The 144,179-nt window shown below is 38.4% G+C and overlaps 2 protein-coding genes and 1 pseudogene across 4 annotated transcripts; 1 reads left to right on the forward strand and 2 right to left on the reverse strand.

Annotated features, from left to right (window-relative positions):
• The first annotated feature begins 581 nt into the window (after window positions 1–581).
• LOC143887818 (lysophospholipid acyltransferase LPEAT2-like) lies at window positions 582–53,347 on the forward strand. Of its 2 annotated transcripts, XM_077392011.1 has the most exons (15): window positions 582–1,303; window positions 4,085–4,265; window positions 9,393–9,452; window positions 12,101–12,264; window positions 12,359–12,422; window positions 12,965–13,033; window positions 26,430–26,525; window positions 27,614–27,658; window positions 31,861–31,931; window positions 32,378–32,443; window positions 39,316–39,382; window positions 43,445–43,495; window positions 52,172–52,282; window positions 52,366–52,413; window positions 52,994–53,347. In XM_077392011.1, exons 1-15 carry the CDS (start codon window positions 849–851, stop codon window positions 53,144–53,146), a joined length of 1,701 nt encoding a protein of 566 aa, XP_077248126.1. In that variant the 5' UTR covers window positions 582–848; the 3' UTR covers window positions 53,147–53,347. The 2 variants fall into 2 exon arrangements, with proteins under 2 accessions (XP_077248126.1, XP_077248128.1); XM_077392013.1 differs by lacking the exon at window positions 32,378–32,443 and having other exon boundaries at window positions 585–1,303.
• LOC143887817 (uncharacterized) lies at window positions 53,197–74,897 on the reverse strand. The gene is made up of 12 exons (XM_077392010.1): window positions 74,682–74,897; window positions 74,025–74,143; window positions 73,824–73,930; window positions 73,335–73,422; window positions 64,619–65,729; window positions 64,360–64,414; window positions 64,156–64,237; window positions 63,893–63,973; window positions 63,337–63,438; window positions 63,175–63,224; window positions 62,397–62,526; window positions 53,197–53,424 (listed from the first exon to the last, which is right to left on the reverse strand). The coding sequence occupies exons 1-12, from the start codon at window positions 74,815–74,817 to the stop codon at window positions 53,353–53,355; spliced, it is 2,133 nt and encodes a 710-aa protein (XP_077248125.1). The 5' UTR covers window positions 74,818–74,897; the 3' UTR covers window positions 53,197–53,352.
• Window positions 74,898–87,051: 12,154 nt separating this feature from the next.
• On the reverse strand, window positions 87,052–114,422 carry LOC143888712 (anaphase-promoting complex subunit 2-like; annotated as a pseudogene). Its single transcript, XR_013254609.1, has 18 exons — window positions 114,240–114,422; window positions 110,900–110,971; window positions 110,442–110,705; window positions 108,764–108,853; window positions 101,360–101,591; window positions 99,875–100,170; window positions 99,340–99,391; window positions 97,638–97,882; window positions 95,101–95,517; window positions 94,558–94,759; window positions 94,281–94,395; window positions 94,061–94,143; window positions 89,765–89,882; window positions 89,595–89,683; window positions 89,437–89,518; window positions 88,616–88,807; window positions 88,272–88,337; window positions 87,052–87,817 (listed from the first exon to the last, which is right to left on the reverse strand). The product of XR_013254609.1 is annotated as an anaphase-promoting complex subunit 2-like (transcript).
• Window positions 114,423–144,179: the final 29,757 nt, after the last annotated feature.

Raw genomic sequence — 144,179 nt, forward strand, 5'->3', positions numbered from 1 at the left:
GATTACGCACCTTGAAGCATCATTACTTGTTGGTCCTTGAATATCCATCATTACCAGATCCCACCAACAACATATGGGAGGGCTAGATCATCAAGGCTCACCTTATTCGAAGATCCAAACCATTCATTTGTTGGGCCCAGCATAAATGTTCCTAAACCCTCTGATCTGTGGATTGTGTTGTCCGGCTAAAGATCGGAGGGCTAGGATCATTCAGGCTCATCTTCAAGATCCAGACCATACATTTGTTGGCCCGATCATAGATAAAGCCATGCCCTGAAAATCATCTCCGTATGATAATCCTAGCCCTCTGATCTGTCGAGGTGTCTATAAGGTCTCATCCAACCATCGATCGGAGGGTTACGATCATCCGGACACAATCTATTTACATTGGGCCCAACAAGTGAATGGTTTTGATCTTCGAAAGAGATGGAGTCGGGTGTATGTTTTTTTTCAAAAAAATTGGCACTCCTATGTGGAAAATGGAAATGCCATACAAAAGTGCCGTGAGCCCCACTGTATCTTTTAGTTTTTTGAAAAGAATACGCGCACTTTCTTTCCTTTTTATCTCTTTCTCCTCCCCTACTCCACATAAAAACCTCATAAAATAATACAAACTCTTGCAGAATCTTTCTCTTAGTCCGCATCCTTCGCCTCTTCGTCTTCCTTTCCTCTCCAACAAACCATCCATCTATTTTTCCACCTAAAACCTCTCCAACAAACCATCCATCTATTTTTCCACCTAAAAATTTCCCTTTTCGCCCCCTTCCACTCTGTCGTGTTGTGTCAGAGAGAGAGAGAGAGAGAGAGAGAGAGAGAGAGAGAGAGAGAGAGAGAGAGAGAGAGAGACGATGGAAGGAGATTCGAAACCCAACGATCTCACCTCTCCTCTTCTCTCAAATCTTTCTCCCAACCCCCATCTTATATTAAACATGGAAGAAACCCCCAACTTTGACTCGCCTATAACCGACCCTCAACTCGTTCACCGACTCAGCCCTTTTAACCCTAACCCTTTCTCGTTCCTCGGCGTAGGACCCTTCTCTCTTCCTCGTCCATCTCCGATCGATCCATTCCGAAACCAGACGCCGAAAATCGAAGGGTTTTACGAGTGGTTTAAGATCTTGGTTTGTTTCCCCATCGCAATTCTCCGTTTGGTTATCTTTGGATTAGCTCTTTTGGTAGGGTTTTTCGCTACGAAATTAGCTTTACAAGGATGGAAGGATAGGCACAATCCTATGCCTAAATGGAGGTGTAGGGTTATGTGGATCACGCGGATTTGTGCTAGGTGCATACTGTTTAGTTTTGGGTAAGGATTTGCTCTTTTTTCTTCCAATACTGATCTTCTTTATAAAAAAGCATTGGTCTTTTTTGGATATGTTCGCTGTCTCTGAGATGCTTCACATTGTGAGAAATTGTTAGTTTTGTTATTTAATGATTGTCATTCATTCGATCCTTTTTTGTTCTGGAATCATCCGATTTGGGATTTTGTATGCAGAATTTTTGTTTTGGATTGTTTATTAGAAATTTCTGCCTCTGAAATTTGCTAAAATTTTTGGTTTGGATTTTTCTATGCGTCACAATAAATATAACATTTAAGTAATAAAATGTGTTTTTTGTCAAATTTGTTTCATATAATAGTTTCTTACATTTTTCTACTAGTTTTTCATTTTCTTAGTTTTTTTTTTTTTTTAAAATTTTTACTATTGAAATTGTAACGTCTTTTTCAAAACGAAACACCCAAACAGCTGAAACACTGAAACATTCCGTTCACTGTCCAAAACAAAATGACAACCGAAACAAAATCGATAACTAAGGTTGATTCTTTCACAATATGCTCCGTCAAACACATGGTACATTCCCTATCTATCTCACCTTGTTGGAAAGTTTGGAGAGTTAAATCTTCGTCGAGGGTAAATGCTTTTTGCTTGACTGCATGCCTCAATAAGATTGTCACTGTTGACCACCTGCGGTATAATCATACGCAATGTTATCAGGATCACCTTTCCTCCCTTCGACCTGCGATCCGGGGTTGCATGACCCCAAACGTGAGTTGTTTGCGACCCAAAACACCAAAAATGGCGACCCGGGCGACCCGCGGGAAAGGGAGAGATGCATACAAAGAGAGGGGAGAAAAGGGGGAAAGAGAACAAAAAAAATCTAATCATATACCTCATTGGCGACCAAGACTGACCTGCAACAGATGTTCCGACATAAACTTCCACTGAAGATTGCCTGTCGAAATACAATCCATATACAATATTGTAAAACCTCATTCATTGCTTCCTTGCTTTTGCAGAGAGTATGGGTTTGTAAATGGCATAAGAGACGAGGGAAAAGGGAAACCGCAGATGGCATGTAGCAACTTAAAAACCCTAAACAAAAAATCCGACCACATGCCTTCTTGTATTGGCACTACAAGTTTTAACTTTTTTTTGAACAATTGTTAAATGTTATTACATTTCCCCAAAACTGATATTGGCACTACAAGTTTTAATCTCTTTTTTGAACAACTGTCAAATGTGATTACCTTTCCCAAATACTGTCAGCAGCCACCAGTTGGTAAGGCCTAACAATACTTTAGCATATCTCTTAGGCGTGCAACTCGGGTCGATTTTTTGGAATTCGGGTTGAGCTTTTACCTTAAAATCGGGTCGGGTTGATTCCAATTCATTTTTTAGGAAAAGCTCAACCGACCCAGCGACCCTACCAAAATTGCACCCCTCTAATATCTCTTGGCATAACATTAAGCTAGAGAGAGTACCAGAGCGATCCGGATTAGCTCCAAACTGACTTGCGACCCCAAATAGCGAACCAACTTAGCCTATGCTCATCGTATTGCGTACCGGGCTACCATCGTACCCTGTTTCTGTTCCCGTACTGCGTACTGGAACGGACCACTTTCCAGGTAACCTTGATCATAAGATCATTGTTAACTATTGTGTGTTGTGCCTTGTTGATGCTAAGTCCGTCGACCACTTGTTGCTCCACTACCTTATATGTGATCTTTGGTGCTTCATTTTAGGTCTTTTTCGGAGTTAGTTAGATTCTTCCTGGTCACATCTTTGACCCTGTTGAGTAGTGGGCTCTATCCCCTTGGCCTTCTAGAGGTAAGATTCTTTAGAGCCTTTTCTCTGCTGTCATTCTTTGGCTTGTTTGGAAGGAAAGAATCTTTCAAACGTGTCTCTTAGGGAGTGCACGCTTTGAAGTTTTATGTGGTTATTCAATGGGCACCGACCATTCACACCTTAAGAGGAATATTAGTGGCTTCTTTCCACAGGTCATGGGAGGAGATTAGGCTGACAGGTGCTTTAAGGAGGGTTCACGTTCCAAGAGGGAACCACCCCCTCTTGGAAAATTGAAACTGAACTTTGATGCCTCGAGTCTTGGCAACCCCAGTCGGTAGCATCGGAGCTTTGCTGATTGCAAATTGGGATATGTTATGGGCTTTTTCAGGTCAGATCCGAGTAAAAGATTGTAATGGGGCAGAGGTTCAAGCATTTCTTCATGGTATTTGGCTGTTGGATCAGTCACAATTGGACCAAATCATCCCCGAGGGCGATTCCGTCAATGTGGTCAGATGGTTGAGAGATGATGTCAGATACCTGTGGAGATTCGTAGATGCTATTGAGGAGATCCAGAATGTTTTGGAAGTCACAACATTGAGCTAAAACATGTATGGCGGTCAACCGATTTTGATGCAGACTCACTCCCCCGCTCTAGGGCTACCAGAGAGTTGAATCTTATTGCTTGATCAGCTCATTTTGTGAGGACACCTCGATTACTGAGCGTTTTTTGTTCCGCTCATGGTTGTAGATTTTTCCCTGATTGTTTTTCTCTTGTATTGATTTTGTATGACCATCTCAGCCATTTGGCTTTGCCCTTTTTCTTTAATAAAATTTCATCATTCAAAGAAAATCACTCACTATTATATTTGTAATCTATGCGATTTCCCACTTCTCTCTTTTAAAAAAGGAATCATGTTTTGATCAAAGAGTTTTGACGACTTTAGGCATTATCTTTTTCATGATACTGAATCCAATAAAGATTTAAACTACTTTGCTTAAATCCTGTTTGCTTCTTGCTTCAGTTATCATTGGATAAAGCGAGTAGGAAAGCCAGCTTCAAGGGAAACCGCTCCAATTGTTGTATCTAATCATGTATCATATATTGAACCTATTTTCTTTTTCTATGAGCTATTCCCAACTATTGTTGCTTCCGAATCGCATGATGCCACTCCTTTTGTTGGAACCATTATTAGAGCAATGCAGGTAATTTTTACCTTTACTTGTATTTTTTCATTAAATTACATACGTATTGGTTGGCATATGTTTATTTAGATTATGAATTGTGCTATCTAGCCTTCCCTCAATATTTGAACATGTGCCACATGTACGTGGTGATTGGGCCATTGATCTGTCCAATGTTTTCCAAATTGCATCAGCCTTGTCGAATAAGGTTGGAAAACTCAAGATTTGGACTCGACTCCTTTAAGTCGTAATTATCAATAACGAGACGACAATGTTCCTTGTTATAGCCTTAAAATAGCAGGTAATTTGATCTTTTTGATTACATCAAGAGAAGCAAAAAAAAAAAAAGAAAAAAAAAGGGAAGAAAAAAGAAAGAGAGATAGGATGCAAGAAACACACTTTAAAAATAAAAATAAAAATAAAAATAAAAATAAAAATGAAAAGAGCTGCCTCCTATTATGAAATCCATAACTACACCTCCCACAACAATTGCATTTCCTTTTGATTGCATGTAGGACAAAACGAGAGCAAGATGAACTTGGGCATGTGTTTGGGTTCTTCTTTGTTTTTTTTTTCGCTCATTGTTCGTTAGCTGTTCCATACCTGCCAAGTTGGGAAACAAATTCGGGAAGTGAAACATGAAACAAAAGCGTATAATGTGGGAAAAAATAGAGGGGAAACGAGAAGCAATAGAAAAGCTTTATGAGAAACGTCCTAAGAAATGCATTAAAAATATTTCAGAAATGATAGAGAGACGTCAATTGAAAGACATGAAATGCAAGAGAAACGCGAGAGAAATGCACCTCATATGTTTTATTTTTATTTTAGTTATTTTTTTTTTTATCTTACTAGCGTATTTTTTCTTTTAATTTGTATCACCATAAGTTTTTGTGTATCTGTATGTTTATAGTTTTGGAATTTGTTAATTTCAAATTTCTATGAACTTTTCTACATAAGTAAATGTAGTTATAATATTTTCGTAATTTTCATTTAAATTAGAGACATACAGTGATGATTTATATATGTTCTTTATATATATTATTTTTAATAGATATTTTACTTATTTCTATTTTTATTATTATTTTTTGAATGGTGATAAAATTTTATTGAATACAACAAAAGGAAAAAGAAAGAATAGAGGATACAGAGAGGATAGAGAAATAGAACTCAAAGAGGTAAGGAATCAAAGATTTCAAGTGATTCAATATCTACACCCTCACTCGCTAAGCTATTTGCAACACTTTAGCGGATCTTATAATATTAGAAAAAGCAATATTTGAGGATCCCAGCCAATCTTGAATTTCATTGAAGTAACGATAAAATCTCCAAGGGTGATGATGAGAACGAGATACCCATCGAATGACATTTAAAGCGTCCCCTTTCACCACAACTCTATCCAAATTTTCTCTATTGAGCAATTTAATGCCTTGGTGCAAGGCCCGCACCTCCGACTCGGAGGTGTCGACAATGCCAATAGGACCCGCAAAATCCCACAACACCTCACCCACCTCGTTTCTAAGAACCCCACCAACCCCAGTTGGGCCAGGATTTTCCCCATGCTAGACCCATCAAAATTTAGCTTAAAAAAGCCATGAGCTGGCAGGACCCAATCCTGAATCACCTTTCCCTTGTGTCCATACTAAGGCAAATTTTTTTCCACCCGTACCAAAGGTGAAAAGCCTATACAAATTTGAAAGAAGGAATCACCTTGACCCATGAGATGGTTAGAGCCACCTCACTTTCGTGTATAGGTAGGATGATCTTTTAGCTCGATTGTTGAAGACTCTTGCGTTTCTCTCTTGCCAAAGGACCCACAAAAGTAGTTAGGAGAATCGCATTCCAGAGAATCTTGCCTTTTTCCCTCCATGGTACAAAAGGCCAAGCCAAGAAGAGATCCATGAGCTTCTTAGGGAATACCCAACCAATCCCAAATCTATTCAATATCTGGCCCCAAACTTTTCTAGCTATACGGCATTGCATGAACAGGTGGTCCACCGACTCCCTTGCCTCGATACAAAGAGCGCAATGATCAATAATCAAAATTTTCCTCTCCCGTTAGAAGGCAATGGTCTGAATATGTATTCCTCCAGTGCTTTAATATGTATTCCTTAATTTCTTAAATTATACCATTGGTTTATTTCTTTAATATGTATCCCTCCGTTTTTTGTTCTGATTTTTGCAAAACGTTTTCCACGTTTTCCATACGTTTTACACACGTTTCCCACGCATTTAACATACATTTTTCACGTGTTTCACTCACGCCTCCCATGAGTTCCCTATATGTTTCCCACTCTTTTCCCATACGTTTCCCATGCATCTCATAAACGTTTCCCGAAATTTTTTCATGGTTCTTTTTTGTTTCTGAAACTCATTTTAGGGAAAATGCGTTTCCCATCCTTACCAAAGGCGTTTCCTATGCTTTGACGTCCTGTTTTCTAATAAAATTTCACTTGTTAAAAAAGAAGAAGAACATGGGCGTGTGTCTGCGTGCGAGAGTTTCTATCAATGAAGATTATAGACAATGGTTCTTTTCTTTTTCTTTTTTCTAATAGAATAAGAGGATGATCTTGATCTAAAAATAAAGGGGTTTCATACCTGCAAGAAGAAGAAAGGATAAAAAATGCACCTTCAATTTTTCGTTGTTGGTAGAACTCTTTCCAGAAAACAAAAAGAAACCTCTTAATCTAATGCAAAATATTGCTGTAAGTAACTTTTATTGATTTGGGTGGTTTTTTTAGGGAGCTGATATATGCTCCCCTTTTAATTCCAGGGACACCCGAATTAAAATCTTCACACTGGTGAAAGAAGGTAGCCAGTTAGTATTTTAGGAAATGGCCAAAATACCCATGTTAGCATTTATTAACCCTCGTTTAGGTTTCCCTCCCACACTTTTCGCCCAAAATCGCAGTGCCCAAATCCAGCACCTAAGGAAGGTCTCTCTCTCTCTCTCTCTGGACACTTAGTTGCGCAAATCCAAATCTATAAGCTAATCTATCTAATGGAAGGAAAATATGAAAAAACGGATCTAATAGGGGAGGTATATCACGATTTTCAAATTTCTATGCCAACACGATGACTTTCATTTTGGTCTCGTATTCGATGGCTTGCTCGGTGTGAAAGGTGCCATTTTTTCTTGGCAGATAACTCGGGTGTTCTTGTCAACGTAAACAGTGGGAGGAGGCTAGGAAGCACGGGTACTCTCCAGGGGCTCCCGCACCCGACACGTATGGGATGTGGGTACGCCCCGGGTACGTCCGGGGTACGTACCCCATTTAAAATAAAAATAAAAATAGTTTTGGTGGTTGGGTGCGTGTTGGGTGCGCACCACGCGTACCCGACACATCCTGCTTCTTCCTGCTGCTTCTCTTTCCTCTCCTGTACTTCTCTGTACTTTCTTGTACTCGGTATTTACATGTAAACCACTTAAGTAAATGTCTTTACTATTTTATTGTCCATTTAGGTTTACATGTAAATAACGGAATACCCCCCTTTTGGATTTATTAAAAATAGTTTCAACACCCAAATCTAAAAGGAAAAAAAGTCAACTCTCCAGTTCTAGTACAAAATTCAAAGAAAAAGGGTCGGGTCAAAATTTTAACTTTCTTAACTTCCAAACGGTGGGGTATTTTTCAAATTTTAAAAATTCATAAAATCTATCGTGTCCAAACATTATTAAATCCCAAAAGTCCGGTAAAAAAAATCTCATAATTTGGTCTCTAAAAATTATTCATCTTGTCCGGCACTGGTCAACACACTGGTCAACACACTGGTGACAGACTTTTTTTTTCTAATGAATGATGTATTGATGCCTCATGTTCTGAAATATGGAACTTAATCACTTATGAAATGAAGAGTAATATTAGAATTTTCCATTTTGGTGATGTTATTGTTATTTGATTGCTCTACAATTATTTTTTTTAATTTTTATAAATATATAATAAAATATTAAAATATATTATTATATTCGGCGTACCCGAACGTACCCGTACCCAGTTTTTTTTGGCAAATCATGTGCCCATGTACTCGTGTCGTGTCGTACCCGCACCCCGTACCCGTACCCGTGCTTCATAAGGAGGAGGAGCTGGAGTGTATCAGCGAGTATGAGAAGAAAAAGAACAGAGGGGATTGTGAGGGCATAGCAGTGAATCCAATGAGCAGAGAACTTTGGTGGCTTGGTGTTCCATTTGACGCACCCGAGCTTCTCTAGTTCCTTGCTAGGTTCCTTCCGATTCTCTTCTTTACGTCTCTGGAGAGAGAGAGAGAGAGAGAGAGAGAGAGAGAGAGAGAGAGAGAGGATGCTTCCAGGGTATTTTGGTCATTTCCGAAAATACAATTTAGGTATAACTGGCTACCTTCTTTAGCCAGTGTGAGGGTTTTAAGCTGGGTGTCCGCATAATTAAAAGGGGCGGATATCAGCTCCATTTTTTTTTTTACTGTGGTGACTAGCTTGTTTCATAAGCCAACTAGGCTAATTTGGCCCTTTTTTGTTGTTTTATTTAAAATAAAATAAAAGAAGCTTCGACTTGGATGAGTTTCTTTGACTTGTGTGAGTCAGTCGAGTTGTTCCAAAAATCGAAAAAGTCACGAACTCCTATATGTAAGAATGAGTGACACCATTTTAATTGGTTTAGTGTGAGAAAGACTGACTTAGATGAGTCATGAATATGCTTGGCAACTTTTCAAACATTGTCGTCGATGCCTAAGTGAATGGAATATGCCAACCTTTTGTTCACCCACTTGCTAATGGCTCAGTGAACATTCAATAGGAGAACAGTAAAAACCCTTTATTTTGAGAGTCTTGAAATAAACCAAATGCACCTTTCATGTTTCCATTGTTGGAGCCTTATATATATATTTTTTGAAAGAATTTGAGCCTTAGATATTTTTTCTAAAGAAATTGGTGCCTTAGATGTTGCAAAACCTTTCGTAGTGGAAATCCTCTATGTATGCTTTGCCCCAATCACCAATCATTGCCTCAATCACCACATATTTGCCATGTGTGCGATGAGATTAGTGCTTAAAAAATGGTAAGGGGACGAGGCTATCTAGCTTTACCTTATAAAAAAAATTGTAATTATGTAATTTTATTTTTTATGATGAATCTAACTCTTTAATCATGTTTTTCTTATTTGTGATATTGTTTCATAGGTTATTTATGTTAATAGGTTCTCAGCACCTTCAAGAAAGCATGCCGTTAATGAAATAAAGGTATAATGTATTTACATCTTAATTAAATTATTCCATGAGCTTAATTCCTGTATTCCCTGTCTTTATTTTTTTGTTTGTCAAGACTATGGAAGGCATATTGTATGCCAAATTTATCTTTTGGCATTCAAAATTTCTAACCTAAGTTCTTATGGGTGTTATTCTGTGGGTTGTTCAGAGGACTCATGGATTTGATACCCAAACCTGTGTTTAATATTGTTTTGGTACTTCCATCAAGTGTCATCTTGTACAGCTCGATGAAATAGTTTTGATGATGAAAGTGTATTGATTTGCATTTGCATTTGCATTTGTGATATCATGATCTAAATGAGTACAATATAGTTTCCTTTTCAAAGCTTATTCTTTTGATTCAAACTCTTCTCAAATACGGCAGAGAAAGATGGAATTGGTCATAGGTGAAGGTATCATGAGTTATCATCTCAAATTTCCTTACCATATGGGAGGGATCAGAGCCTTGGCGCAACGGTAAGGTTGCTCCATTGTGACCTGGTGGTCATGGTTTGGAGTCACAGAAACAGTCTCTCTGCAAAGCAGGGGCAAGGCTGCATACATCTAGCCCTCCCCAGGCCCCGCAATGGCGGGAGCCTCATGCACTGGGCTGCCCTTTTTTATATGGGAGGGATCGAGATGAGGACCATCGCTCCCACATTCGCAATTTCTACAATGATGATGCTTAATAAAACCATTTATCAATTTTGGCCCAAGACGAATCAAGTCTAGGATGGCTGAGATTTTTGAACAAGATGATAACAATCATGGGATGCTAATGTTCTGGGGTAATGGAATGGCATGAGATTTCATCATTGAAATTTTGTTTTTGCCCCCTCTTGGGCTCGTTCGTTTATTATTTTTTTATTAAGGCTCCATTTCTTTCGACGTTAAAATGGACGTAAAATTTGCTTTATGTTGTAGAAATGAACATAAAACAAATTTTACGTCCATTTTTACGTCGAAAGAAACAGGGCCTAAGAAAAATTCATCTCTTTGAAAAAATGACACTTACTTTTTATGTAGTGCATATGGTTCTTGATGGGAACCAAAATATCTTTTTTTTAATTGGGTGTGAAATACCTTCTGCGATGGTCCCTAGCAAATCCCTTTTTAATTTAGTACAATCATTTCTAGATGGAAATAGAACAACTTTCTTCTATTGAAATAGGAGAATTGACATTCAAATATGGTGATGTACATAAAGTTCTAATATGTCCTCTTAAAGACTTTTCAAGCCATACCAGTTAGACAATGCATGATGTTTACTGAGAAATTTATATTCCCTCTTGGAAGTGAACTTCTACTCGGAGGTGCCTTTTTTTTGTTTTTTCCAAAATGTAGGATACATATATGGATACAAGTATCCCATACCATGAATTAGAACACAAGACGTGCAGTCGTGCATAAATAAAATACTGAAAACTTAATGAGATTTTTTAACATAGGTGGAATTAATAATTTTATAACTTTGGTGGAATTAATAATAAATGTAGGATACATATATGGCTACAAGTATCTCATACCATGAATTAGAAGACACGACGTGCATAAATAAAATAGTAAGAACCTAATGAGATTTTTTTAACCTAGAAGGTGGAATTAGTAATAAGTTTAAAATAGGATCTCTAAAGCTAACATAGTCAACATTATGATTGGAAATACGTGACGCAAATAATAAAAAAGCCTGATAGTTCATTTGAAGAGAGTGACATATGTTTGAAACAAAATATTGTGACCAATATAAGTATCACTATCATACCATGTCGGACACGATACGTTGTGCCTTCACAAGTATCTTGGTGTCAGGGTTTATACAAGCCTTTCTCGTCCTTGTATGTGTGCATAAATGTGTTTGTATTTCCAACCTATTTATTGAAGTAGAAGAATGAGAATGTCGTAGGGAAGTTGACGTTCTTACTAAAGGAGATTTGTGTTGAGAATAGTGCTTGTAAGAGTTATAGTTGTTGGAGGTTATAGTAGTAGAGGGGGAGAGTGGAGAGAAGAGAGGGAGAGAGAAATATGAGTGAGATTCTCTCAACACTATTTGGTGGCTGAAAGGGGATTTGACGACTCAATGGAGACTCTTTGCAATAACACATATATGCCACCTTTGTACTAGCTAGCATTTGGGGCCTTTGACAATAGTATTTTACTTGGAAAAAGAAGTATCAAGAAAATTATTTATTTAAGAAATAGATCAATTTTGATCACCTTGTTGATGTATCAGATTTCTACCATGATTGTAATTTTAAAGTCTCTAGTTATTTTGTTCCTAAATGTTTCCTAGCTATTTGATGACTCGATAAAGTTCTATGTTGTTTAATTGCCTTCTTGTTTTATTTGTATCTAGCTGTAGTTACACTGCATAATCCTTTTTGCCAATAGTATCACAATATGCTTACCTTAGTATTGTGGATATTTTGCCTTGTGCTTACCTTAGTATCGTTGATACTATTGCTTTGTCTTGAATTTACCATCAATGGAAGACTCTACTTAAAGCAATAAGCAATAACATCTTGGAACTATTACGATTAACATATATCTAGATGTTCATTTCATCAAAGAAAATTCAAAAGAATAAGTTATTCCTTTTTAGTTGCTATTTGATACGGAATGTGCCTTCAAGGATCTGAATGCAGAGAAAAGCTTCATCCGATATCTTTCCTCGGCTTCTATTGTTTCCTGAGGGTACCACAACTAACGGGAGGGTCCTTATCTCGTTCCAACTTGGTGCATTTATTCCTGGTTTTCCAATTCAACCTGTGGTTGTTCGCTATCCCCATATCCACTTTGATCAATCTTGGTAGGATTCTTTTCTTATTTGGCACAACGTTTCTTTCAATAATGTTTCAAAAATTTTCTCTAATTCTTTGGTTCATTTGATGCCATTTATCCAGGGGCAATATTTCTTTGGCGAAGCTCATGTTCAGAATGTTCACCCAATTTCACAATTTCATGGAGGTACATCTGCTCCTGCTATTTATTTGGTTTTTGCTGTTTCTTATAAGAATTCATGAATGTGCGGGTGATGTTGTCACCTTTTCATTTTCTGCTCTTCGGCCCACTGCACAAATATCACATTTACGGTGATTGGAGCTGTTGATTTGGTGAGTACCATGTGATGGCCCTATTATGACCTTAACTGTTGATAAATGGGAACCTTTAAAGTTTTTCCTATTTAATACTGGCCATGAATGAGTGGCTAGGATCTTAAGTTCGCCATGGGACCTGCGAACAAAATATGGATCAAGGGGTGCGAAGGTTAATAGTAGTGATTGAAAATTCAAGATATATTAACTTTTTAATGTTTGATCCGGAAGAAAAGTCTTCAATCCTTATTAACGTAGGTATACACTACAAAAATTAGTTCTAATTTTGTCCCTCGAGGGTAGGCCTATCTTCACAAATGCATACATAAATGTGTGTGCCTCATTTCATTATGTCAGGTTCAGGTAGCCGGGTATTAATATTTTAGTAAAGGGAACTTATTCTTGATTTAACAGGTAGAATACCTCCCTATTGTTGCTCCTCTGAAGAACAAAAAGGAAAATGCTGTTCATTTTGCTGAGCAGGTGAGTTATTGACTTGTACATTTTTATTACTCTTGTAATGTTAGTCAGTTGTTTGTTTTTAATTATCAAGAATATATTTGTATATTTCATATGATCGATTGACATTTTGGATGCATGGCATTTAAGTGATACGTAAGTGTTTATCATATCACGATCTAGTTAAATGTTTTTCTTCTTAATTTTACAATTAAAATTTTTTATTCGTGATTTGTGATTTTTTTTTCGTTGGCATTATTCTATCTTTTGTGAAATCCAGATGTTCTTATACTATTGACTTCATCTTATTAGAGGGTTATAGATGATCCAGTGTGCAGGTTGTTCTATTGACAACCGCGAACCGTGTTTTATCAGATACATTAGTCGTGCATTTCTGGTTGTTATACGTTAGCCATGTGAAGTTTATTTCATCTTCAGATTGCCATACTCTTAAATCTTAGGGGCTGTTTGGATACGTGGATTTTAGAATCCAGGTTTTAGTTTGAAAGTGGTTTAAAATTCTGGATTTCACAATCTATTTACCTGTATTTTAAGTAAGAAATTCAAGTTTTAGAAATCTCTCCCCCATCCTGAGATATCTAAAACCTGGAAACACGGAATGATCTCCTACTCTCTCGCTTGACGGAAAGAAGGGCGAGATATCTGAAAACGACGGACGGTTTCCTTCTCTCGTCTCTCATCCAGAATTTTGAGGAAATCCAAGATTCTAAAATCCGCGTATCCATACAACCACTTAATGTACCATTCCTTTACAAGTTATGTTGATACGATCTATATCTTTCAAATGATGTGATGAAGATTGTTTAGTGTTTGTTGTTTGAAGAACTGGTTGCACATTTATTTATGACTTACTGTTGTTTGCTGTATCTATAATATTCTACAAAGTGAACCCCTCACACTGTTTTTAGGGGGAGGAGGGGGGTGGGGGCAAATTAAAAAAATAAACCTGATTTCTGATTTACATTAGTGCAGCGACTGTAGTCCCCATGAGCCATGACCCCAACTCATACTCCTTATGTATAAAAAATCGGAACTTCACCCATAAGGCTGTAACCCCAACCTTTACACGTCTCCATTCTCCATCTCATAAAAAACAAGTACCTCCCTCTTCTTTCCTTTTCCAACCTATTATTTTGAAACTTATCAAAGAATATTGGAGATTCGTGAAGAACCTTTCTGGCATTATTTCTGTTCTATATGAATTTTGAATTCCTCCTCATTTATTTTGTTGATTCATTATGAAACTTACTAACAGATTTATGCTGTTCAAATTTGAATCCTTCCTCAAATATCTCGCTGAAAGCTACATAGTTCATTGAATAAGTAAAAGTTTTTCCAACAAAAAAAATTTCCTTCAAAAATGTTTTAGAGAGAGACTCGATTATTGACTCCATTGAATAAGTAAATCTAAGTGCACTGCATGACCATCTGTCTATAGTCGGAGCTGACTGATGAGCTATATACAAACTAATTGTTGATATCACGAGCGCTTTCCTAGGAATATGTTTTCCAACATCAGTATAGTGCATAGCTGCTTTCCCAACGATTCCTCACTTAGCTACTTCAATCATGTTAGCCCAAGGGTTCAACAAGTACTCCTATTGAATTGTTTTGATGATTAACAAACTAAATTTGTTTTAAAGGTTTTATACACTAATGATTTCCATTGGCAAAGTTATAATGTTCACAGTGTACCATCCTCAAGAGTGCATGACAAGGTTGAACTCAAGGTTGAACACGAGGTTGAACTCAAGCACAAGAATGGCAAATCAACTCAAGCATCAATGGAGTTGAGTGAAGACATGTCAAAGCCTCTACAAGGTGCCAACAAGATTGAAGACCAAGTAAATTTAGAATGTAAACGGTCCTCAATGTTTAGTCTAGGTCTATGGCACAAAGGAGAGTTAAAAATCAACCTAGATAGAATTTAATGGGTTTGTGAATGTTCATAGTGGTGTCTCAACATTGTTGGACCCTCATGACACTCCATTTATCTTGAAAAATCAAAGTTCCAAAAGCCCAAACAAAATCAGCAAAACATAAGGAAAATCTGCTGGCCGTAGGCTTCTCGGAACTCCGAGAATATTCTCGGAGCTCCGAGAAAATTCTCGGAACTCCGAGAATTGTTCCAGGTTCAAAAAATTAGCCGCTCGGAGCTCCGAGCCCGGAGTCCGAGACGACCGTTGGGGTGCGAATATTTTGTCTTTTTTTGTCCCCTCTATTTATATGAACTTAGGGACTCTTGGGTTTTCTACCTAAGGACATTACAAAGATTTCAAGAGCACAAAAAGTCATTTGTTCTCCTTCTCTTGAAGATCTTCACTCTCCATCTCTCTCTTGTGCCATTTACCTTAGATTATTCTTGAGAGACCTTAGGACCTTCACTTGTTCAATCTTGTTCTTGTGAGAGTGAGTGAGCTTTACCTTAAATTAGCCTATCTAGAGGCAAGCAAGCTTTTTCATTTCATCTTCTTTGTATTTGGCACAAAGGGCGCCGTAGAAGACCCTTGGAGCGTAGAGCTCGATTTGTACAAGGCGGAAGGAACGCCGTATTTAAGTTCCTTGGAGAAGATAGTGGAATCCTCAAGGAGAGTAACTTGAGAAGAGTGGAGTAGGTCTTGAGATAAGACTGAACCACTATAAAAATCTTGGTGTCAAAGCTTCTTTGCCTCTTCACCTCTTCTTGTGTGGTAAGTTTTCACTATTGCTTTGAATACTATTTTTGATTTCCTATTCAATCTAAAACTAGTGCAATCTAAGTTTTCAAAATTCTTAAAATTTGAAAAGAAACCCAATTCACCCCCTCTTGGGTTGCTAAGTGGAATTTCACTTGGTATCAGAGCTTAGGCTCTTACATAGGAATTCTCTTTGAAAACCTACAAGGGAAAGATTCAAATGGCAACCTTTTCTCATAGCAATGAGGGGCAATCCACCACTAGACCTCCCTTCTTCAATGGCTCAAACTATCCATATTGGAAAGCTAGAATGAGAGTGTTTTTAAAATCTTTGGATTTTGATGTTTGGAGAAGTATCCAAAATGGATATAATGAACCTAGTGTTGATATGGAACTATGGGATGAAAATGAAAGAAGAGAATCCACTATCAATGCAAAAGCAATGAATGCCTTGATTTGTGCCTTATCTCCCGAGGAGTTCAATCGAGTTTCTACTCTTGAAACCGCTAAGGAGATTTGGGATATGCTAGAGGTAGCTCATGAAGGGACAAATCAAGTGAAAGAGTCCAAGATGAATCTTCTCTTTAGAGAGTATGAGCTATTCATGATGGACCCAAATGAAACCATTGCCGAAATGCATACTAGGTTCACAAACATAACAAATGGGTTGAGATCCTTAGGTAAACAATTGTCTAGCAAGGACTTAGTTACCAAAATACTTAGGTCTTTACCTAAAGATTGGGATCCCAAGGTCACCGCCATTGAAGAAGCAAAAGACGTATCAAAAATGGGCTTAGAAGACTTAATAGGTTCCTTAACAACTTATGAAATGATTTTAAAAGGAAGAGAAACCTTAAACAAACAAAAGGAAGATACAAAAAGGAAAGGAATAGCTTTCAAAGCAAGAGTTGAGAGTGAAGAGGAAGAGAGTGAAGAAGACACACAAGACGATCTTGCTCTCTTCACCAAGAGATTCAAGAAATTTCTCAAATTCAAGAAAGGAGGCAACTCTAGCCAAGGAAGAAATAGACCCTCAAACAAAGAGGAGATGAGATGCTATAAGTGCAACAAGGTTGGTCATATACGGCCAAATTGCCCACTCATCAACAACAATGACAAGGATAGGAAGAATAGAAGACATGGCAAAAAGGCTTTGTGTGCGGCGGCTTGGGATGAAGGGAGTGCTTCATCCGGAAATGAATCCAACGGAAAGGATGAAGATGACCTTTGCTTCATGGGACTCGCCGATGTAACACAAGACATCTCCTTATCCGAGGTAAATGATGTTGATGATTTATCTCATGAATTCTCTAATGATGAACTAATTTTTGCTTGTGAAAAACTTCATGAAAATTTGGATTTACAACTCGCCAAAAACAAAACAATGAAAAAGTCCTTACAAAATGTCACTAGGGATTTTGGGTTCATGAAAAAGGAATTCGATTTGCAAACCAATACAAGTGAAAAATTGTTTTTGGAAAACAAAGCTTTGAATGAAGAAGTAGACAAATTAATCTTTGAAAACAAAAGCTTAAAAGAAGAAAATGAGAAACTTATTTTGAAATGCAAAGAACTTGATTTGACATTTAAAAAATTCTCATGTGGCAAAAATAAACTAGATGAAATTCTTGAAAATAAGCTTGTCTCTCTAGAAAAAAATGGTCTTGGTTACCAACCCTTTTCTAAAGGAAAAGCCTCATTCAAAAATAAAGCTATAGGAAATTTCTCCTACATCCATGCTAACACTAGTGCCTTTATTCCCACTTGTCACTATTGTGGTAGAATAGGACACTTAAGGTTTGCATGCAATGTTAAGAAATCAAAAGCAACAAAATTTATGTGGGTTAAAAAGAATGAGCTTTATGATGTTGCTAACCTTGAAGGACCCAAGAAAAAGTGGGTACCTAAAACTTCAACATGAGCTTTGATTCTTGTAGGTGTGCTTGAAAGGAAAACCCTCAAAGGACAAATGGTTTTTGGATAGCGGTTGCTCAAGGCACATGACGGGAGATGTAAGCAAGTTCGCCTTTGTCACCATGAGTCATCAAGGAAATGTCACCTTTGGGGATGATACAAGAAGCAAAATCCTCGGTGAAGGTACCATTAAAATTAAGGACATTAAGGTTGAACATGTTTTGCTCGTTGACGGTCTTTCATTTAATTTAATAAGCATTAGTCAACTATGTGATCTTGGTCACAAAGTTCTTTTTGAAAAAGATAGATGTAAAATTTTGAATTCCAAGAATAATGATGTTGAATTTGTTGCATATAGAGATGGCAATATGTATTCATTAGCATTAGAAGACCTTGAAAATCAAAACATCCAATGTCTCTCCGCCATGGATGATAACCCTTGGTTATGGCATAGGAGACTTGGTCATGCTCATATGGATTTAATTTCAAGATTATCTTCTAAGAATCTTGTGAGAGAGTTACCTAAACTCAAATACATTAGAGATAAAGTTTGTAGTGCTTGCATTCATGGAAAACATGCTAAAAACTCTTTTAAACCCATAAGTGTATTATCTACCTCTTGTCCACTCCAACTCCTTCATATGGACCTATTTGGTCCCATGAAGACTAGTAGTAGAGGAGGAAGTAGATATGTATATGTGATTGTTGATGACTACTCTCGATTCACTTGGGTGTTATTCTTAACTAGTAAAGATGAAACCTTCAAGAAATTTGTCAACTTGTGCAAGCGAATTCAAAATGAACAAGGGGTTTTCATAAATGAAATTAGAAGTGATCATGGAACCGAGTTTGAGAACTTTGAGTTTGATACCTTTTGCAATGAAAATGGAATCAAGCACAATTTCTCGGCTCCAAGAACTCCCCAACAAAATGGGGTAGTTGAAAGGAAAAATAGATCTATTATTGAAATGGCTAGAACTATGTTAAATGAGCACAATGTTCCAAGAAACTTTTGGGCGGAAGCCGTTCACTCGGCTTGCTATATTTTAAATAGAGTGCTCATTAGACCTCACCTTAACAAAACACCTTATGAACTATGGAGTGGAACACCCCCCAAAGTTAGCTATTTCAAAGTCTTTGGTTGTAAATGTTTTATATTAAACATGAAAGACACCTTGCATAAGTTTGATTCAAAATCCGATGAAGGTATCTTCTTAGGCTATTCAACCCATAGTAAAGCCTATAGAGTCTATAACAAAAGAACTCAAATTGTGGAAGAATCCGTGCATGTCAAATTTGACGAGTCATTTGAACCTCCTAATGTCATTAATGAAGATGATGATGGTGTCAATCTTCTAGAGCCTCTTAGTCAAGTAGAGTCCATTGTCCAACCCTTAGAAAATCTTAATTTAGAAGGTCAACCTATAGAAGAACTTGAAGTAGAAAGTCTTCCTAAACATAGTAGAATCATGTCTAGTCACCCCTCTACTCAAATCATAGGTGAAACCTCACAAGGAGTTAAGACAAGATCTCACTATAAGAATGTTTGTGCCAACATGGCCTTTATCTCCCAAATAGAACCCAAGTCCATAAAAGAAGCTGAAAAGGATGAATTTTGGATGATTGCTATGAATGAGGAACTAAACCAATTTGAGAGAAACCAAGTATGGAGGTTAGTTCCTAGGCCTAGTGATCACCCGGTTATTGGGACTAAATGGGTGTTTAGAAACAAACTCGATGAGCATGGAGATATTCAAAGGAATAAAGCTAGATTGGTAGCCCAAGGTTACAACCAAGAGGAAGGTATCGATTATGATGAGACCTTTGCTCCGGTTGCTAGATTGGAAGCCATAAGGATGCTACTTGCATTTGCATCCCATAAAAACTTTAAGTTGTATCAAATGGATGTGAAGAGTGCATTCCTAAATGGGTATATTATGGAGGAAGTTTATGTTGAACAACCTCCCGGTTTTGAGGATTTCAAATACCCTAATCACGTATATAGGTTGGACAAAGCCTTGTATGGTCTAAAGCAAGCTCCTAGAGCTTGGTATGAGAGGCTTAGCTCCTTCCTATTAGAGAGTGGCTTTCAAATGGGCACGGTTGACAAAACCTTGTTTATTAAAAGAAAAGGAAAAGATATGCTTATTGTTCAAGTCTATGTAGATGATACAATATTTGGTGCTACCAATGATAAGATGTGTGAAGAATTCGCACAATCCATGCAAAAAGAGTTTGAGATGAGTATGATGGGAGAGCTTACCTATTTCCTAGGACTTCAAATCAAACAATGTAAAAATGGAATTTTCATCAACCAAGAGAAGTATACTAAGGAACTCCTTAAGAAATTTGGCATGGATAGCTCTCAAATCAAGCCAACTCCTATGAGCACTTCCACCAAATTAGAAAAGGATGAAAGTGGGAAACCGGTTGATGAGAAAAAGTTTAGAGGAATGATAGGAAGTCTATTATATTTGACCGCTAGTCGGCCGGATATAATGTTTAGCGTGTGCATTTGTGCTAGGTTTCAATCGGGTCCTAAAGAGTCTCATTTGAGTGCCGTTAAGAGGATATTCAAATATCTCAAAGGAACTCCTTCTTTAGGATTATGGTATGAACGATCGAATGAATTCAATCTAGTAGGATTTTCGGATGCCGACTTTGCCGGTTGTAGAATTGATAGAAAAAGCACAAGTGGCACTTGTCAATTTCTAGGAAGGTCTCTAGTGTCCTGGTTTAGCAAAAAAAAAACTCGGTAGCCTTGTCTACAACCGAAGCAGAATACATTGCGGCCGGCGCTTGTTGTGCACAAATCCTATGGATGAAGAACACTCTCATGGACTATAATCTTGCATTTAGTAATGTTCCAATCCATTGTGATAATACAAGCGCCATCAACTTGACAAAAAATCCAATTCAACATTCTAGGACTAAGCACATAGAGGTAAGGCATCATTTCTTAAGAGATCATTCTCAAAAAGGGGATATTGAAATTAAGTACATCCACACCAATGAACAATTGGCGGATATCTTCACAAAACCCCTTAATGAGGATCGATTTTGTGACCTTAGGAGTGGACTCAACATTTGGAGTCTAGATCAAATGAAAGAGTTTGCACATGAAGCATGAATAGAAGACATAATTATCTTTGTATATATATATCTCATATTTTGATTGTGACTACATGGTTTTTGATGATCCAACCCTAACTCTAAAAATCACTCAATTGGTACCCATAGCCCACTTCATTTCAAGGGGGAGTCGGTACTATCACCCTAAATTAAGATACTTAAAACTTTGGCCTTGCGCCATCATCAAAACCCTCGGAAAGTCATCTATGTTCATGCATTGGATCATGATTGGTTAAGTTGCAACTCAAAATATCACATGTAACTCTGTTCTCCTCCCATTCAAAAAAAAAAAAAAAAAAAAAAAAAAAAAATTCTCGGAACTCCGAGATTTTGTCTCGGAACTCCGAGGAAATGAACAGAGGGCTCTGGAACGTTTCTCGGAACTCCGAGAAAATTTCTCGGAACTCCGAGATTTCTTCCAGGCTTCTCGGAACTCCGAGAATCGGACAGTAGAAAAATAAAAAAATTGCGTGTGTTCTCGGAACTCCGAGAAAATTTCTCGGAACTCCGAGAAAATTTCTCGGAACTCCGAGAATCGGACAGTAGCAAAACCAAAAAACGCGTGTGTTCTCGGAACTCCGAGCCTATTTCTCGGAGCTCCGAGAATCGGTCCAGGAGCGTTAAAACCCCTGGATCCGGTTCATTTTTTCATTTTCTCCTCTCCCCTTTCCCTCTTCCTTCCCTTTCTTCTCAAATCCTACCTCCATTTTCGTTCTTTTTCTTCCTTTTTCAACTTCCACAACCCCTTTTCCTCCTTCAAACCATTTCCTTTACCTCTCTTCTTCCTACCAACCCATTTTTCTTCTTCAAACCCTAAAATTTCTCCTTTTTTTCGTTTTTCTTCTTCTTCCTTTCTCCCATTCTTCTATTTTCTTCCATTCTAGGGCTATTTCCTTGTTTTTAAACCCTTATCCGTCTCTATTTCTCTATTTTTCTCTATTTCTCTCTATTTCTCTCTATTTCTCTTATTCTCCTTCATTTTAGGGCTATCTCTCTACTCACATTTCTTCTCACAATGCCTCCCAAAACCAAAAATCTCAACATTGGAGGCTCCTCCCAAGCTGCAGACCCTGAATACTTTCCTGAAGAAGTTCCCGAGGAAGAAGGGCCTTCTCGGAAGAAGGCAAAGGCAAAGGCTGTAGCGGCTGAGGTTGTGCCTAACTCATTTTTTACTGGGGATAAAGCCAAGAAACTCTGGGCCGACATCGGCACTAGGGGCATCCTCACCGGCAGGTACATTGATCCTCCTGTCCTTCAAAATTTCGACTTACAGGCCAAATTTGATGCCCTTCACTGGACATCCATCCTACACCTCAATGAACCAGTATACCCTCGATTGGTGCGTCTCTTCTACGCCAATCTCACAATTTCTCCTTCCTTCTTCAAAATTGAATCCAAAATCAAGAAAACAGTGATCAAACTCAACTATCACACCTTTGCCACTCTTCTTGGGATCAGCTTTGATGGCCTCACCCACTATTTCTGGCCGGAAGATGGGACCCATTCACTTGATGATATCGATCATGACACGGTCTATGGTAGGATTACGCGGAACTACCACTCTGGTATGCCCGTCCAATCCGCCGACCTCATTCCGGTAGCACGTATGCTTCACAACTTTATGTACCACATCTTCATCCCTCGTGGTGGGATGCGTGAAGCCCTCAGACCCTTAGAGGCCTATCTTATCTACAGCATTCTCGAGGGCCGCCAGCTTTGTCTGCCGTACATCATGTTTCGCTACATGTTTCAGACCCCTGGCCGCTACCGCTCTTCGTTGCCCTATGGCATGGTCCTCACCCGTGTCTTCCGTCACTTTGGCATCACCTTGGATGGTGAACTGACCATGACTCCGACTGCCCCGTTTGATGAGCAGACCTTTAACCGAATGGCTTTGAATCAAGTCGCGGTTGACGATGCTCCTGCCGCTGAAGGCGGCTACGAAGCCGCTGCTCAGGCTGCACCGGCCCCGCAGCCATCACAGGATACATCTTCATACTGCACTCGCCAGGATTTGGCTCAGATGCAGGAGGCTATTGAACGATCCATGGCCTCACAATTTGCGCAGCTATCTACCCATGTTGACTCTGAGATCTCTGCTCGCTTCCAGACCATGACTACCCATGTTGATGAGCAGTGGGCCGCTTATTATCGCTACCTCTCCGGTGACCAGTGGGGCCAGGCACCGGGCAGCTCTTCTCATCAGCCACCGCCTCCTCCGCCTCAGTAGATGGCTCGAGTTCTCTGATGCTCAGATCTCTATTTCTATTCGGTGTATCTATCTGTTTCTGTTGTGTATCGATAGTCTTTGGACTATACGCTGGTTGTATGGATCTTTTTTTTGGGATGTTTTAGGTTTATCTATATCTGTCACCATTATGCTGTGTCATGAATGCTATGTATGCTGACTGATTGTATGCACTTTTCTGTATGCCATTTCACATCCTCTATATATATCTCTATGTTTCATTCTTTTTGCTTGCATACCATGTATTATGCCTACTCTCTTTATCGCATTTCACGTTACTTGTTCATTTGCTCTCACCTACCCTCACTCCTTTTGTTCCACCTTTTTGGTGATGACAAAAGGGGGAGAATATTTGAGCTCCCAATGCATATATTAAGGGGGAGCAAAGCTCTATGCTTAAAATGTTGCAATCAAATTTTCATCCTTAAAGTAATGCCTTAAATGTTCAATTAAATCAAACTCTTAGGGGGAGCCCAAAGTGTTTTATTCATCCCTAAAGGGGGAGCTCCTACCCTAAAACAAATTATGTTTGTCATCATCAAAAAGGGGGAGATTGTTAGCCCAAGGGTTCAACAAGTACTCCTATTGAATTGTTTTGATGATTAACAAACTAAATTTGTTTTAAAGGTTTTATACACTAATGATTTCCATTGGCAAAGTTATAATGTTCACAGTGTACCATCCTCAAGAGTGCATGACAAGGTTGAACTCAAGGTTGAACACGAGGTTGAACTCAAGCACAAGAATGGCAAATCAACTCAAGCATCAATGGAGTTGAGTGAAGACATGTCAAAGCCTCTACAAGGTGCCAACAAGATTGAAGACCAAGTAAATTTAGAATGTAAACGGTCCTCAATGTTTAGTCTAGGTCTATGGCACAAAGGAGAGTTAAAATCAACCTAGATAGAATTTAATGGGTTTGTGAATGTTCATAGTGGTGTCTCAACATTGTTGGACCCTCATGACACTCCATTTATCTTGAAAAATCAAAGTTCCAAAAGCCCAAACAAAATCAGCAAAACATAAGGAAAATCTGCTGGCCGTAGGCTTCTCGGAACTCCGAGAATATTCTCGGAGCTCCGAGCTCGGAACTCCGAGAAAATTCTCGGAACTCCGAGAATTGTTCCAGGTTCAAAAAATTAGCCGCTCGGAGCTCCGAGCCCGGAGTCCGAGACGACCGTTGGGGTGCGAATATTTTGTCTTTTTTTGTCCCCTCTATTTATATGAACTTAGGGACTCTTGGGTTTTCTACCTAAGGACATTACAAAGATTTCAAGAGCACAAAAAGTCATTTGTTCTCCTTCTCTTGAAGATCTTCACTCTCCATCTCTCTCTTGTGCCATTTACCTTAGATTATTCTTGAGAGACCTTAGGACCTTCACTTGTTCAATCTTGTTCTTGTGAGAGTGAGTGAGCTTTACCTTAAATTAGCCTATCTAGAGGCAAGCAAGCTTTTTCATTTCATCTTCTTTGTATTTGGCACAAAGGGCGCCGTAGAAGACCCTTGGAGCGTAGAGCTCGATTTGTACAAGGCGGAAGGAACGCCGTATTTAAGTTCCTTGGAGAAGATAGTGGAATCCTCAAGGAGAGTAACTTGAGAAGAGTGGAGTAGGTCTTGAGATAAGACCGAACCACTATAAAAATCTTGGTGTCAAAGCTTCTTTGCCTCTTCACCTCTTCTTGTGTGGTAAGTTTTCACTATTGCTTTGAATACTATTTTTGATTTCCTATTCAATCTAAAACTAGTGCAATCTAAGTTTTCAAAATTCTTAAAATTTGAAAAGAAACCCAATTCACCCCCTCTTGGGTTGCTAAGTGGAATTTCAAATCATGACCACATCTAACATGCCTAATTAGTGATCACTATAGCTCAACCCCTTAATTAATGAAGTGTCATCTAAGGCACAAGGGTCACCTACATACCAACTGTCTACTTGATACCAGGATCAATCTTGTACATATAGTTAATGGTCTCTAGCATGTTCTTGTGACATACAATGTGGTGTACTTCTGGAAAGCTTCAATCAATTCTAAAGTAGGTGTATTGTTGCATAATTACACCACGAAGACAAGTGTTCATCGACTTGGGTGATTTATCTAATATCAGACATCTTATCCTCATCATAGACAGGCTAAAGGTATCATCATTATCTTCTGATGACTCAAGACAGGTTTATGCCTAATATGGGCACACCATACTCAGATACTATCGTTTTTCTTCAATGTTTTCATAATAATGGCGTTTGCTTTTTTTAATCATTAAATATTTTGACACAAGAACTGAGTAAAAAGTGGATATGCCAGATTTTGTACACTATACATCTCTACCTGTGGAATTTGCTTCCTTTAATTCTCCTGCTCTAGAGCCCTTTTTTCCCTTACAAACCATTTCCAATGGGATGCAACTACCACATGTACCCATTTCCATTTGCCACGCCTGTCCAATTTGTAATCTTTTGAATATCCAAACATTTATGATCCTATAGAAAGTAGAATCATCCATAGTCCATGTTCTTGTCAAGCAGAATCCTGTTGATCTTTGTGGAACTACAAATTACTCCAAAAGCTTAAGCTGTTGGAGATGGCGTTATTTAATCTTTTATACTTTAAAGCTCCCCCTCACGTGTGGCCCGTCCTTTTAGGGTTGGCCTACATGTGGCACATGTGGCCCCTCTTTTGGGTTGGCCATTCCAATTGGATTTTTAATATCAAGGAGGTTTTGAACCAAGGACCTTTGCTCTCATACCATCTGGAACTACCAATTACTCCAAAAGCTTAAGCTGTTGGAGATGGCGTTATATAATCTTTTATACTTTAACAATCTTTATGCTCTTCTATGGCAGTTGATATGCACTTCTCTTTTCTGAAACATTATAGACTACTTTCTTCAGCTACATGTGACCAACATGGTTATTTACATTGTCAGCTAAAAGGTCATAATTTTTCTACTAGCAAATGCTAGAAACCTTCACACAAAGGTTTCTAGGTTAAATCTTTGTGCACCCCTTGAGGTGCATGGAACAACCTGTTCCAGTGCACTAGAACCCCCTGAACTGCTACAGATCCCATTGTTCACTTAAATGGATGAGCAAAGATCAGCCTTTGATCTTCACACAAAGGTTCTTGCCCATGCTTCATATTGATTGGAGATAATATTAATGCTGATGGCAGGGAGGAAATAATTAACATCCCGAATTGACATTCACAATTATCTATGGTTAATCTGTGGCTTTTAAAGTGAGCCGGCAGGAGCTGAATTGGTATTAATCTAACTTTTATGTCATTTGATGAAATATTGAAGTAGAAGTTATATTTTAATGTTGCATTGTTAACTATTTTTAATATCTAAATTTAACTATTCTATAGGACAGTATACTTATTTTGGAAAGTGTAAATTTGTTAGTTCATATCATCATCTGATATTTTGCAGACTAGCTATGCCATAGCAAGTGCACTTAATGTTGTACAGACATCTCATTCCTATGGGGACTTAATGCTTCTCACAAGAGCTTCAGAAATGAAACAAGTGAGAACTTCTAGCTTAAAATTTAGATTGGCATTTTCAACTTATATTGCATTTAACCATTCCAAAAAAAAGAAAAAAAGAACTTATATTACTTTTAAAATTAGATGCTTATTGTCAATTGTTTCTTATACTTATTCTATTAGAATGCAGTGAGTTTTACTTGTGGCTGCCATCCAGTTATCCACCAGAATTTCAGTTTGGACCAAGTGGCCCCTAGAATGATATAATTACCCTTAAAGACGTTGCAGTGTAAAGATTCTGCCTACCAAAACAATCCCACTCTCCTAACTGAATTAGCCTGGCCTGCAGTTGACCTCTGAAGAGAGCATTAAAATGCTTGTCAATACCTCGTGTTTACCAGTTTTCTTCTAAATCTGTTATTGTCAAGTTAATGCCATTATTCTGCACAATTTTGTTAGGGAAATGTTATCAGCACTACTGTATTTTGATGAGGGCACTTCTCACTTTATTAGAAGTACGGTATGGCCGACACCATATGATGATCCTAACCGTCCATTAGATGGGCCACAGCCTAAATAGGTTGTGTCCCAAAAATCATTTCCATAGGTTCATCCTAACCCTCAGATCTGAATGTTAGAAGTTTGATCCTAACCCTCTATAGATCGGAGGGTTAGGATCAACCTATGGAAATAATTTTTGGTGCACAACTATTTAGGCTGTGGCCCATCTAATGGATGGTTTGGATCATCCTATGGTGCGGACCATACCATTCTTTTAATAGAGTGAGGAGTGCCCTCATCAAAATACAGTAGTGCTGATAACATTTCCCTTTTGTTATCTTTAAAGTTTGATGTACTTTGCCCTCCTTTTATTCATATGTTATTTACAGGATCTTGCAACCTAGACATTTTTAATAATTCAGTTCCAAAATTGTTCTGTTAATGATAATATTCATAATTAATTTCTTTTTGCTTTACAAAATAATATATTTTGCTGTCTTTAATGTTAATGGTGATAATATTCGTGCTTTATTTCTTGTTTATATAGTTAGATACAGAGTTTCGTTCATGAAAATTGACTTGTCTTTGTTTATTATCTTCATATGCTATTCTTATTATGTTTTGCAGGACAGGGCCTCAGATTATTTGGTTGAAATGGCTTGGGCAGAAAGTGTGAGTCTTCAAGTGTATACCTTTGAATCTTTCTGTTTTATTTTGTTAACATCTGAATTGAGACAGGAAGACAGATTAATGTGTGGTAGAAATGTTCTTTACACACACACACACACACACACACACACACACACACACACATATATATATATATATATATATATATATATATATATATATATATAGTAGGTACTCCCTGGAGTAGATAACTTATCTACTCCCTAGCTTAAAATAACAGTTGAGGCCACATTGTTTGGGTGATCTAAAGCATTTATTTGATGGGCCCTCACATCAACAGGGTGTGCCAAAAAAATCAGCCCGATAGGATCATCCTAACCCTATGAACTGTGGAGGCAAAAATGGACGTGTATAAACCTGCACAAATCTGTCCATTTTTTGCCTCCACAGTTCATAGGGTTAGGATGATCCTATCGGGCTGATTTTTTGGGTACACCCTATCTATGTGAGGGCCCATCAAATGAATGCTTTGGATCACTCAAACAATGTGGCCCCAACTGTTATTTTAAGCTAGGGAGTAGATAAGTTATCTACTCCAGGGAGTACCTACTCTTCTCTCTCTCTCTCTCTCTCTATATATATATATATATATATATATATATATATATATATATATATATATATAGGCTTTGCTAGGGTCCATCGCAAAAGGCATTTTGTGGCTGGTCTGTCGCATGTCAGACCAGCCACCTCATGAATGGAGACAACAGCTAGCAACAGACATGCAACAGACCAGCCACGAAAGGCCTTTTGCGATGGCCGCTAGCAATTCCCACATATATATATGTGTGTGTGTATGTGCGTGCGCGCGTGCGCACACACAAAGAAGTGTTGGATTGTTTTCATAGATACCTTTATCGTGAAATATAATCAATTAACATTATGGTTTTACTCTTCGACATTATGTAAAATATGAAATAGAAGAGTAAAACCATAAAATTTCTAAATTCCTCTTCAAGTTTGGGTGTTTATACAATGCATGTGCATATTTTTTCCAAAGAAAAAAAATATGACGGGTAGAACTACAAGTGGGGCTCACATGTTCAATGATCCAAACCATTTATCCTATGTTGCATCAGAACGGATACGAGTGTCGAAATCCGACACGGGCATCGGGTGTTGGATTCGGTAAACTTTGAAAAGAATGATTTGTGGATTCGCCAAAATATATTATTTGTTATAATATGATTATAACAAATAATATATTGAAAATTTAATAGGTTAAGTAGATACAATATTTTATTTTCATTTAAGAAACTTATTATTAGGATGGGTAAAACTCAAAATATGCGATAATTATGAAGTGGTGATGGTAGTATTCAGAAAGAAACAAATAAAAGAGATCTAGAAGTGTCTTAAAGAATCCTAAATTATTGAAATCCGAGACATGTCCGACATATTTAGAAGAATCCATGTAGCATGGCATTTATCTATTATGCCTTGCTATATGTGGGCCATGCATCAAGATCCACTCCCATTCAACGATTCTAGCCCCATTAAATTGCCAGTAAGAAAACGAAGAAGTAAAGCTTTGTATTCGCTGACAAAAATTTGAGAGTTGTATTCATCCAATGGGAGTGGATTTTGATGCATGGCCCATCCATAGCAACCATAGCAAGGCATAACAAGTAAATGGTTTGGATCATTGAACAAGTGTGCTTCAATTGTACGTTTGCTTGCTCATATTTTTCCTTGAAAAAATGTGCATCTTTCATATAAAAAACCCCCAAGTTGAGATGTGTTTTGCCTTGAAAGTTCTTCAGTAAGAATGCGTGCAACCTGTTCTATTGATTGACTATACAAAGACTTTATCTAACCTGCTTCAACTCAAAGTTTTGATTAGTCTCAATTTGACTTTATCTTCCATATATGCTACTTTGAAGCAGTGTTGCATGGATTCAGATTCACGTGTTGGGATCCGACACGGATTCAAGGTGTCGGATTCGGCAAACCCCCAAAAGTAGGACTCGGATTCGGTAATTTTTAAATAAAATAAAATTTTCATAATTATATATATATATATATATATATATATATATATAGTGTCTCTAGTCTCTCCCCTAGATAAGCTTATCTACTCCTCCCTTTAAAAAAACACAGTGTGCCCACGCTGTTTGGATGATCCAAAGCATTCATTTGATAGGTCCTAACATAGATAGGGTGTACCCAAAAAATCAGCACCAAAGGGTCATCCTAGAACTTCATTTTGTTGGGCAGACCGTGTCCAAAATGGACGCATATAAACGTGGACGTTTATATGTGTCCATTCTGGGTACCACAAGGCACCACAAAATGAAGTTCTAGGATGACCCTTTGGTGCTGATTTTTTGGGCACACCCTATCTATGTTAGGACCTATCAAATGAATGCTTTGGATCATCCAAACAGCGTGGGCCCACTGTGTTTTTTTAAAGGGAGGAGTAGATAAGCTTATCTAGGGGAGAGACTAGAGACACTTTCCTCTATATATATATATATATATATATATATATATATCTAATACTATATAGTAGAAGAGAAAATAAGAGAATTTTTTGTAGAATTACACATAACTTTTTTTGACTTTTTTTAACAAAGGCACCCATTCAACACACATATTTTCAATCCTACCCCCTCCTTTATGCTTTTTAACAAAGGCACCCATTGAAGCCACATAATTTCAATCCTACCCCCCTCCTTTATGCTTTTTTAATAAAATATCTATAGGGTGATCTTAACCATCCGATTTAAGGGGAACAACATATTATGGAAACCTCTATAGATTGGAGGGCTAGGATCAGCCTATGGAAATGATTTTTGGGGCACAACCTATTTATGCTGTGTTCCATCACATGGATGTTTTGGATCAATCTATGATGTAGTCCGTACAGATCTTTGTTGGCCCGTGCATCGCACGAAGTTTTTTACTAGTATATATATATATATATATATATATACATTCATGAAAAATTTGAGGGTGGAGGGTTGAGGCGAGTTTTGTATTAAGAGAGTTGAAGGAGGAAGGGGGATGATGTTTGAGGGTCGAGGCGCTAGGGTTTTTATTAAAAGAGTACGGGTTTTGCTTTCATATAAAAAAAAGTTAAGAAGAAAATATGTTTAAAGGGAAAATATATAAGATTCACATTTCAATAGAGACCGGTGAATCTGATTCGCCTGAAAAAAAGGGGATTCGTGCGAGACACGGCTACAACAAGAATCCGGGTGTGTCCCACGTGAATCCATGTCCGATTCGGATGCGGAGACGTGTTGACGCAGATTCGGCATAGGGGGGCAAAGAATCCATGCAACATAGCTTTGAGGTGATTCAAATTGAGCTTTGGTTATTAACACAGGTAACGTCTAAAGAAGGTTGCTTAAGATCTTTCGAAATTTGCTTAGCGAAGAAATTCTGTTGATGAGGCAAACTCTGCCTCTCCTTTACTCTTGCAAAATGATGTTCTCATAATTTCTTATAGCATGTTATATTCGATGATGCCTAGTCATTTTGTCTCAATCTTGAGAACTAGTAGACTCATTCGAAAAGGAAGAAGACTTAGAACTTGGTGGATCAAAATTCATTCTAAAACTAAATGCTAGCTAGAAGTCAGAATCCATCTTACATAATATAAAAACTTTTCTTTACTGGCCTGTAAAACGAATCACGAACGATCTTGGACTACCCACTGCTACCAAACAAGTTTTGCTTTTCTAGCCCATTGGTAGAGCTTTCCAATAATAGAGTGGTCTTTACACGGGGACATAGGTCTTCCAATTACACATCCAACTGTGAGCCATCTGAGGTGAAGACATATATTAGGCACACATACCAAAACTTTTGCAATTTTCTTCAGAGCATTTTCATATTCCCATCCACTTACGAAAGATGGATGTATTCTATGAAAGTTCTCTTACTGAACCTCTGTTAAGCCTTGTGTTTGGGCCCAGAGATATGATTTCAATGTAACTCGAACAAGTCATTCAGTTGGTCCGACCATAAAATTAACCATATGGTTTGCATTTATCGTGTGCAGTTTGTCTACATTTAAGTTTTTAAATCATGTGCTACTGTTTTTTTTTTTTTAGAATTTCTTGATGGGCTATTCGCAAAGGCGTAGCATAACATTCAGATAATGATATGTTCTTAGATTCTTTATTGGATTAAAAGGGAACAATGTGAGGTTTGATTTCTTCTATTGCATTCTACAGGTATTCAACATAAGCTCACAGGAAGCTGTGGAATTTCTTGATACGTTTTTAGCTATGAATCCAGATTCCAAGTAAGCATTTGTCAAAATGATATCTTAGCATTTAATGGACATCTTCCCTCTTAATACTAAAATAACAGATTTAGTAGTGGAAATGCTGAATGTAATTTCTCGCTTTTGATCTCTCATTCTTTTTGTGCTTTAATATTTGTTTAAATATTTAATTGATATACTAAATTATTTTTTCCTTGGGCTCTTGGACAATGATGTGGCATGTATTGTCGGGGGGGGGGGGGGGGGGGGGGGTGTCCATGTTAACATGGTTTTAAATTTCCACCGAAACCGACACGAAACGACCGAAATGCGTCAACAAAAATCGTAAGTGTAATAGAGTTATACTATATCAATATGTATTATATAATTATATTTATATGAATTGCTTGTGGAATGTGGTGCATGTATCATGTATAAATATTTATATGAATTCCATGTGAAATACGGTCTGCTCATCATGACAGAGGGAGGGATGATGGATTTGAATTGCCTCGTAACTCTGTGGTATTGACATCGATTTGGGATCCTTGGTAGGATGATTGTTATACTATCTTTACACTATATTTGGTTACATTGTATGTCTTTTCTTTAACTTTAGAATTCACTTTATTGTTCTAGACATGAGCAATAGTGCATATCACTAGATGTTGAACGTTAAACTATTATAGATGATTCTTTTGCTTATGTGATGATTTCTATGTGTGTATTTGGGCTTATTCTATCATTTCTCGAAGTTGTATCTTAAAATTCTATTATTTGCATATATTTCCATGATTTTACAATATTTCCATCGAAATTTCTACTGAAACCGAAATGTTTCCGTTTCCATGATGAACGAAACCAAAGCACCTAAGGGCATGTTGAAATCAACTTTCATGTTAAGAGATTTAAAGTAAATCATACTTTAGAAAAAGGATACACAATGGAATTTGTTGAGGAGAAGAAAGAGGAGAAGAGAGTAGAGGAAAAGAGTGAGTTAGGGTATGCTCCCTCTCACTTATGTATTTATATAAAAGAGAGAACATAACAATGACCACTATGCCCTTAGGCATCTACATTACACACACATACATCTAACACTCCCCCTCAAGCTGGAATGTATATATCAAACATTCCTAGCTTGTTACAAATGTCGCTCAACTTCGCTTTGCTTAATGGCTTGGTCAACATAACCGCTAGTTGATCCATAGATCTAGTAAACACAATGCATATCTCTTCCTTCTGAATTCTACGGCAGATGATGTGGCAATCTACCTCAATGTGTTTAGCCCTCTCATGGAAGACCGGATTTGTGGCAATATGGATCGCAGGCTTATTGTCACAATATAACTGAGAAGGAGAGGAAGGAGGAAAGCCGATCTCTGATAAAAGGGAGAGTAACCAAATGAGTTCTCCACTTGTGTGTGCCATGGCTCTATATTCGGCTTCTGCATTGGATTTAGCTGTAACATCTTGTTTCTTACTTCACCATGACACCAGGTTACCTCCTACGAAGGTGCAATATCATGTGGTAGTTCTCCTATTAGCTGGAGATCCTGCCCAATCGGCATCTGTGAACCCTTCTATTTTCTAGTGACCATACTTCTTAAACAACAAGCCTCTTCCTGGAGCCCCTTTTAAGTACCTAACAATTTGAAGCATTGCTGCCCAATGTGAAGTACGAGGTGATCTCATATATTGGCTGACAACTCCAATAGCAAATGATATGTTCGGACGAGTAACTGTGAGATATATGAGCTTACCTACTAACCTCCTATACCTGCCAAGGTCATCTAATAGGTCTCCTTCTGGATCCATGGGAACATGAGCAGGTTTCACTCCGAGATAACCTGTCTCCTCAAGCAAATCTAATGTATTTCCTCAGAGAGAGAGAGAGAGAGAGAGAGAGAGAGAGAGAGAGATACCTTTGGTGGAGTAGGCTACCTCAATGCCAAGAAAGTACCTAAGATGGCCAGATCTTTGGTGGAAAACTCTTTCTGCAAGGTCTTCAGCTTTTGTACCCCCACTGAATCACTCCCAGTAATGATAATGTCATCAACATACGCTATCAATAGAACACAACCAGCCGCAGAGTGATGACTGAAGACAGAGTGATCAAGTGGACATTGCTTCATGCCAAGACGCATGACAACATCACTAAATCTCTCAAACCATGCTCTAGGAGACTGCTTTAGGTCGTAGATAGATATCTTCAAGTGACACACTGAGGATAATATCTCCCCCTGTGCAACATACCCAGGCGGTTGCTCCATATAAACCTCCTCAGTAAGCTCACCATGAAGAAAGGCATTCTTGACATCTAACTGGTGCAGGGGCTACCCTCGATTGATTGCGAGGGAGATGAGAACCTGAACAGAAGGGATCTTCGCTATTTGAGAGAACGTCTCTCTGTAATTAACACCAAAGGTACAGATACGGATCGGAACGGAGACTGTTTTGATTAGACTATTTCGAACACGGCCCCTAAGTACGCAAGCACGCGAGCGCGCAGGGAGAGGTTTTGATTCCTTATTCGAACGGGCATGACCGACCATATCGGTTGAGTCGTTGCGTTCGGCCCCTCGCCCTCACCCCGCTTGCCTCACTTCATTGCTTTGGACCCACGCACGAACGCAGCTGCTGGGTCGCCCCTTCTCTCCTAAACTTCCCCCGGTCTTCGGCCCGAGCTGTATGGGGCAGAAACTCGTTCCATGTACGGTTCGGAGGCTGAGCCCCACCCCAGCAGTAATGGTGCGGCTTAGGTCAACTAACACGAAGAAGATACAGTTCACTCAACGATTGCCTTTGGGCCTCGAACTTCATATGGGGAAGGAGCGTTGTTGTTTGCGAGGTCTCGATCATTTACATGGACCCACTTCTCATTCCATTTGTGGGAATTTGATGATCTATAAACCGTCCCTAATGAACGATCGTGAGTATAACCTTTGGCAACCAAGCGTGCCTTAAGGCACTCAACAGTCCCGTCAGGTAAGTGTTTGATTGCATAAACCCAACGTCAGCCTACGGGCCGAGCACCAGCAGGAAGAGGGACCAAGTCCCATGTCTGATTAGCCAGAAGGACCTCCATCTCAAGATCCATAGCCTCACGCCAACCTGGATGATCAAGAGCTGCTGACACTGACTGCGGTAAAGAGACAGAAGATAAAGAAGACACAAAACTACGGAACATAGGAGTGAGGGAATCATATGAAACAACAGAGGAAATAGGATGAGCAGTGCTATGAGAGGGAGTGCGGGAAGCAATGGGAGAATCTGTAATAACACCGAGAGGGAGGAGTAGGTACCTAAGAAGTGGTGGTCGTGATCTGTGGCTGAGATGGTGACGGCGCAGGCAGAGGGTGATGGGTTGCAGATTTCAGCTGTCGCTGATATGTCTTCGTAGGATCCGGAGGAGGAGCCTCAGGTACCTATAATGAAGAAGATGGCTCGCAAACAGGAAGAATCTCAGGTACCTGTAAAGGAGTAGGCGGAGAGGGATACTACAGGATCTGGAAGAACTGGAACATGAAGTGGGATGTCTGAATCAAGAACTGCAGGACTGCACTCATGAGGAGTGATAAAGGAAGACTCGGACTCAAAAAAGGTGACATCGACAGAGACAAAGGACCTACGCAAGCGAGAATTGTAACACCGATAACCTTTATGGGTAATAGAATAGCCGAGAAAGATACATCGTTCAGCCTGAGGGCCCAATTTATGTAGGCCAGGACCAAGGTTGTGGACAGAGCACACACAACCAAAGACCCGAGGGGTGAAAGGAAAAGGGTCATGCTGGGGATGTAACACAACGAATGGGGATGTTTCACCAAGGATTGAGGAAGGGAGACGATTGGAGAGGAAGCATGCAGTGAGGATGACATCACCCCAATAGATCTTAGGGACCCACATTTGAATGAGAGAATGAGAAGAGTGCGGGACCCATTGAGTAAAGATCTCAACTTCCGCTCATTTTGTTGGGAGGTGTGATCCCAGGAAGATTGGTGGAAGATGCCTCGAGTAGAGAAAATCATGAAAGCCATTAGATGTGGAAAAGTCCTCTCGAGCGTTATCAGTGCGCAAACATTTGATGGTGCAAGCAAATTGATTTGTAACTTCGGCATGAAAGGTGCAAAAAAGCAGTGAAAACCTCAGAGCGATCTTTAAGTAAACAAAGCCAAGTCATGCGAGAAAAATCTTCAATGAAGACAATAAAATATCTATATCCAAAAAGAGAGGTAGCCCGCGTGGGACCCCACACATCCGAGTGCACTAAATCAAAAGGGTGTGAGACCCGACGAACAAGCCTAGGAGGCCACACGATGGTGTTTTCCAAGTTCACAAGCCTCACACTGAAAAGACTGGAGAGGGGTAGAAACAATGGATGTCTGCCGTAGACGCTCTAGACAACGATGACCAAGGCGGTAGTGCCACTGATAGGCGTTGATGGAGCTGTGCAAAACGGCACTGGAAGGGCTATAGTCCAGATGATAAAGCCTATCCACCTCACGGTCCAAGCCAATCGTCCTCCTACTCGAGAGATCCTGAAACAAATAATAAGACGGATAAAATGAGACAGCAGTGAAGATGTTTAGTAAGCTGACTAACAGAAAGTAAGCTAAATGGGTACTTGGGAACACATAGGACAGAGATTAAGATAAGGCCAAGGCGGGGAGAGATGCTCCCAATACCATAGATGGGAGTAGTACTCCCATCAGCAAGAGTAATAGACTGAGAGTAAAGGGGGCGAAATGAACTAAGGGATGAAGAGGTACCTGTCATATGGTTCGACGTTTCAGAATCAATGATCTAGGATCTGGAGCTAGTGAGTAGAGAAGCAGGAGAGCTACCTGGCTGGGCAAAATCGGCACTCAGGGGTGGCTGACTGGCTGGTCAACATGAGGCGTTGGAACTCATCATAGTCAGTGCAAGAGAGAAAGAAACCATCAGCAAGGGCGGCTGAGTTGTGCTGGGAAGAAGAAGCCGAGGGATCTGAAGTGTCAAGAGCAGAAAGATGCGCTAATCAACCAAAACGAGGCTCAAGAGGCGGACGTAGCTCGAGATGAAGAGCATAGGAGTTGCCAAGATGATGCACAGACAAAGAGAACAATAGGGACAGGGGCAGCCACCTGTACCACGGCCTCCAGCAAAATCTCGGCCAACACCACGACCATTACAGCCAAAATCACGCCCACGACCACAGCCAAAGGTACCACCACCACCGGTAGCACGATCACCAGCATGATAGGCCGCTGTAGCAGAGCCATCAACATGGACAACAGGTAGAGAATCACCAACAAGGCACTGTGAGGCTCGTAAATATACCTTCTGGAGGGAATGCATAAACTGGAACCAAAGATCCGCTGTCGGAGATGCAGGAACTCAGGGTCCAATGTGTCGAGGAAGTGAACGATGCGAAGCTGATCCCGCTATTGTGCGGCAGTAGCCAAATCAGTCGTGAGGGGCATGAAAACATCCAACTGCTTACAGTGCGAGACAAACTGACTGTAATATGTGGAATGAGGAGTGTCACCACGCTGGAGATGCATCCACTGTGAATATGTGGCACAAATGCGAGCGAGGTTGCCAACTCCAGAATAGAGAACATCTGTATGGTCCCAAATCTGTTTGGAGGTCAGAAGGTGCATCATGGTGCCTGCAATCTGAGTGGTCATGCTCTACCACAGGAGAGTGCAAATAAGTGCATCATCCTGTTCCCACTTCCCATAAGTGGGATCAGCGGCAGAGGGAGGATCACGACGGATGAGATATACCCTACCCCTAGCAATGAGGTAGGTTTCCACGGCTACCTTTCTATTCAGGTAATTGGACCCATGTAGTTTTACTGTAGTCATCGGTGGGAATGAGCCATCCACCGATAAAGAATGGCTAGATGAAGAAGAAGCTGTAGGGGTGGAGGGACAGAGGTGTCAATGATGGGAGAATCCACAGAGAGAGAATAATAAGCTCAACCACAACAACGGCAAGGCACGAAGGGAAGAAGGGCCACTAGATGAGTCGATAAAGGAGACCACGGCTCCGATGAAAATAGTGATAATAAGGAGGCATGATAAGGCCTCTAAGACATAAAGATAGAAAATGAGTGACCAATGAGTCGGAGCTGCGGAAGGGATAAGGTAGGGCACGAATATGATTTAGGTCATGATAGGAGTAGACAGAATGAGGAGATCTGCTTTAACGGGTCAAAAGAGGAGGAATGAAGGGTTTTAACAACACAAACCAAAAAAAGGGTTTGGAAAGGTTTTACGGTGAGGAAAGAGGAAGATTGGGTGGCGGGATGGGTGGTTGGAGGGGTTGCGAGTGGAGGTGGGGCTGGGCGGGTGTAGAGGAGGTCGGGGTGACGGTTTGGGGCTGGTGGGATTGGTGGGGGGGGGGGGGGGGGGTTAGCAGGGAGTGGCAGGGGTAGTTGGAGAGACGGGAGAGGCCGGAAAGGATGCCGGAAGGGGTGAGGGGATGCCAAGGGGTCTCAGGAGGTAAGGCGGGAGTTTGCTGGAAGGGGTGAGGGGATGGGGCGAAGGTGGAGGTCTCTCGGGTGGCAGAGAGGGAAGGGCGGGGCCTGGGAGGTCGTGGGGGTGGGAGTAGAGAGGGAAGGAGTGGCGGGGTGGGAGAAGAAGGAGGAGGAGAGAAAAAGAAAAAAGAAATGGAGGGATAGGTTTAGGGTTTGAAGATGGAGGTCTTCTATGGTGGTCCCTAGGGCACCATAACCCTAGGGCTCTGATACCATGTTGAGGAGAAGAAAGAGGAGAAGAAAGTAGATCAAAAGATTGAGTTAGGGTATGCTCCTCCTCACTTATGTATTTATATAAAAGAGAGAACATAACAATGACCACTATGCCCTTAGGCACCTACATTACACACACATACATCTAACAGTATTCTTCATAAGTTTTCCAATCAGAAATAACACTTAGAAAACTTAGGTCATAAAACACGTTTGTATGAATATGACCTTCCCTATTTTTAGAGTAATAGACACTATAAACTAGAGAAACATGCAAGGATTCTTCCAAAATAAGGATACAAAGGTTATTTCGTAGGTGGGGGTTGCTTTGTAATGGGTTTCCGTCTTGCTTAAATCAAATTGTCTTAATATAAAGAGGTCTAAAGGGTGAGGAAGCATTTAGTAGCTAATTGCTTCCTGCATTTAGCATTTATTAGCATCGAAGAAAGAACAAAATCAATAAATAAAATACATCTTATAAATTATGGATCTCAAATTATCTCATGGTTTCTTCATGTAATGACTGCAATAATTGCAGATATTTTGAATTTATTATCTTATTGCTTTATAATAAATTTTGATTTGATTAAATTAGATCATGTCCGTTGCTTTCTTAATATATTTTGCTGCATTCAAGTTAGAACATCTCAAGATTTACTGAATCTCATTATCCCTTGGTGGCAGTGGACGTGTCCAAATTCATGAATTTTTTAGGATATTAAGGCTGGTCTCTAGTCCTCTTTCTGAGAAGGTAAGTTGATGTTTCATATGCTTTTCTGTAACCTTCCAATGTCTTCTACTGCATTCCTTATTGCATTTGCTAGAAAACTGCTGATCATTAGTTAGTAGGAGATGGTGATTTGATCTTCTTGGGTAGGTTGTCTCTTCTGGCTTGATAAAAGAACATGATGGGTTTAACTTTAGTTACTGATCTTTCACATAGAAACATGGCTCTCCGATGAAATCAAAATTTTCCTCTCGACAGAGGGAATTTAACAGTTTTTTGTTTTTATTTTTTTAACCTAGAACTTAACTAGGAACCCGGGGCGGCACCTTAAATTTTATTAATAAAAATAAAAGATACAAGAGGACATAAAACCTTGCCTCTAACCTGTGATACAAGGAAAAATATAACATTGAAACCCTTAACCCCAAAAGAAAAAAATAAGTAGGGAATTTAACAGTTAATCGTCGAGTAAATTGGCAGTTGACTTTGCTCTGCATCTCAATCATGAAATATTATTGTAACAGCTTCTTTATTACCTTCTGACAACTTCCTTCTACCAACACCCCTTTCAGTAAATTAGTTTGTGTAGTTAAATATATGAAGTTTAAGCATGGGCCGGTTAGACTTAGCATGATTCTACTTGTTCCAGACTGCTCCTCGGAGGAAAAGGAGCAGCCCTTTGTACAATCCTAACTGAATGTCAGGTTCCATTGGCATGGGTTAGTCTAGTAAAGTTTCTTGGTTTTCTGTCCTTGAGTGGTGTAACGGGAGTGTCTTAGACAAGGCAATCTGTGTATTTCTGTACTTTTCATTAGTGAGAAGGAATTCCCAGTTTTGTCATAGCATTTGATGAGGGTAATGTTTGGATCTGTGGAATAAGTATGGATATTCAGACAACAGATAAGTGTGTTATCAAAGATAATCATCCAAAACACATGGATTATAAAGTAGTATATTTTAGATTTTAGAGCAAACCTTTGTCGTGTAGCAACCTAATCTAGCTATATAACCTCTAATCCTTTATTATAACTACATGCAAAACGCATTTAATTGTGATCGTTATGATGATTGGGTCAAAAAAAGTTTCACTTAAATCAGTCACATTCCACGGGCTTTGAGACCAATTAATGCAGACCCTAGCTTTGATACCGAATTTGATGTAAACCTAGGGTTCGCAGGTTGATTTATGGGAATTTGCATCATAAATTTTCATAACAGGATAAACATCAAGTATTTTACCACAGAAACCAGATCTGTAACTAAGATTAATTAATAATGTACTAGTCTGTCTACAATGTGAAAAAGATATAAAATAAACTCCCTAACTATGACCCAAGGAAATCTAGAAGGGGTCGGGAAATAACTCAAATAAGGGTTGGGATATGTGTAGGGGATAAGGTGAGGACTTCATCGTCTAAATGTAGGTAGCCTCCAAGAGAAGATAAAGGGATATAGTTAGCGATATGAGAAGGTTGAGTTGATCCTAGCCAAGATAAGGAGAGATGAAGGAAGGAAGGATCAAGATCAAGAAAGATCAAGATCCGAGAGATCAAGATAAAAAAATGATCAAGAATTCAAGATTTTTAAGGCTGTGTTTGGTTGTGTGGGGGTGGGTCGGAGAATAGTGGAATAAGAAGTCAAAAGGGAGGAAACAAGCATAGAAGATGTCTAGAACAACTGCCACTCGGATATTAGTGGAATAGTGGTAGTAGTGTTTGGTTGCACGACAGACCTCTCAGAGAGTAGTGGAAAAAGTAGGGGTGTCATTACCAATATGGAGAGTGGATAGAGAGATAGGGAAGAGAGAGAAAGAGAGAAAACACGACCTTTTCCTCTACTCTTCTACCAAACTTTTACCATTTTGGTAGAGTTTGATTGGAAGATGAGTTGGGGGGACATTATTGCCACATGGGCACCACATGGAAAACTGTAATGATGTCCCAAAAATGTTGGGCGTAAGTGGAGTTTCATTGCAATTTTGGCAACCAAACATGGAATCGGCATTCATTGGCGTTTCAAATTCCAATGAATGCCATGCGTTCGTGCATTCAAACATCGTGAAAGGATGATCAAGATCCAGAAAAGATCAAGATCAGGAGAAGGGGGAATGAAGATCAAGGGGAAGAAAAGTTAAAGGGAAAATAGGAAAAGGTTTATAAACCCAACCAGGAAGGGTGAAAAGAAAGAAAGTCGGAAACAATTTATAAACCCGACCGGAAAAGGTGAGTGAAAAGGAGAGATTCCGAATGTAAGATGTAAGAAGGGAGAAAGGGAATGAATAGATGATGTAAGAAGGGAGGAGGGGGGGTTGGGGGGGGGGGGTGTTCTTCTCACATTTTACTTCAAGATTTCCAAGACTTCCTAGGGATTCTTATTTTAGGGATTTTATAAGAAGAGCTGAGGTTTCTTTTGAGGATTTACTAAAAATAGTAAGTTTGTACTTTGCATTAGTGATGTGTAGTTGATGTGGCCATCCCCTACATCTAGAATAAAAAATTATAACTAAAAATAGAAATAAATCTCAAATAAAAGAACTAAGCAAGCCTCTCAAGAAAAAAACTAATGAAAATCAAGTCCATGGCTGATGGATCACATCTCTAATTATCAACAAGTACATAGGTTCTCTCCAACAGGGATTTTATTCCCTGTTAGGAAAAAATGCAAATTCATAAGCACAATGATCTACAGAAAATGCCATTAAAAAAATGATATACAAAAAATGATCATTGTGCTTATGCATCGAGCAAGGAGTGGGAACAGGAACTTCAAGTGGAATTTTAGGTTTGGCAGAAATCAGAGATGGTTGAGAGATATGGATCTGATCAAAACCTTCAAAGAGTCCAGGAAAATCAGGATCTATGGGAGGCACAGAGAAGTCGACCAGAGAAAAGGATTGCTAGTGGATCAGAGAAGAAAGAAATTGCAGTTGGATGATTGGAATTGTACCAGATGCGGTTTCATCAATTTTAGAAGGAGATCTGTATGTTTAAAATGCAACAAAGTGTGGTCCATCCATGACCAAAATTTGAATTCTAAAGGAAGGAAAGAGAAATAGAGAATAGAAGGAAGTAAACCTGAAAGGTGGACAAGCTGAGGAGATTCCAGGAAGTTCTGAGGTGAATCGGCAAGCACTAGATAGAGCAAACGAAGCTGCAATGGAACATGTTTAGCAGGAAGAGCCCTCGTTGGAGCAAGAAAAAATGGACTACTGGGTGGATCCAATATCAATGAAGGCTCTACCGGTTTCTAATAGAGATGTTTGGGGACATCTATCGGTAAAGATTGAGGGAGGCAATATCCTCTCTGGAGAGGTGGGTAACTGAATCCGATAGACTGAAAAACAGAGTGAAGATAGTGGGTTGTGAAGTGCTTATTAGTCCGCCGGAGGAGGCGAATGTAGAGGAACTGAAGAACAAGTGGAGATCAGGACATGTAAGAACAAGGTTCTTAAATCAAGTCTCAACTTGAGATCAGGACATTCTATTGTGCCAGAATGATTTTTTTTTTCATAAAACAAATTCATATCTTATACATGATTTTTAAATTAGGAATACTGGGACAACATAGGAGACAGATAAAACATAGAGCTATAACGTAGTCTAGCCATCTATTGACATATTTTCATCATACTAAATCACATGATACTTATTTGATTTTGAAGTTTCATGAATGTAAAGGTGGAGAAGTCAAACTTGTGGAACTCTGGCTTTGACAAAAATACAAACCTGTGACAAATCAAAATACAAATGTGTTTTATGCACTTGCTTTATGTCAAAAACTTGGTATTGAAAATAAATCCAATTCCCACTCTCTATTGGATTCTGCAAAAGAACATCCTCTGCTTGCAAAAATTGGTTTCAGAGCATAGATTTGTGTCTTTTATTTGTGGCCCAAGTACTTCGACAAGGTTCTATATACCTAGAGGTGAGTCTGCAAATGCAGTTTATGGGAGCATATGCGCTAGTATGTTTTTTTTAAAGACATACGCTAGTATTTTACATTGCAGTTTTTACCTTACATAATATTTACTTATTTGTAACATATGTTACTGTCTTGTTTTGATTTAATGATACTTTGCTTGTTCAGATCTTTGGTTTCATCGATGTGGAGAAGTATGGATCCATTACATTTAGACAGGTAGTCTACTTGTTACCTTTGATAAATACCATTCTTGTAACATTCTTAAAAATGTTTTATAACCTGCTAAACTGCCTTATTTTATAACTCCTTTTAGAAGTTTCTCAAAAAAGTTTGTTAGTGTTGAAGTTTTTCGGAAAGGGCAAAAAAAGAAAGTCTTGTTTTATATTGTTCAACTCCTTGGGAGTCTGCCGTTATATAAAACACGTGTTCGCCACTTGAAACATACGGCTAGAACTGTCAGACTTAATGTGGGTGCGTCAAGACGTTATGGTACCTTGTCAAGTGAAATATTTTTTATTATCGAATATTATGTTTACCTCTTTTATAATCAACTCTTAATGTATTAACTCTTCTTTAACTAATGCTTGTTGTTATCCCCCTCTCCTAAACCTAAAACACTAGGCAAACACTCTTCCAATATTGTATTCATTGTGTCAATTGGTCTCTATTTCTCGATGCATATGGAGATTGAAGATAACTAGATCTGATTGATGAATGCACTATTATTTTATTATCTCATGTTTCTTTGAGACTTATAATTGTTTAGTCCTAATATTTATTAGTTTTTTAAATGAATATCATATTTACTTTGTTGCAAAATATGATTAGTAATTAGTAATTTTATATGTAACTGCTGTTTTGGACACGTCGTGTTTGAGTCGTCACTCCACCCACGAATCTGTGTCCACAAATCATAGGTTCAATGTGTTCCATTCAAAATAATATACTCGGATTTTTCCTCTAGTGAGATACATTTACCAGTTGCAACCTGCTAACCATTATTGCTAGATTAACTTTCCAGGTTTAGCATGAATTTTTTGTGCTTTACACATTGTATATGACAATGCAAGATGGTTTCTGCTAGTACCTTCTTTGTAGGTCGATTTCCTTGTATACCTAATAGAATTGCGAGTTCAGAATGGTCTTTTTGCAATAGTCATCCTTCTACATCTCGTGCTTAACTTCTCCATCTCTCCCAAGAATAAAATCGATTGTTAGGTACCTTACCGATACGCCAAAAGCTCCAGAGCTGAAGGAACGCATTAGGCAAGGCCTTTTTAACTTGTCCCATACCAAGCTGGGTCCCGGAGATCGCTTCTCTTCATCGGAAAATGAGATGACGATCCAAAACTTCTTTAGTCACCGGCAGCAGAGATCCCCGGGGGTTATTTGTCTGGGTAGTGACATTGGATGGGGGGGTTGCAGCTGTGGCTATAGGATCGAGAGCCTGAAAAGCGTTTACCTGGATCTTATAGAAGGTGGTTACTCAGTTTTTGATGCTCTCTAAGCCTTGGAGATTCATAGAGATTGTTGTAGAAAAAACCTCATCTTACTCGTTAATGGGAAGAGTATAAATATCTCTCCTCATTCCTCGTCGAGAAGCGCTCAAGTATTTGCCTATGGATTGGGAAGCGAGGAGGAGAGGCCCATATTTGACCGGAGAAACTTCCCAGGAGAAAGGGGAAAATCGGGTCGATGGGGCGCGGGAGCAAGATTAAACATTAATCTGGATAAGCCTCTTGTAGGCGACTGGAAATGTAAGGACTGTGGATACTATAATTTTGGAAGGCGTAGTTGTTGCAGAAAGTGTTTACTACTCAAAAGAGAAAGGTATATCTGGCGTAAAGAGCCTTCAAATGCCCCTGATTTGTGGCATGGAGGATATTGTTCTAAAATCTGTAATCAGTGGCCGTTTTGTGGAAATTAGCATCTTTGGTAAAGAGATCGAGGATCGGAAGATGGTCCTCAAAATGTGCCTAGTGGGCTGTATGAAAGGTTCTAAATGGAAGCTTGAGGAGGTCTGGGAATGGGCCAAAAAGTCATGGAATATCCCTTAACTCCCAAAAACCTTTTGTAATCAGTCCTCTGAAGATTCTATTCAGATTTGAATCCGAGAATCAAGCAAGCTGGGTCCTTCGGCAAGGAGGGGATGCTTTGGGGTGTCACATCGCATCGTTACATACATGCAAGGTTTTAAAATTTTTCGGTTTCGGTGGAAATTTTGGCAGAAATCATGTAAAAATTTGACCAAAATTTCGGTTTTCTTAAAATTTCCACCGAAAAGTACAAAATTTCGATGGAAATTTCGGTCATTTCGGTAATTTTGGTGGAAATCTTTACATTTTGGTGGAAATCTTTTACATTTCGGTTGAAATTTTTAAATAAGGGTGAAAATAAAAAATTCGGTTCGGCGAAATTTCGTGGAAATCATGTAAAAATCCGATTCAATGTAATTTTGGCCGAAATTTAAAAGTATGCATATATGGAATCCTATTTTTTTACATGTTGCAAGACTATTTTGATAAGATTCGATGGTATTCCTCTTCATGCTTGGACTTCCTCAACAGTTGAAGCGTTAGGTAGGGTTTTTTGGCCAAGTTCTTCAAGTTAAATTGTTAGGGTATCATGACCATTGTATGGCCTTTGCTTCAGCTAGATTCCTCACATCATATTGGAAATGCTTATCTCCATTTATTAGTTTGAAGGTGGAGAATAGAAGTTATTTAATAGGTGTTATGGCCGTGCTGGATGATGGATCTATTAATAGTGAAAAGAACATTAATGGTAAATCCCATCTGGGAGTTATAACCGATTCTGAGGTAGGGGATCAGTCCTATTCCGGTATATTGATATTGGAGGAGATGGTCGTCTCCGGCGAAGCGAGAAAAGGAAAATTAGTCCTAGCTAAGAAGAAAGGAAATGGACCGTTGGAAACTCCTGAATTCAAATTTGCACTGGGGTCTAATCGGGCTGAAACATCATTGGCTGGCACGCTAGGGCTTCCAAAAGCTGGAAGAGAAGTAGGCCGGTGAGCTGATTTGGAAAAACAAAAGGAATTAAATGCGCAAACACGCGGCAAATCTAGAACGGATAACCAAGGAAGGGGGGATTTTAAAAAGGATAAAAAGAATGAAAGAAACCCAGCCATACTCCTGAAGAAAGTAAAGGATGTCAAAAATCCCAAAGATAAATATATTAAGGTGCTTTGGACGAAATAAAGACCTTTTGTTAAGCGGAAAATAGTTCCCAAGACAGAATACGAAAGGATTTCGTAGGAAAAACGTCTCTAGCATTCACGGTGCATATGGGTTTGAGGATAATTATTACCTCCCTTCAGTGCCGGTGGTCAGTAGGGGCGTTCCTTTTCTCTGTAAGAAGAAGGTTGTAGGAAGTCATATTCATAGACGCGTAAGGAAAAAACAAAGGTTCGTCTCTAGCCTCCTTGCAATGCTAGAAAGCTATGATACGCCTGGGGATTCCTCTTCTTCAGAGGAAGGGGAGTCTTCGGAGTGTAAAGGAAAAGGGAAGCTGCTCGGGAGGAGGGTCTGGTGTTGGGGAAAAACAAAGCTTCAAGAGAGCGGGTTATAATAGAAAGAGGAAGCGCCAGGAGTCGGCTTCAAAGGGAGAAGTGGTCCTTGAATATCTGAAACTTCAATGGAAGTAAATTTAGGATGAGGGTAAAGGAAAGCAGAAGGAGATTGAAGAGCTTACTGGCAAGAAATCGTTAGAAGAGTGTTGCTATGAATTACCAGATTTTAAAAAGCTTTGGAGGTAGAAGAAAAAGCTCTTGAAGAAGGTTCTAGAGGAGATAACCTGATGGAAGTGGCTAGCGAGACCCCTCACTGTGGACGTGTGCTTCCTCGAGATTCTTTGGATGGAGATCTTAGCAGTAAAATGAAGACTTGCTTTTGGAGCTGAGCAAGACTCTGAGGAGGTGGAGAAGGAAATCTCGGAGGAAGAGGATAAAGCTCTGTCAGATGAATTTGAGATGTCAAAGATGGGAAGTGTTTTGGGTATTGGGTTTGAAGAGAATGTGGCAATGACCAAGAAAATGTTCTTTCACATTGAGAAAAGGGATGCGGGAGAAAAAAAAGGGGAAAACATCGGGGCGAGGTAGTAGAGAGCTTAAGGCTTTATGGATTGATAAGGGGTTCTTGGGTCTGTCTATAACTTTTTGGGAGGGCTGTGATTTTGTCTGTCTGTTGGCTGATGTGTTTAGGCTTTGTTGGTGTTATTTCTATGGGAGGAATATTAAGGGTGCCTGATTTTGGAAGTTTTTGGGATTTTCCGATTAAATTTGTTTCCTGGGTTTAGGTCTTCATTTGATAAGTTGATGGGGACGAATTAGTGTTTCAATCCGAGAGGTGCTTGAGGGACCTTGTTCCTTTCCTGCTCGTGATTACTTCTTGGCTGGTCAACCTATGATGGTATTAATGGTAAGAAAATTTAAAATGCTTGGAGTGTTGGTATTGAAAGTCTCGTGTGTTTCCGAGACAGTTTTTTTTTTCTCCGGTTTTTGGAAGTGGTTGCAATCCCGATGTCTCTGCCGGAGGTTTGGTGTGGGGCTCCAAACGGAAGTTTTAAAGATCCCACTGATGGTGTTTTTTCTTCTCGTTTTGGCCATTGGAGATTCCTCCTTTGGCAGCTCATGATGTTATGTAATGGGGTGGGACTACTTGTCCCCGAACTTTGTACATCTTGTTATTATGAATAGACATATCAATTTCCAAAAAAAAGACCCACTCTATGGCAACTTCACTTGGTGGCTTTCACTCTAGCTTTTTTTACAGGTAGCCCTCTCTAGGTAGTCCTCTCCATAGGTCGGCCCTTCCGTGACTCGAACACGGGACGTGTTGGCTGCTCTAATACCAAATGTTAGGTACCTTACCATTCGCCAAAAGCTCCAGAGCTAATGGAACGCGTTAGGCAAGGCCCATTAAACCTGTCCCATACGGGTCCCACCTAGTCCCATACCTAGGCGGGCCCCCACTTAGGACCACAACTGTAACATTGTCCTCCTCCTGACATGAATAAACTTGAGCTACCCTTTCCTCAACAACAAATGTTGGGCTTCTAATTTCAGAAGATCCTTTTGCAAACTGCGAATAATGCAAAGTCACTCAACAAGAATTAGAAATACCTCATTCTAGTTGTAGTGGCAACTCTGTTTTTTAATGCAACAATCTTCATCAAGGAACTCATTCTTCTAATTGTTACTTTCTAGTGCATAATTGACCCATTCCAGAGGTGTTAGACCTGTTTTGCAGCCTTTGTATTATAAACCTATAACCTTCATAAAAATTACAAGTATACCCTTTGCATCATAAATGTATAACCTACATTAAAATTAAATGTATACCCTTGTCTACAAGTAATGAATGGATGAATATAAAATATATGACAAAAATACTAACGTACATTCATCTTTTATCACCCTATCTTATAGTCAACCATTTTAAGCTCCAAGTATTTGGTCGATATGGTCGGCTTAGATGCTGATGCAACTTTCATAATCATCGGTATCTACTCATGAACAATATCTACATTTTTTTTGAAATGGAACAATATTTACATTAAGTAAGCTAAATAAAACACAACAATGGAATAACATCACAAGCTCGGGAGTTGTCTGAAGTGAAAGTCTCCTCTTTCTAGATCTTCTTTTGGGGGACATCGGAAATAAAAGCATGAAGATATTTAAGATGATGTTTTGCATCCCCAGTGCCTTACACACTTGCATTGAGTGATCACGTCATGTTTGAATCACGTTTCAAAGTGCTAGTTGAACCACATCATCGCCATTTAGAAAATAAGCAAGCATTTAGCAGGACTTAGTGGTTGCTCTCCTCAATTGCTAGACATCATATTTTCTCTTTCAAACAAGGAATATAATAATAAAACAAAAAGGCACGCAACAACAGGTCAAGGACACAAATAGGCTACAAAAAGCAAATATTACAAAACAGGCATCTCATGTCGAACCATAAGTTTTGTACTAGATGCACTGAAATTTGGACAGGCATCAACATGAGCATTTCTTTAGTGATGGATATGAGAATAGGCACAGTGACGGCTAAGGGCAAAGCCTGTCATCTCTCTAAAACTTCATTTGAGCCTCCATGGGGGAAAAGACGACTCCTTAACCCATCTTATAGTGTTGAGTCATCTTCGATCCAAATCATGGAGGGGCTTAAGCGACATATAAGTTTAATTCCACTCCGCACGTAACGTCACTCTTGCCACAAGGACCTGCATATGCATAAGCCAAAAATAAACCTCGTCTATTCCAAGTCGAACAAAAATGCCTTATTCACTGGAGTCAATAAAAAACTTATAGCGTCAACCATTGACTGACTTGAATTGACTTGATTCTACGTTAGTGAGAGCGAGAGAGAGAGAGGGAGGGAGGGAGACTTTAGTTAAAGCTATTTTTCATTGTCTTATTTTAGGTGATTGGAGCTATTCTCAGCAGAATCTTAGTTGGCAAGCTCCCATACCCTAGGGATGCAAGGTGTTTGCTAGACAGTAGTGCTAAACAATGTCAACACCAATGACACTCTCAAGCGAAAGTGTCAACTATCCAACTAATGTGTGATGCAATAGGTTCGAGGAGACATGTAGCCATCTTTTCCTCCATTGCTCTTTGCTGAGGATGATTTGGTGGGCTATTCTTAGATGGTTTGGTATTGCGTGGGTTTCCTTCATATTTCCATTGAACTTTTGGAGGGATTCTTTCACCTTGGAGAGCGGCCACTTTCTTTGGAGGGTGAACCCATTCGTGGTTGCATGGATCAAGGGAACAAAAGGACCAACCAGATCTTTGATAGGAAAGAAGCAACACCTTCCATGCATTGATGAAAAACTGGCAGATCTTTGATGGCAAAGAAGCAACAGGTTCCATGATAACATAGGAAATCGAAAGTATCATATGGTGGGCAATTGAGTGAAGTATTTTAGCAACTAAAGAAATATTGAGGAAATGGTATACAATTTTAGTAAGTAGATCCTTTGAAGACAAGAAAGCTTAAAAGTTGATGGTCTGTCCATAAACTTGATCATTCGTCGTTGGGAAATCTAGGGCTCATGGGAGTGGGCGGTTTTCATAATGGTGAGAGTGAGTTTGGCATTCTTTGGTACCAGCTGTGTTACAAACTAGTCGGATGGAAACCCATGCATTTCTAATCAGGCTCCAAATCCTCCTTTGAACATGTTAGCAGAGAGTTGTCGGGGGAAGGAGTCACCGGGGTCCATGGTGATTGGTGCAAATTTTAAATAGCATTAGTGATGTGTATCAGGTAGACCTCATTTATCCACATTGCCCAGGGGCAATGAGTTAGCTGATGTGTTGGCTGGGCAAACTTTCCAATTTTTATATATTGTACATCTTTCTTATTTTTAATAATTCTTCTCTTTTCTTTTCAAGAAAAAAGAAGAAAGAACCAGCTTGCCTCCTAAAACGGCTCACTTGTTAGCATTTATAGGTGAGACCCTTGTTTGATGATCCAATACCACTCATTAATCGGGTCCTTGTATGGGAATGATTCTAACCCACCAATTTATAGAAATTTTTTCACTGTATGTAGATTGTCTTTTTTTTCATTTTTAATTTTTCTGTTTCCAATTCAAAGCAAAAAATCGAAGCCTTCTGATCATTTTAGAGGAGAGGGTGTCCAATTCATAGTTGGATACATCCATACCACACCTAGTAAATGAGTGGTTTACCTTAATGCAATCCACAAACTGAAATACCATGAATCTTTACCATAAGCCAAGAGCTCCCATTTGTACTTTAGCCTGCTAGTGTTTTTTCTCAAGAACAAATCCGAATAGGAACAAGTCCATTAGGAAAATAAATGTATATAATCCATATCAAGTTGCTACACTGGGGTAGAGCAAACTATTGCCAGTTCACAAGTTCCTGCAAAATATAACGTGACAGATTTTGATCAAGAGAGTCTGTCATCTGATTGAGGCACATCCGTGGACGGTTAGATAAAAAGGGCGGCCCAGTGCATAAGGCTCCTGCCATTGCGGGGTCGGTCTGGGGAGGACTAGATGGACGCAGCCTTACCCATGCTTTGCAGAGAGGCTGTTTCCGTGACTCGAACCCGTGACCACCATGTCACAATGGAGCAACCTTACCGTTGCGCCAATGCTCCCCGGTATCTGATTGTTTCACAATCATGCATACCTCCATTAGCCAATTATACCTTATGTCCTCTTTCATGAAATTAGCCTTTCAGTTCTCCGAAGATCTTGTCGAATAGCGGAATTTCTGCTCATGGGGGTTGAAGAATGTGTTGTTGTTATCATGCTTAAGGAAAAATATGAGCAGGTAGAAGTACAAGAAGGGCCCGTCTGCTGGCAGCAGTATATATGATGTCTGGTAAGGGGGAGAATTGATGAGTGAATGGCTCTCAAATAGATGCGTCTTATGTTTTGACAAGGGTAGAAAGGAGAATTGTGTTCACCTAAATGGGACATCTTGTCCTATTCCTTAATCAGTTTTAATGAATAAAATTCCATTACCATTACTCCAAAAAGGGGGGCTGTCTGTTCAATGATCCAAACCCTTTCCAGGATAATTGCGTTTATGTTTTCTCTCCTTCATATTTAGAAAATAAACACTTGGTTGCAGAACATTTCCTTTTGATCTCTTATTTTCAGCCCTTTTCAGCTTCACCGGTATTTTGATATTTGTTTCACATCTCAGTTTAAACATTCGCGATTACCTGATCACTGATGTTTCCCTATTTTTAGCTTTATTTATGGGTTGTAATTAATGTGTAAAGACACCTGGTCCTGTATTTCGTATTCTCTTTGCTGCATTGTAATTTCCCAGTTCAAAAAAAACAAAAATTTGTTTCACAACTTGGGTTACAAAAATTGCAGTTCTTGCTCGGTTCGGCCCATGTAATGAAGCGGCCATTATTCCAGAGAGCCTGTGAAGTAGCCTTTGACATATGTGATGAGGAAGACAAAGGCTATCTCACTAAGCAACAGGTAACAACAACCACACTTTCTGTTTTTCCTTCAATCAAAGGTTTAGGCATGTTTCTATCTCTAATCCCAAGTTCTGTGCTCAGATGGGGGACGCTATTCTCTCTGCAATGCCAAGCATGAGCGGCCAAAACGTGAGTAACGAGCCAACATAACTAACTGCTTAATTATTATTTTTAGGGAAATGATACCAGCACAACCATGTTTTGATATTTTCTCTAAAACATCTTGTCTTTTAGTATTTAAAGAGCCATCAAAAGGTTACTGTGGTTCCCACAAAGTTCTCAATAGGCAATTAAAAAAGAGAAGACACGCTGGGTCTGTGCAATTATTAAAACATGGTTGTGCTGATATCAATGCCCTTTTTTAACAAATCATTTTAAACCCCACCCGCTCTAGCTTTTGCCTTGTTTGGTATCACACACCCCAGACGGCCTGGAAATAAGCCACCGCTTGTGCTGATATCAAAACCCTTTTATATGGCGTGCATTCTTTTTGTCAAGTACTGTTGGGCCCACTTCATATGATGATCTAAACCATTCATTTGTTGTGCCACACATGATCCTATGAAGTGGGCCCCACAGTATTTTTTTGGAAAAATTACTGCCCATGCCATCTAAAAATCTCTTGAAAACCAACTAACTGGCTTCATGCTTCATACAGCTTTTGATATCCATGATTGGACCTCTGAATCATATTTTGATGCTGCTGCAGGTGTCTGAAATATTCAATTTATTTGACATAGACAAAGATGGAAGTGTTAGCTGGGATGACTTCATGACCTGTTTGAGGAGGAACCCATTGCTAGTTGCACTCTTTGCAGCTGATCAATTAGTGGAAGAAACTGGAGAGTTGGAAGTAGTGTGATGGGGGAGATGAACTCATATTTCTTTTTTTTTTTTTTTTTTTTTTGGTAGTCCTGTAAAATGCCCAAATGAATGGGCATTGCTTTTGATACTAATTTACAAACAAAATTGATTGGAAATTCACACCAATGGCAAAAGTATTGTCTTTTTTATGGATACAACAAATTGCTCAAGAGAAAGAAATTATTTACAGCGATACAAACTGTCTTACATTACAGCACACTTGTCTTTGCTTTTACCTTCTTGTTTAGAAGAAGATTGGTGGCTGCTCCTTGGCACCTGCAAAAGAATTTTCCGGCAAACATAATGATTTATCACTATCATTCTGTAAAATCATTTATTTCCAATTTAATAGATTAAATAAGAGGCCAAGTGGTAATAATCCATTGCATTAAAAGCCCATTAGGCAAGCTAGAGAATTATTAAACATTAAATAGGAGGCAGATACGGCTTGCAATTGAGTATATGTAAAAAGCTGGTCATTCAATATTAAGTATAATAACTTCAACAGGCTTAAAGTGCCTCGTTGGAGGCAGCAAAGAATGGGTGAATAAGGAGTTTATGAAAGGAAGATGACTATCAGGGATGTTTTTAGACGTCGCCGGAACATCCCACCGGGAGGTTCCCAATTGCCGGATTTTCTCTACGTTTGTGGTACAAAACCTTGAGCGACTTTCAGAATCCTTATCTGTCTTTGCTTAGATGGAGGCTACTCCACCATGGAAGTTTTTGAATCCCTCGGGATTTTAACCTCTGCTGCAGAAGATCTCTCTTTTCTCTTGGGCAAGGAGCCGTGGCAGAAAGACTTCTTTGGTCTCATTGGCCCCCTCCGCGTTCGCATGCTGGCTCTCTGGGGAGTTTGGAAGATTGGGACTCCAGGGGGAGAAGGTTGGAATTCAGAGCTAGGAAAACTCTTGGTCGTAGAGCAGTGGAATTAAATCGAATACCGTTATCGAATGGGAGTGATTAGATGTGCTTAAAATGCAATTACAAAAATTTTGGTTCTCACACCTGGTGCAGGAAGTGCTCCAAATCTCGACATAGAGATAACATTATTTTAGTTTGGAGACCTAAAAAGATCCAAGTTGCACCTTGTGATGATAATTGATGTTTGGATGTACCAGGTTCTGTAGTGGAAGATAGAAAGAAAAACCTTAAGAGCTATCTTATTGGATCCTTAAAATCTGGTTCTTGGCTTTTGGAAGATGTTTGGGCTTGGGCTAAACATTTCTGGGGTCTGCCAGAGTTGGAAAAGCCTTTTGCCATTAGTACTGTGGATATTTTATTACGGTTCGACTCTGAATTTCAGGCCACCTCTATCCTTCGTCGTAGAGGTGAGGCTTTTGGGGGTTATCTTTATTCCCTCCAGCCCTGGTTCCCTACTTACAATACGGGTGCTAGAACGGTTCGGTTGAGGTTTTATGATATTCCTCTTCATGCATGGTCTGCTACCACGGCGGAGATTTTGGGATCACACCTGGGTCAGGTCCTAGAATCCCAGCTTTTTGGGAATCATTCTCACTGTTTGGCTTTTGCTTCTGCCTTGGTTATATCCCCTTTGTGAAAATCTATTCCCCAGTCCATTAACTTACAAGGAAGATTCTAACATTTATTCGGTGAGAGTTAAGGTCTCTGAGGACAGTATGAATTCTCTAGCATTTTTGGTCGTGGGCGAGGCCAGTAGCAAATACAATTTGCCACTTTTTGAGGGATCCGTTCAGATTCCTGATGATATAGGCTCACCGGCGGCGGTTTCTCCATCGAAAAATGTGGCAGAGGCCACTGAATGTGGATTGGAGCCGGCGGTGGTCCCCAGTTCAAATTTTGAATTCCCCACCTACTCACTTGTCCCCTCTGTGATTGCTCCTGTTTTGTCAGAAAGTATGGAGGCTAGGGTTAGGGGTCCTGCGAGTCTGCCAATTGTAAGAAAATTAGTTTTGGCACATCCACGTGGCACTAAAAGGAAGGCGGGTAGAAAAGAGGCTGTCGATACTTTTGGCATAAAGTCGGCAAAAGATTTAAAGGATTTAAAATTAAAAAATAGGATTCTCACGGATGGGAAAATTGATGATGTGAAAAGCACACGCTCTGGTAAAGGTAAATTCAGGAAAGGCCCTGGGAAGGATGTTCGTCTCTTGGCAACACGTGGAGGCTTCTCAGTACTCAATAGAAAGATTAAGTGCCTGTATAGAAAAAAGGAAATCAGAAAGAAGAACCGTGGTCTCGATGGTCAACTCCACGTTCAAAACTTTCAAAAATTGCCTCGTCTAAGTATGTCTAGCAGCGATCATCTTGAAGACTCAAGCATAGTAGCCAATGGGGTAATTACCTTGATAAATGAAGATCTAGAGCTTCTAAAAAATCTTAAATATAACGAGAAGTTGGCAAGGAAGGAATCGCCTACACCGGCTGAGGTTCTGCTCTCCCCTCTTAAGAAACAATGGGTGAAAGAAAGCGTTGCAGGTGCTCAAAATTCGGGGCTGTCTCCTTTCCAGACCACTTTGAATAGTGAGGAGGAACTTCACACCCCCCTTCGTAATCTGCCTATCTTTAATAAGATCCTAGAAAAGGAGAGGCAAACTCGAAGGCGCCTGTGGGAGGAGGAAAAGCAATCGGTGATCTCATCGTTGGAAATTAGGCGTGAACCTCTGGGCTCGGGCCAGGATCGGGAGCGAGGGTCCCGAACAATGGAAGACACACAGAGAATAATGCAGCTTAATGGTAATCATGATAAGGGTAAGGGTATTTTGTTACTGCCAGCTTCTGATGATCCTGGGTGCCTAGAGCTGGAGGGTTTTAACGATTTCTTAGTGATGGGAGATGTCCTTGGGATATCGTATCAGGAGGATTTAGGCAAGACCATAGAGATGTTCCTTGGAGCGCAATGCAGAGTCGCAGAGAAAAATTAGTCAGAGAAAAGGCGGATGAAATATAACCTAAATTGTGAAGAGTTAGAGGAATTTCTTGAGATGTTGCTTCGATCTGATGCTATGTAGCTTGCAGTGCTGAGTAAAGATCCTAACATCAGAGGTGAGTTGGAAGAAGTGGGCCACAGGAAGCTGGGAATTTAGTACGATGGAGGAACGTATGATGTCGGTACCATTCTTATAGGTTCAGGGAAAGGAAGCTTGCTGAAAGGATTGTGGTGCATGGGTTAATTTTGGTGACGTAATCCCAGACCCTATGTGTATTGAGAGTAGTCTTTGTTTCTCCTTAGCATGGTCTTCCACTAGTTGAGGTTTTTTGGCCAGAGAGATCTTCATATTGTTGTTACTCAACAAGGAATAGATGAGAGACCAGAGGGATGATTTAGGGCTAGAATAAGACCAGGGGTTGCTCCAGAATCATATGTCGTAGAATTGAGGACAGGAATGATTGGGTCATGTATCTTAATTTTCCACTTTATCCTGGGTCTGGGTATGCCCAGCCCAGTACAAACTAATATTTTGTATTGCAGGATGGGACTACTGGTCCCGAATGCTTTATGGATATTAATGAAATTTGTCATCTTTCAAATATATATATAAAGTATAACTATATGAACAAACACTCCCATGAAATTGTGTTCTTACACCTCTGCAACAGGACCCTAACAATAAGATCAAGGAATGGCTAGTTTTCTCAGGATTATACTCATAAAATTTATTCATTGCCTATAATTTTACTGACGTTTCCAACCTTGAAATAGCCATTGTCCTTGGTTGTCACTCATGATATGTGGGAAAATTTGGGAGAAAGTAGGGAAGAATATGGGATAGAGAGGGAGAGATCACTACACCAAATAACAAAAATTTCTCTATTTGCAGCTGAAAATTTAAGTACCAAAAGATTTTAATCAAGATTTCAGGTATCTAAGATATGGAAGGGCGAAATTTCAGGTTTGAAAGAGAAAGATTTCGGGTTTGAAAACACAATCAGGTTTGCAAGATTTGGAAAACAAGATTCCAGGTTTATAAGATTTGGAAGAGTAAGATTTCATGTACGTAAGATTAAGGCAAGATTTTAGGTTTGTAAGATTTGGAAGAGAAAGATTACGGGTTTGCAAGAACACATTCATGTTTGCAAGATTTGAAAGGCAAGATTTCAATTTGTAAGATTTGGAAGAGCAAGATTTCAGGTTTTTAAGATTGGGAAGTGTAAAGATTTCAAGTTTGCAAGATTTGGAAGAAAAAATTTCAGGCTAGTAAGATTTGGAGAATCAAGATCTCAGGTTTGTACAACTGGGAAGAGCAAGATTTCATGTTTGTAAGACTGGGAAGGATAGGATTTTGTTTGTAAGAATTGGAAGAGAAAGATTTGAAAAAGCAAGATTTCAAACAAGATTTGGAAGACAAGATTTCAGCTGTGATTTGTGGACATGGACACGAGTGTCGCACGTCGACACGGACACGTAGGGGCCGTTTGGATACGCGTATTTTAGAATCCTGGATTTCCTCAAAATTGTTGTTGGGAGACAAGAGAAGAAAGAGAGCAGCCGTCGTTTCTTGATTTCTAGCCCTTCCTTCTGACAGCGAGAGCTGGCGATCGTCCCGTGTTTCCAGGTTTTAGAAATCGCTGGATATGGGAGAGATTTCTAAAACCTGGTTTTCTTACTTAAAATCCAAGAAACGCTGCCAGGACAGCATACCAGCGGCTTGATCATGACCGTCTTTTACACTGTTTTCAAACTAAAACCTGGATTCTAAAATCCGTGTATCCAAACGACCCCGTAGTGTTGGACACGGCAATCCCCAAGAATATAGAAACAGGGACTCGGCTAGAGACAATGATACATGTTGGATATAGTTGGATATATGTAATAAGCCTGAGGGCATAGATGTAATTATGCTTCTCCATTATTAATAAATATATTAGTGAGGGGGAGATCATCTCTCTAACTCTCTTTTCTTCTCTAATTCTTTCTCTCAACATGGTATCAGAGCCCTAGGGTTTTTTATCCCTAGGGAAACCCCTTAGCCTCCATCTTCTCCATTCCTCAACCCTAACCCCTTTCCTCATCCTCCTCTTTATCTCTCCCTAACCCCTTCCTCATTCTCATCTTCATCTCTCCCAAGTCTTAAACCTAGCCCTAACCTTCCCCATATCCAAAACGGATTTCAACTTTTTGCCCCCCTCAAACCCACTCGCGCCTCCCCTGAAAACCCAAACAGAAGACGATTGGATCGGGTCGTGAGGTGGATGGTCTCTACCGCCTTGACTGCAGTCGTTCTCCTACAGTCCTGCATACATCTGTCGATGCCTTTCAGTGGCACTGTCGTCTTGGTCATCCGTCCCTTCAGCACCTTCAACAGTCGTCTTATGTTCCATCTTCTATTTCTCCATTCCAGTGCGACTCGTTGTTTTTATTGATGATTATTCACGTATGACATGGATCTATTTGTTGAAAGACCGCTCCCAGGTCTTTAGTGCTTTTCAGAAATTTCATGTTGAAATAAATAACCAGTTTAATTGCAATATCAAATGTCTCCGTACTGATAATGCTTGCGAATATTTCTCTTCTACACATGGTTTTGAGGATTCTCTTACAGGTCATGGAATTATTCATCAATCTTTGTGTGCCTACACGTCGCAACAAAATGGTGTCGCCGAAAGAAAATTGAGATACCTACTTGAAGTTACTCGTACGCTCTTGTTACAAATGCGAGTCCCTGAATCTTTTTGGGGAGAGGCCGTGTTGACGTAATGTTTTCTTGCAAATCGTCTCCCATCTTCTGTCCTTCGTGGTTCCTCTCCTTGTCGTCTGTTGTATTCTCAACAGGAGCCGTTTCCTCTCCTCCCTCGCGTCTTTGGGTGTGTCTGTTTCGTTCACCTTTTTGGACCTAGTAGGGACAAACTTGATCCTCGGTCAGAGCGTTGTCTTTCTGGGTTATTTTAGGACTCAGAAAGGTTATCACTGTTATAGTCCTCGTTTACGACGATGGTTTGTCTCCGTCAACGTAACATTCTTTGAATCAGAACCTTTTTTTGGGCCTTCGACTCCTCCTGCTCCTAGTTCTATCCCGAATAAGGTACCCTTGTTTCTTCCTTCGCTTGCTGACCCTATCCAGGTACCACTCCAGCCTGCGCCACACTAAGAACCGGTACCCTCTTCTTCAGTTCCAGTGGTTCGCCCACCCGTTACAAAAGAATATCAGCGACGGGTGCAGCAGACGAGGCCTCCACCTCCTCATCCTCCATCGTCTGCTACAGTCGAGGTTCCACTCATGCCTACTGAGGTATCTTCTTTACCATCATCTGCTATTACTTCTGATTCTCCCATTGCTTCTCGTACTCGGTCTCATTCTACAGCCCATCCTATTTCTCAGTTTGTTTCTTATGATCGACTAACGCCTTCTTTTCAAGCCTTTGTTTCTTCCTTGTCCTATGTCGAGTTACCCAAATCATTACAGGAGGCTCTTGAACATCCTGGCTGGCGAGCTGCTATGGATCTGGAAATGGGGGCACTTCGATCCAACCAAACATGGGAACTTGTTTCTCTTCCAGCTGGGACTCGACCAGTTGGTTGTCGTTGGGTCTTCTCCATTAAGTATTTACCTGATGGCAAGGTTGAACGGTTGAAAGCTCGTCTGGTTGCTAAAGGGTACACTCAGACCTTTGAGGTTGACTATCATGAGACTTTCTCCCCTGTAGCCAAGATTCCTTCAGTTCGTGTCATCTTATCCATGGCAGCTAATCATGGTTGGCCTCTGCATCAACTTGATGTGAAGAATGCCTTTCTGCATGGCGATCTACAGGAGGAGGTTTACATGGAGCAGCCTCCAGGGTATGCTGCTCAGGGGGGATTGTCTTCCTCTGTTTGTTGCCTTAAGAAATCCTTATATGCCTTGAAACAATCTCCAAGAGCATGGTTTGGTCGATTTAGTGAGGCCGTTATTCGCTTTGGTCTTAGACAGTGTGCAGTAGACCATTCAGTATTCAGTCATAAATCCTCTGCAGGATGCATCCTTCTGATTGTGTATGTTGATGACATCATTATTACAGGAAACAACTCAGGAGGAATTCAAAGGTTGAAGAGTTTCTTACAGATAGAGTTTGCTACAAAAGATTTAGGTCGACTTAGATACTTTCTAGGGATAGAGGTGGCCTATTCTTCTCAAGGAATATCTTTATCACAGAGAAAGTATGTGTTAGACCTACTAGAAGAAACATAAAATCTTGGAGTAAAGCCTATATCTGTGCCTATGGATCCTAGTGTGAAACTTATTCCAGAGGAAGGAGATCTGTTGGAAGACCCTGGCAGATATAGACGACTAGTTGGCAAGCTCATATATCTTACAGTTACTCGCCCAGATATCTCCTATGCAGTTGGAGTAGTCAGTCAGTTCATGAGTGCTCCTCGTACTTCTCACTGGGCGGCAGTAGTTCAGATTCTCCGTTATTTGAAAGAAGCACCAGGGAAAGGACTACTATTCAAGAAAAATGGACATGTCAAAATAGAAGGCTATTGTGATGCAGATTGGGCAGGATCTCCAGCAGATAGGAGATCAACCACTGGCTACTGTACATTTGTTGGGGGCAATTTGGTGTCCTGGAAAAGTAAAAAGCAAGAAGTTGTTTCGAAGTCAAGTGCTGAGGCAGAATATCGAGCTATGTCCTATACTAGTGGGGAGCTCCTTTGGTTACGTTCCCTCATGGCGGAGATTGGTTTTCCTTGTTCTTCTTCAGCGCAGCTTTATTGTGATAATAAAGCTGCAATTTACATAGCCACCAATCCTGTTTTCCATGAGAGAACTAAGCATATAGAGGTGGATTGCCACTTTATTCGTCAGAAAATTCATAAAGGAGAGATACAGGTTTCTTTTACTCGATCTGTGGACTAGTTAGCTGACATATTTACGAAACCCTTGCCTACGTCAAAGTTGAATGATATTTGTAGCAAGCTAGGAATGTACAATATCTACATTCCAGCTTGAGGGGGAGTGTTGGATATAGTTGGATATATGTAATAAGCCTGAGGGCATAGAAGTAATTATGCTTCTCCATTATTAATAAATATATTAGTGAGGGGGAGATCATCTCTCTAACTCACTTTTATTCTCTAATTCTTTCTCTCAACAATACAATTGCACACACACGAACACCGAAAATAAGTGGCAACCTAAAAATATGAATTTAAATAAATTGGAGCACCTCATATGCACCAAGTTATCATGGTAATGAGGTATATTTATGGGAATTCATATCATCAATGGAGTCCTGCCTTAGATTGATAACAACATCATCTATTGTGATGGAGAGTGACTTTCCAGCATTCGGTTGCTGCACTTCATCATGGGTGGAAAGTGAGCTATCTTTCTATTTCACTGACGTGGCAGGATAATCCTTGGCCCAAAATCCTGCCAAAAAGAGAGGATTTGTCTTTCCTTTCCGAGAATGTGGGGTTGGTACTCGCGCGGCGCGAGAATCGAAAAATTCGAGCGGGGAAATAGCGCACAGCACTTATTATCTTTACCATATTCCCCTTGAACTCTAGTGCCATTGACGAACTCATGAAGCTGCCATCTTCGTGTGACTTCTTAAACCCTAGTGCCATTGACGAACTCATGAAGCTGCCATCTTCGCGCGACTTCTTGAACCCTCTGACATTGACGAACTCATGAAGCTGCCATCATTCGTGCGACTTCTTAAACCCTCTGCCATTGACGAACTTATCAAGCTACCATCTTCATGCGACTTCTTAAACCCTCAGCCATTGACGAACTTATCAAGCTACCCATCTTCATGCAACTTCTTAAACCCTCAGCCATTGATGAAATCTTCAAGCTGCCATCTTCGTGCGACTTCTTAAACCCCCTACCATTTTTTTTTATATGTTTATATTATAAATGAATTTCCAGCTTTCCAGCAACTTTCCAGCCCACTGTCCAAGCAACAGAACACCCACCTCAGTCCTTTCCATTCCTTTCCTTTCTCATTTGCCATGTTACTTTCCTTTCCTTTCCCACAACCATATACCAACCGAACACACCCTAAATGCAATTTAACAGATTTTTCAATTTCCACCCTATGGAAAGCTTATGGCATGGCAAATCCAAGCAGACAAACCTCCGTAAAGCTGGACAGTTGGAATAAATTCTCACGGATGATAAAGGCCTAATTGTAATTTTAACTCTGGGTTGTCATTAAGGTGTATCAAGACATTAAGGCTCACAAGATATAGACAACACATACTTCAATAGTTCCAAACAAATAAATTATTTTAATAATATTCCGAAATAAGTAAATATGATTAGAAAAAATCCATCCCTTACCTGCGGGCCTGTGACAAGCCTCGAATGGCCACTGGCAGATGACTGTGGCACTTTTTGTGGCTGTTGACGTTGTTGAGGCTGGTGGTCAAATTCCTGTTGTTGTAGCGCTATTGCCAGTTGCAGATCAGAACTGCCAAAATATTATAACACGAGGAATTATCAATAACCAGCTGTTGCAACAACCAGCCAAGAACATGGTACAAATAAAAGTACCAAGGACTGAGGACAGACAAGATTTAAATGCTAAAAGGCCATTCGTTATTATTATTATTTTTTTGAACCGAGGATTCCAGTTACACAACTGAAATACAAAAGTTGTCACAGTTATAGGTCTTTTTTTCCTAGAATGAGGGAAGAAGAACCAACACAATTTCCAGTGTTTCAAAAGCTGACCAAGTTCCATGATGGTTCAGCTACTCAAAAAAAAAAAAAAAAAGTGTAAATGAAAACAGTGATGCGGGTAGCATTCACTTCACAGATATTAAATGAATGAACCGTCATAATAACCAATGTCTGAAAACTCGCCTGGTCAATCATTGACTCAAATGAATGAATGTCTTTAGACTAACCAAGTTTTAGTCAATCAACATGCCCAATCCACTAGATAAGTCCGTGTCCGAGTCCTCATTTTTAATCATTGGAAATCATATTCCAACAGTTATAATAAAATCCATCACTATTTTCTATCCAAGAGACCTACTTCTCTATATCACAATAACTATCTATAAATCAAATTTACACACTATTGGAATATAGTTCAATTAGTAAGAAGAAATACTTTAAAGTTGAACCCTCTTGCGCTGACTTGTCAATGCTAGCAATATAGTCCTGAACAAGGCAAAAAATAGCATTAGTTTCATAGAAACCATTGATGACATGACCTAGAAAGCGATAAATTTCATCTCATTATTTCGATCTGATCATCAGAAAAGATACACACGGAAGTACTAGTCACAGCAGTTTGCTCATCCCAGTCATTGGTTTGGTTTCCTGCCTTAAACTCCTTAAAGGTGCCAGTCATAAACACTGTATCTCCATTGACCTGGAAAGCACTAAAAGATCAAACTAAAAGGATCTTTGAATAGCAAATAACGTAAATCTTTAAATGGAAAATAACATAATAAGACTGTTCTTCTGGAAACTCCTACGAAGAAAAAGTGAGAGTGATGAAAACGAATTTCTTAAATAAATTAATGTTGGCCTGTATGACTGGGGATGAGGTAGAAGGCCAAGATAGAAGAATACAATATCAGTAGATAACTCTTGGGGAGACCTCTCAAGCATGGATTTAAATTTCGGTTTTGGTCCCTGCAGAAACCAAATTCTTTTTTTTTTTCAAATTTCGGTCATTTCAGCCAAAATCCAAACCAAAATCCGAAATTTCCAGATTTCGGTCCCAAAAGAAATCCGAAATTCTGGATTTCGGACGAAATTTAAAACAACACTCTCAAGTATGCTATTCACCAAATAGAACTTCTTAGGAGAGACAAATTTACCTCGTTTAACTTCTCCCATACCAAATCAGGTTGGTTTATATAACCTTGGTCAGTAGCTAAGAGATAGAGTTCACGATTGAACTGCAAACAAAGCAGGAAAAATGCTAAATCATGCAACTTGATGTCGGGGTAAACTGAAGAACCAAAACTTCCGTGATGGTCTGTTTTGGTTCTTAAATCACTACTAGTGTCATTGATGGCCCATAGGACAAGAGGAATGATTCGTAAAAATGGACAGGTGTGCTGACAGGGCTTTGACTGACCTTAAACAGAGTGCTGAAGTGATTATTACGGAAAAAAACACAGAGCTCACGCTCCTTCAAACCTTCCAGTAGGCAAAATAGGCTGCAAAAGAAGCAGCACATTAAGAGAAATAGAAATTTCCTAAAGCATGCACGCAAAACAGAGAGGCTCATAATTGGAAAAATGAAAGAGCTAGTATAATGCCACATAAAAAGTTAACATACCCATAAATGGTCAACTGGCTTGCATTGCTTTTCAAAAAGTTCCGAATCAATTCCCCTGAAGAAAATTAAAAAATTAAGGGACCACACATGAGGGGGATGGTCAACTGGCAACATGTGTCACGTGTAGGCCAACAATAAAAAAGAGGGGCTACACGTGAGGGGGAGTGTTAAAGTATATAAGATTAAATAATGCCATCTCCAACAGCTTAATCTTTTGGAGTAATTGGTAGTTTCACAAGTAAAATAAGAGAACTTATACCTTTTTCAACATCGATACTAAGCAGCCCTGTACATCGTTGAGCCACTTTATCCATGACATAAGAATCTCCTTCTGGCCCTCTATCAGCTTGCTTGGCAAGAACAACCTCACCTTCATACATAGGCTCTCGATTTTCATAAATCGAATGTCCTGTGTCAAGTATGCACTCTTCTCCTTCATATATGGGCTCACTACCTTCTAGGGTTGAACCAACTCCCTCAGATTCATCTGAAGGTGCTCTTATGCCATCAGGGGAATGAAAACCCGCATTTGTTGCAGCTGGACTGAGACCATCCGTTGACTCACAATAACTCTGATTATCAGTGGGCTTAAGGTTAATAAGAGACGTGGACGTAGTCTCAGCACATGTCTGTGCGAACATTTGATCCCCTGCCGAGCTATGCTTGTAGTCTTGGTAAATGTCATAATCAGTAGAAGCATTTCTGTTTGGGAAATGGAAAGGAGGAGTTTGATTCTGGACCATCATATCAGTTCTTATGTTCTCTGTCAAATCATTAGAAATGCAATGTCCAGATTCACTAAAATTTGACTGATCGAGTTGATTTGCAGAGGGAATATCGGTTTCCCTTGCAATAGTTTCAAAAGATAACCCATCATTATTACAACCACCGGGTGCATTGCAATCTTGTGAGATATCAGGCTGATGGGATCTTTGATATTCATCAGAAGTGTGCCCCTCCTGAAAATCTGCAATAACATCAGATTTGGGAGTATTGGACATGGTGCTTTCAGGCGAAGTTGTAGATAAGGTACTTCGACTTGTGTCTGGTAATAACTCATTAGAAGAAGTTGGCAGATCAGATTGGGATAAGTGCAAAGCTCTCATCAATTCTACTACTTCTTCCCTGTCCCCCCTTCTTGCACTTTGATCACTAGAAACTAAAACCGAAGAATCGTCAAATGATCTAACGCTTGAAAGGGAAGGAGAAGGAACTCCTAAAGTTGCAGTCGTTGCAGCAGCAAAATCAATGCAGTCTTCTTCAAGGTTACCCTTATCTTCTCCTCCTGTATTCCTCGTTTCCAGGGAAACGAGCTCTCCAATAAGAGAATTGTAGGACTTTGACCCAATTGCAGCTAAAGTATCAGTATCCTGGTATGGGTTAATATAAAATGAATCAGTGTGTTTAGAGCAGAAGCGACTGGTATTGCAAAATCAGAGGGCAGATATACATTCTAGTCAGATTAACATCAAGTCATCTTTAACAGATACATGAACGACATATGCAGCATCAGCTATACATTAATGTATTTTAAACCAACCTCTGACACTTGGTCCTTGAGGTAAGAAAAAACAAATCTCTCAGCCAATGCAAATGTGTCGTTATAGTCATGGACTAGTCTCTACGTAGCCATCTAAACACGTAAGGTCCAATAAGAAGATAAAATAACGAGAAAGAAAATGAAAAGCACATAAGACCATGGTATTAAATTTCCCCGAAATTTCCCCGAAACGACCGAAATGTTTCCATTTCCATCCCCACAGAAACGAAATCTACATGATTTCCATTTACATAACTATTTCCCTGAAATTTTGACCGAAAATTTTGAAATTCAATCGAAATTCCAGAAATTCGGCCAAAATGGTCGAGACGACAAAAAAAAACGGAAAGATGTTATTATTTGCATTTCATTTCATTTCATTAATGCAGGGAATGATATTTGGTTGGCAACATCATTGAACTGCACACCAAAGTAACAATATCTTGTGCATGGGATTTCAGATCGGCATGGGACCAACAATACCTCGTAACTCTATGTGGTATTGACATAGGGTTGGGGGGTCCTTAGAGGGGAGACTGGTCATTGTACTTTCTTATGCTTCATTACATTGTACTTCTTTATTGACTTTACTCTTCCATACATGAGTGACAATACATGTCACTTGGTGTTCGAAGTGATTAAGCCATTACAGATGACTTTCTTGCTCATATGATGGTTTCTAAGTATATATTTGAGCCTATTCTAGCATTTCCCAAAGTTCGTCTTAAAATTTCATTATCTGCATGTTTTTTTAAAAGAATAAAAAATTTCATCATTTGCACATGTTTCCATACGTTTCCATGATTTTACAAGATTTCCACCGAAACCGAAATTTAAAACCTTACATAAGACAACAAAAAAATTCCACCGAAACCGAAATGTTTCCAATTCCGTGGTGCCAACCGAAACCAAAATTTCAAACCTTGCATAAGACAACAAAAATTAAACAATGACAATATGGTTATATTTTCATTCCATTCATAAGAAAAGGTACGCATATGCATCCTTAAAACAACAAATATTAAAAAATGACAATATGGTTAGATTGTCATTCCATTCATCAGAAAAGGTAAACACATATGCATCCTGCAATACTTCCATGTCTCCTGATCACCAAATTACCATGAAACCAGCTGCAATGAGTGCATTTAACCAGAAGGACCATTAAAAAAGAGGTAGTGGTTAATCCAATCAAAACATGCAATCTGTCATTGAACGGCGTTGTCAAACCTGATTACACACCGTAATCTGTAATCCGTAGTAGAACATCTTGGTAATTTTCTTCAACAGATCACACAGCAATAAATCAAGCACAATGCAAACTGCTCAAAAGAATAAAATCAACAACAAAGCAGTGCCAAGGCTCTGCTAATGTAGTTAACTAAACATCCTTGGAACCTACCATGCCACGCTCATGAACTTAAAATTCTAGCCTCATTCAGGACAATATTCGCATCACGATGTTCCCAAGGGGAGGAATTTCAGGTAACTACAACCTGAAGTCAATCTGTGAGAGTGCTGATTATGAATTAATCTATATCATAGTTATGACACCCGATTCATTTTGTCAGACTGAAACAATTTCGTACTGGTAGAAAAACAGGTTCATAAACCAGGAACAAAACGTCCTGGTAAAAATATCGTTCTATACCAATCCATTTAGTCCGAAATCTGAAAATTTTCCAGATTCGTCATTTTTACAATTTTTTTATTTCTTTCTCATTGTAGCCTATTAGCCTTAGTTAGTGGCTGTTTTATAGTTGTTTGAAGAGCATTTAATGTCCTTTTGCGCTCCTAAATGAATGAGAGGGTTACAAACACATAAAATGCCACATTTTCGTTCCTTTATAACCTTTCCACAACATCAAGAATTCTCAAAATACCCATACATAAGCATTCCAAAAAAGAAATATTCAAGGATGCCAGTTTCATTGATGTTTTGTAGTAGTTTTCATATTAAACAGGCCCATGAAAAGCTAATTTCATGCCTCCGTTAGATATTTTAAGAAGTAAAATGTGCCGTTTTATTAAATTTGGTGGATATGTTGATTTCTTATATTTTTCTAAATATTTCTTATTTTTGGATTGTTAGTTTTTATTTTTTAAACTTAAAGGTCGTAGCGCCTTTTTAGTAACGGATCAAATATCCGGCGTAGTGCCTTTTTAGTAACAGAACATTGAAATGGCTAAAACAATAGTATGTGTCGTCCCACTGAACAAAATGAAAAGCCGAACAAAACGGTATTCATAATTATGATTGATATTAAAAAAAAACAGTTCTATTTGCCAAGGTTAATATTAGCTTCAGCTTATCAGCATATTCTACGAGAAATCTTTACTGCTGACCCAAGATCTAGAGGGCTAGTAGAAAGCAATTTGATAACCCATGATTGAAATAAATTGGTAACGAAAAACCATGAGCAATGATTCTTAAAGTTTGACATCTCAACTAAATCAGATGGCATAGATTGCTGTAAATTTGGTGAGGTTGCTACAAGCAAAGGTTCACTTTCATGGGAACCTTCCAAAGAATAAACAACAGAATAAATTTCTTGAGAAGGTAAATTTCTTGAAATAAAAACATTGAAAAAAGTGGGAAGCCAACTGAAAGTAACGCCTATAGGAGATGAAAAAAGAAAATTTAAGAACCACAATGAAACTCTAGATAAGAAAGAAACCAATATGAACAAAAGGAATCATTGATTCCTTGAGAAGAAAGAAATCAGCGCATATCATTAAAAATATAGTCTAGCACTAATCATGTAACCATATAATGTGCTGCTGTCAAGTTTTACTATAAACTTTTAAATCAAATAATATACACTGATTTGAGTAGCAGGTCAAAACTGAATTGGCAATGCACGCATGATGTAGAATAAAGCACGACTCCAGGCGTCATCTATAGAAGAGGCACCATTGTTGACTGCTTCTTTTTTTGTTTGGAATGGTAAGGGGAAATCCATTAATAAAGGAGACCGAGGAGGTCTCACAACGTACATCAATAGAAATCTCAAGAAAAAAGGAAAAAAATATAGAAATCGGTACACTATGGAGGAAGAAAATCGAAAAGCTCAACAATCTCCCTAGAGACACCGTCCCTGGCTAATCTGTCAGCCTCACTATTAGCTGATCGTCTGGCATGGATGAAAGATATCAATGCGGTCTGAACTCTATCTAGGATCTCGCCAAATAGGGCAGCGAATCTCCACGGAATGGGTCTTGATCCACTTAGCAATCTAATGACGTTGAGCGAGTCCCCTTCCACCACCACCTTATTCAAATCTGCATTATGAAGCATCTTAATGCCTTGGTGGACTGCACGAACTTCCGCCTCACTTGCATCAGCCACACCAATTGGGCCTCTGAATGCCCATAACATCACCCCATTTTCATTCCTCAAAAGTCCTCCAATACCAGAAGGCCCGGGATTAACTAAACTAGACCCATAGAAGTTCAATTTAAGGATCCCTTGATCTGGGGGTTTCCAAGCTTGAACTATTTTGGGCTCAATGCTAGACCCACAACATATTTCTCTCCAACCATGCCATAAATCAGAGGCAAAAACAAATCTAAAGCATGGTAATGTTTTGACCCAAGTTATAGTTAATGCAATCACTTTATTAAATATGAACTGAGCTCCCTTTGAGAATCCTTTAAAAATCCTAGCATTTCTTTCTTTCCATAGCACCCAAATAGTTGCTAGAAAGGATACTTGCCATAATATTTTCCTTTCCTTTTCCAAGGCCCCATCGTCCAACTTTCCAAAAGATCCAATTTTTTTTTGGAAATACCAATGCAATACCAAATCTAGACAATAATTTACTCCATACCTCTCTAGCCAACTTGCAATGTACGAGTAGATGATCCACTCATCCACAGTTTCTCCTGCCTCAATGCATAGTGCATAGTAATCGACGAAGAACATTTTCTTTGTCTCAGGAAATCAATCACCTGGATTCTTTCTTGTACCGCGGCCCATCCAAAAATGCAAACTCTTGGTTGAGCTTGAATGTCCCACACTTTGGCTGCTTTGGAAGAAGTAGGGCAAGGTAGAAGATGGTGATAGAAGGATTTTACCGAAAATTCCCCATCTGAGTTCCAGACCTAAATTCTTTTGTCAGCTCCATCCTGCTTGATATAACATCTTTCCAATGTCAGCAGCAACCTTCCCACCAATTCAAGTTCCATATAAAAAAAAGTTCCTTTTGAAAGCTGGAATCCACACCACTCCATTTTCTGAACGACTGAATCAATCTTTAACCATTACCTCCTTTACTGATGCCAAAGCAAAGAACTTCAAGAATATTTCCTTCAATGGGATGTTAGTGCACCATTTATCCCACCAAAATCTGACTCTATCCCCAGCAAATACTTTGAATCCTACTCCTTCCAAGAATTTATATTTGAAGCACAGCACATCTCTCCATAATGTTTTACCTGGCCTTTTGAAATTATCCTCTGACTCCCAATGACCATGGGAAGCACCATACTTTGATTCAATGACCTTTCCCCATAGTTAGAGCCCTCCTCCCCAAATCTCCATAACCATTTACCTAGAAGTGCTTGATTTGTTTCCTTTATTCACCTGATGCCTAGTCCTCCAGCCTTTATAGCCTTGCAAATATCTTCCCAACTTACCAATGGGATCCCATTCTTATCACTTGACCCTCCCCATAGGAAGTGCCTCTAAATTTTTTCCAACCTCATTTGAAGACCGAAAATTGATAGATGGGAATGTTAGCCAACACTGCCTTTATCAATGTGAGTCTTCCCCCTCTAGAGACCAAGTTTCTTTTTCAGGCCTCGAGTCTCTTCTCCACTCTATATACTATTGGTTCCCAACTATCTCTCTTTGGTCGACCAACTCCGAGAGGTAAACCCAAGTATGTCGATGGTAGAGGATCTACCATCCAACCCATTACCGCAGCCAAACCTGAAGAGCTCTCGTCATGGAGGTTGATGCCAAATACTTTTGATTTATGAAAGTTCTTTGTCCTGTGATCATTTCATAACATCTAATTATTGATCTTAAATTCACCACTTTACATATAACCGGGGAACTAAATAATAAGGTCATCCGCAAATTGCAAGTGAGAGACCTTATCTTGACCTACTTCAAATCCCTTGACTAAACCTTCGGCTTTGCCTTTGTCTAGTAGCCTGCTGAGAGTTTCTGCTATTAGAACAAATAGGAAGGGAGAGAGGGGGTCTCCTTGTCTCAATCCTTTGGAAGATTTGAAGAAACCTTTTGGTGACCCATTTATGATTGCAGAAAACCATGCCGAAGAAATGCATTTTTTTATCCAATGCCTCCACTTAATACCAAATCCCATTCGATCCATCGGATAATCTAGATAATCCCACTCCACCCTATCATAGGCTTTTTCCATATCCAGTTTACACACAATTCCTTCCTTTCCCATTCTCGAGTAGATTTTTTTTTTTTTTTTTTGAAAGATAAATTCTCGAGTAGAAGTCAATTGTCTCATTTGCTATTAGGGAGCAATCCATAATCTGTCTTTCATGAATAAACGCACATTGACTCTGAAAAACGACCTTCGGCAACACCCTCTTTATTCTCTCTACCAACACCTTAGCTAACACCTTATACAAGCACCCCACCAGACTAATAGGTCTGAAATCAAATACCTTCAATCCCCCTTTTACTTTTGGCACCAACATGATGAATGTAGCCCCGGTCCCCTTATCTACCTTCATAACTTGGTAAAATTCCTCAAAGAATCTCATAATGTCCTCTTTTACATAGCCTCAACACTCATGGAAGAAAGCTATGCAAAACCCATCTGGACTTGGAGCCATGTCTCTCCCCATATCAAACATCCCTCGCTCAACCTCCTCCTCTATGCAAAACACCCCTTGGTACCATTGTTGACTGCTATTCAGAGAAAAAATACACAGATAACTATCCATAACTTTGCTAAGAAACTTTCTTAGCTCTTAGATCTACTTGCTTCAGAAAGCTCCAGGTTGAGTCGAGCAAAACTAACCCATGACCAAGAATGCTTTTCAATTTCTAGTATTAACTCAATATGTATAATGACGGTTGGGTCCATGAATCAAGCTATCATTTTCCCCCAAAGACTGGGCTTAGCTTCAAGCTTATAATGATATTTACCAAATTCAACCAAGCCCACGCATCTTTATAGGTTTATGGTCTTCAAGGCCATATATGTTCATCATGGACCATCTCTCTCTCTCTCTCTCTCTCTCTCTCTCTCTCTCTCTCTCTCTCTCTCTCTCTCTCTCTCTCTCTCTCTCTCTCTCTCGAATGGTATCATGGAACATTTCTATCCATGCTAAACATCCATAATACAGCAAAGCACCACCAAAGGGTTGAGTAGTCAGTTGAAAGCCCAGTCTAAGATGAATAAAAGTGACAAGCTTCTTTCTACAACAAGAGAACCCTTATAAGAAACTGAGTGACAAGATGAACCTATTTTCTTCACTAATAAGCATGCGGGGAAGAATAATTATTTCAATCTCTTACATGTGTTTCTTTTACTGGGGTATCTATTCTGCAGTATCCATCAAGCAGTTTCGGCCTAGTTATATCCTTCTCTGTGAAGAATCGTGAACTGTCTAAAGTAAATACATATAACATCAAGACAGAATATCCCCAATGGACCTGGAAGTACTAGGAATAAACCACTAATTATATAATGAGTGTATGGAAGCTAGATGTGAACTCACTCAACATTTTGTGTAGTGAGTCCAACCTAAATGGACAAGCTCAGTGTGTCACGTAGAAATCAATATAACAGGTACTTTGGTAAATAATCAATAGTTGAGTGTTCTGCAAGGGGAAAAAGCTAGAAGTGTTCTTTGGCAGTTGTTTTTGTTTCTCCTTGTGACATTCTCTTTCAATTGTGGGTAACCAGGGCCCCATTTTTGTTCTTATATCCTTGATCCTTCATTGAATAGAGTTTTGTGCCCACTATTTGAAAAAATAAGTATTGACAAAAGAGAGCAAAGATCAACCGCAAACTCCAAAACGCATCAGCCATCCCAAAAAACAGATGAGCCTTGCTCAACAGAATATGTATGGGATACATATCAGACAATGGAAAAGGGACTTTTGTTGAAAAAATAGAAAGATGATAGAAATAAAATAATAAATATTTGTGTACAAAATAATGTCTATAATTGCCATTCAAAGAGTAATAATATGGCTATAATTATATACTGAAAACACATCGGGCCAATGAAGATAACACACAATTTGCCCCTCCAAAAATCCAATATGTATTGCGATACGTCCGATAAGTAATTTAAATGAGGACGTTAAATCCGCATGAGAGATAAAGAACTAAAGTCCAACAAGTGCATAATTTAAATGAGGATGCAAACAAGCCAATAAGTTGAAGTACAGCTAAATTTGGCTGGGAAACTAGGATTTATGGTTTAAAAAACATACCTGGGGATCAACTATCCATCCATGATACAGTTCAATACCCAGGAGATCGAATATGGCCCTCTCTCGCGTAAATTCAAAATCATCAATTCTGCAATCATTAAGCAAAACACACGTAGTCAGAACAACAAATGTACAAGACTAAAAGTATAGTGAAGGAAAGCCATTAACAGCAGGAAAGAAATAAAAACATTGTTAATGTATAAAAGATTAAATAACGTCATCTCCAACAGCTTAAGCTTTTGGAGTAATTGGTTGTTTCACATCGTATCAGAGCCAAAGGTCATGTGTTCAAAACTCCTTGTTATTAAAAATCCACATGTGAGGGGCCAGATGTGACGCGTGTAGGCAAACCCTTAAAAAGAGGGGCCACACGTGAGGGGGAGCATTAAAGTATAAATGATTAAATAACGTCATCTCCAACAGCTTAAGCCTTTGGAGTAATTGTTTGTTTCACAAACACAAACATTAAAGAAGAGTTAAAACATTTACTTCCCGAAGTGAAGGTTTACATCAATCCCAGTAGCAAGTCGAGGGAGCAAATCAATTGCATCCGCTATGTTCTGTTGCTGGTTTTTCACGTAGCCAGCATCTTTATCCTGTTTGAGAAAACAACAACAACAAGTCATTCAATCCAAGCTTCAAGGGAGAACAATTTTACTATCGATTCCATATGGACAAAATGACCAGTACCTCAACATTACTGTTAGAATCAATTAACCTCTCGGCAACTAGAGAAAGCAATTTCTGGAGTGAGATTTCAGTTGTATCCAAGCTCAGGTTCAGGTTATTCCTCAGCAGAAGAACATTACCTGTTACACGCCAAAACATATAATCCAAATTATCTCCATCAACTAGGGTTTATCATATCTAAATATGATAAAATTATCTTTTTAAATCTTCAGATACAGATTCTATTAATCTGATTCAAAGAGCAATAAAAAAAAACAGAAATTAAACAGAAATCTACATTGTTTACAAACAAAACGATGGATAGACGAAGAGATTTGCAGAGAACGATAAACTCAGCCAAATTTAATAGATTTAAGACAGAGAAACATAGAAAGATGAGTAAATTGCAACAGAAAGAGAAATACAATACAATCGTCTTTTCAAATCTTCGGATAAAGATTCTAATATAATTCTAACAGTACTAAAAACATAAATTTACATTATTCATAAATGGAAAGCGTGAGAGGCAAGAAAACTATCAGAACGATTAGAAAGAACTCTAATTTCTGCCGACTTGAAGAAAGAGAAGATTGAATTGAAAAAGAGGAAGAGGAAATAAAATCATCAGGTAGAAAATGAAACCCTAGAAATCACAGAGAAGGAAAAGAGAAAACTTACAGATGGCGATGAGAGGGCAAGGACCGTTATCGTTTTGGAGAATGATCGGGACAGAACGACCTAGAAACTGCACAACCTTCGTCTTGTAAAGGATTTCTACTTCCTCCTCATTTCTACCTTTTTCTTCTGTATCCATGGCAGAAAGATTGATAACAGAGAGAGAGAGAGAGAGAGAGAGAGAGAAAATGTAGAAGAGCGAAAGAAAACCCCCTTTTAACACTTGGTTCAAACGCCGCGTACACGGCGAAGATAAAACCTAAAATAAGTTAGAACAGTGGGGCGCATTATCTTACATTGGGGCGAAAATATCTTTTACCAATTAATATGGCCGGTCGATATGGCGATTTTGACCTGTTTTTTGTGCATATTTCGAGATACGCGCCTTGATTTTTTTTGTTTTATGGGCACGTGTCACGATAGAGGATCCCGTGTTTTTTTTTTTTTTTTTTCAGGACGGGAACTCTCGTTTTGCTAGTAATAGGTCTTAAGAGAATAATCCCGATTGTTCGAAGATTACAATACTTCTTATCCTTTCTGTTGCGTTTTTCACGTGGGGAAGGTTCACATGCTCCCCCGCTTTGTAGGCTATTTCTCCCCCCGCGCCCCCGCGCCTGACGGCTGGCTAACGTTAAACGTTAGGATCTAACGTATATGTCACTTTCCCACCATTGGACCGGTCTCTCTCTCTCCACACACACACAACAGAACAGTTGGTGGGCCCAACAGAAACAGTTGGTGGAATGGTGGGCCCATCTTTGAACAACGTAGGCCCCGGCCATACCCCACCATAGGATAATCCAAACCGTCAATTTGATGGGCCATAAACGTAAAGAGGTTGAGTCCCAAAATATTATTTTCATAGGCTGATCCTAGCCCTCCGATCTAAATAGAAACTACATCTTATGCAACCTCTATAGATTGTAGGGTTGTGATCATCCTATGGAAATGATTTTTGGGGCACAACCTATTTACATTATGGCCCATCAAATGAATGGTTTGGATCATTCTATGGAGTTGGTTGTAAAGTAACATTAAGGCCCGTCCACAACATAGGACGATCCAAGCCGTCCATGGTTTGGATAATCCTACGGAGTTGGTCGTACAGTAACATTAAGGCCCAATCGTAGGCCCCACCGATATTTTTTCAAATTGAAGCGTACCGTCCACAACATAGGATGATCCAAGTTGTCCATGGTTTGGATTATCCTATGGTGTGGTTCGTACAGTAACATTAAGGCCCAATTTAGGCCCCACCCATATTTTTGGAAATGAAGTGTATCGTCCAGATCACAGGATGATCCGAGCCGTCCATTTGATGGGCCGTAACGTAAATGGGTTGTGCCCCAGAAGGGTTGGCCCATCAAATGAATGGTTTGGATCATCCTGTAGTCGTACAGTAACATTAAGGCCCGTCCACAACATAGGATGATCCAAGCCGTCCATGGTTTGGATAATCCTATGGAGTTGGCCGTACACTAACATTAAGGCCCAATCGTAGGCCCCATTGATATTTTTCAAATTGAAGCGTACCGTCCACAACATAGGATGATCCAAGCGTCCATGGTTTGGATCATCCTATGGTGTGGTTCGTACCAATTTAGGCCCCACCCATATTTTTGAAAATGAAAGGTACCGTCCAGACCATAGGATGATCCGAGCCGTCCATTTGATGGGCCACAATGTAAATAGGTTGTGCCCCAAAAATCATTTTCGTAGGATGATCACAACCCTACAATCTATAGAGGTTGCATAAGATGTAGTTTCTATTTAGATCGGAGGGCTAAGATCAGCCCATGAATATAATATTTTAGGACACAACCTATTTACGTTTATGGCCCATCAAATGGACGGTTTGTATTATCCTATGGTGTGGTATGGGCGGGGTCTACGTTGTTCAAAGATGGGCCCACCATTCCACAACAGTTTCTGTTGGGCCCACCAACTGTTCCTGTTGTGTGTGTGGAGAGAGAGAGAGACTGGTCAAATGGTGGGAAAACATTAGCCTGTCGGGGGGGGGGGGGGGGGGGGGGGGGGGAGAATAGCCTACAGGGGGGGTGAATATGCCCGCTCATTATTAGGCTTTGTTTGTTTTGGATTTTGAGAATATACATTTTGAGTCAAAGCTGATTGTTGAACTCAACACGTTTAGGTCCTCTTTGTTTCAGATTGTGACTCCCAAAACCTTTTATTGGACTCAAATTTACATTTAGGCTCTGTTCGTTTGGGATTGTGCCAACCGATTATAAGTCCCAAACCTATTATTAGACTCAAACTTAAACGTAATTTTGAGTCAAATAATCGGTTTAGGGCTTATTACCAGTTGTCACAATCTCAAACAAACGGTGCCTTAAATTTGAATTTGATAAATGGTTTGAGGCTAATAATCGGTTGCCACAGTCTCAAGCAAACAAGGCCATAGATTTGAGTCTAATAATCATTTGGACTCACAATTGGTTCTCAAAATCCAAAACAAATTCAGCCTGAATCCTCTAATTAATAATCTTAGCTTTTATCAATTGTCTATTTAAAGAATTTTTTTATAGTGGCACTGTGGCCCACCTATTTCAATGATCTAAGTCATTCATTTGTTGGCCCAAATTGTAGATAGTGCGCAACAAAATCTTCTTTATAGATGATATTAATTGAAATTTTTGCCCTCTACTTTTGGAGGGGTTGGAATGATTCAATGAAGCTGATTTTTGGTACACACTCTATCTATGATAGGGCCTTGCAAATGAATGGTTTGGATCACCACAAAAAATGTGGGACCCATGTGATTGGGGCACTCGAGCGCACCATAAGCCTGGTGCGCTCGAGTGCACAATCCTTTTCCTCATTTAAAAGTCCATACCTTTTTCAATACAATAAAAAAGATGACTTCAACCAAACCTATTCAATTTTTAATTAGAGGGGTCTTCAATTTATGATAGTATCCCTCTAAATTGACAATTATCGCATCACCTTCCTCTAAATAGTGAAAAGAGAAAAAAAAATTCATTAGAATCTTTCTCTTGCAATCCAAAGAGGGACCCAGAGAAAAAAGAAAACCCCCTCGCCATTTCACCCTGAAGAAAAACCCAAGAAGAAAGCTCTCTTCTCATACTCTAACCACAACGCCCCCTCCTTCACCACACGCGCGCACACATTTTCTCTTATCAGTATATATAATTTTTCCAAACTCAAGACCTGGTTCAAGTCTAACTAAAAAACTCATAAACGTAACTTTTCTCTTTCTCTTCTTGTCCAGCTAAGTACTGCGTTCCATAACAAGATTAAAATCTAACACTTTTTTTAATGGGTATTGGTAAGCTGGGGTTAGGTGGACCCTTCCTTGTATATTAAATTAAGATAATGATAGATTAGCGGTTTTAAGATCACTGCCGAATCATTAGAATAATGTCTAAGGAAAAGGCCGAACAACTAGGGTCATGATATCCTTGAAGACAAGCTCAAAACAAGCAAGAGAAAGGAAATACACGAGCTGGTCCAACCCTTTTTATCCTCCAAACTCAATGGCTGATATGTAAGTGCTCCCGTTCACAAGCCTTCAATTAGAAAACATGGAAACTAGGCAGCTAATCCCCATAAGGATAAATCATAATAGTCAATTTATGGGTACACAGGGGAATATGTATCTACCATCGAGACCGTTGATCTTGTATACTAATATCATGAGGCGACATTCAAAGTGAAGGATCCGGATCATGCTAATTTCATGTGAGTAGACCTTGATTAGGCTTCTCATTAGCATCTCATATTAAGGCTTGTCACTATATCATTCTCAGTTCTTATTTTAGACGAGTGCTAATACAATTTGCTCACTTGCCTTTCAAACTGTATGGCCCCACTCTGGACACAGACAAATATTACCCGTCGATCAAAAAGTAACCATTGATTGATATTTACGTACTTCCATCAAGTAGGCGTGAGCTAGGGATCGTGTGGGATGGATTGCGGGAAAAAATATATTTAGAGATGAGAATGATGCTTGGCATTAACATTCCTCTGCTATTTTGATGTTAGGCTCTGTTTGAATTGCAGGAAAATAATTTTCTAGGATATTCTTTACAGTTTAGATGGAAATGACATTGTTGTTATGGCTTATTTAGAGGGATTTTATCATAAATTTGGAGGTTCCTCTATATGAAACTTGAACCGCGTTGAACTGTTTTATGTTACATTTTTCATGTGTAACCAAATAATTGAATAGTTGGGAAGCTTTGAAAAGTTTTTCCTTTCTAAATATTTGTGAAAAAAATTCTTGCAATCCAAACCGGGCCCTAGTTCGTCCGGTTTTCCTTGGCATGCGTTTGAGGCATGCACAAGAAAAAAGAGCAGTGGGGCCCGAACGTTCTTAGTTAAGTTTTAAAGGTAAAGAAAAACGTTAAAGTGGGTGAATTTATCCTCAAGCAGTGAACCCTTCTCACAAAAACCGTTTTGGGGTGCGTGGGGGAGGAGGGTGGATTTTATCCGTTTAGTGTGTGTGTCTGTGTGGGTGGGGGGAATATCATTTCCCTTTAAATTTGGGAAATGATATATTTGCCCCTTTTCTTTCATGGGCCACCAAGAAGTCATAAATACACTAGAGGGGAGTGGCCCCAGGGCGAATATTTCAATTCCTTAAACATCTAATTGGTTGATCCCATGTAGGGCTTATTTTAATCCTACGATTTGTGATTTTGTGTAGGTTTCTATAGAGAAATTATATGATGAGTGGGCGTATAAACATGTACCCATCAGCCCTTCCTTGATGCATGATCCAACAACAGCTCACTTTTTGAGGAGCTGCTGTTGGATCAAATATCAAGGGTCGTACTTCTATCGTATCACCTTTACGTATAAACGCCCATTCATAAAATTTCCCGTTTCTATATAAGCTTTATGATCCGCTCATTTTACACTAAATTAATCCAAGGGTTAGGATCATCTTAGGGAGAAACATTTTGGGGCATGGCCTATCTATGGTGGAAACCAACAAATGAATATAAAGAAATGGGCCCCAAAAACTTTTTTACCCCTATATTTTTCCAGTATAAAACCATTATCTTTATGGTCAGTGTACTTTTTGTAATCTTAGCTTCGTGCCGAATTTGCATTTGCAAAATGGTATTTATATTGATATCTTTACCTATTTGATGGTATAAGCTGAAATAGTAAGATTAGTATGATTCTGTGGTTTCTTGTATTTTATTGCTCGACATGTAACTTTGATTTGAGATTCAGTAGGTGGCTACTGCAATTTTGAACCCAAAAAAAAGATCTGATTAGCTCCTTTCTAAGACTACTTATCAATTATTTTCTTTTCCACAGAAGGATGATTCTGCTTTGCATGACAACTTGATTGCTTGCAGTATAGTAGAACTGTCAAAGTTTAGCCTACACAATTTCCCTTCACTTTTTTTTGTCAGCTACAGTCAATAAATCTTAGTTTGGATGTTTCCTTCAAGAACTGGTGTGGTACCAGCCATATATAATTCTTGGAAGCACTTGGATTCATGATTCTATGTGCTCTAGGATTTAGATTTTGTGGTACCAGACATATCTTGCTAAAACAATTCATACCCTTAGACACTCAACTAGGTGGTAATCACATTTTGGAATTTTCTTTAGATATTATTATTATTATTCAATCATGTCCATGCCATGTGTGCACTTCACTTATCATGATGTGTGATCATTATCGTTACTTGTCTGGGAGTCCGCCACAATGTTTCTTGTTTGGGACAAAACTGGCACTCCGTGTGATATTTTGAAATAGTCAGTGGGTAAGATTTACAGAATGAGGTGTGATACGAGTGAAAATGAAAAAATGCTCACAAGGAGAACAAGTCTCTTGTTTCGTTTCTGCCTCATATTATCCAATACCATGTAGCAAATGCATGGAGCTGTAGTCTCTTCTTATTATCTTTTATATTCCATTTTGTGTGTGTTTTCTGAAATACTCAATAGAAAAGAGATTGTTAGTATGGTTTGTTTTGACAAAGTACACTGCCAATGGGTAATACAAGATGGGTAAGTTTGATCCCTTGTGAAATGATTAGGAGCCCTTTTACTGGATCTGATATTAAAATTCTTGAATTGGGCCACAACCACAGAATTTCAATCATTTCTTTGTTTTTTGGCAATGGGTATCACAGTAATAAGCTAGTAAGATAAAATCTGTTTTGAAGCTAGATTCATTACCAAATTGAATGATTCTAGGCCAATCATCATAACTGAAATCAATCAATAGCTATGGAAGTTTATGATTATCTCAATTTCTCACATGATTTGTTGAGGTTAGGGAAAAGGTCAAATGCAGTCCAACTCTTCAATATGATTTGCCTGGATCGCCTCTGTATCCCTTTTTTTCATTGAGATTCGGCCCTGCTTCTGTTCTGTTATTGTTGTTTTTTCCAATTTCTTTTTTTTTTCATTGTTGAAGAGTTGAATTTTGATGGAAACCAGTGAGGCAAGTTTGGAGAAATTGTGTTGCTGGTTTCTGTTTGTTTGAACTTTAGAGAGCCCTTCCTTTTTTTGTTGATATCATGTTGAGAAATGTGATATTGGCTTCTTTTCCTTTTTTGAAATGGATGTTTCTCTATCTTGGAATTCCAAAGCTCTTATACAAATTGCCTTTGTGAAATGGATGATTGCTTGTGAATACACATAGCCATACACACTAAATACCATCTGTCATGCTCGACATTTGTACCGAAACCTCAATGTCATGTGCTTCAGTAAACAATATTGTTTTATTGCTCCTTACATATTTCTTGCTTTTAGATTCAATGGGTGAGTACTGCCATTTAGATTCAAGGTTCTGATTTGCTCCTTTCAAAGTGTCCTCAATGGGTGAAGGGAATCATAGTATGAGCTATTTCAAATTGCTCCTTTCAAAGAAACTACATTGCTTGTCAATAAACTTTGAAAAAATGTATCTATACATAACTATAATGTCAAAAAAAGGGCGGCCCACTGCACGAGGCTCCCGCCATTGCGGGGTCTGGGGAGGGCTAGAACAAGGCTATGATGTCAATGGCTCAAAATCAAGGCTATGCAAGGGTGTGGAAATTTCGGATTTCAAATCTATAGATTTTGTATCTTAAATTTATATCCAAATCGGAATTTAAGGGGCATCCAAATGGGCCCTTATGGAAAGCACAAGAAACAGATTTCTGGGCTGCATTGTGGAGTGATGAACTATAGGTGATATTAGCCTTTGAAATCATTTCTCAGTGTCAATTGAAATTCAACCTTGCACAGTTGACTTCCTTTGATGAAGCATGTGAAGGTATCTGATTGTGAGGAGGGTTGAAAGCACTCTATGGACCTTAGGGAGAAGAAGACATCTTCCAACCGAGCTCTTGAAGTTGATAGCCATAAGACCATCAATCTTTAGAGAGCACTTTGCCCTAATTATTTGGTGCAAGGCCGTACATGCAAATGCAGCCCAATAATACAGTGGGGCCCACATTGTTTGCGTGATCCAAACACTTCATTTGTTGGGCCCTGACATAGAGAGGAGGTGCGCAGAGAATCTTCTCCACAGGATAATCCCAACCCTCTAATTTGTGTAGTTTAAAATGGACGGCACAATACAAAAACTGCCAATGAACAGAGGGTTAGGATCATCCTATGAAGAAGATTTTTGAGACACCTCCTATCTATGTCAGGCCTCAACAAATGAATGGTCTGGATCATCGAAACAATGTGGGCCTTGGTGTAAGCCCGTGTAGTATTTGGTTTACCCCATAGGATGATCTAAACCCTCAATTTGATGGCCTACAATGTAAATAGGTTGTGACCCAAAAATCAATTCAATAGGATAATCTCAACCCTATGCGGGCTTACATGGACAGTTTGGATCATCTTACACAGTAAGACTTACGGTACTTTCTGAAAAATACAGGACGGACTTACACCCTATTAAATAAGGAAAATGTTATCAGCACTACCATATTTTGATGATCACACTCCTCACTTTATAAAAATGTAAGGTATGGCTCTCATCATCGGATGATCCAAACCGTCCATTAGATGGGCCACAAGCTAAATAGGTTGTTCCCCAAAAATCATTTCTAGAGGTAGATCCTAACCCTCCGATCTATAGAGGGTTAGGATCCACGCTCTAAGATTCAGTCCCTCTATAGATTGGAGGGTTAGGATCAACCTAATGAAATAATTTTTGGGGCACAACCTATTTAGGCTTCATCCTATGGTGCCGGCGGTACTAAACAGTGAGGAGTGCGATAATCAAAATATGGTAGTGCTGATAAAATTTCCCTAAAATAAATGAGAAATAATTTCCTGCTGTTTTATAAGAAGAAGAAATGTCTTAGAATAGGGATATAGTAGTTAGTTGTTAGGGATTAGGGTTTGGAGAACGTAGAGAAACCCTTTTCACCTCTCGTTGTTAAAACCCTGTTTTATATCTGGGCATGGAAACAGAGATGGAGGAGATCCTTTTGCCTAATCTTCTCAATGAAATCGGTAGACAATGCATAGCGAGAGTCCCTCGATCGTTCCACCCAAATCTATCCATGGTATGTAGGTCACGGCGATCTCTCCTTCGTTCTTCTCTCTTCTACTCCACTCATTCCGAACTTAGATACACATAACAGTTCCTCTACTTTAACACTACCCATGGTGGAAGTATTGTAAAATGGTACGTCCTCGATACCTGTGATGGAAACCCTAGAAAAATCAAACCATTGCCTCCTATACCCTCCCATGTTGGTTTCGGATTTGCTTCTGTCGTATTGGGACCATGTTTCTATGTGTTAGGCGGTATAGAGGGTGAAGCCCCTAGAGTGGATGGCATTCGTTCATCCAACGTCTGGGTTTATGACGCCCGTACTAATACTTGGGAAGGTGGTCCCAATATGATGATCGGGAGGATGATAACCAATATTACTGTTGTCAATGGCAAGATTTAGTTGTTGGAGGTTACTTTACTTGGTCTACTGTTGTTAATCCATGAGCTGAGGTTCTTGATCTGAGTCTTGGCTCATGGACGCCTCTGCATTCGCCTCTCCTTCCCATCGTGTTCGGAAACATAAGGAGAGTCAGCATCGGTTGTGGAGAAGTGAGAGGGAAGCTACTCATACTCACAAACACGGGTGTTGTAGAAGACAATGACATAATCATGGATAGTTTGTCATGGTGGATACAGAGGGCGTCGTTTCATTCCAATCTCGTGCATGATTCTAATCAGGATAGTGCTGTAGTTGACGGGATTGTTTATCTCTTAGATTCACCTTTTAAGATAAAGGGGTATGATGTGGAGGATAATCGGTGGAAAGAGTTGAAGAGTTTAGGCCCTCTGACAGAGTTACGTTGGCGAATGTTGAGAAGAGTTTGTGGGTGATTTAGCATTGCTCGTCAAAAGATAAGGATTTTGAACATAGAAACATGGAGTGGATTGGCAAGAATTCCGTGCTTTGGGAGTTCGACCAGGTCGAGAAGGATTTTGGGCTTCGGGAGTGCAAGCAGGATGAGAAGTATAGTATTTTCTGCTGTTATAATAATTTTTTGCTGCTGCTGCTGTTATAGTATTTTCTTATGTTTTGTGTAGCATGAAGGATAAATAGGATTCATGGTATCCTCCCCAATCTTTCTGATTACCAACCTCCATTGACCTTATTTGATGTCACCATTCTCTATCAAAAGTAAAAATGAAGGTGTCTCTATCAAGCATTTTAATCATATGTTATGGTGCCTATAATGAATATCTCCTTTAATTTTCATTATTTATTGAGGGGATCAAAAGACAAAAAAACTTACTTATCCAGCATCTCTTAATTTTCATCATTTTTTTCGAAACACTAGTAACACATACTACCCGTCCACCAGATGGACTGAGACTCCACCTCATGAAATCGTTCCCTTTTCATTGTCCGAATAGAGGAATCATATGTATATAAGACTTGCCACCTTAATAGTTTGGGTTTCGATGGGAGTCGCTTCATAATCTTATACTGGAAATAAAGAAAACTTGGATTTGCCATTCTGTGATGGTGTTGATGATGATCAGATAAACTTCAATTCTATAGCATCAGATCTCTCCCCACATTATTCCTGATTGGGATGAGTGCAGGGCTACATATCCATTACACCACCGGTCACCACCCGCAATTAGGTGTGGCTTGGTACGTTTGTTCCTCCACTATATTCCACAAAATAGGAATGGAGTTCCTTCCAATCCATGAATCAAATATCATAAAGTCATTACCAAAGCCCAACTAAAGAGAAATAAAAGGAGTGCAAAGGTTAAGAAAGAACCTGAAGAATTTATTCTGAGTGCAACAAGTTGCATTGCATTTTCTTTATTCACACTCTTGTTGGTTCTCTTTTTTATGGGATATCCTTCCATCCACAAGACAAACGAGAAAAAGTAAAAGAAAATGACTGCGTTTCAAATTTATCATCATTTCCATAGTCTGGCATAAAAACATCTCTCAACATCATGCCTCATGCAGAATCGCAAAAATGTTACACAAAATGACATCAATACAAAAAATAATTTGAAATGTCCTATAGAACTTACAAAAATCATTTCAAAAACTAATTTTAAAAGTCTTATTACTCAACTCAACTCATTTCAAAAACTAATTTTAAAAGTCTTGTAACTGAACTCAACTCAACTCAACTAGGCCTTTGTCCCAAACTACTTGGGGTCGGCTAACATAATGGGTCAAAGTGGTTTTTCATGGTCAAGATTCTCCATCACTTCGATGTCCTTGCGGGCTGTTATGTTTTGAACATATCCTGCATGGGTAAAAAAACGTGTTGCTTGAGGGTCCTATCAGAATCCAAGGAAAATTATAAGATGATTTTGCAATCATCATATGGAAAATCTAGTGCAAAAGGAGCATGATGTCTTCCCAATGCAGCAAAAATTTCAGAGTTTATTACAGACGACAAGGTTGAATTTAAGGGCGGGGGAATGTTAGAATCAGTTTTTCTTATTTAGAGTTTAGACCATTTCGTTACATTTAGATTTCCATATTGCAATAGGTTTCTATTTTCTCTTTTTTCCTATTTTGCTGATTTACATTTCCTATTTTGCTCTCCCTAATTTCTATATAATGTAGAAGCAGTATGGCTATTCAGCAAGGAAATAATCACACAGAGTGCTTCAACACATTGGAGGCTTGAGTTTCCTCAAATTAACTCATTGTTTTCCTTCTTCTCTATTTTCTATTTCAATAGAAAAATGTTCTATCAGCAAAACAGAAATGCCCAAAGCCCAAAACTAAGGGAAATTACACGATGAAAACATAACAGGGCGAGAAGCTCACGAGAACCCTGATCAAGGCCCACTCACCCCATCTCAGCATGATCTGAATCCTTCATCCAGGAGCACCTGGATGGGCTTCTCATACAAAGGCTCCACTAAGGGAAATGATATCGTCACAACCATGTTTTAATATTTCCACTAACACATCTTGTCTTTTAGTGTTTAAAGAGCTGTCAAAGTTTATTACAGTACGCAAACGGCTCTCACACGCCAATTAAAAAAAGAAAAAGAAAAGACAAGCTGGTTTGTGCAATTATCAAAACATGGTTGTGCTGATATCATTTCCCCTCCACTAATACGAAATGAATCAAGAAAATAGCACAGCCAGACCTGCTTAAGCAGCCCGGAAAAAAAAGTGTAGATAAAGAGCTACATAGGAGAACTGCTTACTCAGCCCGTAATAAAAAGTAGATAACCAGGATACTATAACGCAAAAATGTAGTTTCGTTAAAGGGGACAAACCCTTAATAATTAGCTTTTCTAGTGTGTTAGAATATTCAAGATGCTATCACCATACAAACAGATGTGTAAAACAAAGTGAGTATTGACGTTATCAAACTATGGTAGTGAAGATATCAGTCCCCTTAATTTATTATTTAATCTATTTTATAGTTTATTTACTAATTAATTATTTTCATCCACATCATGTAATAACCATGGTTTTAAATTTCGACCGAAATCCGATTTCGGTGGAGACCAACACCGAAACCACACAGAACCGAAATGGTCATTTATTTCGGCCGAAATTTCAGAATTTCGGTTTTTCCGAAATTTGACACAAAAAATCTGTTTTTTAAAATATTAATTTAATATTTCACCGAAATTCCAATTTCGGTGGAGACCAACACCGAAACCACACAGAACCGAAATGGTCATTTATTTCGGCTGAAATTTCGGAATTTCAGTTTTTCCGAAATTTGACACAAAAAATCTGTTTTTTAAAATATTAATTTAATATTTCACCGAAATTTCGGCTAAAATTTAATAACAACTAAAATATTGTTTTTTTTTTTGGTACCAGATTTCGACCGAAATTTCGAAATTTCAAGGTCCGAAACCAAAATTTTAAACCTTGGTAATAACAGCAAAGACCAACAAGTAAAGCAGTCGATCATATTCATAGCAAATATAAAATAGTCCATTGATTCTATAAAATATACAGGAAGCTTACTCATGGGATCAAAATATGATCCCCCAATATCTACAAAATATATCCAAGTGTTCAAAATAGGTTGAGGGCGACCATTGGAGAAGTCAGTAAATTGCTCAATCGAATTGCGCCATGAATTTCTAAACTTGTTAAGTTTCACACCAATATGGAAATGAGAAGAAAAGAACAGATGTCTAGAAGAGGCAACTGAGATTTGATGGCCAAATATTCACATTTCTTAGGTTGGCACTTGGCAGTAAATTCTGAAAACAACTCTTTCATTACATTTTGGAAACAGTGAAATTTAAAGGGTAAAAGATGAGTATCCGGTGAAATGGGCGATGATCCCCCTCCTCCTTTAGGCCTTCTAATGTGAATTGATGTGAAAAGCGTTAAAGTCAGCCCACAATTCATGTTAAAAAGGGGCGCATAATACTACGCAGGGGGGAGGGGGGCATGAAAAAATCATCCCCCGGTGAATATAATGCAAAGTGGCAACTAACCCCATCGCCTACTCTTAGACATCACCCAAATCATCACTCAGATAACATGCAAAAATGACCTGGGTCATTTGCTTAGCTTTGACTACTTCAAAAAGTACATCCCATCTCTCAATTCTAACTTCTCTTCAGATATAAGACCAGACAAGAAGCTTTGTAGCTGTTGGAGTGACTTCTCATAAGGAGGATCAGCTACACAAAACATCTGCAACATAAAGTTGAAAATTTTAACACTGCTCAATTACAAAATGACTATTCAGGCTCATAGTTAGCAAAACATGATTCGGCAATAAAACGGGACAGCAAATATTCGAGTTTAATACAGTTTTGGTTCAACAAAACATAGTAAAAAAACGGAAACACTAAAAAATGCATTTAATATTTTGTAATTTACAAAATATTGTAGGGGTAAAGTTGGAAAGTTGATCCAAAAAACGTGTTTAATACGAGTGTTTAAAACGTCTTCCTAAAAAATGGAGTTTTTCTACTGTAAAAGTTTTAAATGGAGTTTTAATTTTAAACGGCAAACCAACAAAACGAGTTTCAAACGGCATTTTTTGAAAAAAAAAAACGCGGTTTTTGCTAACTATGGTCAGGATAGATGGTTTTCAGTGAAGATATACGAAATTGTGATTGCACGCCTCTATTGATCCTGTTACCTTGAGAGCATTGTGGATCCGGTCCAGTTCCATGCTTAAATTAGTAAGCATCCCCAAAATATATCTCTGCAACCAACAAAATTTTAGTGAGGGAGGCTAGCTCATAATCATTTACATTGTTCAAACTTCCAAGTTTACCATATAGAATACTACATTTCCCAACAGATGGCATAGGTCGCTTGGTGTTACCTGGGAAGAAAGGTTATTTCCCTCATGATTGGATACCCAAGGATAAAAAAGACATTTGTACTGAGAAGAAATGAGCTTTTCCATGCCCATGCAAAATTTCAAATATGATCAGTATTAAGCTATAGATAAAAATTGCATTCCCAGAAAGCACAAACCTCATATACAGACTTTTCTTTCAGAAGTTGTTCCTCAACAGAGGTAAAACATCCCTCACCCTCTTCATCAGCCGCTAAAAGTTCCTCACAGCTCCCACTGTTAACACCATTCCTGTTTGCGTCAGCCATGTCATCCACAATGGTGAAGACATGATCATCAGACTCCAACCCTAGTGATTCTGTGAGGATTCCCTAGGCAAAACAATTAATAGGAGAGTAACAATAAGTAAAGCATAACAAATATCTCTAATATTTTCAACATCTGGAAAAAAAATCCTAAGATTTTGATAAATGGGAACGAAGCACGAATGTCTAAATGGTATTAACTCGATCATCTATAGGATTTCGATGTACCCAGGAATGAATGAACAGTTCAGTTGTAAAATTAAGGATTCTAGAGTTTCAAACAGCATAAATGAAAAATGTGGGGGTTTGCCAACAAAGAAGAAACACAGGTTTCGAAATCTGATTGTGGGGATCGAATGGGTTTTAAACAGTCTTTTTGAGTGATCACTGTTATGGTCGAAGGTGGGGATCGAATGGGTTTTAAACAGTTTCGGATAGCTTATGAGAGAGAGAGTAAACCAAGGACACTCAGTAATATAGTACAAGTAAAGAGTCCCTCGACTTGATTCCTCAAACTCAAATTTCAGAACAGCATACTAATGAAAGTGAACAATGCATAAGTGCAACACTTCCAAAGAAGTCGCCAGTTTCACTAATGATCCATAAGTGTCTACTTGCAAGTAAAGCAACAAACTATAAATCGGAAAGCTCGCGACTGGTTATAATAAATTGATAAAAGAACTTATCTATCATACTTTGCTTATCCAAAAGCTTATCCTTCGATTAAGTGTATCCACAGGCACCCCAATTGCAGCTGCAAGGTTCTTAGAAGTCCAACTGGAATTAGAGAACATAAATATGATTCGAAAATGAGGGAACAAGAAAAAAAACTGACATGTCTAGTATGTTTTACCTTGTTTTCTCTTGAAATTGCATGATGATTGCTGCATGTACTGGAGCCACTGTGAACTGCACATTCTGATCTTCAAATTGCAACTCCAACTGAGACACCAATTATTAAATTTTAAATAGCCACAGAGATTAGGGCTGAATTAATCTGATCAAGCTTTGCAAGTTTCAAACCTTAACAGTTCCAAGATTCTTCATCCACAATAGCTTACGAGGGGTTTTGATTTCATGAAATCTGTTTGCGTAATCAGAAAGAAGTTGATCCACATCTGGGTATGTTAAGCGACTCAGCCTGCAATTTCTCTTCAAGGTCAACGAGTGCAAAAATAAAAAATAAAAAATAGTTGATTAAGCAATGACTTAGAAACACTTGTTAACTAAGCAATTCCCTAGTTAAACTGAACCATATGGTGCATATAATAATTTAAAATAAAAATAAATCAAAACCAATATTTCTGCTGAATGAAAGTAATTATCTACATATCCGGAAGCAAGCACATTTATCACACTGAAGTTATCCATCAAATGCCATGGTTCAAAATTGAAATACATTAAAATGCTTGAAGCTTTGCCATGCACACTGAAATATCTTAAAAGTGCAGTAAATATTTACCTGGTGGTTATACTCCTGAGGCCAAATAGTTATTATCATTATCTACATATTATCTAAAGCAGAAACACGACATATGGTAACACTAGTAGAAGCATTGCAAAGTGAAAAGATAAATTTAATGTTCTTTGGTCATGGCCTAAGCCTTTCACAAAATAACATCACCTACTTATACGCAGAATATTATAAGTTGTCATACCAGACCAATTACCCCAACTTTATGCTTGTAGATTACATACAGAAAATAAAATAAAGTTTGATCCATCACCTACTTAAATGAAGAATAGTATAAGCTGTTATAGGGTTGCATGAAAGACCAATGGCGGCACCTTTATGCTCGCAGAGTTCATATAGAAAATAAAATTAAGTTTGATCCATCATTCAAAACAACATAGAAAATAAAATAAAATAATAAATAAATAGATAACAAGCAAACTAGTTTGCAGTGATTATTCTGTTGGTCTGCCGGTCTTGAAGTTCATATAGTGAGTTTGCAATGGTTATTCTGTTGGTCTGCCAGTCTTGAAGTTCGTATAGTTGGTACCATTGACATATCTGTGAAAATTCCTGTAGAATCTAGTAGGAATCGCAACTTTATGTTCGTTAGAAGAGGGGGGAAATTTCATAGTAATGAAAACAAATTAGTTTGTAAGGATTTTTCTGTGGCATTTCAGTCTTCATGTTCACATAGTTTGTATATCACCAGATATGCAGTTAAAGGGAGGGAAATGTTCTCAAACACCCACACTATCCTTGTCACTTTTTTTACCAATACTACAATCACAATTCATCAACAAAAAAAAAAGGAAAAAAGAAACCAACACAGAATTTAAATCCAGTAGAACACTGCAAACTTCCACCATAGTTTGTGCTAGAAATGACCCAAACAGTCTGCTCTTTCGAAATATTCCATACCCATAGGATTGCATCACGTTACCTCTACCATAGAGCATAATGTTACCTCTACCATAGACTATCTTCTTCCAACATCAACGGTTCTCACCTCTAATGCCATAAAACCCATTGCAAACTACCTCTATAAATGAAATATTTAATATTTTTCTCACCCATATACCAACTTCACATTGGCTCTAAACATTCTATTCTTATTCTTACACTCCTTTAGTATTAATTATAACATCACCACAAAACATAAACTCCATAAAATACAACCTCTTGGATTGAAAAGAAAAAACACTTCGAGCAGCTCTAAGACTGCCAATGCCATCACAGCCAAGCCATGCTAAAAATACATAAGTTTTTTATAGATAATTCTATTAATTGAAAAATGCATTCAGAAGAGGACCAAGATGGTCTCTAGCAAACGTCAAAACATATAGAAAACACTAGATGTCCAAAGAAAACACGCTACAATGAAAGAGTATGACACATCCCTGGCCTCCACCAACTAGTCTGGTTAACCATTCACTTCTCTACAGACATGATGGAGCAAAAACTATGGTGAATGACATATATACAGAGTTTCCTCAATTGGGTCCAGCAATCACCAAGGAAAACATGCCTTTTCTTCTGGACCACCTAATAACATTCATAGAATCTCACTTGATTATGAGTGGGCCTTTGAAGTTGGCTGATAGTAAACCTTGCCTCAGAACCAACAAGCCCACTTACCAAAGAATCCTTAGATCCCAAAGGGCCTAAACAAGATAACTTTGCCCCAAAATGGTCAGTCAAGAACCCCTGCTAAAAGATGAACCATTGAACTTTAGAACGGACTGATTTTGATGAGGCTTCCATCACCCTACCACTTCTTTTAAGCCATACGATTCATTAACATCCCTCCCAATATCTCCAACAGTCTTGACTTGTAAACCCACAAAAATACTTTCGAATGCTAGCCCAATAAATGATGTATCCTTTAATCTTTTGTTCCTTTAAGAAACAGATATTGTGGTGTTCCCAGATTGTCCATAGAGCTAGCTAACTCGCCCAAAGATTGTATCTTTGGAGTAAAACAACCAGCGGCCCACTCCTCACGTAGAAGAGAAATAGAGCCCCACTATATACCAAAAAGGGGAAGATAAAAACATCATAACCAAGTTGCAATCAAACAATGGATTATAAGATGGCCTACTGATTCCTCCTATGAGTAGAAGATGTTGTATCTGTTGGGGAGGTGCCAATTTTGACTATTTAGGTGGTCCACTTTTGTATCTTGTAGGCCTGCAGTTCAACAAATGACTAGGAAGACCTAGATGAGACCAAAGCCTGTAAGTGGGTCCCACAAACATTGTCAAAATGAAGCCTAACTAAAGAAAGTTAAAGCGAAGTGGAAATCGCTTCCCTTGAACCATGTCAAACTGAATTTTGATGGTTACTCTCTTGGCAACCGTGGTTTGGTTTCAATGGGTCTGGGGTGAGTTTTTAGAAATGAGGAAGTAAGCCTTCTTATTTCCTATCCAGCTTTGATAGACCGTATAGAATCAACGGATGCAGAGGTGAGAACCTTACTAACAGGTTTGCGGGTGTTGAGATCAAAATTAGGGGGTAAGCTTTTTATTGAAGGAAACTCGTCAAATGTTATCTTGGTTAGGAAGAGATGTGGAAGGTACTTGCAGGCTTGGTCATTGTATAAATGAGATAAAGGATAGAATGAAAAAGCTGACAACTTAGCTAATGGAGGAGTGAGAATGGTGGAGTTGTATTATGGGAAAATGCTACCCATCGATGTAAATTTGTAATTTTCTTTTTTGCTTCTTTTAATAAAGTTATATGTTAAGAGACAGAGAGATGAGTGGTTTCGAAATTATGTTTAACATGGGTTTTTTAATCTTCACACAATTAGAAGGGTGTTTTTTTTTTTGGTCCTTTTCATTGGAAAACTACTAATCTGTTAGAAATTCAAAATCTTTCTAGCAAGGTCGCTGTTTGCAAAATACTCCTAAACAAAAGGTGCCTCTATAGTCTCTGCAAAAACTGATAGTAGAGGTGGCCTTCTGTGAAAAAAGACAAGCTACAGCTTCTAATATGCAGAAACTGCTAGGAACAGCCTAGTTCACAAGGGAAGGAAGGACCTAAGCTCCCAAGGAGCAAGACTTAATATTGAGAACTAAAGCTACCACTTTAGTTTTAGGAACAGATTAGAAACTAAGAGCTTCCAGCGTCCTTCAGCTTATTCTTAAAGCAACATAGTACCACGAAAATACACTGGTATGTTGCAAGTTATTGCAAGCATAGGTAGAACATGAGAACGACCATGAGTATAAGTCCTGATCCAACCTTTAGGTTCCTTCCATGTTTCACCCTAACAATGATCATTCTCACCACTGAACTGACACAAAATTTGTAACTGTGAGACAATGATTTCTTAAATTATGATTACCGCCACATCTCACAATTACACTTGAGAATGGTGAAGGAACACCTAGATTCTAAGGTTTAAAATGCTTAATCTGTGATATAATTAAGTGCTCTATTACAAAAAGTTTGGAAACAACAAACATTCTTTAGAGAAAGAGCACCGGTTCCAACTAAAGAATAAAGAACACAAAAGTTGTGATTAATGGGCATCTTGCTAGGAGCATGGAAGACCCACATAATTGGCGCAGATATGACGATTCCACAGGCCAAATCCACCAACTTGAATGCACCTATAAAATATTGGTAAATGCTATCTGACATAAGCTTCTTCCAAAAAATCCCTAGAAATAATGTGTTTTTAGACGCATAGAAGGTACACAATGTGACCTTAGCATATATATATATATATATATATATAGCTAATAAAGAAAAGGGATACTAGATCGATATGCTTAAAATTTCTCTACCCATGTGTATTTTACAATCCATGATTGATATCTAGTTGATGTGATGAAGCCTAATAATATTGATCCAAGTACCTGGATTGATGGCCAAAAGTTTGAAGATATAATTGTAGCGTCAAGAAGATCCAGCGACACCTCATTGTCTCCTTGTCCACCGCCTTAACATGCAGAAAATGATACAACTTTACACACCAAACGCCCAAACAAATAGTGAATAAAATTTACTATAAGGAAATTTTATGAATAAGTTCCACATGCTTCATTGTTGGCTGAGACGTTAAGTTTCAGAAGGTACCTCTCTGTGGTGGCTGTTTTATGGTTGCCTTAACATTGGTGTTCGTCCTCTTGGAATCAATTAGATCATTTAGCATGATCTCGCACCTTTGCATGCTGCTCTCTCCAAAGTGTATCTGAAAATGGTACCAGGAAAATGACACTATGACGACCAAAAGTCAACCAAATACTAAGGTAAGAGAACTTTATAGACATAATAGAAAGAGTCCAAAATTGCAACCAATAAGCCCAATAAAACCAATGCAGACTATCCCGACATAAGAGACAAAAGAACCTACCTTAAGGAGTTCCAAAGTGCGTATCTCTGAGTCAATATCATAATCAGATTTGTTCTGAAGTTTCTCTGCCAGCATAACACGATATCCATTAACAAGCTGGTCCTTTGAACCAATTATGCTAACCATCATTCCAAGTATATCAATCTTTCTTCTGTTCCTGCTGCCTTTCAACGGATCTGCCTCTACTGGATCCGGTTCCCAGCTAAAAGAAAGCACAAAACCCATGATAGGAAATCTCTCTCTATCACTATCTTATAAATGAAAATTTCATTGCCTAATACTCCAACACATACTCCTTAGGACTATCTGCTTCAAATGTGTGGAACGTTCTTCTTTTAAACATAGAAGACTTGTTTGCAGTGTCATCAGATCACCAAATAAATATTAAAGCAAACTTAAGAACTTATGTGGCAGTGAAGCGTTTTTCATTGATAGCCATCACGACCATGGTTTTAAATTTCGGCCGAAATACCAAAATTTAAAACCGAAACCAAAAAATTTTCACCGAAATTTCAATCCTTGGCAGTGACAAAGGAAACATACCGCTCAGCATTTATCCATGCTTGCTTGTCATCAGAATTGAAATCATCATCACAGTCGCCATTTTCTTGATTTTCCGCATCTCTATTTAGTTCTTCAAGGAGACTGTCCCCGGCATTACCAGGGTCATTGGGATTTCCCCCAGTCCCATCAGTAAGCATGGTCACAATGCATTTTATAGTATCCTTTCTTCCCCTTAGATACTCCCTTATTGGTTCTCCTACTGCCTCGAGGAATACACCACTTGGGTCTATTGTGCGGAGTGCTTTGATAGTGGAGACATACTGGTGTAATATGTCATTTGTTGAAGCACCAGCAGTAAGCAAGCGATATCGCAAAGCAGAAACAAATGAATCAACAGGCTTTGAATGTTGGCCAGTATATTCAAGACATTGCTTTAAGTCTTCAATTGCAGGAGAGATTCAAACAGATAGCAAGATATTGAGAGTCAAAATTTTGGAAAGATGAACAAGAGAGCCCTTTGACACAATTTTTTAAGTTAATTAATATTATCTTCATAAAAAGAATGGGCATAAATGGATGCTTCAATGCATACATAGTACAAACCAACACATATTGATGCATGGACATGCAGGCAGACATTAATTACATATCTTTCTTATTTGAAAAAAAAGAGATTTATTAGGAAAAACAAGAAAGAGAAAATAATAGATTTATATCATTGGGTAGAAACTGCCCATCATACAATTCTGCCCATCCGACTCCTGCCATTGCTAATATATCGGCTATTCCATTAGCACTTGGGATATGGAAGCATCCCTTTACCAGACCTCTTATTTTGTCTTTTATATCATTAATGAACTGCCCTAGCCTCCATGGACCTTCATCATCACTTCTTATCCATGAGTTGCCTTCAATCAAAAGTCAGCCTCCTAAGATTGTTTGTTGGGAATATCCTAATAGCCACTTTTCTGCATAAGGCCCAGTTGACGAGTGCTTATTTAATCTTCATTGCAACTGTTTTTGTATGGAATGTTTGGCATGGAGTCCATACTATGCTCCCCACGGAACCCTAGAGTAAACATCGAGTGCTTCACTAAGAAATACCCATGTAGAGAGAAGATATGATTTGTATGAAAAAAGAACTCGGTGGAACAATTCATTAATAGAAAAAGTTTCAATACATTAGTCCATGATGGTTTGAGGGCATACTACATTACCATTTATTTCACATACATGCCCCCTTGTAGGACCCAAAAATTCCCTTAACCATTGATTGTAAAAGTTACTTTCTGAGTGGTCGTTCTCCATTCCTAAACACAAAAGCATCACGATGCCAATATATGGGTGCATGAATGCTCAGACATGTGCATTTATGAGAGAGAGGAAACTAGCAAGCCACTGCATCTATGTGCCAGCATAAACAGATTGGGGACAAGTGATGCATGCACATAGATGTACATGAAAACAAGATAGTAATCACAAACACTGAGAGACTCATACATAGGTATACATTAGATTGCTTTATATAAGAAATATAAAATGTCAGGATTTTTTTTGTCAAGTTCTTTATTAATTAATACTGATTAGAGAAAACACACAGTACAGGCAGTCTGAGCATACAACTAGGGAGTGAAACCTCATTTTACCTCAAGAACATAAATACAGTCACAGATTAGAGGCGAATCCTTATCTTCAGATGGAAAATAAATGAAATGTCAAGAATATGAAATTAAAGGGAAGAAAATCATGCGATAAAAGCCTTAAAGTGAATACGCAAAATATTACATCCATATGAATGTGATCTCTCAATCTATCGGATTAAAATATATAAAGTTTGGATTGTGAAAATCATAAGTTTGACTACGGATAAAATTTAAAGCATCCCTGCAATGGCTTAGTTCGATGCATATGATCCTCTATGTATCAATTGCTTACTCATTGTTACTACAGGAAGTAGGTAGAATAAAGAGGTACTCAATGCCTATTTCATGTAGTTTTATATCCATTATTCCACTCTACCATATTTTTCAGAGGTTAGAAAAAATTTAAGCCTCAAGAAATTTCATGTAGTTTTATACCCACTATACCGTATTTTTCAAAGGTTAGAAAATTTTTAAGCCTATGCTCTTCAGAATGGCCTCAATAACAAATGCTTGCTTGCATATGACGAGGTTCCTAAATCATGCCAATACTGTGAAAAATATACATGAATTGAGGTACGCATAACAAAGATTGATATATGAAACATCCCAGAAATAAATATGTATTTATTACAGTAGGACTTGAAGATTAGTATGTTAAGCACATGAAAATTAAAATTTGAAAATTTTCATCACAGGCATTCTTGAATAATACTCTAGCATAATTGATCTTAATTTGAGAAGTGCCAAAATTATCAAAATTTACATTAGACATAACTTCTCTGGACATATATTAAGCACAGGAATACCTCCTATTGTCTGCAATATGACTTATAACTGCACATAGGAAACCACAAGCTTAAACCAATATCAAGAACTTACATAACAAAAAAATAACTCAACAATTATGCTAAAAAAACACAGTGAAAGATTAACCTGTCGGGATAATCCACAATAATCTCAAAGAGCTTCCCTATTCTTAAATCTTGCAAAGTTTCATATGCAAAGTACTCAAGGCGCAACTGCCATCTAATGAGTCCTTCAGAAGGAATGTCAATCCCAGGGTAACACGGTGAAGGACATGAAGCCAAGGGTGTTTTAACACCAGAGGACTTACTATCATTACCAATTGGATCCCCCAAATAAGCAAGAAGAGCACGTAAGAACTGGAGTGGTACAGCCTGTACATGAGAAGAGCAGAACATAATGAGAAATCATAGGCAATACAAGAACAATCATAAATCTACAACAAAGAGACTACAGAACGGATAAAAGCAACTGCAACCCACATTATATATAGTATGCATAGATTTGAACCCTGAAATTAGCCATAATTTTTCAAGACCAATACTTTTTATTTGGAATAAGACAAGGGACACCAAGAATGGGTCGTTCATACCAATGCCAAGGCTTGGATTGAAATTTGAAAAGGATTTTGAAGGAGAGGAAAGTGTTATTTGAATGTGTAATGATAAGCACAGGGACTGGAGGAATTCTCATTAGCATTCTGCCACGAGAACTGGGAATTGCAAAGAGACAAACTAATGGATGTTTTTCAAGCCTTCAAGGAGTTCATGGAAGGATAGCTTTAATAAAGAAAAAGATGCAAGTTTCACAACCATAATCCCAAATAATGAAGGGGTGGAGGGGGTAAATATTTCAGAACGATCAGCTTGGTGAGTTAACCTCAGTAATTAAGTAATGCAATTTCTTGAGCCGTGAAGGGAAGAACAGGGATATGGAGATCAGCGCACGTTGAAGATGAGACATTGGACTTGGCTGTTTAATGGATGTTTAATACTTTAATCTTCTATAATTAATGTAAACTTCATGGGCACTAACACAAAAGGTATTAAAACCTCATATTGCTAAAAACACGCATAGACATCTATGCAACACCCCCCCCCCCTAAAAAAAATAAAATAAAAAAATAAAAATAAAAAAAATATAAATAAAAAATAAAAAATAATATAAAAATAATAATAATAATAAATAAAAACGCCCCAATACATGCGTGCGCACAAAAATCATGAGAGAACTATGTGTTTACATTTGCACGCAGAAATATATGATATAACTATTCCCTAAGGATCTTAAAATCAATTAAATCATTTATTTCCTATTTTGGAGTGCAATTTACGCTAATTACATGCTAGCTTTAGCCTTTACGTGAGACGTAAAGTGCACCTAGGAGAGGGTCACTGCATGTGCAATTGATGTCTTGCATAAAGGCCTCAATATTGTTTGTCTGTTTGTGGATAGCCCTAGCCTTACATTCTGAAGTGCATAGAAGCATTTCAAAGACAATATCCAAGATTTAATGGTTTGTGAATCAAGATGCTTCACAAAGCATTAAATAAATAAACCATCAAGTCATTAACAGTCTAGCTGTGCACCTCCCAAGAAATACCTGAGTTATCGTCAAACATATAAGAGCGACAGAATGAAGAATCACAGAATGAAGAATCATCAGTCAAAAGTCAAAACTCCAAATTTGAGTTCAAGGACCTAATATATTCTAGAGAGCCAAGCATGAGTACAGTACTAAATAAATAGATTTATAATGACAGGAATATTCTGATATACATTCATTAACATTCTCATCCTTATATTGTTAAAAATAAACCCAATCACTCACCTGAATCCACTCTTTAATAAACCCAATCACCAGCCAAACTTTGAACTTTGCTCTGATAGAAAACAAGAACACCATATAAGTTCAAACAAAAAATGAACGGAAAAAGAAAAGAAAAAGTACATCAATGAAATATGAATAAGAAATTATTATCCATACATACATATAAGGAGGTGATATTTGCACCCTCTTTTTTGGTAACATACAACTCTCCCAGATATATATAGGAAGTGTATAGGAAAATTTTGCAACAGCAATTTTTCCAGCCCCTTTTTTTCAGGAGAAGTGCCACCCCATATTAATTAATTGAATAAGACAAATTCAGCTATGAGGTGGCACCTCTCTTGCAAAAGAGGAGCCTCGAAATGGCCTTTTGTGAAATTGCTTAGACATTCCCATATATATATATATACAGATACTTGTGTGTGTGTGTTCAATGTTCAAAATTGTTTCAAACGGTCGATGAAAATAGGGCCGACAGTTCCAACATATTGTAAAAGCGGATAGAAGAACACTTTGAAAGATAAATGACACATACCTTCAAAAACAAAAATATGGCAGAAGTATAGGCATCTTCGGTCATAGACGTAAATCCAAGACTTCTACGATCACGGACAACCTTACCGATGTTTTTCACCAATTTATTGTTCATTGGAATTTTTGTCTCGTGATAACTTTTATCCATTTCCACTTCAGCAATTTCAGAGAAGGGCTTGGTTCTTTTGTCTAAATCAATGTTGCCCATGAACTGACTTTCATAGCCGCCTTCACAGTCTCCAGCCAAAATTGTACTTAGATCTTCCAACTTCTCCTTAAAATAAAAGCGGAGTATCTCTGAAACAAGGCAAGGTAAGACATAAGTAATGATCAATCTCATTGTATGCATAATAAGATTTCATGCAACAAAATGCTTTCAAGAGAAACCCACCAATATAGATATCTAACCAAAAAATATCGTCAATATTTTCCTTCTACAAGATGTAATTAATGTTTCAAGTAACAAGGCGGAGGCAGCAAGTTTCTAGAAATCTTAAATATGATCGAGTTCTCGAGCTCTCTCTTAAAGTGTAGCTTCAAATTGAGGAGCAGCTCCAGAATTCAATATTAATTAAACATATGACACAGAAAAAATTGCACAATTTGACACTAACATGCTATGAGACAAAATCAACTAAGATGAAAAGGAACTTCATAGTCTACCTTCCTAGATAATAAATCCAAAACACTGTAGCAACCTCATGAATGAAAAATGGGAAGTCACTGTTGAAATTATTGTAAAGAAATAAAAGGGATCTTGATGAAAGGATAAAAGAAATATCAATGAGAAGAGGGGAAAAGACCCAAATAATAAATAGCCTACCAACATTAGGCCCAAAGAAGACCTTTCAAAAGTTCAGAAGGAACAGCAAAGGAGGAGATAAAAATATTAAAAGTATATTAAACATAATTAAAAGAAAAAGCACATTGCTGAAGCCAAGTGAGATTAGCAAAATGAATGATCGGAAATACTCACTTCTCATCCTTCACTTCCTGGGCACTATAACTAGATTGGTTGATGGACAGTTCCAAGGTCTTGCTTCTAGATGTTTACAGCAATGTTTGAAAGCTAACCGAGTCATCCATTAACTCAGCCACGTCAACTAAGTATTGGCCCTACTGAGTCAATAAAAAATAGCTCAGGTCAATCATTGACTTGCCCAAGTACACCTACTTTTTCCTTAGGCTAGTTCTTGATCATGTACGAATTTTTAAACACTGGCCTTATATATCAAAAAAAAAAAAAACAGTGACAACTTTCTAAAACAAAACATGAACGGAAAATGCTCATGAGCCGCTTATCCCCCATGGTAAGCAATCAACCTTGTTGACCAACCCACTGGGTGGTGTGACAAGACTTGTGATGTGATAGAAATATACAGCATTAAGAAATTGTGGCAAATTAAAGAAAAAATATGCATAAATTAATATCAGAAAATTAGCCAAGAAAGTTATCAAAATTTTAAGCACACAAGAGTTAACGCACCCAGAAAATGCCAAGGGTGGGTTGTGAGAAGAACTGAAGATACCATCAATTGGTACCTAGAAAGTAGGTTGATTTTTTCCACCTCTGAATTCTGGCTTGCTATTGATACAACTTCCTTGAATGACTGTACAGCATGAACTAACATTAACAGGCACTTTTCCTGATATTGTTTTTCTAAGCATATCACTTCCAATGATTTGCAAAATACTTTCTTGGACCAATCTTCCCGAACCTGTATGACATTTTGGAGATAAGGAATCAGCCAAAAGTAATTGACTGTAAATGATTCTAAAAAATAACCAGCATTATGATCATTTGCCAAATAATAGGGAGAACTTGCAACAAACAGAAACTCAGAAAGTTATTTACATATGAAACTATGTGAACCCATGCCAAACATGCAATATAGTTCTAAGTAAGTGCATTCTTAGTTTCTTACCAAATAGTGCCCCAACATCAGAGTATTATTGTATTTCTGTGCCTTTTACTAGCCCTGTAAATGACCGTAATTATTGCAGAGCAAACATAGGGTGCCGCTCCCAATTATAATTTCAAAAACAATCCCTAAACCAAAAGTAGATGTTCACTCTCCGGAAAAAGGTCATAAATACATTTCCACAATAAGATTCAACATGTGCTTAATCATTTTGTTCATCAAAGGCAATCCTATTTAGAAGATTTTTCATGAATTTCAGGCTCTGCAACCATAGACTTGAATAAAATATCCCTAGATGTTAGTAAGTCTCGGAACCCTCAACTTATGGAGATGCCAGTGAATTGCATAAAATTTTCAACAACTATTGGCAAAAAACATTTCTTATAATGTTTACCATATAGTGACTGCTTCTTAAAGAAATCTTTACAAGAATTATATATGCATCACTTTGTGCAGAGTGAAACTTCAAATGTTTTATACAACCCAAATTTACAGTTTGATTACTTTATAAACAAGACTTCTTGATTGATCATTTTTGAAGTATTCACTTATAAAGGATCCTTAATAGTGCTTTAATCCCCTGACACAAACAACAATCCAAACGTGTTGCTTCTAAATTTTGGTCACATGTTAGAGCAAGCTTTTAAATGCTGTCCAAGTCAATTTTTTGTCCCTGGGATCATGTACTGAGCACATACTCCCATTCATCTTGAAAAGAAGTCCATTAAAACGTCTGGATCGTTCATGGATTTTTTTTTTAGAAGACTGGGAAAAAAGACAAGGAGAAACATCTTAGAGAATAGAAGAAAGAAAGTGTGAGATGAATCTTAGAAAATAAAAGAAAGGAAGTGATACAAAGTATGGGAGTCATAAAAATGTTGATGAGTGCTTACGGTTTCTCTTTCCTTCACCATGTATAATTTACATTTCTCTCAGAATCCTCAAAGTTCATAAGATTTACATCTTGTCAATCTTACAAATGGCTTCCAAGTATTTACAATATTTCCATCATCAGATGAACACTTAATATTCTTCACCTTTTTTCCTGTGACAGATGAGCTGGGATTGAATCCACGGCCTCAAAACATGATGCATATAGCACCTTTCAATTGAGATAATGGCTCAACCAGAGTAAAGACTTAATAAACATTCAATTCCCTGCACAACAATTGATTCACTCCCCCATAATAACTAAGACCAAAGTGTGCGATCTATGGGTCCGAACACCTTCCCCACAGAGAAACACCACAAGAAGTCTCCATATCAATGAGGAACATCCAATCTTCCCCAGCTTGCCTTAACTTGCACGCTAAGTTATAAATTCCGTTTCGTTCGTTGTTTCGTTTTGGATACCGGAACGGAACGTTTCGGTGTTTCGTCCGTTTTGTTCGGCTTTTCGTTCGAAACTCTTCGTTCCGCTATGGCGAGGGAAATTTGTCTTTAATAGTTAAAATATGAAAAAAAATCCAAAAAAATCAGAAATTGTGATAAAAGTAGAAGAAACAATTAATTGAACAAAATATGTAGAAGATCCAACATTTACTTAAAGGAAAATCAATATAAGCTGAAATGCCTGTGTTGACCAACAAGTTGACCAGTGCGTTGACCAGTGCCTGACAAGATGAAAAAAAATTATAGAGCAAATTATGAGACTTTTTTTACCGGATTTTTTGGATTTAATAATGCTTGGACATGATAGATTTTATGAATTTTTAAAATTAGAAAAACACTCCATCATTTGGAAGTTAGGATTTTGACCCGACCCATTTTTTTCGAATTTTGTACTAGAACTGGAAAGCTGACTTTTTATCCTTTAGATTTGGGCCTTGAAACTATTTTTAATAGATCCAAATGGGGGGTATTCCCTTATTTACATGTAAATCTTAAGTAAATGGACAATACAAATGACTTTACATGTAAATATTAGGAAGAAGAAGAGGGAACCAGGAAGCAGAAACAGGAAGAAGACTTAACCAGGAAGAAGAAACAGGAAGAGATGAAAAAAAACAGGATTTGGGGAATTCCGGACGAAACAGTACATCCGCCTATTTCGTCTAGAATTCCGGATTCCGGTGGAACTTCGGCCGGAACGCCCGGAATGGACCGGAACGAAATATATGGCCATTCTGTTCTGGATTCCGGCCCGGAACCGGAATTCCGGTCCGTTCCGGCTGGAACGGAACGGAATTTATAACTTGGCTTGCACGACATACACCTAAACTGAAATCCAATCCCATACGATTTGAAAACTTAAAACTTCAGTCACCCCATGCTACTTATCCATTAGCTAGGTTAAATCAATATTGTAAACAATTTCATAATGTAAAATATATCCAACTAAGCAGACTATGCAAAATCTTCACAAAATTCCCAGTCAAAAACTTAGCTATGCAGAGATGAATAACAGAAGAACACATTATGGCACTTACTTATAATCAGATACCAATTGACAAGAAAATCATGGAAAATGGTGTAAATTCCATGTGATCGTTAACCACTTGCAAGTTGATAGGGATAAGAATCAATCCTGGACCAATAGGTAATGATCCCTAGGTGTAGCACATGTCTCATGAATCACTCATTGCAATGTAAATATATAGTTCAAGTTGTGAACCATGAACTACGAATATCATGTGATAAATCACAAGATCTATGCTCAGTCGTCCCCAAATTATTGTTTAGGTCATTACATATGCTTCATGTTTGGTTTATACATGCATATGTAGTATCATTTTGATAACATAAACGACCAGAGTAACTTGACACTTCATTGTGTAAGTCGCATCTTGAAGATACTGTATGCCAAGGTTGATCAACAATGAATGAGTTTGACTAAGATAAATTTAGTAATAACCACCAATGTAACTAAGATAAACAATGCAAATAAATGAAAAGAAAAATCTCAATTAACTAACAATGAAGAAAACCATTGCCTTCCTCTTGAGCTGTGCCATTCAAGGGAAAGTCATGGTTAGTATTTCTCTTTTGCTAATCCAAGATTATGGTCTCCAATGCTTGTTGTAACTTTGTTTGCTTATTTAAGATTTTTCCTCTCTTCTTTATTAGTCTTAGCATGTTGGCACGGGACACACAGAAGCTTAAAAACCAAGATCACTAAGCAATGTAACGGATTTTCAGGCTCTGATTAAAACCTTCTTTCAGCGGGCTAAGAGAGATTCAGGGGGAAGGAAGATCTCCACTGAGTTTTTCTTGACCAAGTCTTTGCTTTTAGAACAAATGTCCTCCACGGAACCACTTGATCCTGGTCGAGGCCCTCCGCGGCCCTTAGATCTCCTGCTCAATGATCGTGATGCTGAGGAGGCAAAATCCCAACCCCACACCTCCAAAGCTTCACCAAAATCAACCAAAAAGAAGAACAGGAATCGGAATACTCAGATGATAGCTAGCCCTGATACTACTCCAAGCCCTCCTCCCGAATCCCATACCCTGATCGATTTCATCCTCCCTGAGACATCCCTTCGTCTCTTTCAAGGTAGTGCTGAAAGCACCGTCGAGAGGTTGAAGACAACTCCATCATCGGGTACCTTTTCTTGTCCTCTGGATAATAACTCTGAATTCAGCCTTCAAACTCCTCTAAAATCTGGACCAACCTTGTTTCCCGTGCCTTCCACAGCTGAGGCACTCTATCCTAAATCTAACAGAGGTTTTGCTGTGGCTGAAAAGCAATCCAACACCTTTGAGTCTGACCCCACAGACCACTTCAGCGGCCTTTCAAATTTCAAATCCCCCACCACAAATGAGAACACAGATTCCATCTCAAAAATCAAATTTCCCTCCCAGATGGAAGACATTCCCAATGCAAGCACTGCCCCCAATGCTCTGCATTCGTCCTCCACTCCCCTTCCTCCCAACCTCAACCCTCTTGTAGGCTACCCACACTCGTCCTCTTCTACCTCTGTAGCTGGTTTCCCAAACTCAAATCTTACTTAGGGAAAATGGAGGAACTTGTTTGGTAAGAGCTCAACCAAGGCTCCGGACACTAAGATTGACTTCCATCAGCATGTGTTATCAGAAAATGGCACTCAGAAAGCTCGATTTATGATGAAAGATTTTGATGAAGCCAAATCCAATTGGGGCAACTGTTTATTGGGATATTTCTTAGGCAGACGACCATATTTTGTAGCCCTGAGAAGTTACCTCATGAAGAAATTGCAGCTAAAAGGAGACTTCGAGGTTATAGCCCTGCCAAATAGCTTTTTCCTATTCAAATTCACTCTTGAGGAGGATTGCACAAAAGTCCTGGAATCGGCAACTACATATGGTGGGAGAGCCCTTATAGTGCAAAAATGGTCTCCGGATTGTGCTTTAGAAAAACTGAAGCTCACATCTATACCAATATGGATCAGGTTTCCAGCACTTCCCCTTAAATTTTGGACCCCAAAAGGCCCAGGAAAATTGGCAAGCATTGTGGGTAAACCACTGTAAACGGATACCCCAACTGCTGAGGCATCCAGGCTCATGTATGCTCGTGTTTGTGTGGAAGTATCAGCAGAGAGCACCCTACCAGACATCATCCATATCGAAACCCCATCTGGAGACGAAACCCAGCCACTCGAATATGACTGGAAACCAAGAGCTTGCTGCCATTGCAAAGATTTCTCCTCAAATCACTAAAACCACAGCCAGAACTGAAAAAACAAAACAGGAATGGGTCATGAAAAAAATCCATTGAAGATCCATCGGGAAGAAAAGATAAAGAGCAAGAAATTGATGAACTACCCTCGACGTGTATAGTGAGAGAAGAAGAAGCCTCAGAAAAGCGAAGCTCATTACCCATAGAAAACAGCTTCAGCATCCTTGAAAACTTTGAAACTGGTGAATTAACAACCATTGCTCAGACCATCCCAAGTCTGAGCCCATCCCCAACATATCCCAAAATGCAAAATATTCCAATATGCCCAAAGAGCAATGGGGGAAAGGACCATCACTAACCCAACAATGATAATCAGGACTCAAATGCAAAGAAAGGTGGTGAAAAGAGTGAAAACAACACTGGATCAGAGGACTACTCCGACCCTGAAGAAGTTTCCTCATTAGAATACTCCTCAGAAAAGGAAGAAGATCAAACAATCACAAGAGGTCCCAAAGAATCTCCAAAAAAGAATGTATGCTGGGCGGATGAACATAATCAAGTCCACCTAATTCCAGTCGAGTATGAGGATAGTGGTGAAGAAGAGACTCTAGAACTTGAGGAATCAAATGAATCATGTCAAGCAGTTCACAAGAAAATTTGGCCAAAAAGCTCACAAAGAGTCCAACATACCCCTTCCAAATTAGCTGATTATGTAATTCACAGGTATTGAGCATTTTGATCTTAGGCTTAGTGTTCGTCGCTCATATGTGTTGAGCCTTTGTTCTCCCTCCCTCGCATGTTCTGAGTTAGGGTTGGTTTTGTGCCATTTTTTTTTTTTTTTTTTTTTTGCAATGGCGAGATATATTGGTTAAATGGAACCGAATTGGTCCTCAGAATACAAAGGGAAAACAGAAAGAAGATAAAAACACATCAGCTATACAAAATACAATTAAGGTGGAAGATCATCAAACCACTCTAAACCCTGCCTAATGACCCCAGACTTGGCTAGTCCATCAGCTTCTTCATTGGCTGATCTTCTAACATGGGCAAAAGAAATTTCTGACCCTGCCACCCAGTCCAAAATCTCCTCAATAAGGCTGAGAAATCTCCAAGGAGGAGGAGCTTTACCAGCAATCCATCTAATAACATTAGAGGAATCCCCTTCCACAACAACTTTATTCAAGACAGGTCTTTCGATGTGAAGGATACCATAGTATGTTGCTTTTACTTCCGCCTCTGACGAATCTGAAATCCCATTCGGTCCAGAGAACGCCCACTCCACAGCCCCTACATTGTCCCTCAGCAGTCCTCCAACACCTGACGACCCTGGGTTTCCAAAGGATGCTCCATCCACATTCAGTTTACTAAAACCCACAGGCGGTGGAACCCACTTCTGAACAATCTTCTGCCTAGTTAACCCTTCCATACAAATGACATCCCATCTTTCCCACAAATCATAAGCCGACACGAATTTGAACAAAGGAAGACTCTTCGCCCATTGGATAGACATAGCTATAATCCTCTGATAAATACTGAAGGATGAAGTGGCTGTGCCCTCGAAAACCCTACCATTTCTTTCTTTCCAGACCGCCCACCAAAGAGCTAAAAGGCAAATTTTCCACAACACCTTCCCTTTCTTTTTCCAAGGGACAAATTCCCAGCCGTCCAAAAGCATAAGTACTGTTTGAGGAAACACCCATGGGATACCAAATCGAGCTAAAACTAAACCCCATATCACCCTTTACTACTTTACAATGTATGAACAAGTGATCAATAGATTCGCCATCCTCCAAACATAACGGACAATGATCAATCAAGAATAAACCCCTTCTTCTCAGAAACTCAATGGTTTGGATACGCCCGCTACTTACAGACCAACCAAAAAAAGACACTCTAGGGGACAAGGAAATGACCAAACCTTAGCCACAAAAGAATCCTCAACATCCGGAACAAACTTAGCATATGCAGATTTCACGGAGAAGATTCCGGATGAATTCCAAATCCATATTCTTTTATCCTCACCGGATTTCTTGATATAGCATCTCTCAAGTAGCTCAAACAAGGAAGATAAATCCTCTAATTTTCTTTCAAAAAAATTACTTCTAAACCGAGGGCACCAAAGGGTTGGTTTTGTGCTATTATTGTATCATCTTTCTCTTTATTAAATAAATCGGTATGGGTCTCCGCTAAACCCCAGCTTACCCATAAAAAAAAATGAAGAAAACCATTCATATTTTAAAATACGAACTCATTAAATCCCTTGGAAAAATAAATTGGAGCACACAACAGTTATACTTTAAGGACAGTTTCATCCACCAATGTGTCTATGCATAGCACGACAAATAGAAAATGATAAAAGGTCATGTTTCCATACAGAAGATTCATTTGTTTCGAACGCCGCAATATCACGATAAGCATCAAGATTCCGCCAAAACTTGTAAACACCATTTTTCTTGAATGTCACCTGCAAAAATAACCAAATATATGAGCTTTTGTCTTTTCAATGAATCATCGTGATTGAACTAAGCTCTTCAGATCAACCAAAATACTCTTACAAAATATAACATGTCGTCAAGATACAACACGGCTAATTTTAAAGACTAGCCCATGCCTCCAAGCCTACCAAAACTCAGCTGATTCATACAAGGTCCTTTAAAGGCTAGCCATCAAACCTATTCAACTCATGTGATTGCCCAATCAACAAGTTATCAGACCATGTATTATGTATCATATAATAACAATATATCAATCAAGAATAAAAGAATAATGCATACTCATACATATAAATGCACATCATAGTTTATAAATAGGATAAGAGTATAGCAACTCTGTTATTGGTACCTCACGAATAACATTATGATGAGATTTCCAATGCAGCTACTTTATCATTTCATATATGATGTGCATATTGAGAAGGCTATGCCAACGCGATTTTTTAAACTCTGGGTTATATAGTTATTTTATAGAGACACATTTTAAGAGTGTATTGGAAGTGAAACAGAAATAGATATTTAGGTTCATTAGGCCATTTGTGGTTGAATTGATGTTTTCAAATAAGAATAGCAGTACCATGCATATTACCAAGTAATAATCCATGTCCAGAGTCCTTTTATGTAGAAGCAACAACGCAACATCATTGTCCTACGATGATTTATGAAAGCCCTGCACACTTAAGCTTTCAAGCGAAGAGGCCCAAATACCCAATTAAAGTTATGATTTCTTGGTATGACCCTAATATGATTTATGGGCTGGCACTCCCGTCATACTTTTAGGATTAAAATTTGAAAGCATTTTATTTAAAATAGACAAATTACAAATCTATATGAAGCACCTCTAAATCTTTTTCATTTTTTCCTTAAAACTAATTTTAAAATTATAAGTTGTTAAATGAATCGTCGAATTGTAAATAGCCTGCTACTTTTTGACATTTCTTTATTTTATCTGCTCTCTAACGCGGAGCAGAAACTCAATTCACTTGTTCACTCTTAAACGGAGCAGTCAATTTTAAAGTAAAATGAAAAATATAGAACTATTGAAGTGATATGGGTCATTACATTGTTACAGACCCGATCAGTTCGCAATGTGATTGATCTTCTTAGAGGGAAGATCAGCCTCTTGAACCACTTTGAGGGAAGGGTTAGTCCTCCTTTGTGTGAAAAAGCACAATTCTCAGGGTAAAATTCTTCATCAATTTGAAAGAAAACTACTTACATGTAATTTATAGCAAATGGAAACCCACTTGGCAGCCACTTGACCACTTCATCTAAAACTCATACCCGAGCCAATCTAAACACTTTAACCCTTTCTCTAAGACTCCTACCTAAACCAAACAACTAGAGAACAAAATCAGAAAAACTACAAATATCTAAACTAATTTAGTTCACCCCAAATGAGACCCATATAGGTGTTAAACAACCAATTACTCCAAAATCTTAAGCTGTTAGAGATGGTGTTATTTAATCATTTACACTTCAACACTAGGCACATAACATACATTTCCTTTTGAAAACAAAAAACGATTAAAACCATTAATCACTTGTCCAGTAATATACCTCTAGGGCATGAAGAAAGTGATCCTGAATGAGAGAATCCAAACCATGTTAGCAAAGAATGTGTACAAAGGAAACGAACTCCGATTCAACCGAAAGATCCTCGTCGCCTTTCAAAAGAACTTCTGTGCAATTGCAAAATCCATTCCAGCTTTCCAAAATCTCGGCCACAGAATCGCCTCCTAGGGCATCCAAAATGCCTAGATTTTGCATTGAGTTCACCTCTCCTTCTCCCTTTTGCTCTCTGAGATGGAATTTTATCGAATACTAGATAAATCAAGAAAAGGAACAAAGAAACCCTAATGCTCTGTTCTATTATCGGGAAAGGAAAGGAAAGGGAAGTGAAGGGAAGGAAACTAACGTGGCAGGGAGGAAAGTGAAGGAAAAGAAACCTGACAGAAAACCTGTCAGATGAGCGTTTCGTTGCACAGAAACTTGACAGAAAGCTCACAGAAACTAACAGAAACTACAGAAATATGCGTTTCGTTGCAGGGAAACTCAATAGAATGAAAAATCGACAGTAGGATGATCACCTGCAAAAGAAAAAAAAAACATGAATAACAAGAAAAAATCATATTTGTGGAACCCTAAATCCACCCAAAATCAAATAGATCAGGTGTTCAAATTGATAAAACCAATTGAGTATCAAATGAACTCAATCAAGTATCAAATAGATAGAAACTTGCATCAAACGGTTTTAAAACTTGGAAAAAAAAACACCCACAAAATACTCAAGCTAACATGCTAAGCTAAGATACATGGAGAGTTCAGTGTTGAGTGTTTCCTTCATAAAATAAAAATTAGTCCAAGAAAAGCAACTAAAAAATACATGGGCCAACCAACAACAGGAAGACAATAGGAATACATGAAAATAGATCAAGTGTTCAAATTGATAAAACCAATTGAGTATCAAATGAACTCAATCAAGTATCAAATAGACAGACACTTGCATCAAACGGTTTTAAAACTTGGAAAAAAAAAAAAACACCCACAAAATACTCAAGCTAATATGCTAAGCTAAAATACATGGAGAGTTCAGTGTGGAGTGTTTCCTTCAGAGAATAAAAATTAGTCCAAGAAAAGCAACTAAAAAATACATGGGCCAACCAACAACAGGAAGACAATAGGAATACATGAAAATAGATCAGGTGTTCAAATTGATAAAACCAATTGAGTATCAAATGAACTCAATCAAGTATCAAATAGACAGAAACTTGCATCAAACGGTTTTAAAACTTGGAAAAAAAAAACACCCACAAAATACTCAAGCTAATATGCTAAGCTAAAATACATGGAGAGTTCAGTGTGGAGTGTTTCCTTCATAGAATAAAAATTAGTCCAAGAAAAGCAACTAAAAACTACATTGGCCAACCAACAACAGGAAGACAATAGGAATACATGAAAATAGATCAGGTGTTCAAATTCATAAAACCAATTGAGTATCAAATGAACTAAATCAAGTATCAAATAGACAGAAACTTGCATCAAAGGGTTTTAAAACTTGGAAAAAAAAAAACACCCACAAAATACTCAAGTTAATATGCTAAGCTAAAATACATGGAGAGTTCAGTGTGGAGTGTTTCCTTCATAGAATAAAAATTAGTCCAAGAAAAGCAACTAAGAAATACATGGGCCAACCAACAACAGGAAGACAATAGGAATACATGAAAATAGATCAGGTGTTCAAATTGATAAAACCAATTGAGTATCAAATGAACTCAATCAAGTATCAAATAGACAGAAACTTGCATCAAACGGTTTTAAAACTTGGAAAAAAAAACACCCACAAAATACTGAAGCTAATATGCTAAGCTAAAATACATGGAGAGTTCAGTGTGGAGTGTTTCCTTGATAGAACAAAAATTAGTCCAAGAAAATCAACTAAAAAATACATGGGCCAACCAACAACAGGAAGACAATAGGAATACATGAAAAATACATGGAGAGATTTGAGAAAAATACATGAAAAAAAATACAATTGATTTTGCAATAACCCCACAAATACAAATAACCAACTGATTTTATCATAACCCTACAAATAACAAATTATCACTACTATAAACTGATTGTAGCAAACCTAGCATCCAAAAAATTGGAGAGGAACAATCAGAAATCCTAATTAAATACCCCAAAAAAATCAAATGGAGAACTAGAATAAGTTGATAGAGCGAGAAAGAGAGAGAGAGAGAGAGAGAGAGAGAGAGAGAGAACCAGACGAGAGAAAAAGAGAGAACCAGACGAGAGAAAAAGAGAGAACCAGACGAGAGAGAGAGTGTGTGTGAGAGATGGACAGAGTCTTACCGGAGAGGAAGGCCGGAGGCGACGAGGAAATGATTTTTGGGGTACAACCTATTTAGGTTGTATCGCATCTTATGGACGGTTTGGATCATCCTATATTGTGGGCCGTACGGTACTTTTTGAAAAATAATGGACTCTAAGGCCCTTCATCATATAAAAACTCACTGCAGAGAGCCTTTGTTCTGTCCTTCTGCGGAATAGTATTTCCATGGAAATTTTTAGGTGGATAATCGATTGATTGTGTTGTAGAAGCTTTGGGGGGAACCGGGGAAATGATGTGGAGAAATGATGGGGGAAGAGTGGAAATTCAAGGGGCCCCACCGTTTCGCGCCATTTTTCTTCTCGTAAGCTTTACTAATTGAATGTGGAAATGGGAAGGAGGGAAGTGAAGATAAAAAAATTTCCATCGGAAATGTTTTTCTTCCAATCGGAAGAATGTGGCATTGGAAAGAAGAGAGAAAGAATACATCACTCCCATCCAGGGGCGGATCCAGGAATTTCCTTTTGGCGAGGCGGGATGTTGGATCCCTGTCCCCGCCTCGGGAAAATTCCCCATCCCCGCCCCGCACACTACGGCGAAACTTGTTTGATGGATTTTTTAATTGAAAAATTCTCCTAAAAATTGATTTGAAAAAGATATTAGGGAAAACTTAAGAAAACCAAAGGAAAATTGTTTGATGTCAAGTGTGGCTACCCAAATTAAAAGCGGCAAACCCAATTTTATTAACGGAAAATTCAATTTCGTATTGGGAAAAAGGGGCGGGGCGGGGCGGGGCTGGACCGGAGCAATCCCCGCCTCGCCCCCCTTCGGGGAATTTTTTTCAACCCGGCCCCCATCCCCGTCCCCGCTTGAATCGAGGAATTCCCGCCTGATCAATCCCCTCTTTCACAGGTTTAAATGCCAGCCCTACACAAAAGCTTCATCCGAAGTTTTGAAATTATTTCCAATCGTGACCCAAACGTAGCGAGAAAATCCATAGGATGATCCTAACCTCTGATCTATAGAGGGACTGCACATTATGGAAACTTCAATAGATCGGAGGGTTAGGATCATCCAATCGGAATGATTTTTTGGCACAACATATTTACTTTGTGGCCCAACAAACGGACGGTTTGGATCATCCTATGGAGTGGGATGTATCGTACCGTTTGAAAAATACGGGTTTGTACGGCTACCCATCATATAATTTCTCTATTATTCATGTAGGTGAAATGATATCAGCACAACCATGTTTTAATAGTTGCACAAACCTATCTTTTCTTTTCTTTTTTAGCTGGCGTGTGAAAGCTTTTTAGGAACTCTAATTAACCTTTGGCACCTCTTTAGTGCAAATATCAAATATTTACGCCCCTTTTATTTCTGCAGAAACCCGCATTTAAACTTTGTGACCGGCTAACATGAGTTGTAAGTTACTACAAAAAGAGTAGTGTGGCCGGCTAACATGAGTTGTAACTAAGTTACTTCAAAAAAAAAAAAGAGTAGTTCTAAAGTGATGAGAATACCCTTTCAACGAACCCCCTATTCCATTTCTCTAACACGGTCAAAATCTGTGTAACCCCTGGTTTCCGCTTTTTCTGGCCCAAAGCCCAAATTGAGAACTTCTCTCTCCAATAACTGTCCTCCTTCAATCTATCGTCTCTCTTTCTATGAGAGCAGAGTAATCCATCTTCGTCTTCTTCATCCATTCACAACAGGAGAAGGAGAAGAAAGGGAGAAGGAGAAGGAGAAGAAAGAGGAAGTCAATTTCTTCTCCAAACCTCGGTTCTTCTCCAAATCTTTGTATTATCTATGTTCCTTCAGGACCACCTCGGTTCTGTTTTTACATATATATATATATATATATATATATATATATATATATATATATATATATATATATATATATATATATAATCTGTTGCCCTTTTCAAAAAAAAATTTCTTCTCCAAACCATAACCATAACCATAACCTTGCAATGGCTGCGAAAATTTCTGGCCAAGCAGGTTGTGATTGAGAATTCAATACCTAAAAGTGTAGTGGGAGAGAGTTATGATTTTTGTTGAATCAATTCCATCTGGACTGAATTTGTGCCAAGAGATCAAATTTAAAACAGGAAATTATGATTACTTGCATATTAAGCCGGGACCAAATAATATAATCGAAGCAAGTCAAAAAACAAAATCCTATAAAAAACGTAATTTTATTTATTAGAGTACAATCGGATAAACTTAACTTCACAACTAAAATCATTAACTCATTTCTAATCTAATAACTTCTTGTTAATAATGAAATTTCAGAACCAAAAATAACTAAAACCCAAAGCCCACTTTAGTCCTAACAAAGAAAAGTTAAAAAAATAACATATGTAGCCATTAACAACCAAACCCATTAACTCATCAAACAAGAGGAAAATCTAATCCCTCTCAGGCATTTCACTTGAGAAGTAAATCTAATAGCCCAAAATGAAAAACTTTGTTTTCAGACATGAAATATTTTCATGGTCATATATATATATATATATATATATATATATATATATATATACATATATATATATATGTATATATATATATATATATATATATATATATATATATATATAGAGAGAGAGAGAGAGAGAGAAAACGGTTCCTACACATATGTGTAGAGAGTTCTCTACACACTAGCTTAAAATACAGTGGGGGCCCACATTGTTTGGGTGATCCAGGCCATCCACTTTTAAGGCCATCACATAGATAGGGTGTCTACAAAAAATCAGATCCATAGGATCATCCCAACCCTACAATTTGTGGAGGTAAAATGGATGTCTTTAAACCTTCACAAATTAGTCCATTTTTTGCCTCCACAGTTCGAATGGTTAGGATGATCCTATGGATCTGATTTTTTGTGGACACCCTATCTATGTGAGGGCCTTAAAAATGAATGGTTTGGATCACCCAAATAATGTGGCCCCCACTGTATTTTAAGCTAGTGTGTAGATAACTTATCTACACATGTGTGTAGGAACCATTTTCTCATATAATGAAATTTCAGAACCAAAAATAACTTCTTGTTAATAATGAAATTTCAGAACCAAAAATAACTAAAACCCAAAGCCCACTTTAGTCCTAACAAAGAAAAGTTAAAAAAATAACATATGTAGCCATTAACAACCAAACCCATTAACTCATCAAACAAGAGGAAAATCTAATCCCTCTCAGGCATTTCACTTGAGAAGTAAATCTAATAGCCCAAAATGAAAAACTTTGTTTTCAGACATGAAATATTTTCATGGTCATATATATATATATATATATATATATATATATATATATATATATAGAGAGAGAGAGAGAGAGAGAGAGAGAGAAAACGGTTCCTACACATATGTGTAGAGAGTTCTCTACACACTAGCTTAAAATACAGTGGGGGCCCACATTGTTTGGGTGATCCAGGCCATCCATTTTAAAGGCCCTCACATAGATAGGGTGTCTACAAAAAATCAGATCCATAGGATCATCCCAACCCTAAAATTTGTGGAGGTAAAATGGATGTCTTTAAACCTTCACAAATTAGTCCATTTTTTGCCTCCACAGTTCGAATGGTTAGGATGATCCTATGAATCTGATTTTTTGTGGACACCCTATCTATGTGAGGGCCTTATATATATATATGAGAAAATGGTTCCTACACACATGTGTAGATAAGTTATCTACACACTAGCTTAAAATACAGTGGGGGCCACATTATTTGGGTGATCCAAATCATTCATTTTTAAGGCCCTCACATAGATAGGGTGTCCACAAAAAATCAGATCCATAGGATCATCCTAACCATTCGAACTGTGGAGGCAAAAAATGGACTAATTTGTGAAGGTTTAAAGACATCCATTTTACCTCCACAAATTGTAGGGTTGGGATGATCCTATGGATCTGATTTTTTGTAGACACCCTATCTATGTGATGGCCTTAAAAGTGGATGGCTTGGATCACCCAAACAATGTGGGCCCCCACTGTATTTTAAGCTAGTCATATGTGTAGGAACCGTTTTTTCTCTCTCTCTCTCTCTCTCTCTCTATATATATATATATATATATATATATATATATATATATATATATAGAGAGAGAGAGAGAGAGAGAGAGAGAGAGAGATGGCTAGCTCTTCTTTCGATTTGAGCTTTAGAGAGAGTGAGGGTCGAAGGTCTCGATTTTGGTCATGGGAGAAAAAGAGGAAACGAGCGGTTCCGATTTTGGTTAGGGTAGAGAAGGGGGAAATAAGGGTTACAAATTTTGATCGTGACAGAGATGGAACAGGGGTTTCATTAAAAGGGTATTCTCGTCATTTTAGAACTACTCTTTTTGTTGCAACTTACAACCCATCTTAGCCCGTCACGATGTTTAAGTGCGGGTGTCCGCATAATGAAAAGGGGCGTAAATATCAACTCCCATTTTTTTATATAAGATTTAGAGTTCCTGATTTTAAGCAGCGTACTGCGTGTGAGAGAGAGAGATGGAAAAACCCCTGCTCTGTTTGGTTGCCAGTAAAAATTTTGTCCTAGGAAGTTTTTAGTAAGATTTTCATCCCATCCCATGTTTGGTTGCCTTTTAGCACTAGAATTTTTTTAATCCCACGCTTGTAACGATTGCTTGTGTGGTGACATGGACTCCTTGTCCCCTCTTTTTCTTTCTTAGGGAATGATGTCCTCTCTCTTTCTCTCTCTCCTCCCTTCCCATATTTGGTAATGACACCTCTAAATTTTGGCGGGAATTTTAGGAATTGTAGGGAAAAAAAACCCTAGCAAATCCTGTTAACTTCACTGTTGGGATTAAAAACTCCCTAAGATAAAAACCGAACAAGGTGGGTTCCAAGCCATTATCAAAATAGGGTAGTGCTTGTAGTGATGCCCTTACAAGCTGATGTTGACACTATCATGTTTTAATAATTGCATGAATTTGCCTTGTCTTTGCTGCTTGGATTGTTTTTATGACTTCTTTTAAGAATGTTTTTACTCTGTTAAGAGAGATGATATGAGGTAAAATATAATTGTTTGAACAGGGTGATGCCGATGTTGGTCTTCTGACATAGGTGCCACCATGTTTGTCTTCAAACCTACTCAATTTGCTTCTTCAAATGCTATCTGTTTCTTTTGCTTAAATTCACTCAAGAAATTGCAACAATCATAACTAATGGAGGTGGTGAAATTAGGCAAGCTGTAATTGTTAAGTCATGTCAAGCATTCACTTTACCTAAATAAAGGCTCTTTGAACCAATGTCATTTGGCTCGATGCATTTCCTCCAATGAATTAAGCCTAAATGCATGTTGCCCGGCCTTTTTTTAATATTATTTTCGGATTTCTAAAGCTCAAAATCACCAAAAATAAATATTTTAAGATTGTAGATCTCGTCGAGTCATGCCCGTTTAAAGTTTTCAATCAATCAATAATGCTGTTTTTGTTCAAGTTTATTTTAGAAATTATCGTGTCGAGTCACTTTTAGGCCTCTTCTAGCTAAAATTGTTCAAAACTGTCAACTGGAAAAGTGTTCGTTATGAGATTTATTAAAACTTTATCAATGTGTACATTTTTCCAGAAATAATGTCTAGTATGTCAAAAATCACTTTCACAATTTCAGTTTTCTAAAAAAACTGCGTTTGCTGTAACAACAGATTGTCGGCTATGTTTGGGGCACTTCCGGCCAGATCCATAGAATACAAAGTTGTTCCTTGAATGATTTTCTAAAACTTTGTATTTGAGCAAATTTTCCAGAAACGATGTTTTGAATGTCAAAACTGAGTGCGAACTTTCAGCTGAAACACTAATATGTCTTTTAATGGTAATGGATGGGAAGCGGCCATTTTCCGGCCACTTCTGGCCGGAATCAGACGAAGTGGTCAACTGAGAGAATGTCACTCATACTGAGATCTAAAATTTTGATTAGTAGGATTTTTGATGGTTTTGATGTTTGAAGGGTCTAAAATTCAATGCAAAGTTATATTTTTCACATTACAAGACATTACTATGCAATTTCTTGAAAATCATGGACAACTTGAGCTCTATTCAATTTTAATGATCGTTTTAGATGTTTTGAGCTTGGTAGCAAGTTTTAAATCATATATTGAATAATTTTCATGAATTGTTTGGCATTTTTTATCCTTTTTGGTGAAAATTGCATGTCGGGTGGAAATTTCAACTTTTTTTTTATAGATTATTTTGAGCCTATATTGATTCTAATGCTTGTATTGGAATATGATGAGCATGCTAGCAAGTCACAAATCATATATTGATCAATTTTCATAATTTACTTTGTATTTTAGAGCCTTATTTGTGAAAATTGCAAGTTGTGTAGAGTGCTTTCAATTTTTTTTAATGCTAAACGAATGGAACCCGTGCTACATGTCAACCTAGACATCTAAACTTCTAGGATCACTTCTAAATCATGTCTAGACCTTCCAAATTCCATGAATTTTTTATTTAGGAGACCATTGTGGTCTCATTAGAGAGTTATATTAGGAGACTACTTGAGTCTCACATGTAGTTGCACCTCCTTATTAGTTGGAGACCGACTTAGTCTATTAGTCACCTGTAGCCTTATTTATCATTGCAACGGCAATGATAGGGATACTTAGAGCCCACCTCTATGTTTAGGAGACTTGCTCAGTCTCACTAGCACCCTTGTTCTTTTATGGAGTTGTGAAATATGCTTTAGCTTATTTGCACCCATTCCTTAGTGTTATTATTTAGGAGTTTATCTTTTAGTGTGGTTACTACTCCCTTTTGTTGGAGACTAATTCAGTCTTATTAGAGCTTTACCTGCTTGGGATCTTAGATCATTTTCATATCCTTGGGACACTAGTTTACCTGTTTTAGGACCTTACTATTTCATTCTCTTTGAGGCATTAGTTTACTTATTGTGAATCATTTCACTTTGATACTAGTTGCTTGTTCGGGATTTCCCCTTTAGCTTTAAGGCTTTGCCATAGTTTGATTGTTGTGTTTTCATGTTCCCTTTAAGGGTGAAAACATTTTTAAAAATCTAAAAAAATATTTGAAAATTTTAAAAATCCAAAAACATTTGAAACACTTTTAAAAAAAAACTTCAAAATCATCTAAAGTGTTAAAGTTTTAGGAGTGGAAAGTTCGTTTTCGAACTACGTTGGCTTGATCCTCTTCCACGAGGTACGTAGGCAGGTTGGAATTCTCGTCCCAAGTCCAGTCAAATTTTGTAAATAAATCATTTAACCTTTTTAAAAATACAAAAAAACCTTTTTATAAAACATGTTTTTGAAAAGCTCTTCCTCTAGAGTTAGGAGTTTATCTTAGATAGGGTGTTTTGATATGTTGTGTGTTTTGTTTGTGTTTGTGTTAGAGTTAAGAGTTTGTCCTAGCTAGGAACGCCTCCGTCCTGTCAGCTGGCGATACTTTTCGCTAACTGATGACTAGATTTAGGATGCGTTAGATAGCCAATTATTTTTCTTAGGGTTACAACTTAGTTGCACATAGGATGTAGGGCCTACCTGCTTTAGTTTAAGGCTAACTTGCATATAGTTAGGGTATATAAGGTGTCATAAAATCACAATCCACTTAAACATAAATAATCCCTCAAGAAGCTTTAATAGCTAGTCCGGTCTTTTAGGTCGAGTCTATGATAGAGGTCTAGATGTATTAGGCATAATAGTTTAGAATATGTGAGAAGAACTACGTTGCCTTGATTCTCGTGGAGGCGGAGATACGTAGGCGGCTTTGGATGAATACCAGACCATCCAAAGAATCGGGTGAAAAGTTTAGAGTTTTAGGGTTTGTTATTAGTGTTTTAGGATTTGTGTTTATTGTTATCATTGTTTCTAGCTTGTGATTATGATTGTGTGTTCCATTTAAGATTGTGATCATCTTTTTATTAGTTTTACTTACATGCTTAGCTGTAGCTCTTACATGCTTAGCTGTAGCTCTTTACTGCTTATATACTGTTTATTGCTCATATGTTTAGCTGTAGCGTTTATTATTGATTATCATTTCTATTATCATTTTCTGACGTTTGTTTCTTGCGCAGGTACATCGTGTTTAGTTTCTGTAGCTATGCATGTGTATGTTTACTGTTTTCTTAGATGTGTTAGTTAGGATTAGATGTATGTTTAGAGATTGGTAACATGGTTATCTGTTATCGGGTTGACATTAGACTTTTCTGCCTCTTTGGGAGACGGTGGATTCTAATGATCATTCTAATGACAGATGATACTGATACTATTTCTCTTTAGGTATGGATGTTATATATGATGTATAGAGATAGATAGCAGGGTTATGTGATATTGGATAAACTCTAGTCTTCTCTGCCTCTTTTAGAGACGGTGGATTCTAGTGTTTAATTCAATGTTAGGTGACACTGATATTAATTCTCTTTAGGGTTTGGATGTTTATTTTTTTGCTCATCCTAGGGAAATGCATGCTTAGATAGATGATTCCTGAGGATTGTTCCCATTTCACATGATTTTCGTCCAAAATTCTTCAAAGTTAATAATAAATGGCATAAGAGACCAAGTGCTTGCACTTGGGCGAATTGGGGGCGCTCTTCGGACTTTCCTCATTCGTAATCAGGCACGGACCCATATATTTCTGGTTATCCATTGCACAGAGGATTTATTTTTTTGGATTCCATGGCCTATCCATGGATGGCGACTCTGAGTTGTGTAAGGTACGTTTTTGTTTCGAGCCTTGGCTCCGGATCAAGAGGTATCTCATTTATATCGCCATTCGTGTTATGCTATGAGCGTGACACCGTTTTGAGAGTTCCTTGGTAGAGCTCTCCTTCATGTGGAGATCCCAAAGGACCGACGGATGACCCGTTTTCTCGCCGCCTCAGGATCGGGGTCCACATGCCCACACCATAGGATGATCCAAACCGTTCATTTGATGGGCCACATCGTAAATAAGTTGTGCCCCACAATATCATTTCCACGGGATTATCCTAGCCCACCGATCTAAAGAGAAACCTCATATTGTGGAAACCTTATAGATCGGAGGGTTGCGATCATCCTATGGAAATGATTTTGGTGGCACAACCTATTTACATTGTGGGCCATCAAATGGATGGTTTGGATCATCCTATGGGCCGCAACGTAAATAGGTTGTGCCTCCAAAATCATTTTCATAGGATGATCGCAACCCTCCAATCTATAGATGTTTCCATAATATGCAGTTTCTCTGTAGATTGGAGGGATAGGATCAACCAATGGAAATTAGATTTTGGGGCACAACCTATTTACGTTGTGGCCCATCAAATGGATGGTTTGGATCATCCTATGGTGTGGGCCGTACAGTACTTCATTTTGAGAAACATGGGTGGGGTCAACAAATCAACAAAACAAATTTATGGGCTCAACCCAAACCTGACGGGCTCAAGTAGGGTTGGCATTTCCTTGGGTTGGGTTGGGTTGGAAAAAGCCAGCCTGATTTAATTTCGGGTTGGGATAGTGTTGAGGCCTTGGCAACCCCACTCGACCCATTGATCAGTAGTGTTGAGGCCTTGGCAAAATAAAAACGTTCTGATTCGTTTTATTTTAGGGTTGGGATGGTGTTGAGGTCTTGGCAACCCGAACTGAACCTCAGTCATCTAATTTTATCTTGAACACAACCTCAATCCTCTAATTTTATCTTGATTTTCTTTGGGTTATTGTATTTTTCTGTTTGGCCCAAGGTGAACCCAAACCAACCGAACTCAACTCAAGCAATTTCAGGTTAGAACGGTTGGATTAAGGGTTTTATGCTATATCTAATACTAAGGAGAGATAGTTTCTACCGTTTTCTAAATGAGAGATTTTAGGGAGGGGAGAGATTTTAGGGATTGATAAACTAAGTGCATGTTGGGTGAGAGTTGCACAATAGGGAGGGGAGAGATTTTAGCAATTGATAAACTAAGTGCATGCTGGGAAAGAGTTGCACAATAGGGAGGGGAGAGCTTTTAGGGATTGATAAACCAAGTGCATGTTCGGAAGGAGTTGCACGATAAGGTACGACTACTATTCTCAATTAGTTTTTTGCGTTTTGTGTTGGATGCCCCATCAGATTGAATGCTGGATGGGGGGACTGTCCACGTGGGCTGTGAACAGTGAAACCCCCATCCTGCTCTATTATCATAGACTAGTTTGATACGATCTTATTTAATAATTAGCAATAATCTGCTAGTTACTATTTAATCCTCTAATAATATCTATTAGTTACTATCTAATATTTATTTAATATTTAGAGATTTAGTAAGAATCTTCATTGTTATTAGCTATTTCTTTATTTGGCTTTATTACGATTCTCTTGTAGTAGGAAAGTGTTGTAGAAGAGATCTTTTATTAAGCATGTAATTGTCATTTTCAAGATATCAATGAATGAAAAATAATAATCTTCTTCCCCTATACTTCTGTTGTTCTTGAGGTTATCTCCCCGGACGTGAGATTAATTAAGTCTCTCTTCCAAGCCTCGTATTAAGTGGTATCAGAGTCGACGATCTTCGGCTTTCGTATCAATAATCATGGCAGATGGAACCAGACTTAAACAAATTGAGGCGGAATTGAAACTCCAATCTGCCGCAATTTCTAAACTGCAAGAATCCGCCTCTCATCGTTCGAAAGAGCTCACGAAGTTGCAGGATGTTGTTGCTCAATTTGAGGCTTCAACTACAACTCAGTTTACAGAAATTCTACGATACTTGGGAGTGACTACCATTCCGACCATATCCACCGAATCAGAAATTGGAGGCAACATTACTGATCAGAGTGAGGTTGTTTTTCCACGAATCTCGGCTCCTCCTTCAGATACTTTTCAACCCTGCTATGCGAAGATTGATTTTCCTAAATTTGCGGGCGATGATCTTCCTGATCAATTTGTGGGCTATGCGAAGATTGATTTGAGGCTTCAACATACTGGGACGGTTACAACATATCAGGAACATTTTGAAAATTTATCAAGTAAAACTGAAGATCTTCCTGATCAATTTTTTGTAAGTGCGTTCCTTGTGGGACTTACAGATGAGATTCGACAAGGTGTGCAATTACACAAACCTACAACTCTTGATCAAGCCATTGAGTTGGCTGGGCTACAAGAGGAATCAGTTGATGCTATTACTTGTCGTCCTCGACCCCCTCCTAAACCGGATCTACTGCCTTTACCGCCAGGTCCAAAACCTCATTTTGGTGGTAACAATGGCCTTCCTCACCGGTTCAGCAACAATTTCCAAATTTTAGACCTTGAGGACAAGGTCATTTTGAAGGAGAAGGGAATTGATACGATCTTATTTAATAATTATCAATAATTTGCTAGTTACTATTTAATCCTCTAATAATATCTATTAGTTACTATTTAATAATTATTTAATATTTAGGGATTTAGTAAGAATCTTCATTGTTATTAGCTATTTCTTTATTTAGCTTTATTACGATTCTCTTTTAGTAGGAAAGTGCTGTAGAAGTGATCTTTTATTAAGCATGTAGTTGTCATTTTAAAGATATCAATGAATGAAAAATAATCTACTTCTTCCCCTATACTTCTGTTGTTCTTGAGGTTATCTCCCCTGACGTGAGATTAATTAAGTCTCTCTTCCAAGCGCCGTATTATGGTTGCAGTCCCGTGCATCGCACGGGGTGGCCCAAAAAAAAAACTTTAGAACTTTCTTAATTTCTAAAAAAAGCTTTTAGAAAGCTTTAGAAAAATCATGCTTTTGATAAAATCCAATATGATCTTGATAAAATCCGGATTAGTTTTAATCAACCCTTCATGTTAGGGGATTTCTCCATTCCTTGATTTTAGGCTTTTTGTCAATTCCAATATTAGATACGTTTTACATTCCGGGTGCCACATCCCCTTATCACGTTGTTACATTCATTTATTGTAGGTGTTTTGTCAATTCTAAGATAAGGAGTGTTTTAAAATCCGGGTGCCACATCCCCTTAACATGTTTTCCAATTTCGTTAATTAAAGTTACGTGTGTTAGAGGAAAACGTGTGAAAATGTTAATTCAAGTTTCGTGGGTCCCACTGCATTCATAACGTAAAAAGGTAAAAAGCTGAATGCGGTACGCAGAGGGGGTGCCATGTGGCACACCCTCAGCATACCACATTCAACTTTATATATATATATATATATATATATATATATATATATATATATATATATATATATATATAGTACTAGTAAGACCCGACGTGCGATGCACGACACGGCAAAAAAATGGAATATGATAAAAAAAATAGTTAAAATTATGTAGAAACAATAAGCAAAAAAGTACGCATAACCATTTACCAAGTAATGAAAGAAATGCAAAAGAAAAAGTTTTCTAGGCCGACAAAGAACTGTATGGACCACAGTATAGGTTAATCCAAACCGTCGATGTGATGGAACACAACATCAATGGATTGTGCCCGTGAAATCATTTACATAGGCTGATACTAGCCCTCCAAGCGATGCACATGCCGACAAAGAATTGTACGGACCACATTATAGGTTGATCCAAACCGTCCATATGATGGAACACAACATCAATCGGTTGTGCCCGTAAAATCATTTCCATAGGTTGATCCTAGCCCTCCAATCAATGGAGTTTTCCATAATTGTTGTTCCTCTGTAGGTGCCCGTAATCCGTCAATATTTTGCAAGTTGTCCCGCATGCTTAATATCAATATTATTTTTCGTCATTGTCATATGTCTATACCTTTTCTTGGTAGTTTGTTCCGTAATTGTTGTACACAGGCACCCGTGTCGGTACTTTTCGTATTAAATGACAAAGCAGTTGACGAATTTACCCTCAAATAATTTCTCACAAATATAGATGTTAGATAGCAGCAAAGGGGTTAATGGTAAAAGAGTAATGCTGATGTGTAAAGGTATAAGGATTTGAGGGCAGGGGGTATTTGAAACTTAAAGGCGTGGGAATGTGGGGGCATATGAGGCATTTCTGTATTTTGGCTGAGGTGTAAATTCGACAGAATTTCCAGAAAATTCAAAAAAGCCTGGGCTTTTTCTCCCAGCTTATTATAGTAGATAGATGTGGGAGAGTTTGATATTGTCCACATATAGGGACCTTAAAACCATGGCTCGGCTTTTTTAAATAGCAGAAAATATCAATCGATATTATGATAAATCAACAATGTCATAGCTCTAAATTGGATATATCAGTGGATATCTCATGAAATTTTGGTAATATTGTAAATCATCATAATATATTAGGCCATAAATTACAATACTTAAAATTTCCCTTAATGTTTTGAAATAATGATATTTTGATATTTTAAAACCATGGTTGAGAACAGCTAAGGGGCATGTTTGGTAACCACAAAGAAAAAAAAATGTAATATTTGTTTATCTAGGGCACGTTTGGCTATCATAATTTTTTTTTCATGATAAACTAGTGTCTCCATGTGGTGAGAGAGGGATAGGGCGGGTGAAGTGGCTAAAATCATGAAACTAGTATCTCCAAGGTGAGAAATGGCTAAAATTCAGGATACAAAAAACTCTACTCAAAATAAGATTTGCTTTTTCCTAATTTTTAGCCGCTTCTCCCTTCATCTCATTTGTGTTGTCTCAAATCTCTCTCCTTCTCCCACCCGCCATATCCCGTTGTCACTACTTGGATTCCAATTATACTAGAGATTTGGACAAGAGAAAGTCCACTATAGGATACACTTTTACTATCTACTATAACTCTATCAACTACAAAAGCATAGTATATGGCAGCAATAGAAGCAGTGAAGGAAGCTATATGGCTGAGAGACTTGTAGATGAACTTGGTAAAGCAAAGAAATACTTGTGTTTATTGTGACAACCAAAGTGCATTGCACTTGGTAAGGAATCAAGTTTTTCATGCGATGACGAAACGCATAGACATCGGATACCACTTTATTTGAGAGGTTATTGACGGGATGAAATCTCATTGCAAATGGTCGATACAAGAAACAATGCCACGGATATGTTGACAAAGTTTGTGTCGACAGAGAAGTTCAAGCACTGCTTGGACTTGATTAACGTTTGACAAGTTGTGTCGAATTAGCACCCTTTGGATTGTGGTGGAGAAGAGTTTGTTATGAAGATATTTACAGGTGCTAAATGAATAAAATTCAAGCAAGGAGGAGAATGTTGTGCTTTCCTTGAATTTAGAAGGCAGTTACAGTTTTGTTACCCACTTTCCTTATTTTAGGAAACACGATATAATAGGACTCTTGGTTTTGGCTTTTGATAAGCTAACTTTAAAGAGAATAAAGTGATGTATAGACTCTTGGTTAGTTTGGAAAGCTTATCCAAAACAGAGAGAGAGAGAGAGAGAGAGAGAGAGAGAGAGAGAGAGATGTCATCAAGGGGAAAAAGGTTATTTTTCGACTACGTGCAAGGAAAAACAAGGGTGTTCTTTGGCTCTCTCTTGGGAAGAGGTAGAAGAAGAAGCACAACCGAGTACGTTTGGATCCTAGACAGCGTAGATGACATCGAGTTTGGCCTAGTGTAATCCGGGGAGCGAGTTTTAAGCTTCTGTAATTCGGTGAATGATTCTTGTAACCCTTTTATTTTTTCCACATAGTTAAATCTTTTAATGTCTTTTCCGGTGGATGTAGCTACACATTGTGGTGAACCACATAAATTTTTGTGTGCTTTTCTTGTGTTTGTCTTGCACTTTGTTTTTGCAAATCTACTTTGGAAACGTTGTGTATTGTTAACACACAAAATCGGAAACACACTTTTGTGTTTGGATTGTTAACGGGTCACCGTGTAGGGCTGTTAGGCACCCTAAATTCATAACATCTCCTAGATAGTACCACTCGTATATGCTAATTCAGAGAAGGAATCATAGTTGCAGATGCCCTTGCCAATTTCACTGCTCTTCTAAGTCCAACCATTACTACAAAGCATGGGCTGAAATGTTGGCTACAGGGCTACTAGATGTGGTGCCCTTGGCTTTCCCAATCTTTGCCGCAAGATGGACCCATGCCACCTCCCTTAGCATTTTGGAAGAAGCTGAGTTGCCAACTATAGGTATTTTATGAATTTTAATGTTTTGATTTAAAATTTATTTATTGATATTTTGACCTCACTTCATTTCTCCTTTTGAAATAATTTCATGATGAAAGTTTGACGGTTTATAACCGTTTTATGCGTGATGTTAAGAGTATTTAAATCTTACAAGTTACACTCTAATTAAGATCTATACTATAGAGGCTTTCCTCTATTGTTAGACATGAAAAATCGATGTTTATCACTTTTGTTTTTTAGAGATTTTATTTTCTCAATGGGTAAATTCACAGGTAAGTCGCAAGTCATATAAATACAATATGACCTATACACGAGGCTGCAATATTTTGAAGCCATCGAATATCATCTTGAATATTAGGCTATGTTTAGGCTGCGGGAGGTGTTTAAAAAAGTTGGAAAATAATTTTTTAGAATTTCTTGTTTTTCCATTCTTTGATTACAAATGAAAAACGGTAACTTGAACCACTGCAGTTCAACTTTTACTTAAAGGACTTTTAATTTATAATGATATTCCTCTAAATATGCCATACTCATTATTTTCCGCTAAATTATGGAAACTAAAAATTCTTAAGAAAAAGAAATGTTTTTCATATTATATATCCAAATAGGGTCCCATGTTACGTACCGTACCGATAAGCTAAAAGCTCCAGAGCTGATGGAACGCATTAGGCAGGCCCTTTAAACCTATCATATACTAGGATGGGTCCCACCCAGCCCCATACCTAGGTGGGACCCCACTTAGAACCATAACATTCCACCATGCATTCGAATCTGCCGTCCTCGGCGGCCCACTCTGTGAGTGCTTTCACTCTAGCCTTTTTTTCCAGGTAGCCCTTTCCATAGGTCGCCCCTTCCGGGGCGGTCCACTTTGTGGCAATTTCACTCTGATTGTTTTCAGTCTGTCTTTTTTCTAGGTTGCCCTTTTCAGGTAGTCCTCTCCACACGTTGCCCCTTTCGTGACTCGAATAAGGGACGTCCGTGACTCGAACACGGGACATGGTGGCTTCTCTGATACAAAATGTCAGGTATCTTACCAATATGCCAAAAGCTCCAGAGCTAATGGAACACTTTAGACAAGGCCCTTTAAACCTGTCCCATACCAGGCTGGGTCCCACCCAGTCCTATACCTAGGCGGCCCCCCCACTCAGGACTGTAACATACCACCACACTTCCGCATCCACCGTCCTCGGCGGCTCACTTTGTGACGGCTTTCACTCTGGCCTTTTTTTTTCCATACAACCCTTTCCACAAGTCGCCCCTTTCATGACTCGAACACAGGACATGGTGGCTGCTTTGATACCTAATGTTAGGCACCTTACCGATACGCCAAAAGCTTCAGAGCTGATGGAATGCGTTAGGCAAGGCCCTTTAAACCTGTCCCATACCAGGCTGTGTCCCACCCAGTCCATACCTAGGCGGGCCCCCACTCAGGACCATAACATCCCATGTGAGTTACCTGATGATGTTCCACCAGATCAATGGTCTTGATTGTATGCACATATCCCATGTGAGATCCAATACTGATTGTTAGATTTAATCTTAGCGGAGATCGAACTATTGGTGATGTTCTGCCTTTGTGCTAAACCTAGGTAGTTTTCCTAATCATATTTCATAATGTAAGATTCACCAACAACGTACTTAGGCTTCTATTTTGTACTCTCATGGGCCTATTGGACTTCCCCATGGTTTGGATTCGGTTTAGGCTATTGTCATTAATTGCTTTCAATAGAAGAGCTAGTGTTTGTTCCTGATTTATTAGGATTAAGCCCTTGCCCAGTTGCCCAGCCCAAGTCAAGATTTATATGGGCCTAGTATTCAGCTTCTCGGGTTGGGTTTTGGGAGATCCGGGTCCAATAACATCCTGTCATTCTATCAAAGAGGCAAAAATGCACCCAAAAGGGACCCTATCCGAATACCAGTTGTTTATGAAATGAGAAACAAATTTGGGTTTTGGACTTCATAAAAGAAGAATTAGAAGAGGGAGATGATATCTCAACTCCTTTTTTTTTTTTTTTTGAACGGCAAAATTAGAGGATGCAACACAAGGACTTCCCAGGAGGTCACCCATACTAGTAATACTCTCGCCCAAGCACACTTAATTTCAGAGTTCTGATGGGCCGGTATGATCTCACACTCCTTGTACTCACAAGTTCTTGGCTTGCAAACTTCCAAAGAAATTCAACATGTGGGATTTCCTCAATAAATCCTTGCAGCATTTTCAAGCAAGAAAATCCAATCTCCACTCTCATTTGCAAAATATTCAGCAAGAATTCTTCTCTATTGCAGATTTTCTCTATTCCATTAAGGGCCCGTTTGGATGCCGAGAAGATTTTGATTTGGAATTCTCACATTTGCAGCCCTTTTTGTGTTTGACATTTGGATCCCGATCAAATTCTTGAATTCCCAATTCAGCAACTGACAGTGAAAAAAATCAGATTTCCAAATAAGTTGTGGAAAAAAGAAATTTGAAAAGAAGAAATTGGAAATCCACAGATCTAGCAGTTTCCTTCACCTCTTGGCTCCTCAACCTCTCTCCTGCAGCAGGAATTACCCCCATCCCTCTCTGTCTCCCTCAACATGAGCCGGCAGATCTATTCATTTTGTACTGAAAACTCAATTCCAAATATAAAATCTGAGGTATTCGAACAGGCCCTAAATGGATTTCTAACTCGTCACCCATATGCTGAATGATTTTGAAATCATACACAATTAGTTTGTGGCACCCAATGAAACTCGACCGGATGAGATCTAGTTCGTTCAATGGAAATGGACAATCAAATTAGGCATGTGAGAAAGACCAGATCTGTTTGAAAGATGATAAAAAACCATCCCTGTTTGCTTCAAATTGCGGATTGCAATACTATATAAATTTTGCAGATGACTACAACCTTTATACTTGGATGTATCATTACCTTTAAAATGAGATGGTCTTGACTGTTTTAATCACTGTAAGGAATTGGCTAAATTATTTTCAACTAAAATAAAAAAAATTCAAAGCGAAGGGGCCATAGAATTAACTTGTGAAGCTTTCAAACAACTCATGGGTTACATGCCCCTACACAAACTGAGCAGAATGGTATTACTGAGCGCAAACATAGACCTAGTATCAAGATGGTTAAAAGTCTCGTATTTCAAGCTCACATGCCCAAATGGTTTTTTATTGAGGCATTCAATACATATGTGTTGAGAAAATCCGCCGGGCAATCCAATCCGATCGTGCACAAATTAAATGGAAAAGATAAAAGTAATAAACAAGCCACAAGATGAACACCAAGATTTTACGTGGTTCGGCAAAGCCTACTTCACGGGCGAGAAACACGATCTTCCACTATGAGAAAAACAATATACAAGGATTACAATGGATTAATCTCAAACCCAAAAACCCGCAACGCTTTCCTTGCTCTCTCAAACCCATGACCGTACACAAGAGAAATCTGAGAAAACCCGAAAGAAAACCCAAGAGGAACCCAAGAAGAAACCCAAGAAAAAAACCTTTTTCTTCCTTCTTATCTCTCTTTTTCTCTCTCTCCCTTAGGGTAGCCGTCACACCCCAAGCCTCCCGCTCGTCCTCTCTTGCTTTCCTTCTCACAAGAGAAAACCCACTCTCTTTTGGTATTTAGGTTTACCCCAAAACCTAAAACAGTAGCTTTCCTTTTTGCCTCTTGCCTTCCTACCCAAGCAAGCTACGGTGGGTGGGAAATAAGGCAACTTTCCAACAATATGTTTACCTTATAATCGGCTCCCTAATATGTTCTATAGAATCGATTTCCTCACGAGGTCCTCTTCGAGAGAAAATCTGATTCCTCACGAGGTCTTTTGTATCTACAACTTAAGAGGTAAATTATACGTTTGTTTTTGGTGTAGCTCTCAACCGTGAGCAGCTAGAAGGGGTTCAATGTTATATACAATAAGCAATAGTTAGTTTCCTAAATGGTCAAAAGGAATCATTTACGCAATATGAAATTGCTAACATTATGCTATGCATCTTTAAAATGTCAGATGTGTTCCAGCCACAATGTTGCCTTCTTTATTTTAAGACACATTTAGAATGTTGCGTTTTTATATCTTATCACACCCTGTCTAATGAATGCATGATACATGCATCAATTTGGAATGCAAGGCATCAAATGCAGGACTGTAAAGACCTTCAATGAAGATGTCAACAAGTTATCTTGTATAGCGAACAAACCGAACTTCAAGAGTGCCACTGGGCAACAAGCTCACGAACAAAGTGGTAATCTATCTCAAAGTGTTTAGTGTAAGCATTAAAATAGGATTAGCAACCATAACATTAAGGCACATTTAGAATGTTGCCATTTTATATCTTATCAACAACCTTACAGTAGGGGTTAAGCCTCAAGCTCAATGGTTAAAGCATATGTTCTTCGACCTTGAGGTCTGTGGTTCAATCCCAGCTTACCCACCAAAAAAAAAGGAACCACCTTGGTGTTGAAAAGATCACTCCCAAGTCAGCCTTCTTTTTATTCCTTGGCTATAGTGAAGTTCACAAAGGTTAAATGTCTCTAGATTTGGAAACTAACCATACGTACGTACATGTCATTTTTAATTTATTTTCTCCGATATTTAAATAGGAAATAAAATTAGGAATACCACTTCACCATCTGTCACAAGAAATACAGATGGCTACTTCAATAGCTCCTCCAGTTGATACCACAATCATTGTGCTTCTCCCATACGTGATGCAGTGCCAACTTAAGAAGGCACCATTTCAAAGGAGTGAATCTTATAAAATGAGACCCTAAGTCTTCTTTTATAGAAGATAAAAAGACATGAAGGCACCATTTCAAATGAAAGTAACCTTTCATTTGAAACAAACTCTTTTGAATTTTGGTAACTGAATACTGGAATATTGTCGATCAGCCCCGCATTACCAAGGTCGGTCCTATGATGTTAATACATGGATGTGCCTACTTCCTCAATACATGGATGTGCCTACTTCTATTCATCCGCATGCTATTAAGTATATTCTGTGCTATCTCAAAGGGTCTCGTGGCCTTGGTCGATCTTATATATGCTTAATTCCAGACCCCTCTAATTTCTTGTTGTCTCCTACTGCGACTAATTGGGCCAGGGATTCTAATGACCACATTCAATAATAGGAATTTGTGTTTTCTAGGCTGAAATCTTCTCCCTTGGGCATCTAAAAGCAATGTATCCCGGCTTGTTCCATTGCAGATGCTGAATGAAGAGCCTTGGCAGCCACTTTTCCAAGCTCTAAGACTGCATTTGGATTGTCGAAATTAGGAATCAGAATCAGAAACTTAGCTATTCCGATTCCCCTGAAAATGGAATGAAAACAAATAAAATGTTAATTGAAAAACATTAAAGAAAAAATCATTCTAATCTAAGCGGAATCTGAATACCACCACCTCTTGGGGAGGGAAATAGATTTCAACACTTTCCATCTTTAATTATGCCCCGGTGTCAATTCCTCTACCTAATTCCATTCATATTTTAAACCAAGCCATAATTGAACAGAATCCCCTTGACTCCTTCACTCGAACTGAAGAGAATTTGTGACGCAGCGGCAACACCAAGATGGAGATCAACACAAAAAGCGACTAAAATAATCTCGTGGGGGTTTGAAAACCCATGCCACGGTTTGGAGAAAAGCTCCAACATAACAGATAACAGGAGTGAAGCTCCTTCACCCACATGAACGAGCCAATGCTCTTTACAAAAGATATCCCAAAAATAAACTTATTCAATCTGTCTTTCTTTTCTCATGACATTAAATAATATAGAGAGTCAAAATCTAAGAATAGCAATATTAAATACTAACTTAAGACCTAAGCAATTAATTCCACCTAAGACAACAAAAACAAAACTTACAAATATTACTAATAACCCTAAAATAGCAATTTCGTAATTGACCCTTACCATAACCTAAAAATGACTTTCAAATCAAGTCCAAATCGCGTAATCTTGGGCTCTTTAGACAGGTAATCGAAAAACCTTTCTAAAAGTACCAAAATCAAGCTAAATAGACAAGTTTTGACACCAAAAAAAAAATACCAAAAATTAAATGACGAAAATAAAAAATAAAAAATAAAAGATTTGTTCAACGCCATGCGTTCTGAATCAATTTGACTCCACGAGAAATTGAACAAAAAGCTGCCGAATCGGCCTATTTCACATGATAACGATTCAAGTGCCTAATTTTGGCGAACAAAATGGGGAAGGGTAGAAGACTCAGAACCGGACAATCTTTACACAGTGGGATCGGGGCATGACATGAAGATATAGAAGTCTTTGCCATGGCCCATACATATACTCCATGCACCATGACTAATGATCCCTCACCCCTTTGAACAGTTTTTGTTCAGGCGAACTTTAAGGGGTTTGGAGGTCTCACACCCAACGGATAACCCTAGCCCCTCAATCAAAAGCTCTTTTTACTGGGATTTTTCTAAAATGTTGACCATTGCCGTTTGCAAGCTACCATTGCCATGTGCTATATGTATGGTGGGGTTCACATACTAAAAAAATAGAAAGATAATTTGTGGTGCAAGTGTCCTCAAGAGAAAAGTCATAATAAAGAAGGTAGTTCCATCAATTTACATTGCAACATAAAACAGTACAAAAAACATGAATTGGTTTATACTTTATACAACCTGTTAAAAATTAACACAATTTGGTGCAACAGTTCGAGTCCTATTTCGTCATTTTGGCTCTCTTTCACTACTAAAACAAGGATTCGCTTTCACTTTTATTTGCTCGCTTAGACAAAAATTAGAAGCTTTCGGTTCCATAGGTTCTTAGAAAGGTTCCAAACGTATAGGGTCAGTAAGGTTCTGACCTTATTCCCTAGGGTTAAGTACATGTTACTGAGAGCAAAGACTACACAAGTTTAGAATAATCTGTGGGCGGCGGAGCCAGGAATTTACACTTGGGGGGGGGGGGGGGGGGGGGTGGGTGGGTGGGTGGGGGGGCGTGGGGCAGACTAATTTACACTTGGCTGCATTGGTCAATGGGCGGGACCATGGCCACTACACTAACTAAAGCATGCATGTACATCCATGCATTATAGAAGGAATTTTGTAAGTCATGGGGAGCCATGGCCCCCCTAATGCTATATGTGCCTCCTCCCCGACTGTGGCATTCAGAAGTTGTACTTGAATCTATCCTGAAACCCCAAAAACATAAGTGGGCTGCGTACACCATTTTAAAATCCATTTTTGCCAATAATATGATGGGGGAAAAGAAGGAAAAACTTCACCAAAAGAGTGCCAAAGTATTAAATAATGTTCTAGGAGTGGACAGATAAAAATGCTTTTGGAGTGATTCTTTGACCTCCTTTTTATTCAAGTAAAGGTGAGGATAGCCCAATCTTTCATTTTGAGGTTATATTTCAGATGCCACGCTTTTTCAGTCACTACTTTTAAAGTGGAAGAGGAGAGGGGAATCACTCATGCCACATAAAAAGCGTTGGCACCAAAGCATGGTTCTGAGGATGTGATTTTGGGCATTTATGTGGTGTCTATCCATGTTTCCTATTTCTTTTTTAATTTTTCTTTTCAGGCCAAATTCAACTTAATTACTTTACTTTTGTGTTGTGTAAGTAATATTTTGTCCTTAGGTTGTCAATTAGGTTGAAAAATTATTTTTAAAATCACGTAATTTGTTTTTTTGTTTTTCGAAGTCTTAGAGTGTGCTATTATGCAAGGAGGAAACGAAGAATGAAGGAACATTGTAAGGACGGGTCGGGGAATAAAAAGGTCTAATAATTTCCAATATACTATGACTTGAGACAAAATAAATACCCATAATTTAATTTAAGTAAAATTTATTTTATTTTTAAATTTGAATACATATGGATATTTAGAAAACTTGGAGATGAGTAATGAAAATAGATCTACTATTCTAACTCTTGTAGGGGTGGCAACGGGGCGGGTCGGGGCCGGATGTTGGGGTCCCCTTCCCCTTCCCCTCTGCGGGGAATTTTCCCCCTCCCCTTCCCCTTCCCCTCTGTGGGGATGGTAGGGAATCCCCCTCCCCTCCCCGCGGGGAATATCTAATCCCCTTCCCCTCCCCGCATCCTTCGGGGACAAAATCCCCGCCCCGCCCCCTCTTTGGAACCCAACCAAACCAGCAAACAGAGCTTCTTTCTTCTACGTCCATTACAGACAATATTGTGATGAATGCTATGATTCTATTCATGTGATCAACAAACAGATGGACAAAATCAGAAATGCATGGATGAGACAACAAACATAAATAACAACAGGACCTCATCTTTCAGCAATTTTCTGCATAAATTATGGAATGATAAATAGGAAATGAGCACCAGGATTACCTTCATTAACAGGCAGCCAATGTGCAAAAAGTAACTATTTCAGTAGTCACAATGAACTTTAAAAGTCCATAAGTAGGCGCTCACACACGCAAAATAATGTTCATTAGTTCATTATGTATAACATGTTAACCCCCAGATGAGCATGAGAAATGAGAATGGAGAACAGAACAAAATCAACAAATGACTTATTTCTTAAACTGCAATTCAGTCTAGTGCTGACATGAAACAAATTTCTAGTAGCTAAATTTTTCTTGTTGAAAATTAAAACCTGCAATCCAACCCTAAAATTCTGTTGGCACTACGATTTTTTGATAATTGCATACACTCAGCGTCTCAGGCTCTCAGCTTGTCTTTATTATTTCAACATCTGTGAAAAGGTTATTATAGTTCCCAAAATGCTCTCAGAAGCTAATTAAAAGGAAAAGACAAGCTAAGTTTATGTTTGGGGGAATCTTGTAGCCGATCCACAGAGTTTCTAGTAGTTTTCCTTAAAAAAAACACTTTAAAATTTACAAAAAAATGGCATTGATTAGCGGGGTGGGGCGGGGCGGGGCGGGGACAACTCCATCCCCTTCCCCTTCCCCTTTCAAATCGGGGAATCCTCTCCGCAAACGGGGCGGGGCGGGGCGGATCCCCGCTTTTTCGGGTGAAATTGCCGGCCCTAAACTCTTGACCCAATTAAGCAAAGTTGGTCCTATGGTATTTCATCAAGGATTAATGTACCTATTCATCATTTCGCTCTAGATCAAGGTTTTGAACATTGTTATAATAACAAGGTCCTTTGATAGTGTAATTTAGGCACTCCGAAGTAGTTTTAAGTTTTAACTATCTCTATAGTTAGTTATCATTGGTTACAAGAACTCATTATAGATGTTCTCGAACATTTTTTCGAGAAAAATCGACAAAGAGTTACAAGATTTTCCTTCTCCGGCCAAGCTGATAGACATCAGGATTGTCTTGTATCAGAGCTAAATTTGCAGTAAAATAGCCTAAAACATAAAAAAGGTTCATTAATAACAACCAAGACACAATTAATATCGCATTTAGAACCATTACATAATGGATAAAGAACCAATTTTACACAGAAAAAATGCAACAAAGTAAGCGCACATAAAGAACGGAAAGATTTTTTTAGATAAGTTAATTAGTCGTCTCATTTAAACAAGTACTTAAAGAAAAATGTAAAGCAGTTAGAAGTTGCAGCATTAAGGTAAATGTTAAATGAATTTGTTTAAGTTACAAAGTACCTTGTTAATACTTGGCAATGGGGTTTTAGTGTAAGGAATTAGGATCAGAGAGGGCTATATTTCTCGCACTTGTTCAATTCTTTCTCTGATAGTTGATTCAATTATTTATTCAGTATAAGAGGAATCACAGACGAGAGAACACTGATTCAAAGATTCCGAAACCTAAAACCGAGAAGTTTGGATTGACCAACATATGGAAGTATAAACTATTAAATAACAACAACTTTAACAGCTTAAGCTTTTGGAGTAATTGCTTGTTTCACATGGGAGCAATCGCCTTAGCGCAGGTCCTGGGTTCATAACCCAACAACTCCTAGATATTAAAAATCCACGGCCAACCCAAAAAAAAGGGGCCACACATGAGGGTGTATTGAAGTATAAATGATTAAATAACACCAAATCTATCGGCTTAAGCTTCTGGAGCAATTGGTTGTTTCACAAAACAGCCAGTCATGGTTGATTTGTTAAGTTTTTGTAACATATGAGACAATAAAGAAGGGTGCAGCAGAGAAAACCAGCATTTTTTCGAAGACGCCGGTTGTGACACTCCGGCCCAGTATAAATATTGTCCGGTTTCTAGGTTTTCCCACCCACCCCATTTGTTTTCCAGCGGCACTAACCTTGTCCGACCCACTTTGCAAGGACCATCCCTTGGAGATGTTGAAAACGCATCTACACATGGAAAAGGAGAATTCACATATATAGCCAAGGAACTTTCTCTCCCTTTCCGATGTGGGATCTTACAATCCAGCCCCTTGGGGCCCATCACCCTCGCTGGCACACTGTATTGTGGGAGGTACAACTCTGAAACCAATTTGTCACACTCCAACCACATTGTGTAAATATTGTCCAGTTATGGGTCTTCTACCTGCCCCGATTTTGTTTTCCAGCAGCACTAATCGTGTCCGCCCCACTCCGCGGAGCACTTTTTCTCCCTTCTGATGTGAGGTCTTACACCGACGAAAGTTTAATTGGGTTATTGCTGGATATGGGTGGAAAGAAAGTCGAGTGAGTTTCATGGAATAAAAAGAACAAAAGAACCATAAGTTTTTGAAGGGTATTTTGGTGGTAGCTGAATGGGATTGGAAAAAAATGGTGATAAGGTCTTTTGAAAGATCAAATAGTTTACAGATAAGATGTGTCGGGTAAATTTGCCGAGAAGCATACAAGATAAAAAAAACAATGTGCAGAGTTACAGTTTGAGTGGTCAATTTGTCACTTCCAATGGTGACCTTGTCCACAACTTGGACCCTCACATTCTCTCACTCTCATCACCTTTTTGCCAAGTACCTCTCTCTCTCTCTCTCACAGAACTTTGATTGATTTAGACTGCCCACCTAATGCACTTTGGATCTCCTAAGGGCTAAGGCTAAAAAATCACTGACATAGGATCTAAACAACCCAAAATCACTATAATGATCTAAACAATGTGGTCTTATCATGTGTATCATTGCTTATACTTTTTTGTTAATCTTCCATGTGCAAACTCTCGATCCCGGCTTTGGTGGCTAGTTAAGGACATATAGAACTAATTTGAATAGAGGTTGCCCTCTACATTTAAAGGGAAAAAGTTTACACTTAGACAGTTAGGGTCCATTTGATTGAAAACCATTTTTTGTGGTCTGCATATTAGAGCCCGTACGTTAATGAGAAATCTGGGCTACTTCCAACATGGTTATAGGTGAGATGAACCAAAAATAATATTATTATTTGAAATGAATTTTTTTAAATCTTAGTAGTGAAAATGTAATAAAGCAGACTATCAAGGTTGTAAACGTGCGCACCATGTGCCCATATCTGCCCAAAATGTTGTCGATTGGATGATCTTGACAATCCAACCGACAGGTTCTGTTGAACATAGAGGGCGAAAACTTACATCCTTAACCCTCCATTAATATGCGACGGATCCAAAAATTAGGACTATCATCAGTTCCTATGATTTTTAGGCTTCGAAGCATTTAAGGTGGGGTTCACATTTTAAAGCTCACATTGATGTACATACGATCACATTTATGGCATGTCTGGCCGCCAGGAATTTTTTTTCTTGATAAATTAGTCTCCAAGTGGTGAGATAGGAGTAGAAGGTGGTAGAATGAGAGATTTAATAGGGCATGATTGAGATTAGGAGGAGAAGTGGCTTAAAATCGGGAAAAAGTCGATCGTATTTTGAGTCGAGTTTTTTGTTTCTTGGTTTTAGCCCCTTCTCACCACATGGAGACACTAGTTTCTTGATTTTTAGCCACTTTACAGGCCATACTCCTCTTACCACTTGAAGACGCTAGTTTATCGTGAAAATAAATTCATGGTAGCCAAACATGACCTTAGTGTTTTCTCCCTTGATTGAAAACCATTACGCTTTGCCTTAATATATTGAAATTTCATCTTTAATAATTTTTAAAATTTAAATAACTCAGAAATAATTTCTTCTTCACTTTCTCAACTTCCGACAAGCATCTTTGCTTTAGAGACAAGATCAATGGTATACTTGTGTAAGGTGAAAATCTTTCAATTTTCAGTTTGAGAGCTCTCAATGCGCCAAAGAAATACTTTAAGTTCTCCAAGATCTTTCAAGAAAACTGATGTAGCTGGAAGCGTGAGAACGAGTTGGGGGATGACCACTGCCGACTTTCGATCGGATAAACCTTTAAGTCCACGAAGGGTTGTTCTACGAATCCATGAAGAATGAGATAAAACCAACCTTCTATAAACATGAAAGAGAAAATTTTCTTTGATTTTAAAATCAAGTGTAATTTGTGCAAAAATTCCTTGCACATGGGTTTTATAAAACCACTAACTCCCTTCTTTGACTAGGACTCAATCTTAACCATTGATTTAATCTAACAGTTGTCACTAATTCCTAACCCATGCCTACGTATCTATCCAACCCCTCCCTAAATTCCTAAGAAACCTCATATTAGCAATCTTATTGGGACTGTTTTTTTAACAAAGCAAAAAATGTAAAACGTAATGGATAACTTTTAGAAATGTGTTGGATTTGGATTTCTTTTTTCAAATCCTTATCCTCATGTTTCAAAGAGATGTGGACTGCGTCATTCCCTTGAAGAGAACATGACCCCAAGTTCAATGGTGATGTCTTCATAGAATCTCCAACTTTAAAGACCTTGATATATTGATGTTTGGATTTTTCGGCATTGTACTTATCATTAGCCCGATTAAGCTTGTTTTGCTTCTGTTTTACTCCTTCATATACTAATTCCTTCTTCTTGGATTTGGCAAGGATTCGTTTAGCGTTAAACACGATTGTCCCTCCACTTGAGAAGCTTTGGGATCCTCCTCACCCGTCAAAGGTTGATGGGCATAACTTTTATTGTTTTGGCGAACAACAAAGATATCATCCCTTCCGTATGAATGGAATCCCTGTCAAATTTATAACATCACATAAATCTTTATCCTTGTAGGCACCAATTTCAATAGGGATTCAACAATGTTCAGTTACCTTTCTTTTCCCTTCAAAATCAAGCCAAGCTTGTAAGGAGTAGGGTATTTCTCTGTCTTTAACTTGAGCTTTTCCACCATGTCCTTTTACGTGAAGTTCTCGATGCTACCTTCATCATTGATGACGCTGTAAATCTTTTCTTTAACCTTGCACTTACACTCGGAGAGATTGTTGCATTGTGTGAATGATGTAGAACGTGAGGCGTGGATCAAGTCTTTTATTATGTTTTCGTCATTTTATTTGTAGTTTTTTTTGGGCATCAAATCTTGCTCTTATGGCCTGATTTTGGTATTTTTTAGAAAGGTTTTTCGATTACCAATCTAAAGAGCCCAAGATTACGTGATTTGCACTTGATTTGGCTGAGTCATAGGCATTTTACGGATATGGTATAGGTATTTTACGGGGTTACTATTTTAGGAATATTTTAGTCATGTTTCTACTCTTTATTTATGTTGCTTTAGTTAGAAGCATGGTTTTAAATTTCGACCGAAATTTGAAATTTCTTCGGTTCTCGGTCATGACCGAAACCGAAATAGGTAATACCCGAAAAAGTCATTTATTTGGGCCAAAATTTCAAATTTTCAATCGAAATTTCATTTATCCAGAAATTTCGTCCAAAATTTAAGGGATTTCACCCAAAAATTTTGATTTTTGATAATTATTTAATATTATCCTTATCAAAATTTCGGTAATTTTGGTCGAAATTCTAGACGAGAGAAAATAGCCTCTAATTTGATTTCAAGGGATTTCAGTCGAAAATTTGAAATTTCACCCGAAATTTCGGTTTCGGTGAGGACCGAAATGCATTCCAAAACCGAAATTTGAAACCATGGTTATAAGATTGAGAATAATGGTTAGGCATATATTCAGGGTTGTTATTCTTAGGTTTTGGCTCTCTATATAATGTAATGGCATGAGGAAAGAAAGAAATAGATTTGAATGAAGAAGATTTTTGGAATATCTTTTGTGAAGAGCCTTGGCTCGTTCACATGGGTGAAGGAGCTTGACTCCTTTCACGTGTTATATTGGAGTTTTTCTCCAAAACCGTGGCTTGGGTTTTCAAACCCCCACGAGATTAGTTGCTTATTGTGTTGATTTTCATCTTGTATTGCTGCTCGACGCTCCCTGCAGTGAACTACGCTCCTTTTGTTGTGCACATAAATTGAAATAGAAATATACATGCTTTAGCTAATATCTTGCTTAAAAAATGCATTTCAGACATGGTTGCTTTAATTTTATGATTTTTTTAATTTTATCATCTTTTGGCACACTTTTAGGGGTTTTTCATGCTAGGGGGAGGAGGAGGAGAGGAATGCTTGGAAAAGGCAAAACAAAAAGAATATAGGAAACCCAATAATTTGGGCGAGAAGAAGAATGATACGTAAAATAAAAATGAAAAATGAAAAAAAAATCCTAAAATTCAGGCACCAACATTATATTGTCTATTACCTTTGTAAATTATACACATAGAAAACTCGTTTTTAATTTATAATGGTGAAAATATATTTTCATTTTTGACATAAAACTTGAGTTGTTGCCACTAGATTTCAGAATCAAGTAACTTCCTAGAGAAGCCCTATAATTGGTGCCAAACAATGGGACTCACACATCAATTCAAGAGCAACCCCAAATAAATAAGCAATCCTTTAATTTTGTGTAGTGAGCAGATACACATGCTTTCATTAGGAAATTGAAAGAAGTGTCCTTTATTTTATTTTAGATAGGTCCCAACTACCCTTGTTCTTGTGTTGTATCCCCGATAGAAGTAAACTACCCTTTGAACAAAACTAGCAATTGAGATCCTTTAAATTTGATGGTCCTGAATCATTGTTTTGAAGGGCAAGATTGAAATATCTTCATCCTAGAATTCCTGTGGGTTGTTTGGCTTACAGATAACTTGGTTAGGATGGCAAAGATTCATTAGTTTCACACTAGTTGGAATTTGTAAATCAAAATCAATGTTCCTTGTTTTCTGAAAAGTCATTCCGGTGTTCTAGGGTAGTAATTATGTTGAAAATGGTGTTTACTACGGTCCTTTATGTTTAGGCTAGATTCTCTAGGAGTCTCTTAGGGAATTTCTATGATGGGGATTAGGTTACCTAAATGACACATGGGGATTATAACAAAGAGTTTATTCGGTAGAGATAGAGGTGTAAACGGATCGAATTTGAAGCGGATATGGCTATATCCATCTTCGATTACAGTATACACTATCCGAATTCGGATTCGGATTCAGATTCGAATTCGACGGATATTTAATATCTATTACCAAATTCGATTTGGTCGGATATTGTTCGAATTCGGATATTATCCGTATCTGTTTATCCGGTAAATTTGAACATTTAATTGCAGCACTTTATCTTTCTTCTTCTTCTTACTCCTCGAATGAATGGCCTTTTACCATCAATGACCTAGATGGCCTTTTTGCTTTAGAATTCTCTAGAAGCTATGCCATCTTCTTTCAATTACCATCATCCATTTGTCTCTTTCATCCTACATCCCACATTTGTTGCTTCCTAAAGAAGTCATGTCAAATTCTAAGAATGCTCTTAAAATGAGAGATTATTCCATTTCCCACCAAAAACACTTTTTGTTTTTGTTTTTTTTCTAAAAATAAAATTCACTTTTCTTTTAGATCGGATGTTAAACGGATTGGATATACCATTAACCAGATTCGCATCCGCTAAGATCCAGATATCTCATAATTGGATTCGGATAATATCCGCTTGAAACGGATTCGGATAATATTCACTTTAAACGGATTTGGATGCGGACGGTAATCAAATTTTCGAATATCCATTTACACCCCTAGGTAGAGACTGTAAGTTGAAAAAGTTTGAAAAATATATGGTGAAAACAAGAGAGAAGAAGTGCAGAGATTTAAAGGAGGCAAAAGAACACCAAGGTTCTTGCAAGTCTGTTTATGTTAATTTGGTGTTTATTTGTGTTTTTAGTGGAGCTCTACTCTTGGCTGTGTATCTCCTGGCACCCTTACCTTGCTCATATGCATTACAGCACTGCATAATCGATCCATTCAATTGGGCCAACAAGTGGTATCGGAGCTATTCCAGCAACACTTAAAAACCATAATGGTTTTTTTTATCCTTGGATAGAATTGGTATCCTTTGTTCGCATTAACCTTTGTTCTTGGATAAAATATTATCAGAACAAAATTGGTAAACAACGCACTTTACGGATGTGAAGCGGCGCTATGGTACTGTCCTCCTGTCAGGTCGTTGTTTAGGTTTTTCCTCATAGGTGTGGCTTTTAGAGGCTCAGTATCATGCCCTGCTCTTTGTAATTCTGGTTCAACTATAAAACTTTTGAAGTCAGCCCCGGGGCCGCACCCTTTTCCGGGTTAAATAAATAAACAAAATTGGTGAACAATGGAAACTTATAAAAGGAGGATAGCCAAATCACAGGAACAACTTATCCAATGATTTCTATGTCCGTGGTAAACAGCCTCA

This window comes from Tasmannia lanceolata, unplaced genomic scaffold (genome assembly GCF_043159265.1).
Source record: "Tasmannia lanceolata isolate RefF3 unplaced genomic scaffold, GAP_Taslan_0.1 ptg000012l, whole genome shotgun sequence".
Classification (NCBI taxonomy): Eukaryota; Viridiplantae; Streptophyta; class Magnoliopsida; order Canellales; family Winteraceae; genus Tasmannia; species Tasmannia lanceolata.

What these genes read in the sequence shown, in the direction of transcription:
- LOC143887818 (XM_077392011.1), top strand. Translation starts at nt 849, where the DNA reads ATGGAAGGAGATTCGAAACCCAACGATCTCACCTCTCCTCTTCTCTCA. An exon ending in AATTTCACAATTTCATGGAG is followed by an intron (nt 12,423 to 12,964) that starts GTACATCTGCTC and finishes TTGATTTAACAG; the next exon opens with GTAGAATACCTCCCTATTGT. An exon ending in AAATGGCTTGGGCAGAAAGT is followed by an intron (nt 27,659 to 31,860) that starts GTGAGTCTTCAA and finishes TGCATTCTACAG; the next exon opens with GTATTCAACATAAGCTCACA.
- LOC143887817 (XM_077392010.1), bottom strand. Translation starts at nt 74,817, where the DNA reads ATGGATACAGAAGAAAAAGGTAGAAATGAGGAGGAAGTAGAAATCCTT. An exon ending in TAGTATCGATGTTGAAAAAG is followed by an intron (nt 64,415 to 64,618) that starts GTATAAGTTCTC and finishes AATTTTCTTCAG; the next exon opens with GGGAATTGATTCGGAACTTT. An exon ending in TATGGGAGAAGTTAAACGAG is followed by an intron (nt 63,439 to 63,892) that starts GTAAATTTGTCT and finishes AGTGCTTTCCAG; the next exon opens with GTCAATGGAGATACAGTGTT.